Source organism: Macrosteles quadrilineatus, unplaced genomic scaffold (genome assembly GCF_028750875.1).
Source record: "Macrosteles quadrilineatus isolate MER2022 unplaced genomic scaffold, UCM_ALF_1.0 Scaffold_3__2_contigs__length_128488019, whole genome shotgun sequence".
Lineage (NCBI taxonomy): Eukaryota > Metazoa > Arthropoda > Insecta > Hemiptera > Cicadellidae > Macrosteles > Macrosteles quadrilineatus.
The window spans coordinates 71286798-71430976 of NW_026542596.1; the positions used below are offsets into that span (position 1 = coordinate 71286798).

The 144179-nt window shown below is 37.1% G+C and overlaps 1 protein-coding gene across 1 annotated transcript; it reads right to left on the reverse strand.

The window, feature by feature from the left end:
• Positions 1 to 33950: 33950 nt before the first annotated feature.
• On the reverse strand, positions 33951 to 92425 carry LOC128988801 (neuropeptide SIFamide receptor-like). The gene is made up of 3 exons (XM_054410456.1): positions 91826 to 92425; positions 50996 to 51095; positions 33951 to 38995 (listed from the first exon to the last, which is right to left on the reverse strand). Exons 1-3 carry the CDS (start codon positions 92307 to 92309, stop codon positions 38224 to 38226), a joined length of 1356 nt encoding a protein of 451 aa, XP_054266431.1. The 5' UTR covers positions 92310 to 92425; the 3' UTR covers positions 33951 to 38223.
• Between the last annotated feature and the right edge of the window lie 51754 nt (positions 92426 to 144179).

Here is a 144179-nt window from a genome sequence, read left to right on the forward strand (position 1 = left end):
AAGATGTGGTGGGGGCACAGCTGCGCGCACACAAAGCTTAATATAACACACCGATTGCACAACACGTTACACAATTGCAAACATAACCTCAAAACGTCAAACACAAGAGCACACATCCAACACGTTCAATTGCCGAAAGCAAAGTGAAAGAAAATTAGTAATGGAAAGTATAAATAGCAAAAATTGACCAATCACACAACAGATCACCTATTTATGACCAATCAGGTACAAGCTTATTACAACCAATCAGCAACCAGGATACACGCCATTAACATTTCCTTGTTTTGTTACAGAACCGTGATGATGAAGAAGAAGAAGAAGAAGAAAATTTGTAGAAATATAATGTTTGCAAACACTGTTTAGATTAATGTAAATAAAAGATATTAGCAATAGCCATTAAACAACACTTTACAAATGTCCACCATTTCTTCTTAGACATTATTAATTTTTAGATAGAGAAATGTAAATTTAAATCGTAGATATATAGTACTAAACCATAGTATTAAAACCATTATATACTAGGCAATGTGTTTAATTATCTAAAAAAAAAAAACATTCAATTTTTATTTTATTTTATATATATCTACATGCTGTAGTCCATTACAAAAGCAAATCAAATGATAATTCACGTATCCAATGTTAAAAACAGCTGAAAGAACGCTTAAGCGGAACTTTACCGTTGAGAATAAAAAACGGCCTTTGTAAAGGCCACCAAATTTTGAACGTTAAATCAACATTTCATAGACGTTATGTATTTTTTTTTTTTTTTTTTTTTTGTTAGGGAGGTGTAAAATGCATTAGGCACACCCTCAGTCCTTGAGGGTAGTGTGGGACTCACCAGTTCTGGTATACCCACTAAAAGCACCTCCCCCCTCCACTCACTTATGTGGGAGGGCGATCACAGCGAGATGACACGTCTCTGCTGCCGGAATGAATCTTGGAGTATCTGAAACAAGACTTAGCCGTGTTTGTTGAATAACTGACATAGGTCTACTGTATTTCTGACTGACTTGCTGTGCGTGAAATTTCTAACAGGTTTTTAAAAAAAAACTAGCTTGACCTGGTATGCAATGGGCCGGAGCTGGGCTCGACGTACCCGGTGTGTGTCGGGGCGTGGTGACTCTGTTACGGTGGATCATCCAGGACGGCTGCAGGCCGGGGTCTCCAGTCCTCGGCTATGTCATAACGCCTGCAAAGGTCGGAAATGTGGTCGTGTTCCGATTGCGCCGCTTTTTGGAACAAGCGGCTTGCCTTCCGGACCGTGAACTCCTCCAGACTTGGGATTCCTAAAGAGTTTCTGATGGTAGCGTTGCTGACAAACCATGGTTGGCGGGTGATGCGTCTGAGCGCTTTCGATTGGATGACCTCCAGCCGCTTCCTGTGTGTCCTGCTGGCCAGGGCCCACCAAGCTTCTGAGGCGTACATCATGCAGGAGCGGACTATGAGCAGGAACATGCAAATCTTAGTGCTAAGTGGCAGAGGAGTCCTCGGGGCGATCATCGGCCACAGCATCGATGGATGGCAGTTGCCTCGCTGACTTTCTTCCTCACGTGGTCCCCGAATCGTAGCTTAGAGTCTAGTGTAACACCTAAATACTTCACCGTGTTCTGCCAGGGTATTTGCACCCCATCTAGTTCGATTTCTGGTATGGCTGCCCCAGGCATCCTTCTACGTTTCCTGAAACAAATGGCATTGCTTTTGTCGGCATTAACCTTTACCCTCCATTTCTGCAGCCATGGTGATAGGGCGTCCATCTGTCTCTGCATGGTCCTTGCGGCCTGGGTTGGTCGACAGCTCCGACATTGCAAGAGAGCGTCGTCTGCGTAAAGTGACAGGGTCACACGTGGGATTGTCGGCATGTCATTTGTGTAGATTAGGTAAAGGACTGGGCCTAGAACGCTGCCTTGGGGGACTCCGGCCTCGACTGGTCGAACTGTGGACAGCTTACCCTCGACGAACGCTTGGAACGATCTTTCCTGAAGGTAAGATTTAAGCAGGTGAACAGCAGACTCGGGGATGGGTGACTGACTGAGCTTATAGAGGAGACCTTCGTGCCATACTTTGTCGAATGCCTTGCTGACGTCTAGGAGGACTCCGACGGAGCACAAGTTTAGATTATGGTTGTCTACCAGCATGTTGAGGACCCGTATGAGCTGCTGAGTTGTTGAGTGTCCCCGCCGAAACCCAAACTGCTCCGGTCTGATGTAGCCATCGAGGAAGGGAGCTATTCTGGTGAGGAAAAGTCGTTCAAAGATTTTGGAAATGACCGGGAGAAGGGAGATCGGCCTATGGTTTTGGGGAAACAGGTGGTCCTTCCCAGGTTTAGGTATGAGGATGATCTTCGCCGACTTCCAGCAGGCCGGAAAGTGTCGGAACCTAAGAGCGGAATTAAAAAGGAGCTGGAGGTGCATGCAGATGGCTGGGGAGGCCGACTGGATGGCCTTTGTCCCGATTCGGTCTAATCCTGGAGCCTTCCGCGGCCGCAACCGTCCCACTGCTTCCTGGACTTCCTGTAAGGTGAAAGGATCCAACTCATCTCCAGGTTCCTCCTCAAAGAAGTTCTCCATGAAGGACTCCACTCTGACTTCCGTCCTCTCGTCGAATATGTCCGGGTTGGTTTGGAACTGGTCATGCATAGTGTTGGCAAAGGTTTCAGCCTTGTCCTGCGCCTCGTAGACCACACCGTGTTGTCCATGAAGTGGCTGAGATTTAACCTTTATACCTCGAATCTGCTTGGCTGCCCTCCACACGCTACCTCCTTCTGTGGAGAGGGTGCAGAGGAACTGGTCCCATGTTGTAGTCCTGAAATTGTCAATTAGCTCCGATACCACCGTATTTTGTCTGTTGAGCTCCCTCTTTGTCCTCGGGTTCCTGTTGGCCTTCCATCTCCTTCGGAGGGCATTTCTAAAAGTGATCTCTCTACGAACATGCATCGGCAGAGTTTGCCGCACCGGGCCCGAAGTCGCCGAGCGGGAAGCGTCTGAGATTGAAGAGGTGAGGATTTCATGCATAGAACTAACATGCTCATCCAGTTCTTCCCTGGTCGAAGGAGCAGAAGGAGGGCCCATTCTCTCGTTCACTAGCTGCTGGAACAGCACCCAGTCCGTCCTAATCATGCTGGTGGTCATGGGCGATCTCGTGGACGGGGTTGCGTCTATCGAGTAAAGGATGACTGAATGGTCAGATGACAGGGCCTCGATGCAGGATATACCCACCTGAAACGGAAATTCCTTACAGATAGCCAAGTCTAGTACGTCCGGCCTGTGAGCGTGGTTTGAAGGGTGAAATGTTGGCTCGTCTGGAGCAGCGGCGTAGACGTCCCCGTGCCGGTCCAGGAACGTTCTGAGTGATGCGCCTCTAGGGTTCGGGTAGCGGGAATTCCAGGATGCATGCTTTGCGTTTAGGTCACCTGCGATGAAAACTGGTCCAGCTGTTGCCAGCACTGCTGACAAGGTAGGCTCGTCTAAGCGGTGTCGTCCTGGTGGTTGGTATGCAGCAACAAGTAGTACCTCCTGTCCCCCTAACTGTATAGTTATACCTGTCGTCTCCATTGCACCCGTGGCAGTAACTGAGTGGTGGTGAGTTACCCGGCGGTGTACTAGCACAGCAGTTCCCCCTCCGGGGTTTCGGCCGTGTGGTCTCGGTGGTCGGTCGGTTCGGTAGGTGGTGTAGGCTGGAATTCGGAAGTTGGCATCTGGGGTGAGATGGGTCTCGCTCACCAGGACTACGTCTGCGTCAAGCTCTGAAAGAAAATAGTGGAGAGCGTTCCGTTGCCTGGACAGGCCACAGGCGTTCCATGCAATTACACTTAGTCGTCTATCCATCATTGAGAAGTGCTACCAGGCTGGACATGACATCTCCTAGCAACTCCTGGTTGCTCTTATCCTGGGCGGTGAGGAACAGCGGAATCAACTTGGTCATCCACGCTAGAAGTTTCTGTGACGAGATCATCTCAGCGATGCTGCCAGCCTGGTCGATCGGCTGCTGCTGGCCTAACCGCAGCGGCTGGACCGACCTACTAGAATGTCCTGACCGATCTGACTGATATGACTGGGGTAACTGACTAAGCTGGCTACCATGCGCATGCAATGGTGTTTTGACTGGCTCTTCGAGTGGAAGCTTCGCCGGCCCAGTTGGGCGGCGGGGGAGCTGCTGGCGGATCGTGCGGTTCGTGTCTAACTCGGACGACGTCGTCTCAGCCCCACTGATGTCATCATCAGCCTCCGTTCCAGGGGTTTCCGCAGCCGTTGACTTCCTCTCTGGCACCCTCCGTCTGCGCCTGTTCCTGCGGTAGCCGCCTTGGCCCGTGTTGACCTGGGTTACCTTTACCTGGGATTCTTTCGATGCGGAAGAAGCTTTCTGTTGTATCCCTGCCTCAGTAGTAGGGGAACCCCTCGCTACAGTGGCATACGATCCCTTTGCTAGGCCGGGTGGGGGGATTGGCTTGGGGGCTGTTCGCACAGGCGTCCTCCCTCGGCGAGCCTGCCCTCTAGACCCTGAAAATCGTTGGTTACTACCAGGCGCATCGCGCCACTTACGAGACTTCTCTGCCTCTCTGTAGGCTACACATCCCCTGTAGTTGGCTGGGTGGGTGCCACTGCAGTTGCAGCAGGTCGGACCCTCGTCTCCTCCCCTCGTACAGTCTCGTGCCTCGTGGTCACCACTGCACTTGACGCAGCGTGGGCCCAGGTTGCAGTTTACTGAAGAGTGGCCAAATCGTTGACACCTGTAGCACTGGGGGACTCCCGGCCCTGGTTCGAATTGATCTACGGTAACGTTGACTCCCAGGATGTTCTCTACCTTCCAAATCCTCTCATACTCACCCCTCCTCCTAATCTTGATTAGGAAGGAGTTGGTCGGGAGCCTTTCTCCTCTAAATCTCCTGGGAAGTGGGAGAACCAAAGTTGGTTCCATCCCTAGTGCCCTCAGCTCGTTTGAGATTATTGTCGGCTCAGTGGTGTGGTGAAGGCCCCTAACAATTACCTTAACCTCACTGTCCTCCTGAAGAGTGAAGGTGTGAAAGGGAACCTTTTTCCTCTGGAGACACTTCTGCAGCGCCCGGAAGCTCGCTACTGACTTAGCTAAGATATGTAGGCGATCCCCACGAAACTTGGCCTCAAAGTTTGAACATTCGTCACGGATACCCATGAGGAGGACATGCCAGGAACGTCCGTCTGCCAGGGGCGCGATGATGATTGGCGGCACCTTTTCCGGGTTACGTGGCTGCACCTGGGGACCTGGCTGGTGGTTGGACTGGTCACTATGGTTGGACCTAACAGTACCCGTAGAAGAGTCGGATTCGCTACCTGAGTCCTTGCGGACATGCTTGTACAAGGCTGAATTTTCGGAAGACGTGGCGTGGCTTGAGCGCTTACGCTTGGCCACGGTCTGGAACCCAGTCTGGTTCTCGTCCATCTCGTCATCCATGCCGCGTCATGGAAGGAAGCTAAGGCGGGATGTTTTAGAAGGGCACTTATAATAAAGAGCGCTTAAACTATTGTGCTTATAATAAGGAACACTTATAACTATAATGAGCGCTTACTATACTTAAGCTACACCCTACTCTTGGTCTGGTGGTGCTAAACTACCCCCGTCCCTACTTTCAGTCTGGTGGTGCTAAAGATCCTACCACCCTACTGGCGACCTAGATTCAAGCCCGGCGAGGCGTGAAGTTCCCAGAACTCGGGTCTTTGTCCTGACTAACGGGACTCCTGGTGTTGAAGCTTTCTCTTGTTGAAAAACTTACTTACTACAACTATGGATAGTATTTGTTTACGCTACTGTAGTAACAATACAGACAGCCGTATTATTTATATTACTATTTTATGTATTATGTGTGTTCGGTGATGTGCAATTTGTTGTGTCAATTTGAACTGTGAGTTAAGTACGTACTATTATGTTAGTCAGAGCTGAAAACAAGATTAATTAATTAATTAACTAGATATGAAAGACACTGAGAAAAATACAATCTAATATTAGTTACTATGATTAGTTGTGTATTAGTTGTCGAAATCTCACCACAGCCGGAACTATCCCAGCCCGCAGCAGAAAGACGCACTAAACACTGAAGTGTCTCTACCCGGTTTAGTCACTCTAAAAACACTGTAGGCACTAAAATAAAATTAAACGTGTCTCTATGAGAGCAAGTACTCTCAAGGCACTAACGATGGTTTAGTTGTAAAAGCATTCGATCGCCAACCTTCGTAGGAGCAACACCTCGGAGCGCAGCACAGATTGGACATCTCTAACTCGTGATGGAAGAAGAAGACGAAGGCGGAACTCCAGGGACCCCTCCGGTGACGTTTCTCACTGTGAGCTGCGACCTGCCGCAAAACGGCCTTTTACAAGGCCACCCCGATGCGCCCGCTGCCTTGCCTTCTGGCTCTGCAGCCCTGCCTCGCGCGTCGGGTCCGACTACGACCCTGCAATCGCCCACGGACTCGACTTCGGACACGGACCGACCCCCAGCTTCTGTGTGGAGCTTCGATTCACAACCGCCCACGGACCAGAAAAACGGCCTTAGTAAAGGCCACCAGATGTCTCAAGCCCCCGGCGGAGCTCACCCCGGCCTAGCCGCCGCCCGGCCCTCTGACTCTGTCGCCGCCCGGCCCAGCAACTCCACCCCCCTGGGACTTCCCCTCACGGGGACGGAGATCAGTGCCTGGGGGAAGACCGCTGCTGCGGTGACCCGAGCGGGTGTCGACCAACGGTGCGCCACTGCCACTCCTAGCGGAGGCCCGTTCGTCTTCACTGGCGGCGAGGGGAACAGTTGCCAGGCGAACCCCTGCCCGTCGTCTGGAGAAAACGGCGTTTCTCAAGGCCACCAGACCACCAACAAGAGGCGAGCGTCTCCGACTCCTCCTGCCGAGCGGAAGACCCGCAAAACCGGCCGAGACACCTTCCAGACACCCGCTGACTCCGACATGGAGGATGATCCGGCCCCGACGCGGAACGAGCCACGGCCTCCGCCTATCCTCCTGGACATACCGCGAAGCTGGCCTGCCCACGCCGTAGCCATCGGCCAACTGGTTGGTGGCCAATTCGATGCCTCATGCACGGGGAAAAATCTGCGGATCAGGATGGACACTGTGCCCCACTTCCGTGCCGTCCAGCGGTATCTGCAGCAAGAGCGAGTACCGTTCCACACCTTCGCCCTACGCACCGAGCGGCTGCTCAAGGTGGTGGTAAAGGGCCTGCCGCCGACGCTAGCACCAGATGAGATTATGGCGGAATTTCACGACTTCGACATATCCGAAGTGAAAATGATGAAGACTCGCCGGGGAATGCCGACTGGTCTCTGGCTCCTCACGATCCGCAGGACGGAAGGATACTCTCTGCCGTCCACTGTTTATGAAATAAGGCGAGCCTTTTACTGCAAGGTGGAAGTACGGCAGTACAAGCGGCCCAACGGACCCATTCAATGCCACCGTTGCCAGGGCTTCGGCCACGGATCGGGCCAGTGCCACCGCCAGGTCCGCTGTGTCCGCTGCGGTGACACCCATCCAGCGACCGAGTGCCCCAAGGAGCCAGCAGCCCAGGCGAAGTGCTGCAACTGTGGTGAGGCCCACACTGCCAACTACAGGGGCTGCACTTGCTACAAGAATCTGCAACGGGCTTCGTACGCGGCTGCGGCGAAATCGTCCACGGCACCGTCGGGCCGTCAACCGCGCCGGGTCGACCCACCGGCTCCGAGACCTGACCCAGTGGACGAAGAGGCGCCTGGGGCTCCCGAGGTCGATGACGAGGGCTTCCGGACTCAGCGCAGAAGACGTCGTCGAGCTCCTCGGAACCCGGACAACCGCGGCAGAGCTTCCGGCCCGAGACCCCGAACACCCACCCCTCCTGTGGAGCAGTCCGCCGCCCCGGCCGAGACCCCGAACCCTCGAGTGAGGCGAACTCCCCGCCCTCGCCTGGAAGTCCCACCTCGCCAGCCCAGCGGCCCTGCCCGGCAGCCCAGCAGCCCAGCCCCGCAGCCCAGCAGCCCAGCCCCGCAGCCCAGCAGCCCTGCCCCGCAGCCCAGCCGCCCTGCCCAGCCTATCGAGCCAGCCTCAACCCCGGCCCAGTCGTCCAAGAGCCCGTCGCAGCAGTCTGAGCTGGCTCAACTCATCTCCACGCTGAGGAGCATGTTGGTCGTCGTCGAGCGACTTGTTGACCAGTTGACCCAACATCATGCGTAGACTTCGCATCCTCACGTGGAACGCCGACGGGCTTGCTGACAGACGCCATGAGCTGACACAACTCCTCACTGACATGGACGTTGACGTTGCCCTCATCCAGGAGACTCATCTGCGCGGTGGGGACAGGTTCAACGTCCGAAACTACTACACTCACCGGACAGACAGGCCTCTGCAACAACGTGCCAGTGGTGGCTCGGCGATACTGGTTCATCGTCGGGTCACCCACAGACCGATCGTCAGGAACCTCCCGCCTGGCATCGAGGTGACGACCATCGCCCTCCAGCACGACGGTGCAGAGCTGGAAATCTCCTCTGCCTACAACCCCCCAGGGAGACGCCTTGATCCCGGACTCCTGGACTTGCTGCTGCCCCCCGACACCCCGGCGCTTCTGGCAGGCGACCTCAATGCCAAACACCTGGACTGGGGTTGCAGGAGAGGAAACTTCACTGGAGCTGCTCTCAGGCGCTACCTCACCGCCCACCCTCACATCATCGTGGTTGCCCCGGCCGACCCCACACACTACTCCCGTGCTGGACACCCGCCCGACATCCTGGACATCGGACTGGCTGGCTCGTTCGATGGCCCGATTGAAGTCTTCGTCGTCTCCGACCTCTCTTCTGACCACGTCCCGGTGATCTTCGATCTGCCGCAGGGAGGAGTCCCCGACCGCCCTCCGGTCCGCAGGAAGAGGGTGAACTGGGCGAAGTTCGCCAACCTCCTGGCCAACGCCCCTCGACCGCCTCCCCCGCCACCTGAGACGGCAGAGGAGCTCGACCAGCAAGTCCTGGACCTGTCAACGCTGCTGCAGGACACTGTGGTTGCCGCCAGCTCTGACGTTGACCCGAGGGCCCCCCCACCACTTCCCCAGGGGCTGCGGGAGGAGATCACCCTGCGACGTCGCCTGAGGAGGGCGTACCAACAGTCCCGCTGCCCTCGAGCGAAGGCGGACTTCAACCGGCAGGCCAGGAGGTGCTCCCGACTGCTGGCTGAGCATCGGTCCCAGGAGTGGGAGGACTTCGTCGAGGGCCAGGCTGACACCAACGACGGGATCTGGAAGATCGCCAAGGCTCTGCGCGGCACGAAGACCCACAACAGGCCGCTGCATGGGGGACGCGGGCTCGTCTACTCGCCCGAAGACCGTGCAGAGACCTTCGCAGACTCGCTGGAAGACCAGTTTTCCCCACACCCGGACGTCTACGACGAAGACTTCTGCGAGGTTGTGGACGACTTCGTAGAGACCTACGAGCCGGACTCCGACGAAGAGGACATCCCCCACGTGACCGTCAGCGAGGTGAAGGGCCACATCGCTCGACTCCGTCCGAAGAAGGCCCCTGGACCGGACTCCCTCGGGACTCCAGCACTGAAGAACCTGCCGGCTTGGGTGATTGTTGTCATCACCTGCCTCTTCAACTCCTGCGTGAGGCTGGCCCACTTCCCCGACACCTGGAAGCTGGCGAACGTCATACTCATCCCCAAGCCCGGCAAGGACCACATCTTCCCCGAGAACCACAGGCCGATCTCCCTCCTGCCTGTGCTCTCCAAGATGCTGGAGCGGATCATCCTGGCGAGATTCCCCGAGGAGTTCTTCTCTTCGATCAGGACTGAGCAGTACGGCTTCAGGCGGGGCCACTCCGCCACCCTCCAGCTGCGGCGGGTCCTCAACACCATCGCTGGGGCGATGGAACGGAAGCACCACTCGACCTCAGTCCTGATCGACGTGAGCAAAGCCTTCGACCGGGTCTGGCACGAGGGGCTTCTCTACAAGCTGGCGTCCTCCCCTCTACCCGGCTCGATCTACAGGCTCGTCAAGAGCTACCTGACCGCTCGCCGCTTCAGAGTCTCCGTTGGACGGGCGACCTCCACACCACGGCCAGTCTCTTCGGGTGTGCCACAGGGGTCGGTTCTCGGGCCGATACTCTACCTGTGGTACACCAACGACATGCCCCTGGCGCCGAGAGTGCAGCTCTCGCTCTATGCAGATGATGCGCTCTTCACTGCCACCTCCGCCAACCTGAGGATGTCCAGGGTGTATGTCCAGCGACAGCTGGACCTGTTGCTGCCGTGGCTGACGAAGTGGCGAGTCAAAGTCAACGCTGACAAGAGTGAGGCCATCTCCTTCACGAGGTCGAGGAGGCAGGACGATGGTCAACACCTCCACCTAGACGGGGCCGACATCCCATGGAAGCGCCGGGTGAAGTACCTCGGCGTCCTGCTGGATCAGCGACTCACCCTGACTCCCCACGTCGAGAGGGTCTGCGACCTCGCCAGGAAAGGTCTTGGCGCCATCCGCCCGCTGCTCAGGTCACGGAAGTTGTCGACGGCTGCAAGAGTCCGACTCTACACGGCCCTGCTTCGACCTGTCCTCACGTACGCAGCCCCTGCATGGTACCACCTCACCTGCAGAACCGCTAGACGGAGGCTGCTCGTCGTCCAGAGCAAGGCTCTGCGGCAGGCGACAGATTCACCCTGGTACGTGAGGAACTCCGTCATCAGGGACTCCACAGCAGTGACAACTCTCCGAGACTTCGTCGACGGCCTTCGAGCGAGACTTGAAGAGACGGCGGATGACTCTCCGTGGGAACACATCAGGGACCTGGTCGCTGAGGATGTTCCCCAGCTTCGCCCCCGGATCGACGACTAACTCCCAGAACGACGTTGACGTCTACAGGTAGCTGAGCTACCAGGGCTTGGACCCACAGCAGACCGGAAGTATATGCTCCCAGCGAGCAGGCACTTCCCCCAGACGTGGCGCTAGTCGCCACAATCATATGCACTTGGACTTGGACTTGTAAAAGCACTAGGCACTTAACACTCAGAAAAGACCACGTAACAGGCGCTAAAAACTGGCGGCGCACTCGAAACAAGGAAAACACTGAGCGGAGCGGACACGTGTAGCACGGACGGCGCTCGGGCGCAGACCAGACGTTATGTATTGTTAGGAAAGTCCAGGTCCAGGTCCAGGTGTATATGGCTGTGGCGACTAGCGCCACGTCTTGGGAAGCTCCTGCTCGCTAGGAGCATATACTTCTCGTCTGCTGTGGGTCCAAGCCCTGGTAGCTCAGCTACCTGTAGACGTCAACGTCGTTCTGGGAGTTAGTCGTCGATCCGGGGGCGAAGCTGGGGAACATCCTCAGCGACCAGGTCCCTGATGTGTTCCCACGGAGAGTCATCCGCCGTCTCTTCAAGTCTCGCTCGAAGGCCGTCGACGAAGTCTCGGAGAGTTGCCACTGCTGTGGAGTCCCTGATGACGGAGTTCCTCACGTACCAGGGTGAATCTGTCGCCTGCCGAAGAGCCTTGCTCTGGACGACGAGCAGCCTCCGTCTAGCGGTTCTGCAGGTGAGGTGGTACCATGCAGGGGCTGCGTACGTGAGGACAGGCCGAAGCAGGGCCGTGTAGAGTCGGACTCTTGCAGCCGTCGACAACTTCCGTGACTTGAGCAGCGGGCGGATGGCGCCAAGACCTTTCCTGGCGAGGTCGCAGACCCTCTCGACGTGGGGAGTCAGGGTGAGTCGCTGATCCAGCAGGACGCCGAGGTACTTCACCCGGCGCTTCCATGGGATGTCGGCCCCGTCTAGGTGGAGGTGTTGACCATCGTCCTGCCTCCTCGACCTCGTGAAGGAGATGGCCTCACTCTTGTCAGCGTTGACTTTGACTCGCCACTTCGTCAGCCACGGCAGCAACAGGTCCAGCTGTCGCTGGACATACACCCTGGACATCCTCAGGTTGGCGGAGGTGGCGGTGAAGAGCGCATCATCCGCGTAGAGCGAGAGCTGCACTCTCGGCGCCAGGGGTATGTCATTGGTGTACCACAGGTAGAGTATCGGCCCGAGAACCGACCCCTGTGGCACACCCGAAGAGACTGGCCGTGGTGTGGAAGTCGCCCGTCCAACGGAGACCTTGAAGCGGCGAGCGGTCAGGTAGCTCTTGACGAGCCTGTAGATCGAGCCGGGTAGAGGGGAGGACGCCAGCTTGTAGAGAAGCCCCTCGTGCCAGACCCGGTCGAAGGCTTTGCTCACGTCGATCAGGACTGAGGTCGAGTGGTGCTTCCGTTCCATCGCTCCAGCGATGGTGTTGAGGACCCGCCGCAGCTGGAGGGTGGTGGAGTGGCCCCGCCTGAAGCCGTACTGCTCAGTCCTGATCGAAGAGAAGAACTCCTCGGGGAATCTCGCCAGGATGATCCGCTCCAGCATCTTGGAGAGCACAGGCAGGAGGGAGATCGGCCTGTGGTTCTCGGGGAAGATGTGGTCCTTGCCGGGCTTGGGGATGAGGATGACGTTCGCCAACTTCCAGGTGTCAGGGAAGTGGGCCAGCCTCACGCAGGAGTTGAAGAGGCAGGTGATCACGACAATCACCCAAGCCGGCAGGTTCTTCAGTGCTGGAGTCCCGAGGGAGTCCGGTCCAGGGGCCTTCTTCGGACGGAGTCGAGCGATGTGGCCCTTCACCTCGCTGACGGTCACGTGGGGGATGTCTTCTTCGTCGGAGTCCGGCTCGTAGGTCTCTACGAAGTCGTCCACAACCTCGCAGAAGTCCTCGTCGTAGATGTCTGGGTGTGGGGAAAATTGGTCTTCTAGCGAGTCTGCGAAGGTCTCTGCACGGTCTTCGGGCGAGTAGACGAGCCCGCGTCCCCCATGCAGCGGCCTGTTGTGGGTCTTCGTGCCGCGCAGAGCCTTGGCGATCTTCCAGATGCCGTCATTGGTGTCTGCCTGGCCCTCGACGAAGTCCTCCCACTCCTGGGACCGATGCTCAGCCAGCAGTCGGGAGCACCTCCTAGCCTGCCGGTTGAAGTCCGCCTTCGCTCGAGGGCAGCGGGACTGTTGGTACGCCCTCCTCAGGCGACGTCGCAGGGCGATCTCCTCCCGCAGCCCCTGGGGAAGTGGCGGGGGGGCCCTCGGGTCAACGTCAGAGCTGGCGGCAACCACAGTGTCCTGCAGCAGCGTTGTCAGGCCCAGGACTTGCTGGTCGAGCTCCTCCGTGGTCGCAGGTGGCGGGGGAGGCGGCTGAGGGGCGTTGGCCAGGAGGTTGGCGAACTTCGCCCAGTTCACCCTCTTCCTGCGGACCGGAGGGCGGTCGGGGACTCCTCCCTGCGGCAGATCGAAGATCACCGGGACGTGGTCAGAAGAGAGGTCGGAGACGACGAAGACTTCAATCGGGCCATCGAACGAGCCAGCCAGTCCGATGTCCAGGATGTCGGGCGGGTGTCCAGCACGGGAGTAGTGTGTGGGGTCGGCCGGGGCAACCACGTTGATGTGAGGGTGGGCGGTGAGGTAGCGCCTGAGAGCAGCTCCAGTGAAGTTTCCTCTCCTGCAACCCCAGTCCAGGTGTTTGGCATTGAGGTCGCCTGCCAGAAGCGCCGGGGTGTCGGGGGGCAGCAGCAAGTCCAGGAGTCCGGGATCAAGGCGTCTCCCTGGGGGGTTGTAGGCAGAGGAGATTTCCAGCTCTGCACCGTCGTGCTGGAGGGCGATGGTCGTCACCTCGATGCCAGGCGGGAGGTTCCTGACGATCGGTCTGTGGGTGACCCGACGATGAACCAGTATCGCCGAGCCACCACTGGCACGTTGTTGCAGAGGCCTGTCTGTCCGGTGAGTGTAGTAGTTTCGGACGTTGAACCTGTCCCCACCGCGCAGATGCGTCTCCTGGATGAGGGCAACGTCAACGTCCATGTCAGTGAGGAGTTGTGTCAGCTCATGGCGTCTGTCGGCAAGCCCGTCGGCGTTCCACGTGAGGATGCGAAGTCTACGCATGATGTTGGGTCAACTGGTCAACAAGTCGCTCGACGACGACCAACATGCTCCTCAGCGTGGAGATGAGTTGAGCCAGCTCAGACTGCTGCGACGGGCTCTTGGACGACTGGGCCGGGGTTGAGGCCGGCTCGATGGGCTGGGCAGGGCTGCTGGGCTGCGGGGCAGGGCTGCTGGGCTGCGGGGCCGGGCTGCTGGGCTGCGGGGCTGGGCTGCTGGGCTGCCGGGCAGGGCCGCTGGGCTGGCGAGGAGGGACTTCTAGGCGAGCGCGGGGAGTTCGCCTCACTCGAGGGTTTGGGGTCTCAGCCGGGGCGGCGGACTGCTCCACAGGAGGGGTGAGTGTTCGGGGTCTCGGGCCGGTAGCTCCGCCACGGTTGTCCGGGTTTCGAGGAGCCCGACGACGTCTTCTCCGCTGAGTCCGGAAGCCCTCGTCATCGACCTCGGGAGCTCCAGGCGCCTCTTCGTCCACAGGGTCAGGTCTCGGAGCCGGCGGGTCGACCCGGCGCGGTTGACGGCCCGACGGTGCCGTTGACGACTTCGCCGCAGCCGCGTACGTAGCCCGTTGCTGAGTTTTGAAACAGGTGCAGCCCCTGTAGTTGGCGGTATGGGCCTCTCCACAGTTGCAGCACCTCGCCTGGGCTGCTGGCTCCTTGGGACACTCAGTTGCTGGATGGTTGTCCGCGCAGCGGACACAGCGGACTTGGCGGTGACACTGCCCCGACCCGTGTCCGAAGCCCTGGCAACGGTGACATTGGATGGGACCGTTGGGCCGCTTATACTGCCGCACCTCCACCTTGCAGTAAAAGGCACGCCTGATCTCGTAGACGGTGGACGGTTGGGAATAACCTTCGGTCCTGCGGATCGTGAGGAGCCAGAGGCCGGTCGGCATCCCCCGGCGGGTCTTCATGAGCTTCGCCTCGCAAATGTCGAAGTCGTGAAACTCGGCCATGATTTCTTCCGGGGTCAGCGTCGGTGGGAGGCCCTTCACTACCACCTTGAGCAGCCGCTCAGTCCGCAGGGCGAAGGTGTGGAAGGCTATCTTTTCGTTTTGAAGGTAGCGCTGGACGGCGCGGAAGTGTGGTACATTGTCGACTCTGATGCGCAGGGACCTCCCTGTGCAGGCGGCGTCGAACTGGCCGCCGACCAGTTGACCGATGGCGACGGCATGTGCTGGCCAGCTCCGCGGCATGTCCAGGAGGATAGGCGGAGGCCGTGGCTCGTTCCGCGTCGGGGCCGGATCATCCTCCATGTCGGAGTCAGCGGCGGCCTGGAAGGTGTCTTGGCCGGTTTTGCGGGCCTTCCGCTCGGCAGGAGGAGTCGGAGACGCTCGCCTCTTGTTGGTGGTCTGGTGGCCTTGAGAAACGCCGTTTTCTCCAGACGACGGGCAAGGGTTCGCCTGGCAACTGTTCCCCTCGCCGCCAGTGAAGACGAACGGGCCTCCGCCAGGGGTGGCAGTGGCGCACCGTTGGTCGACACCCGCTCGGGTCACCGCAGCAGCGGTCTTCCCCCAGGCACTGATCTCCGTCCCCGTGAGGGGAAGTCCCGGGGGGGTGGAGTTGCTGGGCCGGGCGGCGACAGAGTTTGAGGGCCGGGCGGCGGCTAGGCCGGGGTGGGCTCCGCCGGGGGCTGGAGACATCTGGTGGCCTTGACTAAGGCCGTTTTCCTGGTCCGCGGGCGGTTGTGAAGCGAGGCTCCACACAGAAGCTGGGGGTCGGTCCGTCTCCGAAGTCGAGTCCGTGGGCGATTGCAGGGTCGTAGTCGGGCCCGACGCGCGAGGCAGGGCTGCAGAGCCAGAAGGCAAAGCAGCGGGCGCATCGGGGTGGCCTTGTAAAAGGCCGTTTTGCGGCAGGTCGCAGCTCACGGTGAGAAGCTCCACCGGAGGGGTCCCTGTAGTCCCGCCTTCGTCTTCTTCTTCCATCACGAGTTAGAGATGTCCAAACGACGACGACGAGGTTGTGACTGTGGGAGATTTGTCCCACTTCTAGAGGAGCTTCGACTTCTTGTAAGTCATGGCTTCTGGACGGATAGGGCCTTCTGCCCTGGTAGCTCAGCTACCTGTCAATATCGGTGGTTGTGGTGGTGGCTCAGTCAGCCATCTGGGGACGGAGTCTGGGGACTGGCTGTTGCAGCATGTCCCTGATGTGCTGCCATGGGGTGGACTCTTCGATGTTCTCCATCTTCGCAGTCAGGACATCGACGTACTCCCGGATGGTGGGCGTCCCGGTAGATCTCCGGACGATCTCGCTGCGGACGTACCTAGGTGTGCCGGTGGCTTTTCGGAGGGCTCTGGCTTGCAATGCCAGGAGTTGTCTGCGAGACGACCTGCAGACTAGATGATACCACGCCGGAGCTGCGTAGGTGAGCACCGGACGTAGTAGGGCAGTGTAGAGGTGCAGCTTCATCTTGGTCGGCAGGCGTCTTGCCCTGAACAGAGGGCCGAGGCTACCGATGGCACTGGCAGCGAGTGTCCGGAGTCTGGTGACATTTGGAGTCATGGTCAGGCGCTGGTCGAGGAGTACCCCCAGGTACTTCACCACCTTCTTCCAAGGGACTGGGCGGCGGTCGATGGTGAGTTGGTGTCCGTCTGCCTGCCGTCTGGTTTTGGTGAAGGAGATCGCCTCGCACTTGTCCGCGTTGACTTTGATCCTCCACTTGTTGAGCCAGGGTTGAAGGAGATCCAGCTGCCGCTGGATGTAGATCCTTGACATCCGCAGGTTGGCAGACGTGGCGGTGAACAGGGCATCATCCGCGTAGAGTGACAGCTGGACTCTGGGGGCTAGTGGCATGTCATTCGTGTACCACAGGTACAGGATCGGTCCAAGAACTGATCCCTGTGGCACACCGGACGAGATGGGTCTGGAAGTGGAGGACTTCTGGTCGACTCGGACACGGAAGCTACGGAGGTGGAGGTAGCTTCTTAGCAGTTTCCAGAGGTGGCCTGGTAGTGGTGAAGAGGCGAGTTTGTAGAGGAGACCCTCGTGCCAGACTCGATCGAAGGCCTTGCTGACGTCGATCAGGACGGAAGTGGCGTGGTGCTTATTCTGCAGGGCACTGGCGATGGTGTTGATCACTCGACGGAGTTGGAGGGTCGTCGAGTGTCCTTGCCGGAAGCCGTACTGTTCCGTCCTGATGGAGCAGAAGAACTCTTCTGGGAATCTGGCCAGGATTACCCTCTCGAGCATCTTGGAGAAAACGGGAAGTAGAGATATTGGGCGGTGATTTTCCGGGAAGAGTGGATCTTTCCCCGGCTTGGGGATCAGGATCACCGTAGCCATCTTCCAGGTGGTTGGGAAGTAGGAGAGTCGGAGGCAAGAACTCATGACCGCGGCGATGAAAGTGATCACCCAAGCTGGCAGGTGCTTCATGGCCGGGGTTCCCAGGGAGTCCGGTCCAGGGGCCTTGCGGGGACGTAGCGCCTTGATGAGCCCGGAGATCTCCTGCTCTGTCACCGGTGTCACTTCCTCCTCATCGTCTGGGTCGTATGTCTCCAGGAAGTCTTCCACCACCTCGCAGTGGTCATCATCGTAGACGTCCGCATGGGGCGAGAATTGGTCCTCCATGGTGTCGGCAAAGGCTTCCGCCTTGTCTTCAGGTGAGTAGACTATGCCTCTCTGGCCGTGTAGTGGACGGATGGACTTCTTATCACCCCGGAGAGATCTGGCAACCTGCCAGACACCGTGCGGTTTCTCCGCGCAGGACTCGATGAAGTCTTCCCACGAGGTGGTCCGATGTTCTGCGAGGAGTCGGGAACAGAGTCTGGCTTGGCGTTGGAACTCCGCCTTGGCTCTCGGGCAGCGGGAGCGCTGGTAGTTCCTGCGGAGTCTACGACGATGGTGAATCTCCGCCAGCAGTTCTGGTGGCAGGGGCTTCTGACGACTGGGGACAGTGGAGGAGGCCGATGATGCTGTGATGGCGTCCTGGAGGAGAGTTGTCAAGTCCTGAACTTGACTATCCAGCTGCTCAGTGGTCTCCGCCGGAGGTGGTGGTGGGCGGGGTCGATCTGCCAGGAAGTTGCCGTACCTCTTCCAGTTGACCTTTGTGGAGTTTCTCGGTGGTAGCTGTGGAGCTCCGTCTTCTGGGAGATCGAAGACAACTGGAAGGTGATCCGAGGAGAGATCGGAGATGACAAAGACCTCTGCGGGCAGGTCGAAGCAGCTGGCTAGTCCGATGTCCAGGATGTCAGGGAGGTTGCCTCGTCTCGGGAAGTGTGTAGGCTCTCCTGGGGCCAGGAGCTGGACGTGCTGGTGGGCCTCGAGGTAGGTCTTGAGGCGACGGCCGGGGGTGTTGGACATGCGGCATCCCCAGTCTTGATGCTTGGCGTTCAGGTCACCAATCACCAGGGCAGGCTTGTCTGGGCTCATCAGGGCGTCGAGGTGTACTGGCTGCAGTGTCTTCCCAGGCTGATTGTAGACAGAGGAGATGGAGAGCTCTGCGCCGCCGTACTGTACTGCAACCGTGGTCAGCTCGAGTCCTGGTGGTAGGTTCATCGGGACGTGTCGATGGGCCAGTCTTCGGAATCTGTGCTGCGCTCCGAGGTGTTGCTCCTTCGAAGGTTGGCGATCGAATGGGAAAGTCCAAGTGTATATTGATTGTAATCTGAATAATGTTGATTCCTAGCAGTTGGCTGTGTATGAAGCTGTATATGCGCCAGAGGTTCATGGGTTCGATCCTTACCAATCACAATTACAAATTTGTTGCGTCTTATTTACAAATACCTATAATATACTGCAGTCCATAACAATGACAATACAAATGATAATTCACGTATCCAATGTTAAAAACTACTGAAAGAAGGCTTAAACGGAACTTTACCATTGAGCATAAAAAAAAACGGCCTTTGTAAAGGCCACCAAAATGTTGGATGTTAAATTTACATTTCATAGATGTCATGTTTTATTTTATTTATTTTTTTTTTTTTTGGGTGATGGGTAATCTGAATAATATTTCTTTCTAGTAGCTGACTGTGTATGAGCCAGAGGTTCGCGGGTTCGATCCTTACCAATCACAATTACAATCTTTGCTGAGTCTTATTTACATACACCTATAATATACTGCAGTCCATTACAATGACAAAACAAATGATAATTCACGTATCCAATGTTAAAAACAACTGAAAGAAGGCTTAAACGGAACTTTACCATTGAGCATAAAAAAAAAACGGCCTTTGTAAAGGCCACCAAAATGTTGGATGTTAAATTTACATTTCATAGATGTCATGTTTTAATTTTTTTTAATTTGGGGATGATGGGTAATCTGAATAATGTTTCTTTCTAGTAGCTCCAGGTCCAGGTGTATATGGCTGTGGCGACTAGCGCCACGTCTTGGGAAGCTCCTGCTCGCTAGGAGCATATACTTCTCGTCTGCTGTGGGTCCAAGCCCTGGTAGCTCAGCTACCGGTAGACGTCAACGTCGTTCTGGGAGTTAGTCGTCGATCCGGGGGCGAAGCTGGGGAACATCCTCAGCGACCAGGTCCCTGATGTGTTCCCACGGAGAGTCATCCGCCGTCTCTTCAAGTCTCGCTCGAAGGCCGTCAACGAAGTCTCGGAGAGTTGTCACTGCTGTGGAGTCCCTGATGACGGAGTTCCTCACGTACCAGGGTGAATCTGTCGCCTGCCGAAGAGCCTTGCTCTGGACGACGAGCAGCCTCCGTCTAGCGGTTCTGCAGGTGAGGTGGTACCATGCAGGGGCTGCGTACGTGAGGACAGGTCGAAGCAGGGCCGTGTAGAGTCGGACTCTTGCAGCCGTTGACAACTTCCGTGACTTGAGCAGCGGGCGGATGGCGCCAAGACCTTTCCTGGCGAGGTCGCAGACCCTCTCGACGTGGGGAGTCAGGGTGAGTCGCTGATCCAGCAGGACGCCGAGGTACTTCACCCGGCGCTTCCATGGGATGTCGGCCCCGTCTAGGTGGAGGTGTTGACCATCGTCCTGCCTCCTCGACCTCGTGAAGGAGATGGCCTCACTCTTGTCAGCGTTGACTTTGACTCGCCACTTCGTCAGCCACGGCAGCAACAGGTCCAGCTGCCGCTGGACATACACCCTGGACATCCTCAGGTTGGCGGAGGTGGCAGTGAAGAGCGCATCATCTGCGTAGAGCGATAGCTGCACTCTTGGCGCCAGGGGTATGTCATTGGTGTACCACAGGTAGAGTATCGGCCCGAGAACCGACCCCTGTGGCACACCCGAAGAGACTGGCCGTGGTGTGGAGGTCGCCCGTCCAACGGAGACCCTGAAGCGGCGAGCGGTCAGGTAGCTCTTGATGAGCCTGTAGATCGAGCCGGGTAGAGGGGAGGACGCCAGCTTGTAGAGAAGCCCCTCGTGCCAGACCCGGTCGAAGGCTTTGCTCACGTCGATCAGGACTGAGGTCGAGTGGTGCTTCCGTTCCATCGCTCCAGCGATGGTGTTGAGGACCCGCCGCAGCTGGAGGGTGGTGGAGTGGCCCCGCCTGAAGCCGTACTGCTCAGTCCTGATCGAAGAGAAGAACTCCTCGGGGAATCTCGCCAGGATGATCCGCTCCAGCATCTTGGAGAGCACAGGCAGGAGGGAGATCGGCCTGTGGTTCTCGGGGAAGATGTGGTCCTTGCCGGGCTTGGGGATGAGGATGACGGTCGCCAGCTTCCAGGTGTCAGGGAAGTGGGTCAGCCTCACACAGGAGTTGAAGAGGCAGGTGATCACGACAATCACCCAAGCCGGCAGGTTCTTCAGTGCTGGAGTCCCGAGGGAGTCCGGTCCAGGGGCCTTCTTCGGACGGAGTCGAGCGATGTGGCCCTTCACCTCGCCGACGGACACGTGGGGGATGTCTTCCTCGTCGGAGTCCGGCTCGTAGGTCTCTACGAAGTCGTCAACAACCTCGCAGAAGTCCTCGTCGTAGACGTCTGGGTGTGGGGAAAATTGGTCTTCCAGCGAGTCTGCGAAGGTCTCTGCACGGTCTTCGGGCGAGTAGACGAGCCCGCGTCCCCCATGCAGCGGCCTGTTGTGGGTCTTCGTGCCGCGCAGAGCCTTGGCGATCTTCCAGATGCCGTCATTGGTGTCTGCCTGGCCCTCGACGAAGTCCTCCCACTCCTGGGACCGATGCTCAGCCAGCAGTCGGGAGCACCTCCTAGCCTGCCGGTTGAAGTCCGCCTTCGCTCGAGGGCAGCGGGACTGTTGGTACGCCCTCCTCAGGCGACGTCGCAGGGCGATCTCCTCCCGCAGCCCCTAGGGAAGTGGCGGGGGGGCCCTCGGGTCAACGTCAGAGCTGGCGGCAACCACAGTGTCCTGCAGCAGCGTTGTCAGGCCCAGGACTTGCTGGTCGAGCTCCTCCGTGGTCGCAGGTGGCGGGGGAGGTGGCTGAGGGGCGTTGGCCAGGAGGTTGGCGAACTTCACCCAGTTCACTCTCTTCCTGCGGACTGGAGGGCGGTCGGGGACTCCTCCCTGCGGCAGGTCGAAGATCACCGGGACGTGGTCAGAAGAGAGGTCGGAGACGACGAAGACTTCAATCGGTCCATCGAACGAGCCAGCCAGTCCGATGTCCAGGATGTCGGGCGGGTGTCCAGCACGGGGGTAGTGTGTGGGGTCGGCCGGGGCAACCACGTTGATGTGAGGGTGGGCGGTGAGGTAGCGCCTGAGAGCAGCTCCAGTGAAGTTTCCTCTCCTGCAACCCCAGTCCAGGTGTTTGGCATTGAGGTCGCCTGCCAGAAGCGCCGGGGTGTCGGGGGGCAGCAGTTGGTCCAGGAGTCCGGGATCACTGACTGTGTATGAGCCAGAGGTTCACGGGTTCGATCCTTACCAATCACAATTACAATCTTTGCTGAGTCTTATTTACATACACCTATAATATACTGCAGTCCATTACAATGACAAAACAAATGATAATTCACGTATCTAATGTTAAAAACAAGTGAAAGAATGCTTAAACGGAACTTTACCATTGAGCATAAAAAACGGCCTTTGTAAAGGCCACCAAAATGTTGAATGTTAAATTTACATTTAATAGATGCCATGTATTTTTGGGGTGATGGGTAATCCGAATAATGTTTCTTTCTAGTAGCTGACTGTGTATGAGACTATGTATGAGCCAGAGGTCCACGGGTTCGATCCTTACCAATCACCAAACGTTTTATTTCTGGTCGGGGTGAAATGTTGATTTTTGTTATGGTGATGTATCATAGCGGGAGTAGTGTTAGTCGTTGATCCAAGAGGTTCACAGGTTCAATCCTTACCAATCACATTTACAATATTTGCATTGGGAGATGAGGTTACGTTATTTGGCGGGAAAATAAAAGTTAGGTTAGAACACGTGTGAGGATAGACCACGTGGGACACCAGGGGGCATGGCTTAAGGGAAATACTGCTCTCTGATTGGCTGGGGGAATGCTGATCTCTGATTGGCTAGGGGGCGTGGCCTAGGTGGAATGCTGCTCTCTGATTGGCTAGAGGGCGTGGCCTACGGAGGGGTGGGGATGAAATGCTGCTCTCTGATTGGCGGGCCCAAGCGCTGGGTAGCCTACTGTCGTCAGTTAGAACCTTACAGCCCAAAGATTAACTGTGATACAGAGCGAGAAGATTGCATCACTTAGTTACAACCATAATGCATCAATTAAGAATGTTATTTTGCAGATATATATTCTATTTTTTCTAAAAAAAAAAAAAAAAAAAAAAAAAAAAAAAAAAAAAAAAAAAAAAAAAAAAAAAAAACTGGCCACAGAGGTATAACACTGTGAAAACATATGTAGAAAGTCAGTTGGAACCATATGACACCAAAATCTCATTTTAAAAAAATTTTCAGTTATAGCCCTATTGTTTTGGACCCACGGAGTATTATCACAGACTAAAGACCAATTATTAGTCCGTGGTATTTGCAGTTAAACTAAATAAAGAATAACTAAACTAAATAAGGAACGAAAGAAAAATATAATGTGTTCCTTCAGGGCTTATACTCGAACTATTTGCCACAAATGTAATTTCAAAATTCCCTTTCACGTGCATTGACATATCTTATTTTGTCAATAAAAAAACAACTTTCTGTTGATCTAACTTAAGCTCGACTTTGTATTAAGGTCCGAAAACTCATTAACTCATAAAATTGATATGGGGTATAACATCCGGTCTTCTTAAAGTAAGGAAAAAGTGTTGAAATTTTAAGTCATCCATTGTTTAAGATTTTCTTATGTATTTATTTCCACAAGCCTTTCAGTTTTTAAATAAAATTTGTTATTTATATATTTCGAATTTCCTTAAGAAACTGATTATCTCAGATATAATTTTTAAATATCTCCTTAAGCTTCATAAACACTGTGTTCTATTCATTGTAAAACCAATACAGCTCCGTTCCGATGGATACACCGAATATTTATAGCAAACCATGGTCTTCAGGGGATGATGACGATCAATGATCATAGCGGTTCGGTAAAGGATTAATTTAATATATAGAGTTTATCAATTACCAGTTAACAGCTAATCATACAATGTTCTTATTGAAATCTTCAATTAAAATATTTTCTCGACACAATTGTATTAATTGAGTATAATCAAGTACATTATCTAATCCTCTTTCCAAACATTTTTAACAATTCGAATAGCGTAAGTTATCAATGAATATCTATACAAATGTGCTATGAGATATGAAAAGCTACTCAAAAGTCAACAAATCGGAGAAACTCTGCACTCGTTTGTGGAGGACGAGGAAGAGAATTATCGTAAAAACCCCGTGGAATCTTGTCAGATGGCTCAGCTAAATGACACTAACTGATCCTTCCTATAGGACTTCTATAACACATCAAGCTAAATTTTACACCTCTTTAATCAGTGACATTAATTTATAAATGTGTAGATTTACGATATTTCATATGTAGGTGAGCTATTTGTCGATATATTATCGAATTGCTCCATTATCCTCATAAAAAATATAACCTATTGAACATAGGTTGCTGGATCCATTCATTAAAAATAATTACATTTTAATACACCTTTGACTGGTTTAAAAGGAACATTAACAATCTAAACATAGTCCTATATCTTAAAACAGGGGTTTTACCTAAGCAGCCTGAGCTTTTGCCGGATTTTATGATTCTTTTTTTTAGACGAAAGTAATTTTGAGAGGGAGAGAGTGTCGCCGCCATAATTTGAATTGGTGGTGTCAGTTTCTTAGAAATATAACTTTAACTTCTTTAAGCCTAGCGGCTGACACTGCAATTTGTTTTACAGTAAATTAGTTTTTAATATACCTTTGTTATACAGCTGCAAACATTCAGCATATTTGAGAAAGAGTTACAGTTTTATCAAACGTGTGTTATACAACGTCCAAGTCTATAATGTATTAAACCTAACAATTGCTCACTACTTACCTAAATAAAAATTAAGAGGATTTCATTAAATTATAGAGAAAAGTTTAATTATAATTATAAAATAAAATTTGGATTTTAACATAATACTTTTAAAGTAATTGCTCGTATAGAAGCTCGTATACTACTAGTTATTGGTTGATATCAAAAATTAATTAAGCAAATCTTCACGTATTGAAACAAACACTAATTGACACCAAGTTGTTTTCCTGTTCAGAAACATAAATTTACGTATGGAGAATTCAGTTAAAACGTGCCGGAAGGGCCATGCGAGGTAAGATGGGGCTAAACCACTTAAGTCCCCTCTACTTTGTCCCTCTCGTGCTTAGACCATGCTGAACAAGACCCTCATTTAACACAAACCCACTCAGATTCACTACAGTTAAGTTCCACACAATGACCTTTTACGAGTTTGTCTTCATTTCTCCCTGTTACTTTTTTTATCAGCAAAAAACAACATCTTTGCACGCCATGTTTATCTACTTAGGGGTTGTTGCTTGGTATATGTTTGACTTAGGGGTTGATGATTGGTATATGTTCTACTTAGGGGTTGTTGCTTGGTATATGTTCTACTTAGGGGTTGATGATTGGTATATGTTCTACTTAGGGGTTGATGATTGGTATATGTTCTACTTAGGGGTTGATGATTGGTATATGCTCTACTTAGGGGTTGTTGCTTGTTATATGTTCTACTTAGGGGTAGATGATTGGTATATGGTAGACCCTGGTAGTTATTTTTCATGTGATCAAACGTCTTAAGTTAAATACATTGCTTCTTAGATGCCATCCTGAGTTGTTTTTTGGCATTAATGGAGAAACAAATTGTAAAGTTTAGTAATAAATTTGTCTTGGTTAGTGTTTACTTTTATTTATTTCTGATACGTTTATTCCTTACGGTTTATAAATGCACCTCTTTATAGGCTTAAATGTGAGCAATACCAAATGTAAATAGGTGCAATGTGCACTATTGTGCTACCATTTGAAAACATAAATGGATTCCCTTTTTTTATTTATTCGTAAAATAGCCTTAAAGCTACGTACCTTTTAACTGTTTTCTATACAGGTTGAGCAACCCTGTGCCACTATTGGTATTTCAGAAATATATTGAAAGGAATACTTCCTCTATTTCCTTATGACATTGAAAAATATGGGTCAAAATCGGCTACGTGCCCACAACTCTATTTTTTACAATTACACTTCTATAACTTATTAAAACCTTTTATAGGTAATAAATGATGAAAAATACAATAAGTTATTTAGAAAATGTTTTGATCACACGCTATACATAAATTTGACACTGTTCTAACCCAACCCAACCAAACTTCTCGAACAGCTTAAAATTAGTTTTTTGAGTAAGTTATAGAACCAATGACAATGTCTACCAGACAAATAAGATAAGACCGACTACAGTGCCCTCGTAAATACCTGGAAATGATTCCATTCTACTAAAAAAAGTACTCTGTCATTGAAAAACTACGCTTTGTACACTTTAATATTCATATTAACAAGATTTGGGGTTGTGGGCACGTAACGGATTTTGACAAAAATATGAATCCAACTTTTTGAAAAATGGCGGCTAACTTTGAAATTTCTTTTGATTCACTCTGTATTTTAGGATATTTTTTAATTAGGGTGTATTTTAAAGACTTAGGGATGTATTTTACTCTTAGCATTTCATCTCCAAACTTACGTTTTAGCAGCTACAGAATGAAGAATGTTGAGAATGAAGCCAATTTTCCCAATATGTAACTCCCTATAGATCCTAAAGTTTTAGAGCAAAATATGAAATAATTCACGGTGTTAAATTGCATTTATATTCTAAATCCATCATCATATACTAAGTGTTCTTAAGAAATTTTAAATTACCCACCATATTGGAAAATTGTGGCCATTTTTTGAAGTTGGTCTTAAACATATTTTTCTATTTCATAAGTAAATAGTTTAAGTTCTCAATTATAAGATACTGTATTTTAAAATCACACAGTTCCTCAGATATCAATGATGGCACAGTTAAGCTGTCACCCAACTATGCCCCAATACCTACATCGGCCTACAACTGTACGTCTTTTATGAAGATAATTATGAGTTTTAAAACTTCAGCTAACGTTATATTTCAGACGGATATGTCGACCAATTCAAATGACGAAAAAACACAATTTGATATAATCAATAAAAATATGTATTTTACAAATTAGAATGTAAAATCCTCTAGAACACAGTCCTTTATTTAAAATATATATTTTGAGATGCAAGGCAAAAATTTTTCTTTAAAAGTGTAATTGCTATGGAAGTAATGAATAGCCTGCTGTTGGTTGAAAGATCTGGTTGTAATATATCATTGTAATAAGGTAGGGTATAAGGTCAAGTGGTCCTCAGAGTTGGGGCGCAAAGACTCCCCCTCTCAACCCCCCTGTACCCCTAACTTCTCTCGCATAACATTATCTCTCCCTTTATATTCAATACGTTACACTATATATTTCCATTAGTAGTTAGGGTAGATAAACAAGCCCATAGTCTAAATATTATAATATAATCATTATACTTCTGTTGCTTAAATATTATGTTTGATTTAAATAAATACATTATTTATTTAGGTGAGTCAGTGGCTCAGTTGGTAGCGTCACTGACTTCGGGCCCAAGGCAGCGATGTCGTGGTTTCGGATCCTGGTCACTGACGTAATAGTAGTTTACCCAACGATTTTGAATGATAGTGATAATGACACGAGTAGAACATTTGAAATACCTTGGCGAGTGCCTGAAAAACTTCTACGAGTGTTGCTAACACTATTTACGTGAGTTGTGTACACTACTTTACAGTGTTTTAATTATTAATAATCACTAATCTAGATAATAAGCTTCCACGGTCACTGTAGATTGTCAAATCTTAGTCTTCGGGTGTTGACCGCGTCGTTGAATAAGTTAAAACTAGAGGCCGACGTTTCGGATGCGTAGCAGCTATCCATCTTCGGGGCGAACTACTATTTAACTCACTACTATTCAACTACTGAGTTGAATAGTAGTTCGCCCCGAAGATGGATAGCTGCTACGCATCCGAAACGTCGGCCTCTAGTTTAACTTATTCAACGACGCGGTCAACACCCGAAGACCAAGATTTGACAATTAATAATCACTACTCATTTTCAAAATTCCTCGTTTAAAAAAATACTAGTAAGTTAAACATTTTGATAAATTTTTAATTTTTCGGTCTGGATTTATGTGGACATTGTAGGAATAAAAAAAAAACTAACGTTAATGTTTTAATATAATTTTAGCATATTTTTACCACAGCAGAATCACAAAAAATAACCAACCTTACATTTTGATAGTATAAAATTAGTTTTTAACTTATTAACAGTAAGAACCAACCCTTCAGGTTCAACACAATAAGGAATATTGCTTTGTAAAAAGGCAAGTCTTAGAGTCCAATTAGGGGTATTAATTTTTTATAAATTTCCTTAATAGTTTATAGATTGTCGAGTTATAATAATTGCTTAAGCGTGTTTGTACAGCAAGAGCGAAGGCGGCCCCCGTTAAGCCGCTTCTCATAAAACATTCACACCCTTAGCCGGGGCGGGTTTATGAGTAAAGGGCTTTAGGGCTCAGGTGTTGCTAGCGTGAATGGAAGCAAGTTCTCAACTAGGGAGATTATCACGGGCAAACGCTTCAAAAACAAGGTAAAAAGGTCACATTAGATTTATATACATATAAAATTAAAATTTTACAGGAATATGAACGTATTTCGAATACTTAGATACACCAGCTGCTAGTTTTTAAAAGATTTTTTTTTAGATACACCAGATCGAACTTTTTTAAACGTCATTATAATATAATGTGATATGAATAGGGTTTTGCCTGTAATCACCATCAGTCCCATTGTGGACAGTATGGTTCACATTGATATTTGGAACTTGAATATCACTTCAATCATATAATTTATGATCAGAATCATATTATAGTTTGGCTTATTTTGTTTGAAAAGTCAGCCATAGATATTCAGGCTCAATCCCCAATAAACAAACGTATGTGATATTGCCGTGAACGTTGGTCCAACGCCTTAAGCTGTAAATTCACTTATTTAATTAAAAGCCCCAAAAAAATTGATAGGAATCTGGGGTGAAAAAATACGATGAATATTAGTTTTAAACTTCTGAATGTCATATTTGCTGCTAGGTTACTGAGACAGCCATTCAAGGCATCCAAAGTGCAGATCAGAATATTATTAGAACGCTAATTAATGATAAGATCGTAATAAATCTCCCTTGCACTCAGAACTGTGTGAAAACTAATCTTTATGCTCAACTCAGGTACGAGTTAAGATATAGAGTCGTTTATAATCAATCAGAAAACATAATTTAAAATAAGGCTGGTCTGATAATGGTAAAAAGGTGGTCACGTACAGTAAAGATTATGACGACAAGGTCATACATTTAATTGGGTCTAATAACAAGTAAATTAAAGATCTAACCTCACAGTTACTCAAAGAAATCAATGGCTGCCTGGATAAAACAATGGAAACATTTTAAATAAAAAAAAAAATGTAAACGATAAAACCCTACGTACCCAGCTTATGGAGCCTGCCTAAAGTATACATAGATAATATACATAATACATAGGTACCCATACGACCCAGTTAACTAAATTTCAGCTCCAGTATATAAAACTGCCAAAACCTTGACAAATTTATCAGAAACAACATCAATCTCAATCTCAGCCCTGTAACTTAGCAGCGAATAGGAACGACGAAAGGTGAAAATTAATATTCAATGTCATTTGAAGTTCCAGGAGCAGTAAATGAGCACTCGTTGAGAACAATATTCTCTATACTAAAACTTAGAACTTGAAAAGTTCATACAAAACATATTTTTTCTACATTTATCAAACATTCCGATGTAAAAATGTGGATATGAGAAATGCCCAACTGACATAATTAACCTTTATGTACAGCAGAGAAGTTAAACTTATAGTTTAAAACCTGCAGTTCATTTGAAATTTGTTTTGGGTCCAACCTCGGAATGAATTTATCAATAACTAATCTTGCTTTTAATCTACAATATTCATTTATTAGTATATGTTTTATCAGGTAATAAAGTAATACTAGTATTGCTTCCACATTGTGGAATTATCATACATAATTGTATGTAAATATTTTTATAATGGCCGTTATACCACCGCATAAGTCATATTGGAAACAAATTGAAAACGATTGACTGACGATGCCCCCCTCCCCCCCCCCCCCCTAGGAACGTCAGCTGTGCGGAACCGTTCTGTTGCTTTATTGATCGTGGATAAACGCACTAACTCGCCCCGGCTCTATTCTTGTTTATTTTGATTGGTTTTTAACTTCCCATTCAGACTGGCATGTGAGTCAAGTGTTTAAATAATTGAAAATTATTTATATATTTTTATTTTTAACTGCAAAGGATTATTTTGATAATCACTACAATGTTTGGGGAATATGTAGATCAATATTTAGGGAGAAACGTCACCTCTTATATCTTAAAGCAAATTCAACTTTTTGAGTTTTTATTATTTGATGGAAATGTATAATTTGTATTATTTATGGCGTAGAAGTTTGGAAATCTTATAATTAACGCATATTATTTTTTAATGGTTTCCAAATACGGAAGTATAAAATGCTTCCAAAAATATTACATATGTATACTTTTTAAGATAAATGTTGTATTTTCGTCTAAATTGAAGACGAATCGATAATTAAGTAAGCTGTGATAATGTTTGGGATTCACACCAAGTTTAAATGTTTAATTACCAAATAGTTTTAGAGACAAGTAAGGAACGAGACATTTTATATTATTATTTTCACCTAGTTAGATAATGAAAGCAGTTGAGGTACAAAAGATTTTTCATTAAATATATTATTTACAAAAGTAGGCCTGTTTAAGTAAAAACAGTTTAGATTGTCACCACATATTTAAAAGGAAATATACATGGTGGCTGACAAGTAACTTACACCCCCTCTTAACGTTTTAACTATTTGTGATATTTCAAATCGGTTTGAGGCAACCTTATTAGTTATGAGGGGTGAACTTTGAAATAATGATGGCTAATTTTGAAAATGTTGGGGTAGTGGGTAGCTCAAAATTTTTAAAAGTTAAGTAAAGTCGAGTTTGGTATCATTTTACAGGTCTTGACAAAACTAAACAATTAGAATAAAAAATAGAAATCGGACAACTAATAACAAAATGATAGCTAAAAATTATTAAAACAATGGTTATTAAAAGTAGTTTTTAATTCCAATTTTGTTATAAGTGGTCCGATTTCTATTTTCTTGATGATAATTGTTTAGTTTAGGCAATACCTGTAAAATGATACCAAACTAAACTATACTTGCCGTTTGAAAATTTGGAGCACTGATTTGAAATGTTGCCGATTGATACTGGGTAGTAAGGGTAGGGAGTCGCTCAAAATTAATTTTGCCCTTAAGAGGTCTAAGGGCGAAATTTTCAAAATAAACCATAATTATTTTAGCCTCTCATTTCTGAGACGGTTGCCGCAAACCGATTTCAAATATCTCAAAAGGTTAAAAAGTTGAGGGGAGTGCAAGTTACTTTTCAGCCACCATGTATAATTTAAAATAGTAAGTCTATTTAGACAGATGCATAGATCGACTAAAAAATTATGCCACCTCAAACTTTTATACCTTTATTTTTTAATGTGTATGACCATAATTTTGTTTAAACCCCTATACCGCACTCAATTTATCTCATGTTATCATGTGGAAAGTTTATGATAAATATTCTGATTTATGTGAATACTGCAAATGCAGTATTTATAGTTTTTTTAATAGTCTTTGTTTGATATGCGATTGAATGATGCTCTTTGAAATATTTGAAATTAAAATGACGATAAATGAAACAACTCACTGTTAGGTAAACAAACAATGTATCGAATTAAAAAAAAACTTTTTACAAAAATTAGTAATACACATTAACATGTTTTTAGTTACATACAGTACACAAGGTACTAGAGGGGGAAATTTGTGTACAGACCAAAGGAGAAATTTTAAGAGCATTTAACAGTGTTCTACGTTTGTTGTTTTATTCTTTGATTATCTTAATCGTTTTGTTGCGTACTGATTTATAGAATTTCAAAAATGTGATCTTATGGATATAAGAAAAGGTAAAAAACACATCAAAGTGTTTTCTCGTACATTTACCGCAACACATGGATTTTAGTGTTCGTCAACAATCCTACAAAATAACACTATTGACATAATTGACTTGCACTAATTAATAATCAATTGATTATTTACCTTTAATTTCTGGGTGGTGAAAAAGTTAAAATCCGTTGGATGGATCCAAAGAAAATAGTTTATTATTACTCCTTTTCTACCTGTTAGCAAAGGTTTTTAAGTATCTCATCTACAGTTTTTCTTAAATTGTTGTTCCTTAATAACACAGTACTTTATTGAGTGGGAATAGTTTATAGTATATCAGAGTCTGTGAAAAATCAGTTTACCAGATTCGGGAATAGAGCTTTCAGTATTACGTTGTGTGTTAGTTAGGCCTAATAATAAAATATTGAACAATAGATTATAGCTTCATATTCCTCATTATGGAAATAAAACATTTGAAGATATAGCCTCTGGATCGTTATTGAACATAATTAAATCTAAGGCTTACCTTACGATCCAATTTATATAATTAATATTTATATTACCAAAGGAAAATAAAACAACGCTCTAATATTAATACAACTTTATTGCCCAAAAATTACCATCAGACCAATTTCGAAAGTAACTAAGAGTTTAACAATCCCAAACATTGAGCAGGAAATCCTTCTGGTCGAATCAACACCTCGTGCGCTACTTACAGTCTTGTAGTTAACTTATCATTAATATTAACATTTTTACATTTTACAACAATTAATAGCATCTAATAAACAAGAATGTTGATACAATATAGGCTGCTTTTTTAAAATAGAGCAGTAATATTAGGTTTCGTTTTATTATTTACACGATTATTATTTCACAGAAGTTTTGTTTTACAATAAATACTATAACTATTTTAATGAGTCATTTTCAAGGAATTTAAAAACTGTTGTAAGATTATTTCCTATTTTTCTACTATACTCGACATATTTAGTTTAATTGCATAGTGGGATGTGTTTATACATGTATAAGTGTGAATTTAGTACACTTGAGTTCCTTACCGTAGTGTAATAAACTAATGATGAAGTTTTATAATGTTTATTTATTTTTTAGCTTTCTTTCTATAAAATATTTATATAAATTTTTATTTACATTTATACCTATATAATTTTAAAATCATATCATTAATGCACAGTTTAATTAGTCATATTATTGCGCAAAATTAGAAATGCAATTACAAAATTAGCATCATATTTGATTAAATTATTGTATGTTACTATTTAACAGACAATTATTCATTGTGTTAACAGTTTTTTTTTACTTAAAGTTTTATAAATAAGGTTTTAGTTTCCAAAATAATAATAAGTAGGTATATATTTCTTTGGATAGTAACAAACTGTTGTAGTTTGCTTGTTTATGGGTTTTGTTGTATTATATTTGCAAATTTATTTATTTTATACTGAGCTAATACTGTAATATTTTTAATACAAACATACATTACTACTCTCCCTGTAGCAGAAAACCTAGGATTTTGTTCAACCTAACAGATTTAATTGATAAACCCATCTGGCAAATTAAAATTTGCTTAGTCTGCAGGTTTGCTGGCGTGGGGGCATTTGCCTTTTCAACATTTCTTAACAAGTGCTACAACAAACGTATCGATTCTTAACATGAAACCAGACAAACCAGAACAATATTACAAAAAAACCCAGAACCAGAACAATAGTTTATGTTGTTTATATGATAATGATCATGTAATAGAAAATACTAAGAAATTAAAACAGTAATTATTAGTATCCACCTAATAAAGAGAATACAGAATTTTGTATAACCTAATAAAACTATGTGAAATTACTAAACTGTCATAATACATGAATCCTGGATGTTTTACAAAACACAAAGTTTGAAATATTTTTCCATCATACAAACATTATTTATTAATTTTGTATATAGTACACTAATCTTTAAGCATGCTTTCCATATCACAGTGAAAATTTACATTCTGCAAATGTTATTTAAATTTTTGTTTTCTGCATTCATTATTTAATTTTGCATTAGAATTGAATGAATATTGTTAACATCGAGTGTTTTGGAAAATTTTATGTATTAAAATTTTGAATCATGCACCTAAAGTAATAAAGTAAGATAAATAGTAGTTAGTTGATAGTTGGAATATTAAATTAAATTATACAGCGTGTCAATTAAATAAGATATACCAAGTTTACCAGTTTAATTACATTAAAAATAATGTTCAAAATTTAATAACTCCACCACAAATTTATTCAATCTTTATTAAGTACTCTTGCTTTGTTAATGTTTAAAAAAGATTTTCTGGTACTATGATGATAGGTATGTTTAATACCGGGAATACATCAAAACAACGTATGACACATAAATACCGAAAGAATTTTGCAAGAAAAATTTGACTGTACCAAACGTAGTTCAGGTGTTTAAATATACATATAAGTATATATTATGTAATTCTTACCCTATAATCTTATACGTAATAATTTGAGGTTTACTAAAATTATATACAAATTTTCTAATCAATAACTGATCATTAATAATTTTAGTAGTATCAGTCTATAATAATATACCATTACCTGAAGAGGAAAAGTAAACGTGTTTTACATCAACTTCGAAATATAAGTAACTACTTTATTCCTGGATTGTTATAATAGTTTACTTTTTAATTTTCTTATTGCTTTTATGCTACTAATAATGTAGAACAACTGCTTGGTAACCCACCGCATTGGAATGTTATTTTACCGTTTAATCAGACCAAAAATGTTGCATATTTTATTGGTGTTAGAATTAACGGGAACATCGTTATTCACAAACAAATGGTATTTAAATCATTGTGCGTAAATATCTGTTTTTCTTAGTTTTACTTTACAAACTGGAGCTTCTCTGCTACTTAAACCTCCCTTTTTATAAGAGTATAACAGCTTTCTTTAGAATAAATGGACATTTAGTAAAAATATTTAATCATTAAACTAATTCATCGGAGACATATTTTAACAATGCAGCGTTCCATATTGATTCCTTAGGAGTGCATGCTGAACAGTATTCAACCACTGACTTTATTACTGTAATCCACCATCTCAAAAATCCTGCTTTCCAAAAATCTTGAAACTAAACCAACACCCTTCGCTGTAAATATTTATTCGAAAATTATTGTGTATTACATATAAAACATACCCAACACTTGCCATTGAACGAGTAACAGCATGTATGAGATATTTAATATAGATTTCAATAATCATTAACTTAATACACAGGTTACATTCAGCCTATATTAAAACAATATCATATCACAGTAATGATGATTTTAGCAGATTACGTCATATGACAACAATGTTCTTGCTACTTTGAAATGAATAGTCCATAACTGGGGTTATATACAACGATAACATCCAACAGGTACTAAAACATTTTCCATTCTACAAGAAGCTAGGTTAAGTATTTGGGGACATAAGCAATCATTTCTAAACTGTGGTGTAAACTGCTGCTAATCTGGTTTTACTTGTAGTTCTATGTCATACTACGTTTTTAAGATCTTTATCACTTTTTTGGTCAACTTCAATGTAAAACCTATGATTTTACTTGCTTGATAGTTTTCCATAACGTTTTTATGTGAAAAACTCTCAGACAGTGTCAGTTGGATATGAAAAATTATTTCTTATATAATACAATGTAAAAATATGTTTTTTTCTTACATTTTGAAACTTGTTATTGTAAATTTAATATGTAATATAGCAGATTATCTTGACTCAATAAGTTCATTATATTAAATATGTTATGACGTGCTATTTTGCGTTTCTATTAATCAGTGATAAAGATCTGCGTTAAAATAAGACTCGCATCGTCATGACATCTCATAACAGCGACTTTTCGTTGTTACAGAATCTTGCATAGCTAATCAAGCGCAATATTGTGTAACAATTAATAACTTGTAACGTTACTTTTCTACACACTGGTATTGGAACGGTTATAGAACGAGGAGCCAAGGCGAGGAGGAGACAAAGTAATACCCAGGAAACACAAGAAGATAGGAAGTAGACAGGAAACAGCTGGGATGGAGACGGTAAATGTGGCGAGTTAATATTTCGCTAAGTCTACAAACTACAGGTAATGAAGCTTTCGAATTTGACCTCTAACCACTAAGCTGTGCTCATAATTACACATGACATGTTTACCCTGTGTTCCGTTGGTAGGGCTTACACTAAATGATACATTTAATACATTCATTTTATCTACTATTTACAAATGTACAAAACGTTTGCTACATGAGTTTCATAGAAAAACGTTTCTATTGACATAACTTAACAAGCATCACCTTTATATTTTTTAAATCTTGCCCCAAGCTTTTCTCATAGCTCAACCCACGGGTATTGCCTATATTTATTTGTTTATATATTTCAAATTCAATACTCGTTCAAATTAGTAAAGTGGCTATTTTTGACTGGTACCATAGACTACTCTAATACAAGGCCGCGGCGTTGGTTTGTGGGGACTTCACGTCACCGGCCTATACCATGGTCATAACAGTAATGACAAACATGCAAACGCAAACATTACGCTTATGGCGCTCCATTACAAATTAGTACAACAGCCGGAGCTGCGGTGTTGCCACTTCTGTCTCGCCCCAGCCTCCTCCTTATATTGGTTCAAATATTGAGATAGTTAATGTAAAACGATGTTCAGAACTCGTATTTCCATTTTTTCGCTCCATAGATAAAGACATTCAAACTTACTTCTGACCAACCATTTAAAGGTTAGCACTCGATACAAAATACCTTAGATAATAAAAATCAGGAGAAAGGCTGGTTATGTTACAAAAGTCAACTTTATTACTAATCTGCATCGTTACAACGAATTGGATTCTCAATTTGGTTGGTTGAATTTAATCTAACTTATTGAAATTGGGGGCTAGCCAACTGTTGCGTTCAAAAGGAATAAATTATCTGCCACGAGACGATAGTCGATGGTGGAAAACATTTTAAAAGAATTCAAAATTTATTGATGACATAGTTTGTTGGATTTTGATTGAGTATTTTGGTTAAGATTCAATAGTGTTAGTAAACTGTTTATATTTTTAATCTTCACTCAATAAATTGACTCCTGAGGATAAGGGAGAAGTTATACGAAACTTTAGTTTTAAAACCAAGGTTTAGTTCTAGTTAAAAATCATTAATTCTGCAATATTTTTATTGTAAATTACTTACATTGAGAGTTATCCGATGGATTTGTTGAAATTCATTCGATGAGGTTCATTAACCTTAAATTTGTTAGGTAGTTTTGTCATTGTAAAATATTGTGGGTTACCGTATTTTATTTATGCGTGCTGCGATTTAATTGGTAAAACCCTTATAGTAACCACTTGATTTAATTATATATTTAATTGAACACGTTGTTTTCTATCCCCTGGATAAAATTGGTCAGTTAATTTATTCTCCATATATATGTAATCGGGATCAAATCATCACCAAATGAGAATTTAGTAGTATCGGACTTTTGTATTCACCTAGCCATATAACCCAGCCGTTCTCATTTAAGATTTAGCCACTACCAACGGCTAGAAATGGAAAAATTTAAATTTTAATGACCTTAGGCAAGAAACATTCGTTTAATATATAGTCTAACACTGTACAGGTAATTTACATTATCATTATACCTCTCATGAGAAGCTGTCCTTACAAAAAATATATTCAATCTACAGGCCTCTTCGAGAAATCACATGCCTTTCATTCAGTAGTACAAGTTATGAAGCATTCAAATTCAGGATTCAAGCTATCCTGGGCTGAGCACATATCACGGTACACGGTGTTTACGTCTAAATATTTATTGATTACATTACTAAAACCAAATTTACCAAATACACGTTTATGCACAAGCACGGTAATACAGCGTTTCAACGGTGTGAAGCAAATCAGAGTTTTACACAGGGGTTTACGCTTGGACGTACAAACTCTAAGGGACATGTTCCACATAAACGTATTCTGTAAAAACAATTGCAAAACCTTAAGTGACGATTACAACGGACAGATTCGAAGACATCAAACCGCAACTGATCTGTCACAGCCAAACAACAGCCAAACGTGTCGGGTGAAACTGAACGAGGGCTGAAAACATACTTGCACTTATCTACTAGGTTAAGTTTAGTGTCAATGCGTCTAAAAATGTATCAAAACGTGACAAAAGCCCTGCCTCGTCGTGGACCCGCCACTACTCCGGGCCTCTAACAGTTTAAAGCTGTGTATTACCAAGTCGCAATGTCCACAAAATTTTAAAAAAATAACATTATTTATTTATATATCGTATTAGTGCTGAGTCAGCTTCGGAAGGATCAACCGAAAGATAGAAAAATACGCGATATGAAGGGTATAGTGAAACTATCGAAACCTTACGAAACCTCGCGATGACGCGTATTCGATATATCCCGATGTTCTCCGTAGTGAATATACTAATCATATAAATATATAATCTATGTTTCGTGAGGAGTAAGTGAGGAAATACGGATATCACTTACACATACGTATGTGCGGTAAATACTCGACCGAACATTCAAAACGCACGAAACAATCGGAAATGATAGAAGCCACAGAAACATGGCGACCACAAGTTCAACAGCGAGTACGCCTAACATCAAAATGTAAATAAGGTTTAGTAAAAATATGCTCACTATATTAACAAGTTCTTAACAAGCGTCGTTTCGACATCGGGCTCGACGAACGTGCCGAGGCACGTGTCTAAATGTCGAGCCGTCTACATCTGACTACCTTCCGACCAACCTCCAAGACTCCGGAGACGACTCCGGTGTAGACTGCCTCAGCAGAACTAAGTAAATCCAGCCACGGCGTGGTGTCCCCCGGGGTGTTTAGACGCCCGTGTTGTTGGATATGTAGGACACGTTGCTGTCTTGGTGGACCGGTGGCGCTCGACGAGTCGACGAGTTGTTGTTGGTGACGTAGTAAGAAGACTTCCTCATACTGGCTGAGGACGAGTTGGCCATGGCTACAGCGTCGTAGTAACGCAGTGTGCTGCAGCATCGTCGACTCTTGAGTATCGCTGTGAATCCCCTGCGATACTTGTTGTTGAAGAAGGCGTACAAGATTGGGTTGATGCACGAGTTAGAAGCCCCCAGCCACTGAGCGACGGGGGTGATGACAATCAGCGCGTCCTCCTCCCAGGCGGTGATCTCACCTCCGAGCTTGATCCTTGCGAAGATTACGTACAACGGGAGCCAGGAGAGTACGAACAAGATGACGACTGCGACCAGCATCTTAACCACCTTCACCTTGGACTTCTGCTGCATCCGCTCCATCTGGGCGTCCTTGGTGTCGCTCGGGATGTGCCGCTTGCACACACGCACCCAGATCAAGATGTAACACATGGAGATGAGGATCAGTGGCAGGATGTAGCAGAAGAGTAGATTGCAGACGAGGAAGTACAGAGATCCGTCCAGGTAGTCGGGCCAAACTTCTATACACAGTTGGATGTCGGGGCGATCGCCGAAGATGACGACGAGGTCGAAGAATAATGCCCAAGGAATGGTGGTGGTGACCGCAATCAACCAGATGACGAGGATCATGATTCTGGCACGTCGGGTGGTGATTTGACACTTCATTGGCCACCAGATCGCGAGAAACCTGTAACATCACACAATTAATTAACTCTCAGAAGCATCAATAGTTAATAATGACTCAATTAATTGTTGTAGAGGCTTTAAGTGGACATTGTCACAAAGGCATTCTGGACCTTATGGTAAGAGCCCCGTCAACTCGGTACTTACACTATTTTCAATACCAGACGTTTTGCTCATGCTAAGATGAAGTGGCATGTCTCAGCTTTGAAACTGTCTCATATCTTAGCATTGCCGAAACGTCTGTTATTGAAAATAGTGTAAGGACCAAGTTGACACTATTGTAACTGGAAGACCAGGAATGTAGCAATAACAAAATTATATTTTTGGGCTGAAGCAAATGAGTTGGTTCAATGCCATTAACATAACACAAAATTCAAGGTCTATGCCATTGCGACGTATTCCATTGCACCAATACACAGAATTGAACGACAATAGTCATATTTCAACCGAGGCGTTAACATTGGCAGCCGGGTTAGTTGTCTGCGATCTGGAACTTTTCCAGCTGATGGGACAATGCAGGCTATGAGCATTACAAGGCACATTTCTCAACTTGGTGTTTCCTAAGCGAAAAATTGATTTTACGGTGTTTATTCTGTAAGAACTTATTAAGGGATTACATACTGTGTAAGGCAAATAAATTGATAATAAAAATAACCATTCGGAATCTCTTATAACCGGCCGATCACGCCAAGTAAAAATTTGCGTAAATACCTGCCAATTTGAACCGAAAGTTGGATTTCATTTATAGATGATCAGTGTTTGCCCGATTTTAAATAGCTTAAACTGCAAGGAGTATGTTTTTAAATCTAAGCTTATGGACCTCTGAAATTTAACTCTTCTCGTAAACACAATAAACTATACACATAACTAAAATCTAATTGGATAATGTACGATTTTTGAAACAAAACTATACCACTCATTTGACCTAAAATGCTTGAAAATGCATAATTATGTAAAATTATCACACTATCACAAATTTACCTAACGAAATAACGGTAACTTTAAGTTATGAGTCATCGAAAAATCTAGAACTAACTGAATTAATTAATAAGTATCTATTCTATATATAATTCAGTTTTAATAATCTTTGTACAACTAAATCTAGAGTTCTACTGGACCGATTTTATTAATTAATGGGTCGTAGGAAAGCTTAAGTCGTGTAGATTTGCAAATAATTATGAAAGATTGTTTTTGTTATGATTTATGGTGAAAAATAAAAAAAAAGTGTTTTCTATAAGAAATAAATTGAAAACGGTGTTTTTCACACTTTTTATTTGGGTGCGACTTTTAGCTGCCATTTTTGAATATTTCCAAGAAGTGCATGGTATCAATTTGTAGGAAATCTTATCCTTTTTCAGAATATCACCTTTCACTTTGGTCGATTTCCTCACCATTTAAAAGTTATTTGCAAAAAAGCTAAGCAACCTCCGAATTTATAGTAATGAGAAAATATTGAGCTTGGGATGTTTTTGTTAAACTTTGTACAACTAAATCTAGAATTCTACTGGACCGATTTTGTTAACTAATGGGTTATTAGAAAGCCTAACTCATGTAGATTTGCAAATAATTATAAAATTGTGATTTTATTAAATATTTGTGGGGAAAAAGTAAAAATAACAAAAATACATTTAAAACTGCTTATTTCAAATTTCTGTTTTCAAGATTCTATTTGTAGCCAGCTTTTGGCTGCCTTTATTAAGATAAATATATTATCTTATATAATATATTAAACCTTAAAAATATATTAATTTTTGCATTTCTGATGGATTCAAGGAATGCATAGTAGTTTAAAAGATATTGGCAATAAACTAAGTGATCTCCAAATTTATGGTGGCGAGAAAATACTGAATTAGATATATTTTAGTTAAACTTTGTACAACTAAATCTAGACTTCTACCGGACCGATTTTGTTACTTAATGGGTCGTTGGAAAGCCTAATTTGTGTAGATTTGCAAAAATTATGAAAGTTTGATTTTATTAGATATTCGAGGTGAAAAAAAATAAAAAATAATACATTTAAAACTCCTTTTTTCCAAGTATATATTTCCAATTTTATATTTGTAGCCAACTGTAATATATTTATATAAGTAATATAACAGTTTTTACTATTTAATAATTTACAAGGCTATGTTGGCAATATTTAAATATGTACGTTGAACTGTAACCGTTTGTATTTCCCACTACCAGTTAATAATATTTGAATAAACGAATGCTATTGGACGATCGGGTCACGCCACTTCCCCAACCCATGAGTCCATGTTAACCGACACCTCTACACCTCAGTTATAGCCAGCTTCCATCCTGAGTAACTCCGGCCCGTTCGGTCGTTAGCAGTTTTACAGTGTTAAACCGTAGTGCTTATTAACTTCCCGATTCCCGTAGTGTAAGACGTCAGGGTGACGTAGTGACTTAGTTACAGTGTATAAGGATAGCACCGTGTCAACGAAGGTACGTCAGGGTGACGACACTTCAGTGGCGACGAGGACAATTGGAGCAGTTTTTAACGTTCGGGAGTGAAGCGTCGGTCTACGTCCGGTAATGTACGCGTGGTGTAAATGGCTTGTTTTAGCGCCATAAACAGATTTTCGTTAGTTTGTGTGGGGAAGGAATGAACATAGAGAAGCTATTTAGTGAAGGATTTAAGTTCGGACATAAAATGGCGGGAATTATAGGAAGTGTCGGGGAGTTCGACCAACACGAGGAAACGTGGGACTCGTATATTGAACGTTTCGAACTATTTTTAAGTTGTAATGAGGTCAGTGAAACGAAAAAGGTTAGTACGTTACTCACAGTAGTTGGTGTAAAGACGTTTAAGCTTTTGCGAGATTTGTGTACACCGGACAAACCGTCTACGAAATCGTACGCTGAATTAGTAAAATTAATTAAAGACCATTTGTACCCGACCCCATCTTTCATTGCGGAACGATATAGATTCAGCTTGAGAAATCAGTTAGAAAACGAGAGTGTTTCCCAGTATATCGCGCAATTAAAGCATTTGTCGACACATTGCGAATTTGGCGCGAATTTAAATGACTATCTACGAGATCGCCTGGTTAGCGGCATCAGAAGTGATTCAATGAAGCAGAGACTTTTATCGGAATCAAATTTAACATTCGAGAAGGCAGTGCAGATGACGTCACAGTTTGAGATGGCGGAGAAGAGCGCGGCGTCACTTTCGGCGGGAAGCAGCGATGGTCACGGCGGGAGGATCCAACGCATGGCGGCGGCATCAGCTTCAGCTTCACCACGCCCATCAGGTCAGCAACCCCGCCCACGAGGTTCAGCGCATCACAACACCGGAAGAGGTAGACAACAGCAACAGCCAACATCGTCTGCAGCGGCGTCGGCGTCAACGTCAAATGATAGAGTGCAGTGGCAGTGTTTTTGTTGTGGTGACTTCGGTCACATCGGCAGGAATTGCCGTTTTAAAGGTTCGACATGTCACAAGTGCGGTAAGAAAAATCATTTAGCAAAAGTGTGTCGATCTCAGCAAAACAGTAAGTCACAGTTTCAGTTCCGTAGTAATAAGAGTGATTTTAGATATAATAGAAATAAGCAGCATAACTATGTAGATGAGGTATCTGATGATGTAAGCGTAAATGATGATATTGAGGAGAGTATAGGTAATCTGTTTGAAATTAGTGAAGGGTCCAGTAAAATAACTAAGGTTGATCCTTTCAAAGCAGAGGTTATTCTTGAGAACAAATCAGTAACTTTTGAAGTTGACACGGGTGCTTCGGTAACTGTAGTAAGCGAGGCTTATTACAAAGATAATTTGAGTGCTTTGAAATTGTTTCCTACTGACATAAGGTTAAGCTCCTACACTAATGTGCCAATTTACCCTGTGGGTAAGCTAGAGGTAAATTTTCAGTTCAGAGATAAAAGTAGGACCTTAAACTTGTACGTAATTAAGAACGGAGCTCATCCCCTTATGGGACGAGACTGGATAAGGGAGTTAGGAGTAGAAATTTCTTTCAAAAATGTTGAGGAATTATTTGTTGCTAAAACTGAATCAAAGAGTAAACATGACAGTTTAGTTAAGGAACTAGTAAATGAGTTTCCGGAAGTTTTTTCAGATCGATTGGAACAGTGCAATTGTAAGCCCGTAAGGCTGGTTGTAAAAGAAAATGCCATTCCCAAATATCATCGACCCAGATCACTACCCTACACCCTTAAGGCTAAGGTAGAAAAAGAACTAGAACGTTTGGTGGAGTCCGATATTGTAGTCCCAGTTTGCAGTTCAGAGTATGGATCGCCTATTGTGCCAGTTCCTAAAAAGGATGGTAGCATTAGGATTTGTGGGGATTTTAGGCATGTTAACGCACAATTAGAAATTGATAGGTACCCCATTCCTAGGGTCGAAGATTTGTTTACAGAACTACAAAAAGGGGAATTTTTCAGTAAGATCGATCTAAGTCAAGCCTATATGCAGTTAAGATTAGATGAGTCATCACAAAAGCTGTGTACAATCAGTACACACAAGGGGTTGTTTGCGTACAAAAGATTGCCTTATGGCATAGCATCAGCAGTAGGTATCTTTCAAAGAGTCATCGAACAAGCTTTGCAAGGGTTGCAAGGTGTGAAATGTTTTTTGGACGATATAATTGTATCAGGGCCTAATGACGAAGTACATTTAAATAGACTAAGGGAAGTTTGTTCACGCCTCAAGGCTGTAGATTTCACAGTGAAACAAGATAAGTGTAAATTTTTTGCATCAAAATTGGAGTTTTTGGGGTTTACTATAGACAAACATGGGCTTCACACCTCGCAAGCCAAGATAAAAGCGATTGTCGATGCCCCTGTACCGAGAAATGTGACAGAAGTAAAATCATTTGTGGGTCTAGTCAACTATTACTCTAAGTTTGTCCCTAATATTGCGGGTGTTTTGAGACCTTTGTATGACCTTTTGAAGAAAGATGTAGAATTTGGTTTTGATGACGAGTGTATTAAATCGTTTAAGAAAGTTAAAGAGCTATTGTGTACGGCTCCTGTGCTAGCACACTATGACCCCCAAGCACCAGTAATACTCACAGTAGATGCAAGTAACTATGGTCTAGGTTGTATTCTTAGTATAATAGACAAAGATGGTACTGAAAAACCAGTAAGTTTTGCATCACGTACATTGAACCAAGCAGAGCAAAACTATTCACAAATTGATAAGGAGGCATTAGCTGTAGTTTATGGTGTTAAGAAATTCCACCAGTATTTGTACGGGAAGCATTTTACCCTTAAGAGTGACCACAAACCCCTTATTAGTATTTTTGGACCTAAGAAAGGCTTGCCTGTGTTCGCAGCCAGTAGATTACAGAGATACGCCCTGTTCCTGTCAGGGTATGATTTTGACATAAAATATGTTAGGTCAGACAACAATAGCGCCGATGCGTTGTCTAGGTTACCGCTTAAAGTGTCCCCAGCAGACGAGGAACCCGAATTGTTGTGGTTAGGTACTTATTTACACTTTGTTAAAGAGAGCTCAGTACCAGTGACATGTGATCAAATTAGAGTAGAAACACAAAAAGACCCGTTATTACGGAGAGTGTTAGGCTATGTAATGTTTGGGTGGCCAAATTTTGTCCCTAAAGAGGAATTTGAATTGTTCCCATTTTATCAGAGGAGGGAGGAACTAGCTGTCGAGCAAGGTGTTTTGATGTGGGGGTACAAGGTAATTGTTCCTAGTAGTTTGAGAAGTTATGTTTTGAATGAACTTCATGCGTCTCATCTGGGCATAACTAAAATGAAGTCTGTTGCGCGTTCTTATTTTTGGTATCCAAGTCTAGACAAAGACATAGAGAACCTTGCTAACAGCTGTTCGTCCTGTCTTCTTGAAAGACCAAATCCTAGTAAAGCAGAATTGCATCACTGGCATTACCCGAGTAGACCATGGGCTAGGTTACATGTAGATCACTTAGGCCCATTCAAGGGAAAGTTGTATCTGATAGTAGTTGACGCACATTCAAAGTGGCTGGAAGTTTTCGAAACTAGTTCGACTTCAGCCAATCACACTATAAATCACCTTCGTGATTTGTTTGCACGGTTTGGTTTGCCAGAGTCAATCCATAGTGACAACGGTCCTCCATTTAGTTCAATGGAGTTTGCCTCATTCTTGAAACATAACGGTATCAAGCACACAACATCGGCTCCGTACCATGCTCAAAGTAACGGACAGGCCGAGAACTCGGTTAAGTATGCTAAGTCAAAGTTAAAATGTGCATTTAGGGAAAATGTAAATACTTCTGTAGCCTTAAGTAGAATTCTTTTTTGACTATCGCAATTCTGTGCACATGACCACTAATGAGACACCTGCTATGTTAATGTTTAACAGACCTTTGAGAACCCGATTAGACCTACTCAGACCTAATTTGTCTGAGACTGTAAATAAACAACAACAAGCTCAAAAGATGTATGCTAGGGGTAGTAAGACTCGATATCTGTTTGAAAACCAAAATGTATTGATTAGAGATTATAGATCTAAGGATAAGTGGATTGAAGGATGTGTGGTTAGGCAGATAAGTCCAACTATGTATATAGTTAAGTTAAGTTCGGGTGTTACGTGGAAAAGACACATTGATCAGCTGATAGCTATCGACAGTGGCCCAGTGTTGACATCAGATGCAGACAACAGGCCCACGGCAACTACAGTCATCGCGCGCCCAGCTGTTCAGAGTACACCAGCTGAGCGTGACGTCAGTCCTATGACGCGCGAGCTTCCGGGACATAGTACGCGCTCGTCCCTCTCTCCCACCACTCCGCGGCGCTCTATGGGTCCACAAACAGCTGATCGCAACTCACCACCAGCTGTACACCGGCTTCCGGACTCAGCGGAGAAGACGTCGTCGGGCTCCTCGAAACCCGGACAACCGCGGCAGAGCTTCCGGCCCGAGACCCCGAACACCCATCCCTCCTGTGGAGCGGTCCGCCGCCCCGGCTGAGACCCCGAACCCTCGAGTGAGGCGAACTCCCCGCCCTCGCCTGGAAGTCCCTCCTCGCCAGCCCAGCGGCCCTGCCCGGCAGCCCAGCAGCCCAGCCCCGCAGCCCAGCAGCCCAGCCCCGCAGCCCAGCAGCCCTGCCCCGCAGCCCAGCCGCCCTGCCCAGCCTATCGAGCCGGCCTCAACCCCGGCCCAGTCGTCCAAGAGCCCGTCGCAGCAGTCTGAGCTGGCTCAACTCATCTCCACGCTGAGGAGCATGTTGGTCGTCGTCGAGCGACTTGTTGACCAGTTGACCCAACATCATGCGTAGACTTCGCATCCTCACGTGGAACGCCGACGGGCTTGCCGACAGACGCCATGAGCTGACACAACTCCTCACTGACATGGACGTTGACGTTGCCCTCATCCAGGAGACGCATCTGCGCGGTGGGGACAGGTTCAACGTCCGAAACTACTACACTCACCGGACAGACAGGCCTCTGCAACAACGTGCCAGTGGTGGCTCGGCGATACTGGTTCATCGTCGGGTCACCCACAGACCGATCGTCAGGAACCTCCCGCCTGGCATCGAGGTGACGACCATCGCCCTCCAGCACGACGGTGCAGAGCTGGAAATCTCCTCTGCCTACAACCCCCCAGGGAGACGCCTTGATCCCGGACTCCTGGACTTGCTGCTGCCCCCCGACACCCCGGCGCTTCTGGCAGGCGACCTCAATGCCAAACACCTGGACTGGGGTTGCAGGAGAGGAAACTTCACTGGAGCTGCTCTCAGGCGCTACCTCACCGCCCACCCTCACATCAACGTGGTTGCCCCGGCCGACCCCACACACTACTCCCGTGCTGGACACCCGCCCGACATCCTGGACATCGGACTGGCTGGCTCGTTCGATGGCCCGATTGAAGTCTTCGTCGTCTCCGACCTCTCTTCTGACCACGTCCCGGTGATCTTCGATCTGCCGCAGGGAGGAGTCCCCGACCGCCCTCCGGTCCGCAGGAAGAGGGTGAACTGGGCGAAGTTCGCCAACCTCCTGGCCAACGCCCCTCAGCCGCCTCCCCCGCCACCTGCGACCACGGAGGAGCTCGACCAGCAAGTCCTGGGCCTGACAACGCTGCTGCAGGACACTGTGGTTGCCGCCAGCTCTGACGTTGACCCGAGGGCCCCCCCGCCACTTCCCCAGGGGCTGCGGGAGGAGATCGCCCTGCGACGTCGCCTGAGGAGGGCGTACCAACAGTCCCGCTGCCCTCGAGCGAAGGCGGACTTCAACCGGCAGGCTAGGAGGTGCTCCCGGCTGCTGGCTGAGCATCGGTCCCAGGAGTGGGAGGACTTCGTCGAGGGCCAGGCAGACACCAATGACGGCATCTGGAAGATCGCCAAGGCTCTGCGCGGCACGAAGACCCACAACAGGCCGCTGCATGGGGGACGCGGGCTCGTCTACTCGCCCGAAGACCGTGCAGAGACCTTCGCAGACTCGCTAGAAGACCAATTTTCCCCACACCCAGACATCTACGACGAGGACTTCTGCGAGGTTGTGGACGACTTCGTAGAGACCTACGAGCCGGACTCCGACGACGAGGACATCCCCCACGTGACCGTCAGCGAGGTGAAGGGCCACATCGCTCGACTCCGTCCGAAGAAGGCCCCAGGACCGGACTCCCTCGGGACTCCAGCACTGAAGAACCTGCCGGCTTGGGTGATTGTCGTGATCACCTGCCTCTTCAACTCCTGCGTGAGGCTGGCCCACTTCCCTGACACCTGGAAGTTGGCGAACGTCATCCTCATCCCCAAGCCCGGCAAGGACCACATCTTCCCCGAGAACCACAGGCCGATCTCCCTCCTGCCTGTGCTCTCCAAGATGCTGGAGCGGATCATCCTGGCGAGATTCCCCGAGGAGTTCTTCTCTTCGATCAGGACTGAGCAGTACGGCTTCAGGCGGGGCCACTCCACCACCCTCCAGCTGCGGCGGGTCCTCAACACCATCGCTGGAGCGATGGAACGGAAGCACCACTCGACCTCAGTCCTGATCGACGTGAGCAAAGCCTTCGACCGGGTCTGGCACGAGGGGCTTCTCTACAAGCTGGCGTCCTCCCCTCTACCCGGCTCGATCTACAGGATCATCAAGAGCTACCTGACCGCTCGCCGCTTCAGGGTCTCCGTTGGACGGGCGACCTCCACACCACGGCCGGTCTCTTCGGGTGTGCCACAGGGGTCGGTTCTCGGGCCGATACTCTACCTGTGGTACACCAATGACATACCCCTGGCGCCAAGAGTGCAGCTATCGCTCTACGCAGATGATGCGCTCTTCACTGCCACCTCCGCCAACCTGAGGATGTCCAGGGTGTATGTCCAGCGACAGCTGGACCTGTTGCTGCCGTGGCTGACGAAGTGGCGAGTCAAAGTCAACGCTGACAAGAGTGAGGCCATCTCCTTCACGAGGTCGAGGAGGCAGGACGATGGTCAACACCTCCACCTAGACGGGGCCGACATCCCATGGAAGCGCCGGGTGAAGTACCTCGGCGTCCTGCTGGATCAGCGACTCACCCTGACTCCCCACGTCGAGAGGGTCTGCGACCTCGCCAGGAAAGGTCTTGGCGCCATCCGCCCGCTGCTCAGGTCACGGAAGTTGTCAACGGCTGCAAGAGTCCGACTCTACACGGCCCTGCTTCGGCCTGTCCTCACGTACGCAGCCCCTGCATGGTACCACCTCACCTGCAGAACCGCTAGACGGAGGCTGCTCGTCGTCCAGAGCAAGGCTCTTCGGCAGGCGACAGATTCACCCTGGTACGTGAGGAACTCCGTCATCAGGGACTCCACAGCAGTGACAACTCTCCGAGACTTCGTCGACGGCCTTCGAGCGAGACTTGAAGAGACGGCGGATGACTCTCCGTGGGAACACATCAGGGACCTGGTCGCTGAGGATGTTCCCCAGCTTCGCCCCCGGATCGACGACTAACTCCCAGAACGACGTTGACGTCTACAGGTAGCTGAGCTACCAGGGCTTGGACCCACAGCAGACGAGAAGTATATGCTCCTAGCGAGCAGGAGCTTCCCAAGACGTGGCGCTAGTCGCCACAGCCATATACACCTGGACCTGGAGCTGTACACCGTACACCTGTACAACACCGTACGTCCACTACACCACAGAGACGTTATCCCATGAGAGCTAGGAAACCAGTCGAGAGAATAGATTTATAATTAGTTTGTTTTGTTGTCATATAACGGTTGTTGTGTTTGTGTGTTGATAGATTGTTTTATTTATGTATTTGTTTGTCAGCGTTTATATTCTATCTGTTTACTGATACTGAAATTGAAAAATAATTATTGGTCACATTTTATGGTCAGATTTAAAGGGGAGGAATGTAATATATTTATATAAGTAATATAACAGTTTTTACTATTTAATAATTTACAAGGCTATGTTGGCAATATTTAAATATGTACGTTGAACTGTAACCGTTTGTATTTCCCACTACCAGTTAATAATATTTGAATAAACGAATGCTATTGGACGATCGGGTCACGCCACTTCCCCAACCCATGAGTCCATGTTAACCGACACCTCTACACCTCAGTTATAGCCAGCTTCCATCCTGAGTAACTCCGGCCCGTTCGGTCGTTAGCAGTTTTACAGTGTTAAACCGTAGTGCTTATTAACTTCCCGATTCCCGTAGTGTAAGACGTCAGGGTGACGTAGTGACTTAGTTACAGTGTATAAGGATAGCACCGTGTCAACGAAGGTACGTCAGGGTGACGACACTTCACCAACTTTAGGCTTCTTTTATTGAGTATTTTCAAGAAATACATAAGTAATTTGTAGGAAATTTTATTCTCTTTCAGAATATCACCTTCCACTTTGGTTGATTTCCTCGCCATTTCAAAGTTATTTGCAAAAACGTTAAGCAACCTCCAAATTTATAGTAGTGAGAAAATACTGAATTAAAGATGTTGTTGTTAAACTTTGTACAATTAATCAAATTAAATCTTTGTACAGTTCTACTGAACCGATTTTATTAATATAGGTCATTGGATAGCCTAATTTGTGAAAATTTTCAAATAATTATGAAAGTACTGTTGAGGTTGCAAGCAAGATCGTTTGGCTATAAATCCATGATAAATCACTCCATTTTTTGAACAATTTGTGTTGGTCGTGATTTAGCTGAGTGCTTTAATGAAATGGAAGCTGGTATTTTAATGAAGGTTCTTAAGTCAAAACAATAGAATACCGTAATTAGAATTAAGTAAATATATCTAAAAATAAATTCCATATCCAAGATATAATCAAATTTGTATTTTCTGATTGAGCGATACAGTATCTTGAATTTAACTGATTAAAACTATCAATATCTCAAGTGAAAGCATTTGTAGTATTTTAATACCAAGACATATAAAATAACTTAAATAAAAATAGAGTTACGTATCATTGATTGCAGATAGGTACTAAAACGATTGTTATTATTGTTAATTTGTGATTCAGCAGTGTGCTTTAGGTAGTCCAATCTTTATAATCGATAGCTCAAATGAAAGCTGGTATTTCACTTAAGGTTTTTAGACCAAAATGTATAATGCAATTAGAACTGCTGGAATACATCTTTAATTGAAGTAAAAAAAAAATTCTTTCGTCATTAGATAAATTAATAATGATGCTTGATGACAAATATGTGCTTGCATAGCTTTATTTTAAGACCAAAAATATGAAAATTTGACGGGTAGAAGATCTAGCCCGACTCGGAAAAGAAAAACCAATTATAATTATATATGGCAATAATTGGTTTACCGGTATGCATAATCCAATCATACGAAACATGTGTTAATAATACAACAGCTTATTGTTATATTGTTATCTAATTAATTTTTCTTTGATTAAATATTGTTGTTAACAATCTGCATTTGTGTTTTTAGTGTGTTCCTTATATTAAGTGTGTGATTCTAAAGTTATGTGCTTAAACTGTACAATTAATATTAGTGAGTAAAGTAGTGTATGGATTTCATAACCATTATTTTACTAGAGACCGTTGTATTTAACCACAACGGGCACTGTTGCTAGTACTAGAATAAGTGATAACATGAATAATAATAATACCTGTCAACGGAGACTGCGATGAGACTGTAGACTGAAGCAGCAACTGACACACCCTGTACGTATGGCACTGTCTTGCACATCCACCATCCAAGGACCCAAGCTGAGAACAAAACAAATGCGTTTTAACTTATTTTCGTTAACATTAGCTTTTATGCAGCATTTTCACATCCTAGGACGCTACGCTCTAGCCCAGGGCAGTTTTCATCTTCAGACTAGGTTAAGTGAGTCAAGGTATTAAATAAGAGGTATTAAATATTAACGTAGATACTATCGATTGGTAATTGGCTGGATTTAATCCCAAGACTTCGGGGACCAAAGTGCTACGCTTTATCACTAGAAAACCTCTATCCCCAAACCACAATAAAAACACAATACTTAGCTCAGACATTTCTATCAAGATTTGTTCTAGACTCATGATTTTTAGATTAAGTAATGAAATATTTGGGGCTTTTTAAGAAGGGAACCGCGACTAAAAATTGTTTCCTCGCTAATGAAAATCGTGTAAATAAGGTTAGATTAGACCACCTTATTCATTAATGGTATTATTATTGGTAAGAGTGAATTTTAGTCGCAGCCACGTCCACCACAGCTTATTGAGCATGATTAAATGAAAGGGTCACAGGTTAGGCTCGTCCCCTTACGAAATGTACATGAAGCCTTCCAGTTTTCTATGCGTATACACATTGACTATTTATCATTTAAATTACCTTCATCTTCAAAGGGCAAAGTTGAATTGGGGTGGCCCTCTTCTTGAAAACCCCCGAAAAATATTTCCTGCATGGACTTCATAATTCGTAAAAATGACAGTAAAAATGTCATGCTTGAAAATTTCCAAACCGGAGTTTAGAGTAACTTTTTTAAAAAGTTAAGACTTTTTCTATAAAACCATTACACGTTTTGAAAGCATAAACAAATCTGCGAGCAAAAGAATGTGTGACTTAATTAACAAGGGAACCCTCATTGCTGTTTCTGTTAGAATTATTGTACAAATTTACGAGCCTTTAAACTTTGTCAGGACATGGAAATATTTTGGGAATGAGAAGCCTTCAGGGGCATAGCTGACATGCCGGGTCTGTTGTGAACCACGTGTGCGAGGAATGTAGCTGTTTGCTTCGACAGAGCGTCCTTACATACTTTCCCTGCATTACGTTGAGAAAACTAAAATGTCTAAGAGTTTCAAATATAATTTGCAAGCAGATTTCACAGGACATCAAATCATGCTTACCTGTCACAGTATATGACGTGAATCTGCCGTTTTAATGTTTACAGTATAAAACATTAATGTGTTTTATACAGGGTGGCTGAAAAGTAACTTACCCCCCCCCCCCCACCTTAACGTTTCAACCATTAGAGATATTTGAAATCTTCTTAGCTATGAGAGGCTACAATAATTATGGTCAGTTTTGAAAATTTTGCTCTTAGGGGTGTGGGGGTAGGGGGTAGCTCAAAATTTTCAAATGACAAGTATAGTTGAATTTTACAGGTCTTGACAAAACATAAAAATTGACATAAAGAAACCCAAAATCGGCACTCTAATAACAAACTCCCTAATATAAAGAGTTTTCAAGTCCAAATATCCATGAGGGTGGCTGAAAATTAACTTGCAACCCCTTTAACTTTTTGACTATTTGAGATATTTGAAATTGGTTTGCGGCAACTTGTTTGAATATGAAGGGCTACAATAATTATAGTCAGTTTTGAAAATTTCGCCCTTAGGGTTAGTGGGGGTATTGGATAGCTCAAGATTTTCATATAGCATGTATAGTCGAGTTTGGTATAATTTTACAGGTATTGACGAAACATAACAATTAACATAAAGAAAATAGAAATCAGACCATTAATAACAAAATAGCAGCTAAAAATGATTAAGACAATGGTTATTAAAAGTAATTTTGAACTGTGATTTTACCTATTAAATATCATAGTTAATCTCATCGCTTACCCATAATAAAGGTTATTGACAAGCTAATGGGAGAAAGTATGTGTCAGATTGCTAATACCGTTTATTTATAATAGTAACTTGATGGTAGATAATTCTTTCTTTATGGCATGAACTTAAAAGCAAACAAATATTATTTACCTTTTAACTGTCTCAAACAAACATTATCTTTGAAAAGTTTAAGGATATGCATTATTAATTTTGCCTCGTAAACAAGATTCAAACCTTATTAAAATAAGATATTTGACAACTCATTTTGAAAACAAGATTTTAAATAAATTTGGTTTCAAAACTAAGCTTATCCTACATTAATCTAACATTTATATTTCGACCTCTTCTACGTAATTCTTTTTTCCCAAAAAGATGCTTCTGCAAAGTGACATTTTGGGTTCTAAACATTTTAAAATCAAGGTATTGAAGTATCGGTATCGAGTGACGGCAGAGAAAGGCAGCGCAGAAGTAGATGAAAGTTTGATGAGGTCAGGTCCTGAAGCCGGCCCCGACTCTGAATTATGTAGTCAAGGAAGGTCAGCCCACACCTTGCTTTGTTGAAGGCCTCTTCTCATTAGTTGGGATGAAGTAATTGCATTTGTGGACAGTCCGAGCGCTGATTAAATATTGGTCTTCAAAGTGAGAGGTTGTTGTTTGGACCAGGCTCCCCGCAAGAGAATTACGTTTTGTGTCAAGAGGGTTAAGGTGAAAGGATTGTAAGAGATTCAAGTATTTGAAAAAGGTAGGAGGTATGATTATGTCCTTGATCATAATGTAACGTGAACTTGGGGTAGAGTTTTGAGGTTAGATGGATAAGCTTATTCAAAGAAGATTTTTCGTTGGGTCGGGGAAATCGATCATTACAATAGGTAATATAATTGTTTAATACCCTTTCAAGGATACTACGTAACTGATTTAAATTTGAAACAATCTTTCTTACAGATTGTGGATGCGTAACGAGTTTTTACGAAGTTCATTCAGCGTTTTGACTTTTCGGACTTGAAATTTCGATGTTTTCCTTGGCAAAATATAAAGTGACTTTAATATGAACCATAAAATAAACACTTTGGTCATGCAAAAAAGTTAAAATTTGTGTTAACAGGATCGCAACCCATATTCTTTGTGTTACGTATTTCAATGTCCTGTTCATAATGAAATGAAAACAAACAAAAAACTATAGTGTTTTTTTTTTAATTTTAGTAGTGATTATGAAAAATACAAATTTTAGGGTGTAATAAAGTAGATACTATTTAGTTTTAAAACCACAGTGATTTTAGGTCCATTAGGTGTTTAGTATATTCTCGGTTTCAGGTTTAGTCATGTCACATTGGGATATGGCTTTTAAAGTAGTTTTACCGTAAAGATTAGTGTAAACTAAAAATATAAATATGTGTTTTATTTCCAACGATAATTTTTAGATCAGCCTTTTAACAGGAGGTTTAAAATTAGCTTTAACAAGTTTATCAAAAGGCAATAAATTAATACATACAGTACAATGGAACACCCCAAAACTGTTACAGAGATGTTTACAACCAATTGTTATCACAGTATTTTATTTGATGTTGTTTTGAGAGTTTTATTGAAAAGTTAAGTGTTCAAGTTAGTGCCGTAGGTTTAGAACCATAAAATGTATTTCCAGACTAGGGCATTGACTTAGGGTTTAACGCATTAAACAACATCTTATAAAACAAGTTTAAATAGTAAGTTGCTTAGAAAACATGTACAATCTGTTCGTTTTTGTTAAATTTAATTCTTAGCCTTTGTATCTCATGGTTACATATTTATAATATGCCTTGCTCTATGCCTGTCACTCTTACATAATTTCCGGGGGATTTTGGTCCCTGAGGTTCCGGATTCAAATCCTACCTATCACCAATGGATGTAATGTGATAATGCCGCAACCCCGAGGACTAGCCTCAAGTAACGTGAAAAACAATCCTGGACTAGAGCCTACGATCTATGATACCTATACCTATACCTAGATCTAAAATACACACTATAATGCACTCCAATAATACACATTTTTGAACAAAGGAATAATAATTGCATAATTGCTCCATATTCCTGTAAATAGATTCTCGTGTGTAACATAAATTTAACTCATTGTTATACTTTTCAGCCTGTGATGGTTTAGACTGTTTGGTTTTTTTCCGGTTACAAAACTCCATGGAGATTTTTCCTGGCGATAAAGCAAGGTTAATAAACACGGCCTAAGAAAATAATATTCAGACAGAACAAGGGAGTGGAAACCACTGCTGCATGCCAATGAGGGGGATAAATTCCTCGCAGTTGTATAGTTGAAAACAGTAGGCCTAATATTAGAGATATCATACTGTATAAAAGGTAAATTATTATATATTTTTTGATGTTTTTGAGGTAATGAATTGACTATTTATTAAAATGTATAATGTTTATCGTTATCTAATATTTTTATCAAAATGGTCTATTTACCAGGTTTGCAAAATGTAAGGAAGTACTTTCATTGCCTACACAATAAAAAATAGATTAACGTTTTCAGATAATTGTCCGTGAATAATAATGTTAAACCAATGGTTGGTTTTTTGAAGTGTTGGTTTACCCACTAGCCACTAAACAAGTCACTAGTGTTGTGACTTTTTAGACTTGCTGGTCAGTAGTCCAAATTGACCAACGAAGGTAGTCCAGATCAAAATGAATGTTACTTATGTTTTGCATCTTTTGTTTATCTATTATTTATTTATAACTGTTTGAAGCTAAATAATGTGCACAAAGTACAAGGATAGGAATAAGACGAAAAAGAAAAAAAGATGTAGACAACTAGTTGGGTAAACTTGGATAAAGATTAGAGGATGGAAATTACTAATTTTTCTGAGAACTTTGTTCAAAAAAGCTATTAATCATAGGTTTTATCCCTCATCAAGATCATCTGGTCATCTCAGATCAGATCAAGATCATCTCACAAGTCTAGAACGTCAACTAATCAATTCCCATACTCTTTTATTCAAACTACAAACCGTTTCATACACATTAGTAGCTCTAGTTACTTTCCCCCTAAAATTCTCTTAACCAAATTTAAAAAAAATCCTAAGGTCAACTTACTATTTTAATGTAGGTAATTGATCAAAATTTATAATATGTTCAACTTTTCTTTAAACATTTCCTATTCCACACTAAACTAACATACAGGTATTATTTTCAATTGGGAATTTGGAATGGATGATACAAAAGAGCCAATAAGATTAACCGAAGGCTGGTATTCTGGACCAATAGAGCCTCCGTCAGCTGTGTGGAACCGTTCTGGTGCTTTATTGATCTTAGATAAACGCTACAACTCAACCGAATCAATTGGTGCATAGTTAATACCAATCTTATAGATATATAACTATAATAAAGTATTTTGGCAAGTAGTATTCTAAATGCTTAATAGGTTACATTACATCTTAAGAAATATTTCTTAAGACGTGTGTAGCATAACGAGAAATGTTTTGGAACATTTAAAGTTTTTACTTCGAGGAGTAAGTTTGTTCCAACTTTGTATGATCAATTGTTAAATGATTCCAAACTTTTTAATATATCTGTCAAACATCGTTATAAAATTATAAACATGAAACCCCCTTGTGACTGGCCTTATTAATCAGCTAATTGATGTAGGGTTCCAAAAATATAGTGGAATTTGAAACAGCTGGACCATTTTCCATGTGACCAAAAAATATATACATTTATATTTACTATTAGCCAAAATAGTATTTAAAAATAACAATCAGCCAAGTATCATTCATTTAATTTAATTTCAATACCTCAATAATTATTGTACATTCAAACTACTTTCATAACTACCTTTTATACAATAGAAACAACTACTAAAATAAAGTTAATTGATGAAACACTTCTAAGGAGCAATTTCTATAAGAAACATTTATTTTTTTCTTAAATTTCTGCTTCAATGGGCTTTAATTATTTGGAAAAACGTAAAAACCTTACGTTTTAAGGAACCAGATTTAAATTATCGCATCGTAACGTTTGACAAGAACTCAAATGAGGCTGAATTTTAATTTGTTGTTTTTATATCCGAAAAACCAGAGTAGGTATTCACTTTACTAATTTTCCTTCCCCTCTCCCAAATTCCCTCTTTACAAAATTCCTTTACAATAATCTAATAATACACGAGAGTGTTTCGTAAGCTTTGTCCAGATGGAACAAGAGTGTACATTTTACAGTTTTTCCCTCCAAAAAGAAAGTGTTAGTTTAGGGAGTAAACAGTTCACATAATGAAACAATAATAAAACAAGGATTCGTCTCGTCTCTGAGTTAAACCATCCCTCCCCCTGACACCCCCCCCCCCAATCTCATTATCCTCCCGCCCCCAACCCCAACCGGGAACGGGACGTTTATATTTCCTCTGTATTGTTAGGGCTATTTCGACCTTAACATTGCGGATATATGAATGTAAAACGTGGTAAAAATTTGCATTACTGCTATAATTTTGATAGTCTGTGTCACTGCGGATTTTGGGGAATGAATTTAAGTGGAATGTAAATAATTAGTTTTTTTTTTGTTTTGGTAGTTGTGTTTTTTATTTAAATTTATAGATTATTTTTAGATTATGTATAAATTGTTTGGTTTCGTTTTCCTTTTTCTTGAATAATATTGACTTTCAGTTGAGCTCTAGACAAAAGAAACATTATGGCGTATATTTAACATGCTTTAAAATTATAGTGGTTCTACTGACAATAGCTGAGAGGTGAATTTGCTATTTTTTTTGTAACTGTATTTAATTCGAGTACACTTTCCGATTAGTAATATAATGAAAACCATGATTATATTTCTTTTCGACCTTTCTTTTCTATTAAGGTATTAATAGGATTCACTATTATAATTTGAACTTCATAAAAAAATTTAAATATGTATATTTAGAAAACCTACACAAACCATCAATACTTTAGTGGTCTAAAGATGATTTAAAACTCCTATATAAAAAACTACATATTTAATATGTTTTAAATGCATAGATAATTTTCTATGTTTGTGATATACTTGTACTTTAAAACTGTATTGGACGTTTATGATCAAGGAGTTAACAATTTAACGTAGTTTCGAATTTTTTAACTTTCAATTTTTATTTGAAGTCGTATTTGGTTTTTTTCATGTAAAATTAATCCGTCTGAACAACTTTTAACGAAAGATACTCCATCCTTTGTACTACTTTGACGAAACAATGAAGGCAAAGTAAGTAAATATCATCAAAGTTGTTGATTTAGTGTTACCACATTGAAGTATGTATATTGGGTATGAACTTTATTTTCAAATTACATGTATAAAGCTTAGGTACTGCAGGGAGGAATGTTTACAGTTACAAAGTTTGGTTCTCTACTGCGGGTTTGGGTCTTGGTTTACGATTTCAGGGTAGTTTGATCTTCTTTCCACCTCTGTAAAATTATCTTCAGCATTCGCAACACACTTGTTCATACAGCTTAAAGCTATTGATGGAAACAATTGTCCTTATATTTTTGAAATTCTTTGTCCCGTTTAATAGGTTTAAAGTTTGGAAATTAATTAGATTTTTCAACTATATAACTCATGTGGTAAATATAAATTAATTAACTCTGGAACAATGCATAAACAAACTCATTGGGAAGGGGTACGTGTTTGATCAAAATTCTGTATTATAACTAGACTATAGATGCATTTAAAATATGAGTTCAAGGTCAAGTATATTTACTAATAATTTTACATTGGCTTTGCCTTGCCAAGTTTAGAATAATTGTCGGCAAATTCCAATTATTTCAAAAGTATCGAACAAATTTGACCAGATTTTTCTATTTTTTATTATTATTTTTTATATATAATAATTACTAATTCTAAGGTTTGAGGCCGGCACTTTTTTTTAACAGAGTATTTTTCATGAAGACTTGGATCTAAAAGCATTTAAATAAATTTAATGGAACAGATTTTTTCTATTGCCTTATAACCAATGGCTTTTTTATTTGATTTTCATAATTCTTGGACCATGAGTTTTTGTTGTATAGCAGTGGCAGGTCTACCAACAGTGACAACCCGTTAAAAAAAAGACAGAGTTGTATCTGTTTGTTGGTTGAACACAATATATCTCGAATGCACATCATCGATCTCTATAATAGAGATCGATGATGCACATGCATATTCTGTAATAGTAAGTAACATTCAATTTAAAAATCCCTAAAGAGTGTCAACTAACTTTGCCGTAATATTAAGCTTATTAACAAGAGTGATTTATTGACACGAGAAATAAATGAAATTACAATAAATCTTGCATTTAACGTGTGCAAAATCAATCTAAAGTTAAATGAAGCATTTGATCGTAGTTAAGTGAAAAGTAAATGAAGAGCGTAGTTTGGGGCAGTTAGGGAAGCGGTCATTGACTATTTATAGTATGCGGCCCAAGGGGGGTGCCCAGCATAAAGTAATTCCTTTTAGGGGTACTTTACATGTTTTGTGACAAATAACTTTGTTTCAGCTTTTACCAGGCTGTTTCTCTAGTAAATCTGTGCAAAATATTCACTTGTATGGAGATTATGATACATTATGTAAACAGCCAACTGATATTCATTTAATGTTTCAACGCCATTGGGATTTTAGATTTTTATATGGAGACCGTCCAAACCTAAATCACTACCTACTTTTTTGACACTAGAATTGCATCTTGGTCCAGAAACAAAATTGTTTGGAATCGATTCAGCGACTTTGAGATTTAAAGGACGAGTAATATAACCTCTCGGCTAGTAAAATGTATTGAAATGTTTTAAAAGGTGAATTTTAAAGCTTTATGTAATATAATTTTATTTCAACTGTGTGAATTACAATCATTTAAATATTTCAAAATAATTTCTGTATAAATAATGTTGTGAACTTTATTGAATATGTTTTCACTTCATTGATTTTCCTTTTGATCTGTTATATTTTTTCTAAACTACTGTGTTTTGTTTTATCACATGTTAAATATTTTGTATTGAATTAATTTAATTGTTTAAAAGGTTCAGTTAAGACTTTGGTATAAATAAAGAAGCCTACTAATCTGTTTGTGAAATAATTATTTTATCATTTCTGGTAATTATTTCAAGATTCAAAACATTTTGGCGACCGTGACAGGATATTTTCTTTAATTTAAGACATCTGGGTTATTTAATAGTTAAAATAATATGGAAAGCCTAGAAAATATGAGAAAGAAAAGATCACAGATTAGAAGGCTATTCACCAAGGTTTATAATGAACTGGAAGAAGCATTTAATAATGAAGACCTGTCAATGAATGATAAAGAAACTCAAATAAAAGTAAACTTTTCTCAAATTGAAGACAAAATAACAGCATGGCAATGGATGGAAAAATCTCTGATGAAATGCTGATGAAAGATGCTTCTGATGCTGATCTGGACAATGAACTGGACACACAAGAAGAATACAAGAAGAAATGGTACCTGATGAAGGCTAAGTATGAAATGTTTCTTAAAACACCTACCAACAATGGTGAGTCAAACATTTACAGACCAAACCGTAACTTTCATTTGCCTAAATTGCAATTACCTTCATTTGATGGGGATATTAGGAATTGGATTGGGTTTTGGGGTCAGTACAAAAAGATTCATGAAGATAGTGAAATTAAACCTGAAGACAAATTTCAATATTTAATTCAATCCTTGAAACCTGGTTCATCAGCTAGGGAATTAATAGATTCTTTTCCTCCTTCTGGTGAAAATTACATCAAGGCTATTGAACAATTGAAATCCAGGTTTGCACGTGATGAACTTTTGATTGAAGTTTATGTAAGAGAATTACTAAATTTAGTTTTTAAACAAGCCAACAAACAAAGTATCATGCCACTTTCAACCCTTTCTGATAAACTTGAGACTCAACTGCGTGCCCTAGAAACACTCGGGGTCACATCAGATAAGTATGCTGCCATGTTATACCCACTGGTTGAATCTGCTCTACCAACTGATACTCTCAGAGCATGGGAGCGGTACAGAACAACAAACAAAATAGGCTTAGGTGAATTTAAAGGTAGCGATCAGTCATCTAATTCAAATTATTTACAGCTATTGTTGAATTTTGTACGTTCCGAGGTCGAAAGCGAAGAACGTATAGCTCTTGCTCGGAACAGCTTTGCAGTCGACAGAGACATTACACCAAGTGACCGGCCACAGAAGAGATACCATCACCAACGTCCTGGTATGAAAAGTGAGTTTGAGAAAGGACTACTTTTACCTACAGCATCTACAATAGTTGCTACAGACAGCTCTTCAGTGGTGAGTAAGCCTACATGCTTATTTTGTAATAAAGGAAATCACAACACTCAAGACTGTTCTGGGTTACAAAAGCTTACTTTAAAAGAAAAGAGAGAGTTTGTGACAAAAAAGGGAGCTTGTTTCTCATGTTTAAAGTTAGGTCACAGCAGTAATAAATGTAAAGTTTTTGTATCCTGTGCTATCTGTAAAAGGAAACACTACTGCTTAATGTGTCCTATTTTAGAGAAAATGATGCACAGTAATACTCATGATTATGACAAATCAAATGTCATTGAAAGTGTTCAAATTAATGACAAATCTGAGTCCTTGATTGCTAATCAGAATAAGGAAACCTTATTACAAACTCTTCTAGTAAAAGTAATAGGACCTGACAAGCAATCTTTACTAGTAAGAGCATTGTTGGATTCTGGATCTCAAAGGTCTTATATCTCTAAGGACTGTGTAGAGAAACTTAAATTAATAGAATCTGGTGAGGAATCAATAGTTCATGGTTTGTTTGGAGGTATTAAAACTAAAGAGACTCCGCATAATCTTTACCAAGTAGAGTTACGTGATACAAAGGGTAAATTCGGCATTTCAGTTAATGTGCTTGATCAAGACAAGATTTGCAATTACATACCCAGATTAGATACAAAAAGGTATTTTCCTATTTTAAAGAAGAAGAATATATACCTTTCAGATATTGGACAAGATGCAGCAGAAGAAATAGAGTTACTACTAGGAGCTGATATCTTGGGCCAACTTCTCACAGGTAAAATTGAACAGCTAGATCAAACTCTGGTCGCTGTTCAGACTGTGTTAGGATGGACAGTAATGGGTCAATGTGGAAAAAGTAACCAGTCACTTATTAGCATTAGTTGCTTTGCTAAAATGGACATTTCAGATCTATGGCGTTTAGATGTTTTGGGCATCACTGATCCATCAGGTAGTAAAACAAAGGAGGCGAATGCATCAGATGTCTTGGAGCATTTTAACAAAACTATTGTAGTAAATAGTGAAAATAGGCACGAGGTGACTCTTCCATGGATTGAAGGCCATCCAGAGCTTATGGACAACAAAGTTACAGCCGAGGAGCAACTTATTGGAATGGTAAAGGAAATTTTAAGACGAAACTTGGGAAATTCTTCAGTCACGCAGGAAGAACTCTCAACAATTTTGTGTGATTGTGAAGCAACTGTAAATTCAAGACCTTTGACTTATCTTTCGAATGATGATGTCTGTTTACAACCATTAACTCCAGCCTTATTCTTACAACCAACATCAACAGTTGAATTTCACGATTTGGAGGAAATTGAGTGTCTAAGTTTGAATAAAAGAGTGTGTTATATAAACAAACTAAGAAGATCACTAAGAGACAGGTTTAAGAAAGAATATTTGGCTACACTCGTTCACAATAGAAAAAACAAGAAAAGTAGAGAACCCATTATTGGAGAAGTTGTATTGATAGGAGATGATAACACAAAACGAATAAGATGGCCTTTGGGGTTGGTACAAGATGTATATCCAGGAAGAGATGGATTCTCCAGAGTCGCAAGACTAAAAACTGGAAATGGTATTTTGACAAGACCACTACAAAGACTTTTTCCATTAGAAATCACAGCTTGTGAAAAAGAGTGTATGAAAGAAAATAAACCACTTGAAGAAGAAGAAGTAGTTGAAAACGAAGTCTTTGATTTCGCTAAGAAGAAAACCAGATGTGGAAGAGAAGTAAAAGTGCCCCAGCGATTTTACTGATTTAAAATTGCACATAATTGTTTAGCAATTTTAAATGGGGGGAGGATGTTGTGAACTTTATTGAATATGTTTTCACTTCATTGATTTTCCTTTTGATCTGTTATATTTTTTCTAAACTACTGTGTTTTGTTTTATCACATGTTAAATATTTTGTATTGAATTAATTTAATTGTTTAAAAGGTTCAGTTAAGACTTTGGTATAAATAAAGAAGCCTACTAATCTGTTTGTGAAATAATTATTTTATCATTTCTGGTAATTATTTCAAGATTCAAAACAAATAATTTATTTAAAGTAATATTCACAAAAGAAGGGTTTTTGCTTCAAATAAAAGTTACTACAATATTGCTTTAATGCGTAACTTGGTTTTCATAACGACCAATAGTTCTCGTACCTAGTGACCTCATGTTTCACAGTCATTAAAGGCGAATAACATATTCCAGAAACCAGTATTCAAAATATACAAACCAATTACAAATTTCTATAACACAAACTAAGAGTCCAACACAAATTTGTAACAAAATGACTTAATATCGTTGACTCCTCCTGGAGCATAGGGCCTCGACTGTTCCTCTCCACCGGACCATGTTGGTTGCTTCCCTCTTGATCCCTTCCCAGGTTTTTCCTTTCTCCTTCAACTCCTCAACCAACGTCCTTTTCCAAGTGTTTCTGGGTCTTCCCACTCTCCTGCTTCCAGGGGGGTTCCACTCCAATGCCTCCTTAGCCACGTCTCCATTTACCTTCCGCAAGGTGTGCCCTACCCATCTCCATCTTCTTCTTGTTATCTGTACTTCAATTGGCTTTTGGTTTGAGCGACGCCACAGATCTTCATTAGTTATTGTTTCGGCCCACCTTATTCTAAAAAGTCTTCTCAGGCACTTGTTTACACATGTTTGTAGCTTATCAGTTTTTGCTCTGCTAAGCTTCCAAAGTTTCACAGCACACCTTTGCACACTTGTGCACCACAGCAGCACACTTTTTATATTTGAATTGAAGAATCTTAGTTTGTTTTTAAGTGAAAAACTGCTTGTTCGCCAGACTTTGTTCAGAACACTGAATGCTCCAAATGCTCTATTTATTATTCTTTTTACGTCATTTTATGTTCCTCCAATCTTGTCTCACTACCTAAATACAAAAAGTCTCCTACTTCCTCAACTTTCTCGTTTTCAAGAATAATAGTACCTCAAGCCTCATCATTTACCTTAATATATTTTGTATTTATTTTTTTTTAGTTTAAGTCCCGCTTTTACAATTTAACACTTTAACAATTAAACAATAAACAAATAAGCAATTTGTTCAATTCTGTAGATCTAAAAAATAAGTCAAACACATAGATCTTTTAAACAAGAATAACTGGACCGTACTCCGTTAATAAACCATTCGTAAATTTAACCCTACCACCTTATGCATCTGAAACATACAGTCGACTGTTTATTCGTTAGAGTTGAGCGTGCAACTTCAACCCGCTGAGGAGCTGAAGTGCTAAGTCATGACTGTCAATCACAGAGTCTGTGGGGAAATCTTCGCTTGTCCCAGCTTTGTAACTCTACTAATACTGACTGAGTGAAGCACTCATGTCAATTAAAGTGGTTTTAATAAATGCATCGGTCCCGTATGTGAAAAAAAAACTGCTAAAATATTTTGTCTCACGTACACTTAAAAAAGAGGTTGGTGGTATTTTTACTTTCTCCTCGTATGGTATATGGAGAACGTATTGTTTTCGTCACAATTTTCATGAAATTTGGTATATAGGTACTAATCCATGGTATATCCAGACAATTTTTTTCATTTTTTAGAAATTTTCATTTTTAATGGTGATTTTCCCATAAAAGCCTATAAAATACCGGAAAAATCGGATTTTCAAAAAAATGGCCCGAACGATTTTGATAAAAGTTTAGCATTCTATCGTAAAAATTACGGTTCAAAATTTATCGTAACTTATGTTATTTCCTCATAAAAACACCATAAAAAACGAATAATCGGATTTTGGAAAAATCCGGTTTTGATTAAAAACGTTTATATTATAGGTGCTTCGAATTTCGAAAAAATAAAAAGATCAAAAAAGATCCAATTTCCGTAAAAAAATACGGCTCAAAAGCTAATGTAACTTACGGGCATTTTCCCATTAAAACCCCCATAAAATAGTAAAAATACGGTTTCGATTAAAATTAATGTGTTATGTTCCTTATAGGCATTAATTCTAAACAAAATAATGCAACCCCTATTGCTCTTACAATTACGATTCAAAGGTTATTGCAAAATTTGTGGTTTCCCCTATAGTACAGTGCAATTAGCTTAAAAAAAGAGCAAACCGGGACATCCAAAAAAAAAGTTTCAAACCAGTGCCAAATTGTTGAATACACTTCCCTCAATATGTAAAAAAAAGTTACACTGATTTGAGTGTCGGGTTTGGGGGGGAGGGGGTGAAAATGGGGTGAAAATAGGACTTTTTTTACTTTTTCGCAAATAAATCAAAAACGGTGCGTTTTTCTTAGAATATAATGAGTTACAAAAATAATCTACATTAAATTTCGAACAAAATGATACCATACAATACCTATCTACTATGAACGGTTCAGGTAATATTGAGAGGTAAATGTGATTTTTTTCTTAAAATTCTAAAAAAGTTGTTTTTTAAATGGAGGAAACCCATGGACACCCATAAAAAAAGTTTCTAATGAGTGCCAAATTGTTCAATAAACCTCCCTTAATATGTATAAAAAAGTTACACGGATTTGAGTGTCGGATTTGGGAAGGAGGGTTAAAAGAAAAGGGGGGGGAATGGGACTTTTTTGCTATTTTCCAAATATCTCGAAAACGGTGCGTTTTTCTTAAAATATAACAAATTACAAATATAATCTACATTAAATTTCGAACAAAATGATACCATACAATACCTATCTACTATGAACGGTTCAGGTAATATTGAGAGGTAAATGTGATTTTTTCTTAAAATTCTAAAAAAGTTGTTTTTTAAATGGAGGAAACCCATGGACACCCATAAAAAAAGTTTCTAATGAGTGCCAAATTGTTCAATAAACCTCCCTTAATATGTATAAAAAAGTTACACGGATTTGAGTGTCGGATTTGGGAAGGAGGGTTAAAAGAAAAGGGGGGGGGAATGGGACTTTTTTTGCTATTTTCCAAATATCTCGAAAACGGTGCGTTTTTCTTAAAATATAATGAATTACAAAAATAATCTATATTAAATTTCAAACAAGATGATGCCATACAATACCTATCTACTATGAACGGTTCAGGTAATATTGAGGGGTAAATGTGATTTTTCTTTTTAATTCTAAAAAGTTGTTTTTTTAAATGCAGGAAAACCATGGATACCCATAAAAAAGTTTTTGTTCTTTGCATTTTCTCTATTAACTTACTCGTTTATGAGCTACAGGATGCGGAATGTACACAACAAGCCTTTTTCCATAAGTGTAACATGCTGTAACTCCTAAACGAGTAGCTTTTAAGAGAAAATGTCAAAATTAAAAATGTTTTTAAATTGGATTTATATACTAAAACAATCATAAACTACAGGGTGTCCCATAAGAAATAACAAAGTTGTCGGCCATATTGGAAAATGGCGAACATATTTTTAAAATTGGGAACCATTCCAAATCATCTAAAAAAATAAAGGGGAGTGTACCATAAGAAGTCAACTAACTGTATAACCCATGATAAAAAAGTTAGCTATTGGTTCACTTTAGGTGAAACATCCTGTATACAGGGAGTCCTGTAAGTAAACAGCCAAACCCCAGGAAATGGTTCTATGGGTGAAAATAAAAATAAAATCAAGAGTATTTTTTTCCAAAATCGCTTTGTTAACCAGATATTTGCCATTTTGTTTTTTTCACAAAAACATTATTTCATCTCTGATTTTTTTAACCGATCATTAACAAACTTGGTATGTATGTTGAGGTAAAATAGACCCACGTTAGACAAAAATATCTTAATCCAATAAAAATTTTAAAATGGCGGCCATTTAATTTTTTAAAATTGAAATTGCTAGAAATGGCTAATTTTATGAAAAAATGTCTGTAACACTTTTATTTAGCTTTTAAAATAATAAAAAATAAATAAATATTACGATTTTTATTTGTAAAATGAGGCAACCCTGAATAGCGTAGCCTTAATCATAATAATTTTACAACTAAAAATCGTTGTAACTTCAGTTATTTTTTATTCCATCTTCTTAAGAATTCAAACGGTAGAAAGTTCACCGTGTTCCCGTATCTAGGTAGGTTTGTCTTTTTTAGGTAGGTAAGTCATATTTATTTATATTGTAGTTATATTTGTGATAAAATGGAAAATAAAAAGTGTTACTTAACAAAATTTACAAAATTACTTATGAATAAAATTCCCAACCCCGTTTTCACACCCTCCTACCCAAGACCGGCCAGGGTAACTTTTTTACACATATTAAGGGAGGGTTATTGAACAATTTGGCACTTGTTAGAAACTTTTTTTATGGGTGTCCATGGGTTTCCTCCATTTAAAAAACAACTTTTTTAGAATTTTAAGAAAAAAATCACATTTACCTCTCAATATTACCTGAACCGTTCATAGTAGATAGGTATTGTATGGTATCATTTTGTTCGAAATGTAATGTAGATTATATTTGTAATTTGTTATATATTAAGAAAAACGCACCGTTTTCGAGATATTTGGAAAATAGCAAAAAAGTCCCATTCCCCCCCCCTTTTCTTTTAACGCTCCTTCCCAAATCCGACACTCAAATCCGTGTAACTTTTTTATACATATTAAGGGAGGTTTATTGAAAAATTTGGCACTCATTAGAAACTTTTTTTATGGGTGTCCATGGGTTTCCTCCATTTAAAAAACAACTTTTTTAGAATTTCAAGAAAAAAATCACATTTACCTCTCAATATTACCTGAACCGTTCATAGTAGATAGGTATTGTATGGTATCATTTTGTTCGAAATTTAATGTAGATTATTTTTGTAGTTCATTATATTCTAAGAAAAACGCACCGTTTTTGAGGTATTTGCGAAAAAGTAAAAAAAAGTCCTATTTTCACCCCATTTTCACCCCCTCCCCCCCAAACCCGACACTCAAATCAGTGTAACTTTTTTTTACATATTGAGGGAAGTGTACTCAACAATTTGGCACTGGTTTGAAACTTTTTTTTTGGATGTCCCGGTTTAGGTCTAATTGCACCGTACTACTATAAAATATCCTAGTTACTCCCACCGCCTACTCTTGATGAGGATTTTTGACAAGCTTATGGGAGAAAGTATGTGTCAGATTGCTGATACCGTTTATTTCACCTTGCATTTGACAATAGGCTTTGAGCCTGTGCTTGGAACGTATCCAGCAAAGCATGGGTTGAACATTATGTGCTCGTCGGGTTGAACCGGTACAGTACAAGAGTCAAGTGGTACTGATTATTAAGTAGCCGCAGGTACCAAAGTCTTACCTTAGTCTCAAAGTCAAAGTTTTAGATGTAGCATTTATAGTCAATTGTTGTGGCCATTGTACATGCCTATCAGTTAAGCGTTTAAGTACGCTTATATTCCCTACACGTTAGTATTAATACCCAATAAACGACAAACATGTAGCATGTATTAGTGTAGATGTATATGTTATATTAGTGTAGATATAATAAGTTGATTACCACGTCTTCCTAATCCACAGTATAACTAGGGTTTTTTGGGAATGCACCTTCCGCTATAATACTTTATGATAAGATTAGGTATAATACGTTAATTTAATAGTTGCAACTTCTTATAAATATTGCATTTGCTAACCACATAGACTCAGGTTTTGAACGTACCCAGCAATACAAGGCGCTGGTATAGTAAGTAGTAACGCAAGGCTGAACTTAACTAATACAATTTAGTAACACCGTTACGATTGTGTCCCCGACTCCCCATATTTTTTTTATTTGTCCTATGTCGTTAGGCACGAGCCCGGTATTGTTTTTCACATTACTTCATACTAGACCTAGGGGTTGCGGCAATATCACTTGGATAAAATACATTAGTGATTTGGGAGGATTTGGGCCCGGGACCTTAAGGATTGAAGTCTCGCGCTTTAACCAATAGACCAACTTGCTCCCCATGACTACACAAAAGTACAGCTACACAGTGTTATTTTACAAGTTTAACATGTGCTATCTATCTGTAACAATGAACATAAATAAAACACATACAACTGTATTACCTATAAAATATCAATATTAAAACTATTGCAGTATTAAAACCGTTTTACAAAGTTATCTTGATATTTTTAGCATTCCCTATTTTGTAGATAAATCGACCAACGAAAATGATCGTGAATATTGATCATACACAAATCGTTGTAATATTGCTACGATATTTGAAAATAACACCTGTTAGGATGAGATAAGCTGGTTGTAGCATGTTCAAAGTTTGGAGTTAGGTGTAAAGGAAGGTGTCACGTAAAGGAAACTCGAGACAGTAAGGGCGGACTTCGCGCCTTTCCACAGCTGTACCAGTTCTCTATTGCTCTTACTATGGTAGTCTATACTATACATATGGCATATTACCCTCGCGCGGGTGCTCGGGGAGTTTTCCTCCGCACTTGTAGTTTTTGTTAATATAAATTATGCATAATGGGTGTCGGCAGTCGTGTACGGCTCCATACTTCACGCACCTCATCCCGGGAATGCCCTTAAGCTATTTTTACCCCCAAATTCCTCCTTATTTTGTTGTCAGTTGCAATTCAGTGACGCGGTATCAGTTTGCGGAGGTTTTCTCCGCGTGCACCCTATCGCGTAGCGTAGAGGTTATTTTCTCATGGGTCAAACTGTGTGTATATTTTATACATACGAAAATATAAACATGTTTAAAACGTATGTTTTTTAATGTTGTTTCAATTTATAACTATCATCAAATATATTTTGTTTGCATGTATATGTATAATTGCATTATTCCGGAACAAAACCGCACGCGCCCTCTCTCGTAACACCCACCCACAGTAAAACCTTTATACTAGAAAATTGCTCAATATGTTTATTACCAATATTACTCATATTAAGTTAAAAGAATAATGTTACTAACAAATAAATTAGGTTTCTGAATGGGTTATTCATACAATATTTTGTTATAACAACAAGTAAAATGGGTCAAATTTATGCTATTTAGTGTTGAGGAACAAAACACCGCATGCGCCCGCTCCTGTTTTACTGGTGAAGCGCATCCTCGAGGTTTAAGTGAAAATCGGTCGCCATTCTCCACATGTACAAATGTTGATTTTTATCATGTTGTTACTGGGTGTTAGCACTACACATATGCAAAATCTCCCCATTTAGGGAATTATTTCCAGTTAGAGAGGTATTTGTACCTATATACACTTGGACTAATATACCAACACATCAGTTGTGTGGTTATGGTTGCATGAGTAAATAATGCAAAATAAAACACAGAAGAAACGTTGGTTTTGAACCAACAAGTAATACAACTTTAATCTGGCTTGTTAGCAGACTATACGCGAATGCCAGCAATCACTTGAGCCGTTGCTGACTCGGGCTATTGTTCCAACCCCTTGTACGATATTGGACTTTTCATGAAGAGCTTTTACTTTCACCAAGTGCGCCGAGGCATGCCAGCGATATGGCGAGGCTGATCGAACCTTCCCGAACGTGAAATTTTCTTTCAGCTTCATATTGATATCGTTCAATAGAATATTACTGGAGCGTTGGCAAATATTGCGATAGAATTTGACTGGTCCACAAGTGAGGGTGTGATTTTAAAGGGGTTGCATCAATTTTTTAGTGGTGGTAAATAGTTTTTATTATTTAAAACTACAAAGGAAAGTGTGGTTTTTCAATTATAATTATTAAAAATTCCTGTCAAACTGTTGTTACTGTACTTAAAAAGGAAATCATAGCCAAATTCAATTTTAGAACGAATTACAAAATTATTCTCCGAAATCTTTCTTATCGTGGCTTTTGAATATACATTTAGTTGCTATGAAGTTATGGAAGAGATATTGTTATTACAGTAAGACAAATAAAACCTTTTCATCCATAAAAATTTTACCTGACTTATTTTTATGCACTTTAAAGAATTTTATACAAGCTAACATAAGAAAGTAAGAAATGAACATAAATACAGTAGGCCCTAAATGCTATATTATGATATCAGGATTGGAAGAAAATATGAATAGGCCTACTTAAGTTATATTATAACGTTTGATGCTCAATATATTCTAGCAAAAACATCTGCCTATGAAGTCAGACAGCTTTTAGATATATCTAGAAGTAAAGCATATCTATATTAAACTCTGACCTGCATTTTCAATTCAATCTGTTATTTCCAAAACCAATTTACTACAATTTTAGAAAGCATTACAACAATGAGTAAAACCTACACAAATGATATGGTATGTCAAGGTTAACTATTGCGATTGCATATCGATCGTAAAAGAATGTCTTAAAGGAGAGACAATAGTGGAAAACGAAGAAGAAATACAGTTGGACGTGTTGATGACGCTACAACAATAACGTCAGGACAGATGTCAGCGCCTAGACAACATATCTTCCCCACCACCCTCTATAAACAGAAACACCCCCCACCCCACATTAGCAGTCTGCTCAAACCATAAATGTAACAAATCTACTACAACGTATTACTTTTTGTAATGTTAGAATGTTTGGTTAGTGGACACTTTAGGGGTTTCAACTCTAAAGGATAACTGTTCTAAATTACAAAATGATATTTTTAAAGTTATTTTTTGCAATTGTGTACACTTTTTGTATTTAATTTGTACTTTTGAATAGTTTTGGACCTGTACCAGCACCTGTTGGAATTCCTGAGTAATCAGTGATGGGTTAAATTCCTGGCACATCCACAATTCTTTAGTGTTTTAGACCGCTTTCCCTTAAAAGCGTTTAAACAAACTCTTGAACTTCAATTTAATGCTAATAGCGTAAACGCGAGAAAAAAAAGTACATGTAAAATATAAAAAATCATGAAAGCAATGATATAAATTTACGATAACTTTAACAAATCTACTAACATTAATCCTTATACATTTATTACAGCATAAGTTTTGAATACGTTTAGGCAAATGTGTAAATAACGTTCTTAAAGTACAAATAAATAAGTTTGAATAAGGTTGGATGAAACTCAACAGATTTAAAGCTAAAAAAATTATTATATGGCTAAACCTCTTAAAAATATGCTTGCAAGAAAATAGTTGTTCCTCTGTATATTAATGATTATGTGGGCCTATATGCAATTAATTTAGTTAGTATACCAGATGAACTACTTTAAAAGTATAACCTACACAAATAAAATTCTAATACTTCAATTTAATACCACCTTTAAAAAGAACTGTACTTGTGAAATAACAACAGCACACAATCTTTTCCATTCACAGTTGTACGGTGGGTACAGGTTTACATCGAACAAAGGAGCCGTCTGATAAAATAGAGATTCTGTGCAGATATATTTGGACCCAGACGGCAGTACATAACAGTATATCCAATAGCGATAGCAACATAGCTGTTGCAATGAGCTGGGTTGCCTGGGCGACAGCCGGGCTTGCCACCTGCGCCGCACTTTCCGGCATATACCACTAATCAATCTCAACTTCTGTCTTAAATGATCATCGCTAACCCATGTTATTTACATATTTCAAAGCCATATTCTCAGTTTTTTGTCATGATTTTCATATGTGCTCGTTTCAAAATGCCATACAATTGTAAAATGTGAAATTTATTGAAAAGAAGTGGTGTAGAGTTAACCCATAAGCTACTTAATATGTGTTAGGGGTGATAATCATTGTGTGTGTCCTGACTTTTAGAGACTCGAATGTAACATTTTAATTATTTACCAATTTAGGGGCAAGAACTATCATTGGGAACTGGTATAAGTATTTACGTGTTTTATAGCAATCGTAGCCGTATTCCTAGTTTTGTCCTGATTTTATAAGGGCTCAAATGTGAAATTTTAAATATTCACAAAAAAATATCTTTAAAGAAATGTTCTTTAATTACTAACCGTAATACGTAAGTAGTTTACACAATTTTAACTTCCAATCGTAGTTTCTTTATGGATTTTTTTACGGTCACTATTAAATATATTTTTTTAATTTCTCTAAAAGGCCTCGTGTATCAATTGGAAGAGATAATTATTAGCAGTAACACATAAAAAAATGTAATACTGATGTTTACGATTAGTATTAAATTGGTAATAACTTTTAGAACATAATAATATTAAATTAAATTTTACAATAAATTAAGAAAATGTTTTAAAAATAACCTGATAGTTTAATGTAAACTGAAACTAGTCCGTCCACATCAATCATAAAGAAATTCTAATTTTAAATGCATTAAAACCACATACATAATATTATTCTTATCAACATTTCCTGATCTCTTACAAGACTAAAATAACATACTTAGCTATTACTAAACTACCTTTGCATTCTCTATTGTAGATGGACAATAAACCTACTTGATTTGTTAATAAATTGAATTCACTTTAGGAACGAAAAGCTAATGACTCAGTATTAACCCCAAAAACCCTTTAAAATACCAAGATAACTATTCTTCGTTAATTCAGAAATCCAAGAGCTCAACCTGGTGACGAATCGCCACCCCTTTGGCCGTAAACGAAACACCACAGCCCTAAAGTACATTTACACCAAACCAGCCCTGGACCTGGGTCTGGGTCTGCATATTTTATGAGGTTAGGCGTATAAGGCCCGATCTTAGTTAAAAATACTGGAGGGTATTCTGAAAATTCAATAAGAAAACTGTAAGGATACTCTACATTAGACGGCCTTGATATTGCTGGTGAGGGAATTATACACAGTGACCCACAGAAATACAGTCTGCATTGTTATAAAAAAAAAAATTTATTGAGAAAGGATTATTCAAATAATTAGTGGTTTTATTCTAGCTACTGCATGGTTTTGATTTGTTTAGGCCCTCTATCAAGTATATAAATTTTAAGCAGTGTTTCAGTGCCTAGTTAAACGATTTACCCAATCAAAATTTGCCATGCCTGTCATTTGATTAATTTGTGAGTACTAAATTTCAATACACATATATTGCTATTTAAAACTAAGCTTAAGTACGATTTTGGTATCATCTCTTAAAATAAATTACGGTTTTTAACAAATACGTTTCAATTTGATTGAACCAAAACGTTACACTTTTTTTTTAATGCTAAGCTATAAAAACTCATTTTTCGTACCGTCATTTTAATTTAGCAAACGTTTCATAAACTTATTTTATTACTTGTAGTCTATACAAGTCATTCTCTTATTTAAGCTTGTGTATAATTTATAATGCAAGTTTGGGTGTTTGAAATAAATTAAAAAGACCTGATTCAAAAGCCAACTACAGATTTTACAAACCACAGATCAACTAGAATTTCCATTACACATCTCCATCGAAGTAAGCAATCTGGTTGGATGACAATGGATTGAATTTCCTATTGAGAAGATGATTGTTTTCTTCTTTTCCAAGAAGCCAATTTGGAAGCACCAAAGCAATGGATGGTTCTAATTATTGAGTTTCAAGGAGACTCTTTAGAAACGTAAGGAGGGGAAATGGTTTAGAAAAATGTCTAGTTGTACGTAGATCTTAAATAATTGTTTTTGAGTTTTAGAAATCCCTGGTTATATTTTATGAAGAGGCTTTATTTAATTTTCCGATTACATAAAAGGTAAGGATAAAAATACTTGACTTTTTGCTTGTTTGGTTTAAACTAAGGTAATAGTTATAATCTACTAACATGTGTATCGACGTCTATAAAATATTTGGAAATTGCATGAAGAAAATGTATTTAATCCATAATTGAACACTACTCTCTATACTCTCTCTAAGGCACGTACCTTACACTCTCCATTTAAAGCAAAATATTGAGTAATTTTTATAACACATTGGGTTACTTTTGGTTCGTTTTAGTAGACGCATAACACGATTCGTAATATAAACTATTCTTTTTAAAAGTTCATAATCGCGAAGGATAACTATTTTCATTTTAGTTTATGGAATTTAATATTCTAAGTGATTTGACTACACTACTAAAAACCATTAGATAGGTTAGGTTGGATAGGGTTGTTACGTAAATGTAAATTATTAGTTACTTGAAAACGTGAGGACTTTCGCTACTTCTAAAAACGTAGATTAGTCAAAACACTTAGCGTAGAATAAGTCCATAAACCGAAATTAATAAACCTTTTTACGCAAGGTGTTAAAATTTTTAATAAAACTACTACTGTATATTTTTGAACTTTTCATTCATACGTTGCTGTATTGACTTGTGTATATTGATCTTGGTAATTAAGTAATATGTGATTAATAACAATCTTAAACTCCATAACCACATAAGACTTTTCCAAATAATTTTAATTACATAAATGTCAGTAAAAGTGTGATTATTTAGCAATAGAAGGCTGGTTGTTCCGTTTTCTTTAGACTAAGCTAGGTATATTTTAATTACGATCTCCCCACTGCATTATATACTGTTCCACTACTATTCAGCCACTATTTAAACCAGTATTTTAAAGTAAAAAGTTTTCATTACAAACATTTTTCTTCTAAATCCTAGAGTTGCAGTAATTAAGGCGAAAGAGTAATAAACAAAGAGCCGTTGCTAGCTCGAGTGTTGATGTTAAATGTAAAGCAGCGCACCTGGCGGGTCTTTCTGCAAACATCTGTTTCTACCCGCTACCCTCCAGGTATAGTGGCTTGTGATTTAAAATTTAAATACATTCATATTTGTGTAGTTATTACGCTTTGGCTCATGAAACATTAATTTTTGTTACAATTGGTTGTAGATTGTTCGTAACCTTCCGTATAGGTATTGAATTTGCCTTACTAACAAAGATTCGTTTAAGATTACATATTTTAAAGTGGAGATATAATATTTCATATACATATCAAAATACATTTATTTAAAAGGTTTAAATAAATAAGTACATAAACAGAAATTACTTTGTTTTCGATTTTTTCTCGGTACAAAATCTTAACTCAGGTCAATTTAGACTAACATAAAATGTACAATAATCATGATATAAAAATGCATAAGATAAATTTATACAGTATGTTCCATTACTAGCTTCTACATTTATGCCTTTTGTATTTATTTCATAAGCTGGATTAAAACTTTGTTCTGTCTTTAAATAGTTCTCTATTTACTAATAGTAATGTGTTTATTTGAATGAGTGGAGAGTTAAAGCCATACAACGAATATGAAATGAATAAATCACACCTCGCACCTTTTGTTCGATAGATATTGAATTATATTAAAAAACACATTCTGTAATAGTTAACAATCCTGAACTAGCTACTTAGGTAGGTGCGCAACAACAGAATTCTTGATTAGCTATACGAACAGATATACAAAACACATTTTTTACAAATACCAGCAAGTTGAAACACTTTTTACAACATGTTCGATTTTGTATTTAGCAAAAATCACTCCATTCTAAATAATTGGGTATTTTTTACCAAAGTTAACGCTGAAACTCGTGATCCCCAATTTTGTCAGTGGAAGCAAAATCATAACTTGTACATGAAATGGTTGCGCTCAGACGAGATCAAATTCAGTTGCAATTCAATACAAACAGAATAGTCAACTGAGTTCGGGAATGCAAGTTTCAGAAGTGATTTTCAGCTAACACCAACACCTAGCTAGATCTAACGAGATATTTCGTGATTATATTTTTAAAACTCAATACTTCATGTTTATTTTGTAAATAACAGCAAAAACAATAAGATTTCTAAAACATAGTTAACTTTGTTTAGTTTACCTGCATGATCTTTTTGAACGATTTGTCTCATGGCATTTTATCTTATCAGAGACTATATTTTATTTTCAAATACTATACTATAATCTCTGAAATGCAATTGTATAAATGTTCAAATTAAGTAAATACTAAGATATATATATATATATAGTATAGACGATCAAATTTTGAGCAATTGCATTCAGCACATGTTTAAAAAATACAAAATGAAACACTCGTTTAGTACTAAATAGAGAATCCTTATAGTTTTATAACGTTTAAATCAGTAGGCCTAATGCCGGTAAATTTCATAGACATGTATGTCATTTGCCTATCTTATATTTATGGTCATTAAGGTTTGGCTTTAAATAGTTAAAATATGTAAATACATTTAAATAAATCATTCGGACTTCTTGACTAATTGATATTTACCAAGAGACCACAATTAATAATTCAGTTTATTTGTTATGTGACATCCCCTGTAATATATAAGAATTAATTTCCTAATTTCAGGATGCCTATAGGTGTAGTCATCCAACAATTAGGAAATGAATCAAAACTTTACACAATTTATATATTTTTTACAACAGTTTATGTAAATCTTCATAGTAAATAAAACGAGAGAAAATCCTTTACTAAGTGTATTAATTCAAGGCCGATTAAAACGACGAAGTTAATCCCTCCCAAGAGCAAAATTAATTTGGGATTTGAACTAAGATTATCTCATCAGCTACAAACCAACACTTCCTTCAACCAAAATACATGTATTATTTCATGAGAAGGATCATTGATGTCATGAACGAAATGGTTTTTTATTGTTGTACACATTAAAGTGTTTTTTTTACTCAATATCGATCACTCAATGTTAGTGTTGGATTTCACATTTTAACTAGTTTAAAGGAGCTACTACTTATTAATTACGAACACGATAATGCAACCGAATATGAGGCTTCATTATTTTGTAAGCAGAATAAAATCATTACGTTTAAATCTAAAAGCTGCGATGTTGGGTATCATACTTATTAATTTATGCAAAAACAGATTTATTTATAATGGTATTTTTTTAAAGTGAAATACACTTAGACTTTTATAAAGTGTATTGTTCTTGAAAATTCATAGCAAAATTTAATTTAGTCAAATTAATCCAAAGCAGTGCTAAATTCAAAACGAATGAAAGATCAAAGTCAGCCTGCAGGGTCGTTGTCTTTTGCCCTGGAATGGGAATGTGTTTATCTCATTAATTTGAAATGTGGTTGGTGCCTTTATACGGTCGAGAGCGTCAAAGCTTCTGTTGATGTAAACACTTTATTGTTTGGAAGTTCAATTTCATCTGATGCATCAGTGGTTCGGGCGAAGCTATTTCACAAGAAACGCGTTAGCTAAACTTTACCAGTTCAAGGGTTATACCTATACCAAAAGGGGTTATACCTATACCAAAAGGGGTTATACCTACTTTGTAAACATCGTACTTTCCCTCACTGTAGAATGCATTAATCTGTCTATCAGACTTGAGGACTGTTCTTCTATTCTTTATCTACTCATAGAACCAACTTAAATGCTTTTGTTAATTTTATACTAAACTTAATTATAAATCCGGACTGGACAAAAACACCTCTTCGATAGATAAGAACCTAAGCAATTGTATTAAATCCACCGCATAGGTGGTTCTTGTTTCTTGTGTGTACTGTTACTTAGGTTGTGTGTACTGTTCATAAAAAAAACTATCACTCACTTTATATAAATTTATACATGTGCGTAAGTGTTAACGTTCTAGACTTTTGCCTAACCCTGTATGAACAAATTGATATTGATTAAAATCAGAGAGGTTGTCTAAACAATGTTATTTACCCTTTTCAGCATACAATCATAAGTTTAGGTAAATATAGAATAATATATTTTTTTCTTTCAACTATATGTATTAATCACCAACTTCAATTAACTAACTTACTATCAGTTAGGTTTATACTCAATGCTATCAGGAATACATGGTTCATACAAGAAAATTTTAAAGTCAAAGACATACGATATTTGACCTCCCATTCAGATTTGGCTAATTTTTATCAATATTCTCTTTGTTAGCTAGTGTTGGCAGTGGTCAATACTAGCTCATGTTCTACAAGTTAACTTTTAATGTTGTATTGTTGTATTTTATTTTATTTGCTTATTGTTAAACTTTTAAAGAGATATTACATTACATAAAGTAAAAAAAGTCAGATACATATTTTTGAGTTATTGTTTGCAACTTTTAGAAATGTATTCCAGATCCGGGATTTCATGTCGAGATGAAAGCCAATCGCAACAGAACACCTTGAATTGAGTTTCCGAAGCGGCAAAACTGTAGAGCCACGCAAATCTAATCTCAATCGCAAGGTAAAATGCCGGAGAAATATCTTGAGATACGAACAGCGGAATGTTTGTATTGGGCGGGTTGGGAACAAATATTTTAAAATTAGTTGTATGATAAAGTTGCACTAAAAGTGGGTTGGATTAGAAAAAGTTTTAATTGTAGAGCCTTTAATGTAACACGCAAATTGCGTAGTTCGTAAAGGTATAGAATTATCAGCGGTTGGTTATCAGCTGTTTCTTTATAGTTCATGCCTAAAATAGTTATAAAGCAAGTTGGTTAGCAGCACCGGACCCTTGAAACCACCATCTAGAAATACATAGAAGGCTTGGGGAACTAAACCCTTTAAGAAGTAACCTTTTAATTACAATTTATCTCTCCGCTTGGTAATTATTTTTAAATTTTCACCTCAATCGTAAAAATCGGTTTAGTAGGACAGTTAAAAAAGTAGATTTACAGAGAAACCCCTTTTTGTCTTAAGTATTCATAAGGTTTATTTCGACTACATTAAACGATAGTATCTAGAAGGGGGGTTCCTAGCCACTATTGCAGGCCTTGCTTCAAAGTATCCATTGACTAAGTTTTAACAAACCAGAATTGTTATCAGTTAGTATATGTTAAAGTCGAGTTACTGTACTCTATTACAAATTCCACAAAAAATTCAAATTCATATTTTTCATTTCTTAACCCATGACATTAAACATCAGTACAGTGTTAGGTGTTATGTATTTACCGAACTGGAACTCTATAACTAGTTAGAATCGTACACAAACTTATAAAACTCTTATTATCCAGTAAAGTTTGCTCCAAAAATGCTGCACCTATTTAGATCCAATAAAACAAAAATCAACCAAATTGTTACTACCAGAATAAAATAACGAAAACAAGTCATTTTTGGAAGAAGAAATAGACAAATAAGAGGTTCGCTTGTAAAAGAGTTGGTAAATTAGAGTTTTTATTTTATTTGGAAGTCATCGTTCAGATTCTGTAGGAGTTTCCCATAAAATGACAGCTTTTCTTTCCAAATAAAACTTTATACAACATAAACATGATGTAGGTCAGATCTGAAAAGCGCTGGTAAGGAAAGTGATAAAACAGTTCTTGAATACGTTATAAAACTCTACTTCGCGAATGGTCTAAATCATTTAATACTCATTGTAAGAAATGTTATTTCTTCTTTTTGTGTCTTAGCTGAATAACATTTTGCATCTGCTCATTGCGTGGGTAACTTAATGTTGGCCCACATTATAACTGTTAGTAAACATCTAATACCTGAAAGCTTATACTATTTAAGAAACAAAGAGTTATGACACTCCGAACATAAACATATTTATGTTAATTACACAATTAACGCAGAATGGGTATTAATTAGGGTAAAATATGGCAAAAGGTATGTATTTACAGTTAGACCAAATCAACTGACCATAAGTAACAACTGTTTTCGTGTTTTATTGTTTACAACAAAATTGACGTGTTCTGAATGAACAAAAATTGACAAATTGTAACCTGATTAAGACTCTAATGAGAAGTGAACAACTACAAAAATCACACACAACTACAAACTACAAAAATCACTACGGCAGTAAAATGTTTTTAAACTATTATAGTAACAATAGTGATTTTATTCGCAAACTAAAAGCTGTTGTGTGTGACTACTCACACTAAATTAATTAAGAGTAAAAATAAATGGATGTCGATACGAAATAGATTTAAGTTGTAAATAAACTAGTTAATCCTTCTTAAGAAACAATATCAACTGTTTAAATTTAATATCCTAAGCACAATTGATGAGGGACTTCGTGTTAAGAAATTGCGTTAGAAAAATTGAATGAAACGTTAATATTTAATTTTCTGGTAAGGTCTCTGCTGTTGTCTGTTAGGTGCGAACTGTATTTGAACATTTATACAGATTATTGTTCATCCCATTATAAAAGCTTTAATAAAAAGTATTAACAACTTGTTGCCAATTAATGCACAATAATATGATACATTTGCGTATAGGGTGCATAATTTGGGGTGATATGCTATTGTACTAATGGGCTGTGTTTTACTCCAGGGGTTTCCGGGTTCAAATCCTGCAAATCGCCGACGGTTTTTTTTAAGAGGTTGGCTACTTCTTTTAATCTTGCATTTGCCCGTCCACATAGACTACAGATCTGTGCGTGGAACGTATCCAGCAAAGCAAGGGGTGAGCCGGTACAGTACGAGTCCAAGTCCAAGTGTATATGACTGTGGCGACTAGCGCCACGTCTGGGGAAGTGCCTGCTCGCTGGGAGCATATACTTCCGGTCTGCTGTGGGTCTAAGCCCTGGTAGCTCAGCTACCTGTAGACGTCAACGTCGTTCCTGGGGGTTACTCGTTGATCTAGGTGAACTGTACTGTTAAATTTTAGTGGCAGTGACCAGGATCCGAACCCACGACATCGCTGCCAGGCCCGAAGTCCGCGACGCTACCAACTGAGCCACCGACTCACCAAATGTAATTTTTTAAATTTAATAGTTTCATCATCCTTTATTTCTAGCCTGAAGAAGTTTGCAAAAAAGTTCTGGATCAGAACCTAGCGGCCTGCGACGATGAAGCTTACAAAACCAGGTACATATCGTCACTACACAACCAAAGGATCATTGAAAAAGTAAAAGATATTATGAAACTCTGTAACGAATGTATAATATCGTACAAAACAATATAACGGGAATGGTTAGCATTATTGAAGCTTGGCCGAGCTCCTGAGCTGCTTAAATCTTGCCTCGGCAGCGGCAGCGGACCGAAATAATAAAACTTCCGTACTGCAAGCCGTCTTGGAGGCTTCCGTTATAATTAAACATATCTTTCATTAACTCTTTGTAAGCTTTAAGGAGTTTTATTGCTTGAATTTGCTTGGTTATGAAAACAAGTATTTTCGAAAATATTAAAGTAGAAGCCAGCAAATGTATTTATTGCTAGATATTTAATAATGGAAAGGTTAACCTACACACATAACCTCACTATTTTTTTTTACTTTGAAAAATAAGAAAGTAGTGATAGAAACTGTAAAATAGCTTACAAGTAATATCACCATACTTAAAAATAAATTCAAAGTTTTAAGTGTAAGTATATTTCTGTAAACGTACGAAGTAATCAACAATAATAAACGTCATGGCTCATCTAACTTTATCCAACATAACCTATCCAAGAACACAACGTGGAAATGCTATTGAATATTACCATTAACTATATGGTATATATAGTCAATGATATTACATATTTTTTGCTTTACACTAAAGCGGGAAGACAATGGAGGTTGATACTCGATCTCATTTTTCCAAGTATCAATATTCAATGATCATACAATTTTTACCTTGTTTGCGGTTTTAACTAGCCATATCCGCTGGATAAATCACAAATTGGGTATTTTCATAAAACATTAGTCAAACGAACATATTTATGTGTGTTTTCATAAAAATAAAAACTTGATAACTACTTATCTTTTTAACATCAATAATCGTATTTCCTTTGTAACCAAACTAACTGGCTCAGCGAGAGTGTAAAATCTTTGAGGAAGTAAGGATTGGATGAAAAGTAAAAACAGCCGTAAAACCGGAGATTTCCTAACACATCTGGCCGCGGATTTGTGGAAGGGGGGGTGGTAAAGGGGAGGAGAGTTATGCCGTTATTATTGACACACCCTGTATAAATCACAACCCTCACATTCTTTACACTCTGCGCAACAAATGGGTTGGTAGCATTGGATCGCATAACAGCTGGATTGGCCTTTTTGATCAATGCTTACAATGAATTGTGTTTTTCATTTGTCATGCAGCCCGCATGCCCACTTCAATACCATTTATTGTGTTTTATTTGTGTTAAGAGCACTTTGTTAAAGGAGTTTTTATGGGGAAATTATTTGAATTATGTTTTAGTGTATGGTTTATTTGAAACTAATTATTTAAATGTAATAAAGATAATTAAATGGTGGTAGTTTTCAGTTTGATTTTACTAGATCACACACTATAAAGACATAGTTGTTTAGGGTTAATCACAATTTAAGATTAAGATATTATATTACAACTGTTTATAAGTTACAGTTTTCAAGATAAATAATCAATTATATTGAATTGCAAATTTACGTATTATAAAAAATAAATATATCAACGATAGTTTGTTTAGCATACCTAAGTTCTTTGTTTTAATTCTTGGCAGTCACTTAAAGTTACAAGATGTATATTTTTACTATTTTTATGAGTTTTTATAAGTGCATAACTAAACAGATGTATTTTTTGATTGACTTGGTTTACAGCAATAAGGTCGACAACAGAAAGTTGGTTTTTATGGTTATGTTTTGTCTTGGGTATTTACTTGGGTATTAACCGTGATAGACTTAAATGGATAGTGCAAAGCAGTACAAGTCAAACAAGATTTTAAGTTGGAGTTCGCTTGAACCGAATACATTGAGACTGTTCGACGAACCTTCACCCAATATATCCAGTAAGGACGAGAAGGTTCCTCTATGCGTTGTTTTTTTAAGTTTGGCTGAAAAGCAAGAACGGCACCCAATGGGGTTACTTATTGAACTCCTTTAATCTGTCTGGTAACAGTTCAATAATAAAACCTATCACGGTCAACCAAATAATGAAGACAAAATGTAAACATGTCAAAAAAATTATTTAAATGTTATTTCCATTGTTGGTATAAACAGCTGTTTTTATAAAGTCAATAATATAATACACCCCTTTAGTTCTGCACCATTACTTTTGAAACATTCATTTGAACTTTACAATGTGTCTTGTACTTTACACACTTGAGTAAATACATTTCCATCTCAGTAGACTGGAACCCATATGAGGTGAGGATTCGAAGAATATTACAGATAGTTTCACGTTTCTGCGATTCTTACAGTGAATCTAATCTGTTTGCATTGTGTAATATCGACGAGAAATCCTGCATTTACGCTCTAAACCTAACTACCAGGTTGAACGTAGGATTTTTTCTACGAAATAATTTTGAATAATTTTCTTTTACTGTAAAAACCTTGCTTTTAGAATGCAGGTAATGTAAACAAAACAAAAATTCTAAATTTTCACTCAACCATACAGTAGATGTGGCTTAATAATTAAATGGGCGATACTACAAAATGACAGTACATTATATTTTATACATTTTTGTATTAACATTTTTTCCAAACAATTCAACACAAGTGGTTTAAATGATGCATGTATTCGGAAAACACGAGTGACAGTTGGTTTTCAAATGTTTAAATATAGGCCCTACCTTAAAAATGTTTTTTGACAACGAATCTTATAATTGGTTTCTCAATTCGCTTTACTACTCAATTATGCAAACAAACAAAAACAAGTGTGCATACAATTATCCCTTTTTATGATTTAAATAAAAGTAATTCTTAACCATTTATAAATAACTAAATAATGATGATCCATCATGTAGACGTACTTAATTGCATTACAAATGTTTTCTTGGTATATAGATCATTATATAGGCCTATAAGAAATTATGGGTATACATAAAAAATCACAGGTATACAATAATTATACAAATTATATGTATTGTATGAGCATGTAGACAGTGTGTTACGTTAATATATCCACAATACTTTAGTAATGTTAGCAATATAGTTATTTCAGATTATATTAAGATGGCGAAAGGAAGGTGGAACGGTTAGTTATTCGAAACTCGCATGTGTAAGTTATTGGAGCAATATCAAACTTTGGGGTTACAAGAAAGTGTCATTAATTTGTATAATAGCAGCCAAGACCTTCACCATTTAACCTATCTCGTCGTATAATTGCTAGAGGGAACCGTTTAACCTTAAACTTCTATTGCGTATAATTTAACTTTCAACCGTTCTATAAGATATAAAAGTTCCTAATACTAGCTCTATATCCGGTAGTTTTACCATAGATAAATCATACTCCCTAAGTAGATTTGTCATCCTTATGGAACAGCTGAAGCCAATTTCATTGTTAGTTCTGTACGTCCAACTGTAGAGGTTATGTTTTGTTTACAATTTGTTTCTTGTTATTTCAGTTATTTAAAACCTTATTTAACCAAATAAAACGATTTAATCATAAACAATAACTAGTTTCCTAGTTATATAACCAAATAGTAAAGCACAAATCATGAAAATAACACTTAAATAATAGAAACAAAATTTTGTCTACCCCAGCGATCAGTGTGGACGTACATGAACTAGACACAAAAAACAAGCTTCAAAATTTACAATGGGATGAGAAGTCTACTTGTGTTGCTTAGTCTATGGTTTTACGGTTATCAGTTTGTAAATGTTCTTCGACTATAACTACTTGCCGAAACTGTGGAATTATTATTAGCTTCGAAAATATTGGTTCATCGATGCATGTAGTTATAGTATTGCTGCCAGATCAATCCTGAGAAAAGTCAGTAGCTTTTTGATGGTTCGAAACTGGACCCAGCTGTTTCTGATCATTGGGCTTTAAAAATTATCTTGGCTCATGAAACAACCGATCTTAGTCAGTAAAAAGCTACACAGATCATCTCACTCCTTTCTACACTCATCCTTTACTCATCTTTGGGTTGAAATATGTACCTATGTAGCGTCCCCATCTCAATAAAAAATTGGTAATTTAAATAATGATGGCACTAATAATATCTATAATTATTAACATCAGACCTCAAAATATAGATTCATAATAATTTACATATTATATGCATTATAACAAAGATTGCGATTCAAACCATCAGAGGGTAGCGTGATTTTGGAATAGAATTAAGTCCTTAAGGCTCTTAAGTTCGTAACCTCTGCCAACCATTTCATTGATCTTTGATTTCTCAATCACTAGTTTTCTTGGTTTCAATTCCAAATGAGTTATGCCAAGGTTTAGAAATTAGGGAGCAATAAAGGTGTAGTGGATATCACAGATATAAAAATACCATCGGATCTCGTGGTATGGCATTCAAACAAATAATCTATCTCATAGTAATAGTGTACAATAAAACCAATCGATTGAAGAGGAAACATTTTTATCAAATTTCTCATATAGAGAATAAGCTATTAGCTACCGTAGGTCTTATGGCAAGATCTAGACCCGGGACAGGTTTTCGTGTTGATATCCTCAGAAACCAAAAGCACCGTCAGTTGTATGTATGTACTCGTATGTTTGTCCGTTAGCACGACAACTCGAGTAAAAAGCTGTCTGATTTCGATTAAATTTGGCACAAGCGTGTAATCCGACGTTCGAGTGATTTTGCAAACTAGCATGATTGGACTATGGGAAAAGCGTTTTTTTTAAGGATTTTACTAGGTAAAAAACAGTTTTGTTTTTCGTTTTGCCCTCTGGACATAATATTTTTATTTTCTTTCCTAACTATTTTGTACAGCTAAAAACAATAATTTAACTGTATACGTACATGGTTATGGAGAAAATTCCCCCAAAAAACTGTAAAAATAAAATTTCCATGTTGTTTTTACGGGGAATAATTAAGTCCAGTAAATATGTCAAAAAATAGGGGGTTGCTGTGCAAAAGGTCGGGTGGGTTTGATTTTTGGATATGTTGTTAGTGTTGGGCCCATAACATAAAATCCAAGTTATCCTCCTCGAGGTACCACGGCACGTCACTTGTTAACGAAATAGCAAAAATCTTACCATTCCTGTGGGTTTTCCATCAATCTCGCGAACAGTTGGTTTTACTGATAGTATTACTTTATTAAATTGAAAAGGATAAATTTGTAACAGTTTAAGCCCAAAACCAAGTATGTAGCGTAAATAACGGTCAAAATACAGACCTTAAAAATAAACAAATTTTCCAAATATGTATAAAAATGGTGTTTTTAATATTTCCACAATATAGTTGTTTGAAGCAAACACCGTATGGATTTAGAGAATATGCCAGTTTATTTGCTATCAATACAAATAAATGAAAGTAAGAATACAAATACCCCCGCCGCAGCAAACCTGCAGACTACGCGAATTTCTATTTGCTTGATTTGATTTTCACAAACTTATTCAAATTACATTAGGTTTAACTAGTACCTAGGTTTGCTGCTATAGGGAGGGTAATAAAGTATATTTTTTTATAAAATAATAATAATATGATAAGAAACAAATAAATTTACCCAATTTAAAAAAAAGTGTATCCATAAATTGAGAAACTACAATAGTTTTTGCAGTGGCAGTATTAAATTATGTAATTTACAAAAAACGCATAATATACATTCAAAAAACATTAAAGTCGAAACACTGGATAGTGTAAGCTCAGATTTCCATAAAGACTCGACAAAGTTTTGCCAGGGTAATGTGTGGCCGATCATCCATCTTCACACCATTTCTTCCCGGCATACGCTAACAAAACTTGTTGAAAAATGATGCAGTGACTCCATACAAGTTTGGCTTGTAAGAAATGGGTGTTCGAAAACTATGGAGACCGTAACTGTAAAAAAATGTGCTTTCATAGTGTTGAAGATTTGTAATATAGGCGCATTTCCTATTGTTGTATTCGGTGGATAGGTCAAACAGGACGCTATTGTGTGTGTTAAAGTGTAAATTGTCACATTGCACTAACCACTTATTCAATTTGTGCGAGGATATTGAAATATTGTACCACTTAAGACGTGCATTGTTGTACAATGGACAGGCGTGTATTGCTAGTCACTAAGAATGTGTTTTGTCTAAGGACGCTAGGCACGATCCAGGGATTAGTTTTCACATTGCTTCAGGCTAGACCTAGGGGTTGCGGCATTATCACTTAGATCAAATCCATTGGTGATTTGGCTGGAATTGAGCCCGGGACCTCAGGGACCGAAGTCCCTCGCATTACCACTAGACCAGCTCGCTTCCCTCTAGTCACCAATAACTATACTGTTTTTTCGTGTTGAAATAAGAGATCTAATTTATTAACTATAGGAACAAATTATTACTTTGGGGCATGATTACTATGCCAAAGAGTTATTACCAAAAAGCAATGAAGGCTCTTGCTAACAAATAATTGTAAAGTTATCCAGGAACGAATACACAACATGCAGAAAGTAAAGTATATTAGAAGTTAAAAATTCCCGGAATTTTTCTCTGAAATAGTTTAAATGACTTTTCACCACACTATGATGTTTTTGGCTGTATTACATACGTTAATTGGTGGCTGAAAGTTACGTTTTGCTGGCCATGCCAGCTGTCATCGTAATTTGGGGACCGAGCAGGTTTTTACATCCCGGGGCCGCAAAATCAGCTGTCCGCTTGCATATTAATTACACAAACAGTACCCATAGCATTGAAATAGAATTGTTTTATTTTCACCGTTGCCTAGCAACTGTTTATTATTATTTTAGCTGATTCCTGAAATTACTTCTTTACATAACCTTAAAGTTGCGTTGACTATCAGTTTTCATTATTATTATTGTGAATAGTAGTAGTGTGGTGAAAAATAGTGTTCGTACCACGGACCGAAAATGGTTTTGCAGCTCTCGATCGATTTAAGTTCTCGACTTCGTATCGAACTTAAAAACTATCTCGAGCCGGCAAAACCTCGTTTTCGGCCCTAGGTACGAAATATACTATTACACAAGAGCATGATAAATTACAATCTCCGGTCCTGATTTTTCCTTTCTTTTTTTAAATCGTTTAGTAGGTATGATAAATTTAACTAGGATTTGAGGATACATACAACGCCTACATACCAAGGTAGATACATACAATAAGACGAATGTGATTGAAGGAAGAGTGTAGAGTGAGTAAGATCAGCTGGTTCTTTTACAAAGACCATGAACAGCCCATCGATCAAAGACATCTAGGTCCAGTTTAAGCCATAAAAAAGCGACTTTTGTTAAGGATTGAAGCGGAGACTTTTTGATTACGAGCAGTTTCACTATTCAGCTGTCCAGCTATAGTACGATGGAACTTGCTTAATTACTTTAAAACCTTTAAGAAACTGTACACACAAATGCAAACAAATAAATGTAGCGGATTTTTTGTCACAAAATACGACTCACATATTAAGTCTGATAAAACTGCCAGCTAGGAATTTCATGCTGCAGTTGTGATGGTTTTAATCTTACTAAAGCTTCTTGGAAAATACCAAAAACTTCTTGTGATAGTAATGTACTGTATATTACAAGGAATTGATCGATAATTGATGTTATGAAACCATCTATAAACCTAAGTTGTAACCTGCTAGTTTAGAACAATTACAAATAATGTTTAATTCTCTACGATGGCTAAATGCTTGATAAAACTATTCGCCCTTGTTTGGCAATAAATCCATAATTAGGTATTGAAGGATTGTACTTCGCAATGTAATTATACATCTTTCAATCCAAATTAAAACGTAAAAATGTTTCTTTAATTGCATAAACAAATTAATAAGTTTTTCAATACACTATACAATTGTGTGACTAAAAATCTTAAGACTAACATAATTAATTAAACAATTGAAAGACTATAAACTTTTATCATTCCAAGACATTTTGATTAAAAAGTAAATAAAACAAGATTATGATCAAGTAAAACTAGGTGAATCCTGTCGAAATCGACGATTACTCCTGATGTTTAACTTAAATTCAGCTAACCGCGATGCATAGAGTGAAGTTATTAAGATCTTAGTTAAATGAAGGGAGGATAAACATAATTATGAGTAAAACAATGAATTAGTTAAATTCAATATTTTCTGTCCTTTCATCGGCTTTAGGTTGCCCAAAAGGCTTTTCAGGAATCCTACAACATTGTTTCTTGTTCATGACGTTGTTCATGTTAAAGCCTTTTTCACTAGGGGGGCTACCAGTTGACCGACAAGATACTTGGTCGTTTTGCCACTAGACCGTCTTTTTTTAATTAAATAGATAAATACTGAAAACCAGTACCTGAGACAAGTTAAGGAATTTCGTATAGTTGGTCTGTCATATGACGGAAGGAGTCAATATTACTAAAATAACTGGTTCCATCTGCTTTAGGAAAATCATTCAGGTCGTATTTGGATTGTATAAGAATCACCATCTTTGGTCATAAAAATACAGAATTTTATCAGCGGGAGGCATGTTAAATCTGATTTTTTTTTATTAAAATATCTGATTCTCCAGAAAGCAGTAACATTCTTACTTCGATGGGGATCTCAACAATTTTGATTCCTTCCCTTGCCACATCGACCCGTGTATAAGCGTTCAGAGGTAGATGGTAGAAATCTTCTGTTTTTTTTTTTTTTTACACTCTTTCTTTGAAGAACGACAAAATCCTCCTGAAAGGGACGAAATATCAGTTCGATGTGTAATTTCTATGTGTTCTATTGACTTCCTGGGACTCTTTATTTAGGTGAGTTAGTTGTGTATCCTTCCTTCTCCTCAATGAATAATAATGTAAACATTTCATTTTGACAGATTCAGTAAATGTTCATAACAATTTTAATACTAACAGCTGGTTCATTAAAAGTAGTGTAAAATTACCATATGGTCATAATGTAAACAAATCTGCTGAGGGAACTTTAAAAGCCTCTGAGACAGAGCAAGGAATTTAACTAGTTTCTCTCTTGATGGCTCATCTACAGACCAAGACCTTTTTTAGAGGCCCCTACCAAGTTTCTACGCCCAGCCATTCTCTAAAATTAGCTGTGACAAAAACCAAGTTTTCCTCCATAAGAATAACATGGGATGAGAATTTAAAAGCCACTGGGGCATAGCCCCAAGGGAATTTACCACGTTTCTCTTTTGATGGCTCATATACAGATTTTATAAATCTTTAGACACCTCAAGACCTTTCTTTAGACACCTCTACCGAGTTTCTACGCCCAGTCGTTCTCTCAAATTAGCTATGAAACAGAAAAACTGTTTCAAATTAATATATAGACAACATTTCCATGATTGTGTTTTACGGAGCTGTCATAAAATGGACGCAATATAGATGGAATAATATCCTCAAATTGCATTTTTTTATTAACAAGTAAATATCTATTTTAGTAATAGTCACGAAAATGGGCTCTTACCAATTAAATATTTATGTTCTAAAAACTCTTAAATCGGAGAATATTAAGAAATGAAAATGTTTTACAAATATTGTTTCTAGACTTAGAAATGTTAAATAGTTTAGTATTTCATTCTCATCCGATTATGCTACCTATTACACTTTTAGAGTTATATATTTTTCCAAGTCAATTATGTAAGAAACTTTCTGAACGGATTGAATGTTACATTCATTTTATTTCACAAAAACAGAGAATTAAGTTGGAACTGTGTGAATTTTACTATTTATCCTTCAGAGTGAGCTGATCTAATGCTAAAGCGTGACTTCGGTCCTTAAGGGTTCAAGTCCCGCCAAATCACCAATGGAATGCCTCAATCCATAGTCTTAAGTAATGTGAAAAACGATTCCATCCAATAAAACAATCACTATTTATAATTGGAATGGGGCTGAAAAATGGCAATTAAATGGATCGTTCGGTCACTAACTTTTCAATCTCTCATCGTTACTGTAAGTAAACGTTGGAATAGTACAAACACTGTGTGAAGTGACGACTAATTCAAGGTTATAAATGGCAGGAAGCCAACGTAAGTTAATTAATCATTCAACTTATGCTTCGTAAACGTACACTTTGTGTGAATTTGCGGTGAGCCATCAGGTTTCCTGTGAAAAAAGATTACATTATATTTTCTTAAATGAAGTATTATTTAAAGTTTTATTAATTTATAAAATTAGTTCATTTATTTCTGTACTCAACTTACCGACTTAATTTAACTCCGACTTAATTTAATTCTTATTACAACAGTTTTTTTAATAAACCTTCTATGTTTCTAGTATTGTCGCAATATAAATGATTCCATTTTCTCCTCTTGGTTAAGCAATTACATCGATCTATCTACAATAATTAACATGTTCGGAACTACTTACGGACAAATATGTTGGACATGAGGGTGGCGGGGAGACAGAAGACGATGACGAGGATGTCAGCGACAGCGAGGTTGACGATGAAGAAGTTGGTGACGGTCCTCATGCGAGGGGAGCGGTAGACAACGGCTATCACGAAACAGTTCCCGATCAACCCGACCACGAAAACGATCAGGTAGGCGATGCAATAGATGAGGATAACAGGGGTGGAGTGGCGGTACATCAGGTCAGGCAGGACGATGGCGGTGGCGTTCTGGCTGACGTTGGAGCTGGAGTCCCCGTATCCGTCCGGAGGCCCGGTGTCGTTCTGGGGCACCAGGTCTATCAGGGAGTTCCCCAGCATGTCTATCAACACTTTCCGCGTCGTGTTGGTGGGTCTGGGCTCCGGAGTGACGGGGTCCGCAGCTGTGGGAGGCTGCTCCAGTCGTCTTCTCGTCTCTACGTACTCGTCCGCCTCGGGAAGTCTCAAGGCGGCCATCTCTACCATGGATTCATCGCAAAATCACTGTTTCATACAGCTCAAAGTTTATGCGAATTGTCTCACACCGATATATTTACAGCCTGGATAACACTATGGGAGCACTATGGAGTGTGTCCTGCCAGCAGAAGAGGTGAGCGCGCACTGGCTCGGCCCGGCGCGTGCAGTGGAGACCAGCACGCAGGCGCGAGTAACCTAGACCCGCCTCTACAGGGGACCTCGTACCTGTGGCGTGGCGTGCACAATGATCAATCACTCCTCGCACGGGGTAGGTCAGACACTACGGCTACAAGTCTACCAGACAAGCTCATTTCAGTGAAAATCCACCACAGAAAATGTAATTGTAGTACTGAAAAATGTAACGTTTAACAAAAAATAATGGACATAAAATATTTGTATCCTATTACATTTTAATTCGTACTTACTATTGCACTTACTTATTGCATCAAGCATGTTTCCCACAATCAAGTAACTTGAGCGCTATATGTCAAAAATACACACCAAATAATATTACTCAATAATCTACATATTTCCGACGGTTTAAATATATAGTGTACATTATAGGAGACCATACACCAGAGTTAGATAATAATTACCACACTTATCACACATGGTTTAACAAGAACATTTGATTTCTTTACGGATCTCTTTATGGAAACTAACTGAATTTCCAACACGAAAACTTTTTTGGCTTACTTGAAATAACATTCCAATAGTGAGAATATATCGTGAAACGATGTTTTAAAAATCAAAAAGAAACTTTAGTATGTATACTTTTACTTAAAATAACTATTGTATTCATTACGTACATCCTTCGGATAAAGTTGGTTAACACTTGTCTATTGAGTTCATAAACTCTTTTATGAAATATCAAACTATCTCTTAGATTTGTATATGCTATAAACAAACACATTACAAAATTTACAAAAATTCAAAACATGTCGATAATTAATAGTAGTACAGTATAGTGATTACTGTGTTGTATACAGAGCAATGGTCAGACGGATGACTTGACCTAGACAACTCGCTGTATTCAAGTTGTTATTGAAAGCTAATGCAGGATCAATGTTGTCCTAGAGGGTTGCCACAACAATGTCCACCTCGACACGTCAATGTCACGCCCAAAGAGGAATATTTATTTTGTTTTATTGAATTCTTGCTGTTATTTGTAAGAAGAATATTAGGTTTAAGGAGTAAAAAAGAATATTAGGTATAGCATGTGTGATATGTGGTACGGTGGTTTTCATGTTTCAAAATAACACACAAAGTTTATTAAGGTAAAATGTATTTGAATAAAGGAGGTTTGCGATTAATTCTGTAAACCAATTTGTACTGAGAAGCGCTCGAAAATAGAGTCATTTTGATTGTTTGGTTAGTTGTCTAAAACAACATTGAATGTAATATATCAATACAAATTTGGAAATAAAATATTTTCTCCCCTTACGATGTACGTTCGAGAACGAAGGAATTTTGGTTGATTGTTTGATTTGTTACCTCGAACAAAAATTAATTGAATATTTCGTAAGCAAACTATTTAACATCTGTTTTTTCTGTTCTTATTTGAAGTTACCCATTGCGGACGATTTATAGAACTAAAACTACTGTTTTACGGACAGTATGATGAAAATAGTACATTTGGATTTAATCTACCAAGTAGCTTTTATATGATATATGTTATTATATATTGTACTTTTGAATATTTTATGACTAAGTTACTATCCTTTCGTGTAACCATTCGACCATTTATGGTTGTCAGTCCAAAGAATGGCGTCAATAGTTTTGTATGAGCTTGGAAGAGCTCAGCCACATCTCTAAACGTAATTGTAGTTTAGACCAGTACTAATAGCACACTATTATAATAAGGACAGATAACTTTCTCCACAGATCATAGCGTATACGAGCTTCGTAATCGTAAATAATATTGAAGCCTATGATATTCACCTGTACTACAGCCTCGTATAAACTACGAGCCTATCGAAAATATAAAATACCCCGACGCAGCAAACCTGCAGACTAAGCGAATTTCCATTTGCCTGAATTGATTTTAAATTAAATCTATTTGAATAACATTAGGTTTAACGAGTACCTAGGTTTGCTGCTACAGGGAGGCAATAAAGTGTGTTTTGGTAAAATATTAATGGCTTAGAATAAAATAAATACATTTTCCAAGTTTTATCAAAATATATCCGTAAACAAGCAAACCAAATACTTAACGATTGGATTTCCCTGCTTTCCCACGTAACTCGATTTTCTATTTTCTTTTTTGATTATCTTCGTCAAATGGTATATTTTTTTAGACGTATACAACCTAATGAGCTTGGGGGAAGCAATGTGCTGTCATAATTATCTTAGAGGTCTAAGATACTAGCTTTATCCTCACAATATAATATGGCAATATTATATATCTTACAATTTAATAATAAAAAATTTATTTATTTATTTATAAAATCGATGAAAACATTACTTTCTGGTCTAAATAGAGTACAGAAAGAAGCTATTTACTGTGTAGTGTGGTAAAAATAAAAATTAAATAATATTTAGAAAAGAAATAATAAAAGAACAATTAATTGAGACCGAGAAAAAGTCTTTTTCTAAGTGACTTCTTTCATTAGGAATAGTGATTATTAATATGATTAGTGATTACTAACAATAACAAGCAATTAGTGAAAGAAAAATAGTAGTGAAAAATTGTGGAATAAAGCAAAAAGTAACATATAAAATATAAAATATTGGGCTTAGGCTAGTTATGTTAAAACAAAGTTGTAAGGACATGAATCATTAAAATGCTCCTACATTTGAAAACAAAATGAATGTATGAAAACGGATCAGAAGTACAATCATATTATCATTCCGAATTACTAAAACGATATGACGATATCGGATCAATAGTTTTAAATAGACTTTCCGATATCGTGAGCAAAACAATGTTGCTACAAACGTTATTTGTAAGGCATTTCATAAGTCACGGAAGCTTGCTCATTTGACATGGGATCAGACATCTGTGCTTCCAGTTGCCAAATACACTTTCCCGTAACTATTTCTGAACACCAATACCTTGCTATTTTATTTCCATCGAGGTCAGTTTTACTTCGATAATAATAGTTAATATTAATATTTTCAAATTCCAGTACGATACGCTCTAGCCCGGAACCGTTATCATATTACAGACCTAGAGCTGCATTCTTACTTCGATATTATCGGGATTAGCGGGATTTTAACCCGGGGTCTAAAGCAACACGCTCCACCACTGTCCAGCTCACTACCCAAAAATATTAAAATAAACATCAATAAAAATCAACAATAAAAACTGGGCATTCTTTTGCCTCTAAACTTTATTTAATGAGAAACATAAATACTAGAGTTATAGGCTGATTCAAAATCCTGTAGACTTACTTTCCATTTGCTTAACTTACTTAACCATTTATCTATTTTTTCATGCATTAATTTCCTATTTTTAAACCCAGTATTTTCAAACTCGTGTCCACAATCGTATGACAATATCAAGAATAAAAGCCATATCAATACTCCTTTTTCAAAGACTACAAGAGTTCCTTTTTCAGACACATAATTCTTTCTAACACCACGTCTTTCAACTTCCACGGGGTGATTAAAGTTTAAAGTTGATTTAATTGAACAAATGTAAGAAAATTATTGAAAACTCGTTTTACACTAGTTACGTACTTAATACATCTTATTAGCTTTACGAACAAACTATGTATGTAAATACTATTGACATTTTGACGCAAGCCTGTTTTGCACATGCATGTATTTTTTTATCCATGTCATTTTACTAACGATTCTTTTTAGGGAACAGTCCAGACCCTGGTCTAACTATCTAAAGTCGACATGTTAGAAAGCATAATTGATTGTTGGTAGTCTATTGATAAATAGCATCCGAGTTTGCCAACGTTATCGTTTGGGATTGAACCAACGAGCTTCAGGTATAAAGGCGAGCAATAAATCCTCGGCTACTCAGACAATTTAGTGTTTATGGCGATCAAGAAGTTTTGATTTGACAAGTCTTCGTCAATTTTTAAGGCTATGCGTCATGCGTTGCCCGTTATCCAAGGTTTATCAACAAGTGGACCATATTGATCATTACCACTACACTAATGAGATGCGACTTCATGGGTGGTTGGGCTTTCGATGAATCGCCGCACAAATCGATATCATTATCGTAAATTTGGTTTCAATCAGTAGAATGTCACTTGCTTCTGCTATGTTAATGGGAAACCCGAATCAGTTTCCATTTGTTTTAATGGACACTTTAAAATACCCCCACCGCAGCAAACCTGCAGACTAAGCGAACTTTCATTCACCGGACTGGATTTCTACTTAAGTATCCCCTTATAATTATCAGATTCATTTCCTATTTAATTAACCTTAATTTTAATGAGCACCTAGATTTGCTACTAAAGGTGAGGTATTGAGGCGTTTTTTTTTTATTGAAATATTGATAGCTTAAAAAAATTAACATATATCCATAAAAATTCAAACTACAACAGTTTATTTTATTCTCCATAAGAATAACATGGGAATTTTTGATTTAACATTTTGTTTAAACTATCTCCGTATCCGTTAGACATACAACATTGCTTCAATGTAAAACATTATTTATTTTTTAAGCTCTACACAATTATTTGAGAAGAAGTTGTGAAATTTTGCATTTTTAGTGTCAAAAATGGGAAAAACCAATTTTTACCCCATAAAACTCCCCCATTCTATTAACCCCCTTTCCCATAGTCCGATCATGCTGGTTCGCGAACTCGTTTGTACGAAATTTCGTCAAAATCGAATCATTTTTAATCTTCACCATTTTGTCCTAAGCCAACCAATTAATTGTAAATTCCGTGCATTGTTTATAATTATGGATTGGTCCTCAAAATAGTTACTGTTGCAGTATGTAATTCTCCACCAATACAATACAATACTCAAATTAAAAAAAAAATTCTTTTTTATTTAAATTTGTCGTTGACGAGAGGGGTTTGTTTTGTGAAATTTATGATTTAACATGTTTATAAACACAAGCAAATTGTTATAAATATACGATGATTTATTTGTAAATTGGGACTATTTTTACGGTCAAACCAGTGGATGAGTTTTAAAGCTATAAACATATACAGCTGATGGCTGATGTTCACAATTCCAGCTTATTCATTTTCACCTTTGGGAAAAAACTAATTTATCTCCGCAACGTATGTAGTGCAAAAACGCAGAATGTACTGAACAAGAGTTGTTGCTGTAGTAAGATGAGGTTCTGAGGTGACTCTTTTCAACGCGATGCGAAGCCGAGGCATTCCAGATGAACATTATTCCTCATTATACTGCAACATTATTTATCACAAAACTATAATTTCTTACATAAATTACCATACGTAAGCATCCCAAAAAATCAAGTCCTCTTGACGAATAACGGCGAACAACTTTTCAACAAAACGACGTAAAAATACGTCATTTGGAAGGAACACTATTACTCCACCAAAACATTATTATTCAAATCCACCAGACTGGACAGAATATCATACTGTAAATTTATTCTAGGATAAAGTGGATGGTATTGTAGTGGAACACACTACAGTATGTGCAAACGGTGTATCGCTATGTTTATCAATTGAACCTTTTTCATTCCGCATAATCAACGGACAATTTTAAGGTAGACAGTTATTATTGACTCCAGCATACTGTTTTTTTTTCATTGAGTGTAAAAAAACTTGTTTAGCCCCTCAAAACATGTAAACAAAACAATATATTCGTTGCAATAAAGCGAACAAATATTTCATACTTGACTATGTATGCCCAAGACGATGCGTATGAGAATCTATAATATTAAAACGAAACGGTGTTTTTTTATTTCACGATTCTGAATCAACCCCTCGACGGATTTTCATGATTTTTGTGTTGAATGAAAGATAATTTTGAGAACTAGAGAATGTGGAAGTCATAATTTTAGTTTAGGGTTTTAGTTTTTTAGAAATTAAGTTTTAATTTTTAAAAAGTCTAGCAGCCGACGCTAAGATTCTAAACTAGCTTTTCGCATAAAATAATTTGCTTAACATAACAGCTGTAAACATTCAGCTTTTGTGTCAGAAATTCAGCATTTGGATAAAAATGTAAAGACATACTTAGAGTTGACTTATTTATACTATGTGTAATGCTAATCATTGATACGTTCAATTCTTCTGTAAGAGGATGACAGATTAATTAAATATACATAGTAAAATACTAGGATGTTCAAATTATTTTTAAAGCAATCTTTGTAATCTTTGATTCGTTTAAGAGCAATATAATTTGTTTTAACTAGCAGCTGGTTAAATAAAAACTATGGAACTATGAGGTTATTTTATTTACTCTTATTTTGTTATTGATTATAGGAAATAAGTAAGATTAGTAGAGATAATTAGACCACAGTTTAAACCACCGTTTTAACCAAAATTAATTAAACCGCAGTACAAATTGAGGCTCTGTACACGAGTCTTAATAAAAAAGGATAAATGCAAATTATTTTACTGCTCCACTTTTCAAGGAAAGATTAGAAAAATAACAATGTTTACATGTTTTAATTCTTAATGGTAGCTTTTTGTTTACAATTAACGTTTGTCTGCTTTAACTTTGTTTGGATTAGGCCCGGAAATATTGATATCATAAAAAGAAGATCAAGAATAGTCAGGAATCACGATATTAAATTACCACCACAACCTCAGCCGGGTTTTATACAAAGGTAAACAGATGGATTACATAGACTGAACACAACTTAAACATTGACCTAGGATACTGCAATTAGACAAACCATCATTTTATTAAATCGTGTTCAGTTGTGGTTACGTTTATTTCAACTATGAATATATTGTAGTTTAAATTAACTAATATGGGAGATGTACGATGTATTTATTCAATGAGGCGAGGGTGAGTAATTATCAAGGATAGAACTGATAACGGTATGGATAATAAACATTGACAATTACGTCATTAGCTTTACTAGCGTGTTTACTTTTTATATTCCTGCTACATGTGACCAGTTCTTTTTTCAAATGAATGTTATTTGAACCAAAAAGCTGTTTCAAAACAAATTGTTATTGTTTTTACTTTTCTTTGTTTACATTTATTTATTAAGCAATTAATGCAATGAAATTGATAGTGTCGATTAGTTTTGATGTTAGGACACCAAAGTTAAATTATGTGTACTGTGAATTTTATTGGATACTGTCGTTTTATTTAAGGTCTTTTCTATTCAGACCTACTGGAAATTGTGTATAGTAGTTGTATTTTGGTGATAATAATTATGGAAGAGGCAGGTATGCTAAGGTGGCACGACCGTAGGCTACTTATAATCAATGTGCGTCTGTGCGAATCGGCTGCAAATCTCACTTCAACACTTTTCACGTCGTAAAAATTGCAGAATTGCTGTTTTATTGTAAAATTATCGGATTTAAAATGCATATCGTATAGGCCTATCATGATGGAATAAAAACAGATTTGGTCACACAACATTTGTTTACAAGATGATTTTTCACATTAAAACTGCAAGAAACTTTGTCTTTATATGCGTAAACTAGCCGATCTGAATTGTACACGGTTTTAACTGACTTCTGAATTCCCGTACGTAGGACGGGCTAACACCTCGTTTAAAATAAATCGCAAACAAAAATGTTATAATTTACTTTAATGAAAACGAAATACTTTACCACTTTAGTTAAGACAGTGTAGTAACACTGTATAGTTGTTGCAAACAAAAACTTTGTGTAAAACTATCACGAAAATAAATCATAGACTCATTTAAATCATAGTTTTCTGGAATTACAAAACTATTTGTAAAACCTCATCTGTACGAAGGCGAGATCCCGACAGAAACTTAGTGTTCAGCTTCAGCTGTGACCAACACTTGAGATAAGTTTCATTTAACTCGGAATACTCTAGAGCTAAATTGCGAGTTTAGTGCTTACATGAAATAATATACTTTCCTCATTCCCATAAGAGTGACTTCTTCGTATTTTCTTCCCCTCTGCTCTTAGTATAGTAAATAGAATTGTGTGGATAATTCTTCGACAACTCTTAAACAAATTTACAGTAGATGTATATACTCCTACCATACATGGATACAGTATTTGGTAACGTTTTATAGTATTAGTTAAGCTAATACTCATCTAAATGAAAACCAATCATATTCGTATCACTTCAAAACAGTAAAGTAACAGTTGTTATATAGGAGTGTTGTCGGGTGTTTTTGGTAATATGTGGGTAGGCTGGAAGTGTAAAAAAACAATAAATTGTCCAGTTAACAGAGGCCCTGGCTTTATGTAGGTCAAAGTAGATGAGTTAGTGAGGATGTTTTGATACAAATCTCCATTGTGGTATCTAAAATGTGGAGATAGCTTTGAGCTGTAACTAGTATAAAGTGTCAGTTCTTCTAATCTTGGTGTTGAAAAACTAATTATGTAGATTAGCCCTTGTGCTCTATGCTACACCTCTAATTATGTAGATACATAGATACGGGAACAATAATTTGTATTTTCCAAACAAACGATGTACTTGGATTTGTTATGTTCTTTCTTGTTAAGTATCATAATTTGTCGTGGGTTTGATTTGCTACGTCTACAATGTTACGTCGAATGAACCTTTATGGTATGTTCAATTATGTCGACACAATTATGTCAATTATGTGGATTACATAGTTATATAATTTTTACGTAATAAAGGTCGGTTATGCATGAAGAGCCGCTTATGAATTCAGTTCATATTTATTTGGATCAACTATTTTTTTATGGTTACAGCTTCCGAAATGATATAATAGCTTTCTATTTCGAAATAAATGGCCCAAAACCAGACCCTGATAATCAACCGGCGTTAATACAAATTCAGATTTAAACCCGTTACAATGAAATATAGTCAGCATCACTAGACCTTTGAATGTGAACTTTAAAATCAAACAAAGGGGCGAAGCCCTGTATAACTTTACTGTTTAGTCACCATCCATCCCTCCACTAGACTTTTACCTTTAAAATGACACCTGAATTGTGTAAAAGTAGGATAAGTAGGTAGGAGGGAAAGTATATATTACAAAGAACCCCCTTTTTGTATAGAGATTGATGGTACTCGTTAATGAAAGAGAACTTAAAATAAAAAATTAAGTCATCTTAGTTCATTTTACACTATCTTTCATTCACATTCGGGTTAAATTACACAGCTAGGCGGGTAAAATACACTCCATCACAATTGGTTATAATATAGTAAATTAATATTAAATATGCAGATGCAGATCCATGGGTGTATGTGATGTATTTTTGTCCAGTTCAAGTAAAATACAAACGACCCGTATAAGAACACATATGGTCGATTGGAATAGTTATGCGAGTGTAGGAGCGTGTTCCAATCAAGGAATACTTGACCTAGTGACTCTGTTTGAGACCTCTCACGACTGTGCTAGGATTACTGGTCCGAATACCAAACATAACGACCAAATACTGTGTGGGTAAATAAAGTTGTCAGTTCGTAATATAACTCCTTAGATTTATTAAGTCCGCACTGCTGTTTTAGAGTGTAAGGCAGGGAAATGAAAACATTTTGGGAAATCTCGATGAAAACATGTTCCAATAAAAGTTATGTTTGAATTGAATTATACCTTGAGTTGAGTAGAAAATGTATAAGAAAAAAAATTTTAACAATAATTTGGGGATGGTTATCAAAAAGTGGTGTTTTTCGTGCTAAGACTAATCTTATAATTTCTTAATCTATATACCGGAAACCAATAGAGATTACAGTCATAAAGCTGAAAAAAATTTTTTTTAGAGAAAATTCATCCTTTTTCAAAGTTTGTCAAAAACATTTAATTTTTTAACTCCAGCTTTTCTAATACGATTAAACACGATTGACAAAAATAATTACTAGAGAATTAATAAAAAAGATATTTGCAGATAAATGTTATGCAAATGAGAACATAAAACTGTTATACAGTACTTAAGTAGTATCAAAATTGGTCGATTGGTTGTTATTTTGATCTGGTGAATATAAAAAAGTGAAATTACAATTGCTAACTTTATACTGTCAATTGCTGATCCTATCTATTATTAGATTTGGTTGTAATAATTTTTTATCACAAGCTACTATGTATATTTAAAAATACCGTGATATAAACATTTTACTAAATTGTGTGAAAGTTGTGACTCTTTTTACCTCTTAAGTCTTTTTTTTATTCAACACTTATATTTTTCCCTAAAAGGTATTTGTGTCTTTTTTATATTATTTTAATATTGTGTAAAATGCAGGGAGAAAAATTTTCTCTTCTTATTATATTATAATTATATTATAATTAGAAACTTCAATATTTGGTATCTAGTTCTACAAAACAAAATTGATATTCCGTAAAGACGTTGTATAATAATATCAGGAAATAAGTTCCAACTTTTTTTACGAAAATTATTCATTAATTTAAAGTCATTAAATAAACTAAAATATGCAGATATTGATAGTTTTTGAGAGGTAACTTTTTTTAAGTACCACAGTGTAATAGAGGTTCTATAATACAATTTAACAAATACAAAGTACCCTGCAAACTATGAAAATTACTTAAATTACATTGGAGTTTTCTTCCAAAAGTCATTGTAGAGGTTAAATTGAATAATGTTTTCAATGTAAATAGCTAAGCAAACTCCAACAAATCGATGGTTATATGCACAAACATTATATGTCCAATTTGTTTCACTTTTGACATTTTTATATATTTGGAAAGCTGTAGTCTTCATCTTTCAGATCACACATATTGTATGTCCATATTACAATAGGAAAAATTAATATAAATTCTCAAAATAAAAGTGTTCACTTTGATATGATGTAATTTTATCCTGCACACTTGTAGCATGTCCAATGATTGCAGTACCAGCTGAACAGAGAAAAACTCCTTTAGAGCACAGATATAGTATCTTTGGACTTGCAATGATTGTGCATGAAAATACAAGGCCTACTATCTCTGGTATTTGTTTTTCATTTTGTAGTATGTCCAAAAATCTGATGATCTCAAGTGCACTCTTATAGTATGTCCACATTTTATTTTACAATTAGGTTAGGTTTAGGAGATACAGCATCTGTGCACAACAGAACATAACACCAAACAAGAATCCGTGAATTGGCTAAAGGTAAAGTGGTTTGGGTTTTAAAAAGCAAACCCCTTTGAAATTCTATACGAACAAGGAAATAGAGTTTTTGACTCTTGATGTACGAATGGATCCCGAGACGCCATTTGTCTGGGAACAACAACTTCTCAGTCCAAAGTACACCGAGCCTATTCCGGTTTCCAGCGCCAAGATTTGATGTACCTACTTAAAGCGGGTGTAATCCCAGAAGCATTCACGCATTTTGTCACTGAAATCCCTAGTTCCACATCGGCAAGAGATATTGTACTTTACGTCATAGAGGAAGAAGAAGGAAACAAGTCTCTCACTGAAGTTACCAAAAAGAAAGAAGGAAGACGCAGTAGAAGAGATGTTATAGGGCAAGAAACCAGAAAAAGAAGTAATGTAAAGAGAGTTTAAGAAAACCAAGGAGGCTAAAAAAACCAGAGAAAATAAAAGAAATTAAAACTTTATAAGAAAATAAAGTAATGTGTCTAAAGGACAACACTGTTGAATAAACCCCATAAAGACTGACTCAACAAAATACAGTTTGTACTGTATAGGTACCATTTTACAAAAGGCACTACCTGATTTATTTCGTGCTTTGTTTAATGTTTCGTTCAGGCCTATTTGTGTTTAAGTTTGTAATAGCTGGTAGGCCAAGTAATTTTTATTTTTTAAATGTTAAAAATAAAAGTAGTCTACAATGTAAGACAATAACAGTCATGGGCGTCCGCAGAATTTGGAACAGGGGGTGCAATATATAGGTCTAACGAACCTCCAGGGGTTCGGGGCCTTCCCCGGGAGAAAACCTGAAAATATAGTGTTTTAAAACATATTTTTACGCTATTTTGTAATATATAAAACCAACCAAAACAAAATAGTACATTGTGCATCAAGGACGGCCACCTGAGGGAGTCATCGTTTTTTATGCCAACATTAACAATTAAACAATTATAAAGAAAAAAAATTATAGTTGAATAAAGCCTAGATAACAGCCAAGAAAGTTTATGTTTTGTTTTCTGAATAGTTTTGTTAAAGTATGAAAGTATACAAAGTATAAAAGATTTTTACATCTGTGAGTCAACTACTTATTTGATTTAAACATCAATTTAAAACATTTTTTAGACATGACCATTTTGAACATACTTTTATAAATTCCTTAAAACCCAAGTGATCACAGAACATTATGTATATTACATTTATTTCTATTTTTTTTAGCCAGGGGGCGCCCATGATAACAGTTGTTTAAATTTTTCTTTCCTTACTAAAACCATCTAGGTGCAGTTTTTGTATTGCACACTCGTAGCATGTCCATAAATCTGCGCGTTCAGAAGTGCACACATATAGTATGTCCAACATGGTTTGATTTACAAATTATTTGTAAAAATGTGGCTTGAATAAAGATAAAACTATTTATGTAGATGCATTTTTAATAAATGGGGCCAATAAAATTTATTTATTTCAAACATTTAACAGTTTTAGTTGAAGTTTTCCCCATAATACAAACTTTGTTTTTGCGGTTTCCGAAAGTTTACCAAAATGGACATACAACTATTGTGCTTATAACCATCGAAATGGCCTGATACTGGTAGTTGGGTTTTCCAATACTGTACGGAAGCGTTGCCAAATACTATTCTGACATCCCGCTCGGGTGTGTGGACATGGAAATTCAATTCAGACAGATAACAAATATATCGCTGTACCAAACATTGCCCCTATAATCGGTTTGATCGTCGATACAAATATTTGAAGAGTTTGTTGTAAGTTTGCTTTGCAATTAACAGTTTCCTCCTTGTTAGGGACAGGATTTTGATTTATTATTGAGTTGGAACGGTTTAAAAACTGTTTGTCATTTACAATTTTGATTTTATAATTAAATTGTAAATAATGTTAAATATATTGAAACCCCCTTAAATGTGAACTGAGAGTGATAAGTAATATTACATACTAATGTGTATGTCTCCGCTGGAATTAATTTGAGCTGTGCTTACATAACTTACTATATAGGTGATTTTATTGATAATTATCAAGCATGCCTGTGGAAACTCGTCCAAGTCCCAACATAAATTGTATAGTCAATAATTGGAACAATCCTTGCAATTTGTAAAAAATACTATCTAAAAATATCAAAATTTATATTTGAATACTTAGATTTTGTTGTAAGATAATCAATATCAGCACTAAATACTTAACTCTACAATTCTTGTCAGTTAAAATATATAATAATTTTATACACAGTTATAATTATTAGTTATAATTATAAACAAATTATTATAAATAAATAAATTTATTTATAATAAAAAAAATAAATAAACTATGATTATAAATTATAGTTATAAATAGATTAGTCGTAATTTTAACACACGAAATAACGTTTTTCCACTGCGATTTTTAAACGGTTGTAAAATGTTTGTTTTAAAAGGACCTATTACATAATATGAAATTTGTTATAGCCTACCTTGCTTTTTAAGAATTTTTGATTCTTCAGCTTTTTACTCTTTCAGTTTGAGAATTTTTTAAATTGGAAAATAACACGAAAAATTCCCCTACTACAGGTTTTTTGAAAGAGTAGCTCAACAATAATTAAGCTTCGAAAGAATTTGGTGCTGTTCCGTTCAGTGGTTAGGGTAATACGGTACTCATTTCCGGCTAAAGATAATTAATATCTTTTGCACCAAAATGATCGGGATGATTAGACCTTTAAATTGATGTATCACACAACACATGTTTACATTTTAAAATGTCTCAAAAAGCATCACTACACAATACAATTGGATCCTTTTGGGCTAAATTTTTCAAAATCAAAATAACTTTATTGGATTTGGCAAAGTCAAATTAGAGGAAAATGAGAACAAACAAGTGTTAAAAGCCTTTACTTGGTACACAACAGATATGGAGAGTTTTCAAATGAACACCCTGTATAAGAAAATCAATTATTTAAGCTTAACAACTAAACATGTTTGCTATTAAATCTACAAAACAATACCCGCCATTTCTATGAAGTAATGGAGTCCATTATAATCGCCGGAACGACTGCGGGAAGGGAGCCACAATTTCACGGTGTGATCTAATCCTTAATACACGCCATGCAACATTTCCTCCGAGCGCATTTCCCTCCAATTGTTCCTCTATTTCCCTCCAATTGTTCCTCTCCACCGATTCCGAACTTATGCTTCATGATGCTTTTTTCATCCGATATCAATGAACATTTGTGACATTGACATAGGTAAAAAATATATAAAATATGATTGTAGTTTTAGTAAGCTTTTTTAGCGAGAAAAAAATATTATTGAATAAGTTGAATTTACATTATTAGTAATTAAATAGTAATTTTCTGGTGCTTTTTGAACTAAATCAAATGTTGAATCTTTTAGATGTATGATTGTTGGTAAACTTAAAGGGGATGAGAAATACAAAAAAGTAACTAAAAATCTGATTTAAAGACCGCAAAATACTTCTTAGAATACATCTAAAACTCAAAATACATTTTCTGATGCTATTAATTAGTGCGTAAACTTTGTAGACATGCTTTGATTGACCATAAAGAGTGTCAATAATTTGATTAACTAAAATAAATAGCTGCAAAAGCGAGTAAAGATAGCTTAATTTAATCATTTGTATCATAATAATGTTCTGCTTAACAATATATTATTACAAAGGTATGAGATTTGAACTTAATTTATAATTATTTAATACCTACAGTTTATTAGTTAAGCAAATTAAACAATAATTTATAAAGCTGCATCCATTAGCTATATTTATAATAAATAAACTAATGTTATGATAAAAGATAGCAAGCCTGCATTTAATCAACTATTATTATTGCTGTTAAGTAAGCTTTCTTATTGCAACAGTATCAATTTAAACAATTTTCCTTTTGTTACATATTTTCTGCCAAAATTAAAGGTTCTTTTTGTATTAGAAACTAATTGTGTACCCGTTATACGTACTGGTTAAATACATTAGTAATTTATATTACAACACCAACCAAATGTTTCACCTTTATCTTTAAAAAGTTAATAAGGCCTCTTCTTATGTTTTGTTATAATGCACATTCAATAGTAAGAAAAATAAATAAAAAAATATTACTAATTATAACTAGTTTAACATGTCCCGAACTTCAGTTACAACAGTAGTTTCATCAATGTTTATATATAAAATCACAAACAGCCGAAACTCTTATTTCATAATATTACGTTACACGTCACCCATTCTATAGTCAATGGCATCAGGATCTGTTTTGTAGTTTTTCAGGAGAAGGTCGCGTAAAATGCCTTCCGGGCCGTGACAGACAGACAAACAGATAGATAGACGGACAGAAATTTAAATAAGACTTGTTTCGTCTTCCTTAATGTATAAAACGTAAAAAAATTACCAAAAATGTATAATTCTTCACAATGTAAAGACAAAACCATAATTTTATTTATACAGATAGATGTCACCTAGTTTCAACGCTCGCATTTCATAACGTAAAATAATAGCACTCAAGTCTTTGCACAATGTTGACTGTTTAAAACTTTAAATATCATAAACTAAGCCATCTAAAAAGAAACAGTTTATCCAGATTCAAATACTGTATTTACCGAGAGATGGCTCATACAGTATGTATGAGATGACATGCCTCACAACATTACACGGTTTAATGTGAACACTCAATCTTACTATCCTCGCACACCTGATCAGCTGATAGCTTGCATGCAAAACCATATGTAGTGGAATAACGTTTACAAGTCTGAACAGGTCCGTTTAAATCAACGCATATTCCAAGGCACTGCAAAAGGAAACATGAATGATGTGGTGGATCCCGTCACGTTTAAATTGATATAACGTCAACGCAGGTTTGACGGATGGTTTCTGGATATTCCAAACCATGAATCGATTGTAATGAAGAATGAATGTTGGATGAAAACAATTAAAAAATTAAAATCCTATTTTCAATAGACATTATTAACTCTTTAGTGTAATGCGCTATTTTACACAAATTACATATTATGAGTTTTTACAATTTTAAATTCTACAAATGATGCTTTAGGCAAAAACAGTCTATCATCTACGTCTGAAACAAGTTTTTCAGATCTAACAATAACAGAAATATTTACAATTCAGTTATCAAATTCAGCAGAACCTTGATATCGAGGTTTGTAATAACAAGGCTCAAATAAATTTTAGGGGATTTGAAGATAAAAAGGGTGACTTCTTATCATGGTTCCACTGTATTGAAAATGCAGCAAAACAGATTAATTAAGTGTGGTTTAGTTAATTCAGATCATGGAGCAGAATGTTTACAGCTTGTTCCCACTTATAAAGTACTATCAGTCAATGGTATTATTTTATTAACAGTGGCAAAATGTAGGGTACAACACTTTAAAAAATATACAAAATGCACAACGTAATTAGGGTAAATAATGTCTTTAAACCACTGTCTCGCCCAGTATTTCGTATACACGTTAAACCATTTAAAAGATGATAAGTTAACCAACAAATTTTACCTCATACATTTGGGGCGCAACGTAAACATTTACAAAATCTCGGAGGTATTTAGTCGCAGTAAATGTAAGGGGGGTTGTTTGAGGTTGTCAGGGGAGGGGGGGGGGGTGATAACTTTTCACAGAAGCGACAATGGGGCTCGTCCAGTTAGACAGGACTCGTGAACACTGGAAGCAAAATTAAACTCGTAACTTCAAGTGACCTCTTTATAACTCCATTATTTAAACTGCTTCCAATGAACTTCCTAATTCCCAATTTGATTGCAATCAACGTAAATAAGTAAGAGATAAATTTTAACAAATTGTATACTTGTCAATACAAGCCTATGACTTGAGAGATCGCACATAGGTATTATAAATGTTTTTCTCCTTTTGAATTGAAATTTTGATACAAAATGGCTTTCAAATCAAACTTTAAATTTTATGAAATGAATCTTACTATTTTTGTATTTATCTATATACTTAATACAATAAGGGGTTCCCTTTCACACCGCTTTTTCAGCCGTCCTACTCAACAGATTTTTACAATTAATTTAGGACTGAGGTATCATTTTAAAGCTTATGATTCAGCGCACCTGTGAATCGTAACTATAAAGGATCATTTAGGGCTTTGCCTTCCCTAGCGTTTAATTTTTGAAAAGTTTGCTCTCAAAGATTCAGTGATGCTTTTCAAATGCCTCTATAACCTTTCTAATTTGAATGTGAACTGGATCTACAAGTTTAATGTTGAACAATCAGATTGTATTCGTGTAAAAAATTAGTTTATGAAAATGGATTTTAAATATGCTGCCTTTTCATAACTGTTGTAGATCCGAGAGGAAAAAAAACTAAACCTTTTGTAAATTAGTAGTTATATTTACCTAATGACTTCAACAAATATAATATTTCAAAATGAAAAGGGTATTGCAAAATTGGTATCGCCTCGGAATCGAACCCTATAAAAAATGACAAATTTTGCACGGGTCCCCTCGCTTACTTTAATCTAGTATGAGTCAAGTACATCAATAACTTAAACCCTTAAAATTTAAAATTATGTTCATAACACCATTTTTATTAAATCTTAAGCTCTCCAATGATTCTTTGTTCATACAATATATGCACTACAATAAACAAACAAAAACTACTTATGAATATAGCTCTTTTGTGAATAAATTTGACTACTGTTCATTAAAGAATAAATCTATAAAATATTACATTATAATAATTATACGTTATATACCAGATCGAAAACCGAAGTATATTACGATAACTAGAGGTCACCCAGTGGTCGACAACTTGCCAAAAAACATGTAATGTGTACAGACTTCTCTACTTTCACCCACGATGTAAATAAAACACGTGATTGGAATTCCTTCCATTGGTTTTGATTCTCTGTTTATATTTCGTCACCAGCATGGGAACCCGTAAGGTCCATGTAATGTTTTTAAATTTTAAATTATTTTTTTTGTTAGGATCCTACACATCTACAGGAAAATATCTTTCTAACAGAATGCGTGGATTGTCCCTGCGATGCACACGAGCTGAGAAAAAAGGTTTTTAGAAAACTGCTTGCCTACTAATATATACGATCTAATAGGTAAAAATTAAATGACTTAAATAGATGTTGATGAAATATGTTTTACAACAGACGGATATACCATGAGTAGAACAGAAATAAATTATGTACTAAAGCCATTGGCAAAGCTTATAACGATGGTACATTTGCTATTAGATAGAAGTATTTTCATACTACATTGCTAAGTCTAGTTGTATTTTCAAATTATATTAAAGCTAAAATACAAATAAAATCCATCAGTTCTTCTCCAATTAAACTTTAAAATACTCAAACGTAAATTTTGATAATTTCTTTTATACATAACATAAAATTGTATTATCATTTAAACGTTATTAAAATGCAGTAGGTTTCCAATATTTTATAGAACACCAATACAGTTTACGTTTATTTATAATAAAAACTAACTCATAAAGAGAATTGAACACTTTATTGCCCCACAATAAATGTGCGCGTGCAACGTTGCAGGCTGGAGGGACAGACTACGACTGAGGGGTAAAATCAATGACGTCAGAAGAGGCTATTGCGGGGGGTGTGCAGCTCGTTATCTGCCTGTTATCTATAATACCTCATTACCGGAAATACCTATTGACTGGGAATAATCATTATTCAATACCCTTTTTTTGGAAATAAATGTTTTCAATAATACATCGTTGACAGAATTAAATGTTATTAGTATGTCTTAACCGGAAGTAATCATTACAATTAGTACCTCTTCACTGTAAGAAATATTGGCATCAAAGATATCTCATTATCGAAAGTAATAATTTTAATAAATAATAATTGTCCGGAAATAATAATTATATTAACCTCTTTACCTGAGATATTTAGTGGTTTTATTATATATCTCTTTACCGGAAATAAACGTCATCAATAATAGATTATTGTAGAAATAATTTGTATAAAAACTTCATTACAGGAAATAATCGTTATTAATAATAACGAAAATAAACAAGATATTCAAAACCTCATTAATTTTAATGATCGTTAAAATTAATCCCCATTTTAAAATTCCTAATTATTGTATAAAACATCCTTTTGTCATAATAATCAATATCAAATAACTATTTTATTTAATATATCCTTCAAAAATATAATAGTCGTCAAAATCAATTTATTTATAATTCGTCCCTATTACTTAGTCTGTATAAAAAAAAGGAAATTACGTATTCAAAAACATCTTACTGTCAATTATTAAATCGAATACGTCCTTTAACACGAATTATTTTGATTTATTATATAAATAAAAGGTTTACATTATTGCTGGAAATTAATATTATGTTACAACACTATATTGATTAACTTGTCTGTTATACATAACGAATTTACGTAAAGTCACATGAGCAATTTTTAGTTACTTTTAAAACAATACACCGTTAGGTGCAAGGGGTTTCCTACAGTATTTTCCGTACGTTTAGATTTCTTTAGCTTGTTTCTAACATTATTACGCCATTTTATATATTATTTTATTAATAAATTTACTATATGACGTTGGGTGTCTATATCTGGCATGTAAACTAAACAAGCTAAAGCAATGGACCAGCATTGTTCTCGTATAAGATATGTATACAGAATCTATTAAAACATAATCTACATAACATAAACAATGTTAATCCAAAACTAAATTTTACGGGTTCAAATCTCTGTACCTTTAATTTGAATACTAATAATATAAACGATTCTAAACATGACATTTAAATTTATCACTCAAAAGATGAATTCATATTTAACAAAATAGTGTGAATAATAATGGAATATCCAAAATACAGTGTAAATAATGCTATAGATTCTCTGTGGATGTGATGCTCCCTGGTGTGGATTAACGTCCGCACTAGTGAGTACTACGACTATCCGCAGTACTATCCTGATAATTAGACCAATTCGTAAATTAATTACAAGGAAAAAATGTGGTTCGGATTCCACTATAAACTGTAGGTCCCTTAGTTGCCATTAGCTGTATGGGCTATTAATTAACAGCTGTGTCTAAGGAACATGTCGGCCTTAGTCACTAACAAGACTACAAGATCGCGCCACTCATTCTACACTCATCCTTCACTCATATTTGGGTTAAAATACGCACATAGTGGCGTCCCCATCTTAAATAATTGATAATTGATAATTGATAATTGAAATAATTGATAATTGTAGGTAGTCATACTAAGATGTTTTCTTGCTCAACACTACAATGACGACCACAGTATTTAACATAAGCATCATCTCACTAACTTATACATTCATTATTTAGATTGTTACATTGCAATGTTACACATACAATGTACTACGACGAAAATATACGAACCAATAATTAACACCAAGCTTTGATCTAATATGTAAAGTTAAACCTAAAAACAACTACAAAAGGCTGCTAGGTTATTGCATATAATTTTGAGGAGAGTATAGTAATATGCAACATGAAGAGAATTTCTACTGAGATAAATAATGTGATATTTTCCCATGTTGATACATTTCTAAGCTTACTCACTATAGGAAATAATGAAATAAACATAAAATTTATCTCATTAACCATCCGAACTTGCAGATAACATTGGTAAGATATACTGAAAACACTAATCAGCTGATGTCACCACAAGTAATATTTCTTTAGAATGTTGGCAGCGCTGGAAGAATTAATCAGGTGTTTGCAATATTGGCAATAGCAGCTGCTTGTAGGAAATTGCTTGGCTGGAATAGTGATTGATAGTGAAGAAACTGTTTGAAATATTAAGATTAAACAAATATCTTGCAGATTGACGCAAAGTTAATAATTTTAGCTGAGTTTAGCATACATTCATATTTCAAAACTAAAATACTTTGTCAATCTATTTCTTCTAAATAGATGCTTGCATATGCGAATGGTGTTAGAATGTCAACGAACTAGCTTATGAACATAAAGTAAAATATGCATTTGATTTGTGAGTGTTGATATGTCATAGTGTTCACATAGTAATCAAAAGGTCGCCGGTTCGATCCTAAGAAGTGAGTTCAAAACTGGGTATGGCTGTACTTGATCGTTGGAATTGTAAAATTTGTCATGGCTAAAACAGCTGATCTTAGTCAGTAACAAAGCTACAGGATCATCACACTTCATTACCCACCTTCATTAATATCTGGGTAAAATACACACCCAGGTGGCATCCCCAATCTCAATTGGTATTGGTAATGATAGTAGAGTACTAGCTGCTAGCTTTAGTTAAGCATCCATAAATAATGATATAGCATATTTTTTCACGATCTATTCATTAAAAAAGGGTAACAAATCGATAGTTCAATGTTTAACTCCAAAAGCCCAATCCAACCATTAAAACTATTCATTTACCGCAATGCTACATTAACAGACTATTCAACCATTACTAATGTAATTATCTATCTATCTTGTCATGTAATAAACTCTTTACCATCATATTAGTCATTGTAGAGTACATACGAAGTTTACAGAGCATATTGATTCACTGATGTTTACAATATAAGAAATGTCAGTTGAATCGAGAAATTTTCAAGCATGCAGGGGCCTCTGATATGGAATTTAATAAACATTTTAAGTCTATGATTTTAAATATTTCTATGTTTTTTGTGGCATTTCCAAACTACGTAATTAAATTCATAGATTTAAACAACTAAAGATCAATGTGTTGACAAATATTTAATTGATCAAGTAAAATATTGTATTCATTTCTTCCTCTGCAGTTAAAAAGAAGAATGGTTTGAATTTTAACAAAATAACTATGCAGAAGAAACGCTTTTTCGTCGCCGATTTGATAGTGAGTTGAGAGTACATACACATGCAATGAATATAAGATGCAATTCTATATTACAACGTTCGTCGGTTCCATGTTAGAATCAGTTGGTGTTGGTATTACAGTCACGTCTGTAGAACATCAGTTGTGTTATCTTCATGTACAGCTACGTGAGACGGAGAACACCTAAAGTACTCGTAGATCTCTACCGTAAAAAAATAATTTAATTTCTAATATCCGGTAAATCATGAATGTACAAAATTTATTAAACTATAAGAACCTGTTTTAGTTTATATCATAAAATATTTGGGCTGTACCCAAGATATCTTATTTTGGTACTGGGAAAATCTTGGCACACAAAAAAAGAGTAATTTTATGCAATTTTAAATCTTTCCCTTCAAAAGTTAAAAGGAGATATCCAGACTTTTGTGAAACCATTACAATATCTTTGGTTTTCAACACGTTGGAATTCCATTTAATTGGCGTGGGATTACACATTTTAAAAGTATAAGACTACAAATATAAGTCGTTACCTATATGAAATCTTTAACATGTAAACAACTAACCGAGAACTTGTGGAACCCCAAGGTACAATGTTTAAAGAGGTCAAAGTTATGAGTTTAATTTCTTCCCACGTCGCCGCAACTTGCGAAGTGCTTGACTCCGTCGCTCGGGTCTTAATTTTGTTAACAAAACCTTCAAAGAGTTAGACAACAATTTAAATAAGTCCTAAGAGCATACTAACTTTTTATTCTTGTATTTAAAAATGGGTTTACAGCTAAGTGGTTCTGTGTTTTTGGTATTTTTGTAATATTGTTTTATTAAGAATAAAGAAAATGTAATATTTAAAATGAGTGTTTTTGTATATATCACAATAAAGTGACGAAACTAGATAATATGTTATGATCATTTTATTTGAACACTTAAAACGTTTAGTTTCTATTGTTTAAATATCTGAAATCTCTTATGGGGAATGTTTGGCCTTTAGCATATTAAAAACAAAAGTAGTATTTTTGCAAGAATTTATATTTTCTATTAAAGGCTGTACATGATTGCTTCTAGGTAATCTTCCCTCTACTGTAGTATTTTAGTACCTAACACTGTACAGTTGTATACATATTCTTTGTAAAAAACCGCCATTTTGACAGTCTTGTCTATCAAAATAATTAAGGTATACCACGAACTTAATAACAATACTTCGAAAATAGCTTAGAGAATGGCTTATGCATTATTTTGTTTTTAAAGACTATTTTCCCTTTCTTTGTGTCCATGCGTTTGATGGTGTGTGATTATTCTTAGTTGCTATATATGTATTTGTTTAGGTATTATTTGTTTAAACTAAAACAAACTGAACCACACTAAAAGTATGCCACAAGACACCACAAGACAGAGTAGACCACCCTTTTGTTGATGTATTTGCCTTCAGGCGATTCTAAAACACCTTTGTATCTCAGTATTATGGTTAAATATTACGACAGTTACTGCAATGAACCGGTCATTTTAGATATTTGTTAGGTGATTTAATTTGCAATTTATAAAAACAAATTGAAATATTTTTAAAATTCAGTTAATTAACTAGATTATGATGGTGATAATTAACTAGATGTGATGTTGTGCTTCATTTATTATACTCGTAAATAAAGTTTGCACTTTTTTAAATATTTTAATAACTAGGCGAATTCAAATTTATGAAAACATATACATTCTTACTATAATAAGACTTTACTAATGTACTTTAAGGCAAACCGCATGCAAGTTCTACTTATATAATACTTCTCCATGCACGTGCAACGTATACATTATTTATAGTACTATATTCAACTTGCTAACTATTATAGACAGTAAGTCAGCCAAGTTGGTTCAGCAATAATTAAGTTATTGCGGTGTTGCTAACCCAAAATCAACCGTTTAGGTCTTCCACCTCTCTTACTGCATGTTCAGGAAAATTGTTATACATATTACTGTAATAAATAAATGTAATATAACAAATACCATATATGTGTGTATATAAGTTTCTTGTAAATTGGTATTTTTTTATAGTGTTTTTAATTTGTGTTAATTCACGTAATCGGTTTGTTTTTTGTATGGGAACGGTACAAACCTTAGTCTTGTTACTATTGATCTTCTGTTAGATAGCATCAGTAGTTTATAGCCAAATGACAAATTACATATGAATCCAGAATCGATCTCAAACGAGCGTTGCCGGAATTCAACCCCGGGGAATGTGCCCCCATGAAAAAAACACCTACGTTATTTTTACTGACAGGTAAATTTACGTTACTTATCACGTTATTTACGTTATTTATCAGGGTAGATTTCCGGCCGCGAACATTTAGGACGGATAAATTCAATCAACTCCCATTGAGGTTCAGTTGTAATTAATCAAAATCCCAATAAACCTGACACCGGAATTCTACCCCTGGAAATCTACCCTTGTGGTCGGCTACGCTACATTTCGGCCAGGATTCATTGTTATAGTTGATTTTATTAATTGGTAACCTAACCTTATTTACTATTGGATACTAGAAGGTAATGATTGACCAAAGAGCCGTTGATTTACATATACCAATTAATAAAATCATATAAAACAATGAATCTTGGGGGGGGGGTTGATTTCCGGGGTTAGAATTCGGAGGTCGGACATTTCTGATTTTACCACTGAGGGTAGAATTCCGGGGTCGGACATTTCTGATTTTACCACTGAGGGTAGATTTCCAGGGGTAGAATTCCGGGGTCGGATATTTCTGATTTTACCACTGAGGGTAGATTTCCAGGGGTAGAATTCCGGGGTCGGACATTTCTGATATTACCACTGGGGGTTGATTTCCGGGGGTGAAATTCCGTTTTATGGCAAATCACTTTCTAAGCAATCGATTACATTTTGATTATATAAAAATATATTAGGGGTACATTTCCGGTCGCGGGCTGCTTCTCGACCACATATAGGCCCTCCCCTCGTGACGTCAAACTGACGTAGGCATTTTTTTTTCCATGTGGGTAAATTTCCGAGGGTAGTATTTCGCTACCCCTGGAAACTAATCTGTGATCTGCAGACATGAAGGCGACCACTATAACCCCTCGGCTACCTAGACAATTAATTTTATTACTCTTTCTTAATATTGGTCTTAAAAGGTATGCCTAATTTATTTACCTTTGTATGGGTTGCTGTTTGGACTTGTAGTTTTGTTTGGTTTGTTTCCTTTTTATATTTAGTTTTATTGCATTTTTATTGTACTGTGACGGAGCCTGTTGTACAAACTTAATGGCCTAATAAAATCTTTTAATCTTTCTTAAACGGAAACCTATTTTATTCAATAACAATAAATAATTATTTAGGGTCATAAGATGGGCTCTATTGTCACGATTATGTTAAATTAAATTGGCACAATTAAGGAGAAGATTTTATTGTAAACTTATATTACAATGCTTTAATTGAAAGGACTATTTTTAAACAAAGGAGAAAAAGTAGGTAAAAAAGAGTAGAATCAACCTTTTTTATGTCATAAAGTCAACCAACTGGAGGATCTGCTGTAAAATTTAGTCCATATTCAAACCTTTATACAAAAAGTAAGTAAACACCATTTGGATCTTTGAATTACTCTACTAAATAATTCGTTTAAAAATGACACATGAATTGTAAAAATTGGTTTGGTTAGACGGCTAGAAAAGAAATGTCACAGCGTTCCACGGTATTAAGTCTAAAATATATTATCAGCCGTGTAATAATATTTGTGATAGTGTCAGAAACTGGTGACAATTATTCGTCAGCAATAGTACTCTTGGGGTTATTTTAATACTGTAGAAACTAGAAACCAATATCAAAACCAAGCAGTTGTGAACAGTGGACAGCAAAGTTGTAATAACCGAATCAGCAATAATAGAGTTTCTCTAACGTATCTCTACAGAGCAGCCGGTCAACTCACTAACTCTACCGAACAATTTATTGAAAACCTTTGTGAAAATAAGTTTGTGATGCGTTGGCTATCTATGTTGGTTAGACTTACCATATGATGGTTTTCTGAAGGATTCATGTTTTTTTTTTATTTATTAGAATAGCGTCCATATTTGTTTATGTATTTACGCAAATGTTAAAGCGTGTTTTACTCTTCATAATAACGTTATGTTTTCCTCCAAATTTCTATCGATATGATTAAGCAATGGATTGATTGTCATTCTCTTTTGTTCTAAGAAAAGTTTATCTGTCATCTTAACACTATTAACTAATTGTTGTACTTTTTGATTACATCTTAAAATGGGACCAAAGCAGTAGATTGTTTTAACTTCATTAAACGATCTATTTTAATATTAAATGTGTAGAATTAATTTCACACTGGAACCTTATTATATGCTATCTGGTAAATCTTAAAATGTTATCATAAAAATTACGTTTTATTTTTATTTATGTATTTTATATGTATTATTATGTATTTTAATGTATTATGTTTTCAATTAGAAAGTTAGCATTCAATGATTCACAGGGGCCTGTTATTTGTGGCTCAAATAGTGTCAAGCTTAAGAATGACAGTAATGTTTAAATTAATTAGCTAAGTAAAAATACAAAATCAGATAAAAAAGAATGAATGAATGATTATGTTTGAAGAGTGAATTAATGCTACACACATATTTATGACAGTATATAATCACGAAGTTAAGAAAATATTGCCATAAAAAATTGGCAGTTTCAATAAGATACAGTCATAATTTGAAACCGAGGTTTTCATCAGTGGTTTGTGCATTTGGAAGCTTGCAGGAAAACTCATTTTTAATTTGGGTCATGTACAAATAGTACATTAGGGCAGGATTCTCGTTTTCATTTCGTTTTCAACCACGCCTAAAGGTTGGGAGGAGATACGCTGATTACACGCCGAACCTCCCTTACATTTTAATTACACGTATTTCATGTATTTCAACATGTCAGAATATAAATTAGTTGTTTAGTAGTGAAGTCCTGGCAGTGGTCACTTTCGGTATAAACTATTTATTGTAGTTTATTGTAAATACAATCGTTCTAAAAATAATTACCCTCATTAAAAAAAGCTACTGTACAGGATGTGACAAAATTGGTGCCGAATTGGCAAACTTACCAAATGAGAATGCGTAAAAAAATCTGAAATATGTTAAATTGGTAAAAGTTAAATTAAAATTAAGTACAACATAAAAAAACGTCTCGATACTTAAAAACTACTTGTTATTGGCCTATATTTATTAAACTCTATATACAATTTTAAAAAGTCATAGGCTGTTTGCATACAAAATAATCTTTAAAATATGTTTTAGTTAAAAATGTTCTGCTTGACTTTTGTTTTTTTTTTACCCATTGTGCATTCCCAAGTTTAACTTTCTTTCAGGACACCCTATGTAGTTGTGTTGTTGTTTGATTGCATTATCTTAACTACTAGAATTATATGGGTGGTTGTAGTACTCACCTAGTTATTCAAAGATTTTCGGTTCAATCCTAATAAAAGTGAGTAGCTTTTTGAAGGTTCGAAAAAGGGCACAGCCCTCCTTCACCATTGGGCCTTTAACTTTATCAGATGAATGTTATTTTTATTGTAATAGTTGTATATTATGTTAAGTTAATATACCTGAGTTACTAGGGATAAAAGCTATTTTGTACTGAGGCTATAAGGACGCTCGGATATAAAGGAATTTTTATTTATTTATGAAATACATTATACTGGCCAAAGCACCTGCTTATCTTAGACAACAAAGCTACACAGCTTATCTCGTTCCATTCTACACTTAGGGAACTTTATTCAGCTTGAAATACAGAATTAGGTGTGCGTTGTTGTCTCAAAGAATTAATTGATCATCTTGCTGACGAGTTTCTATTACGGATCCTGTCTCTGTTAATGTTAAATGCCTCAAAATTTGTTTCTAGTATGGTAATAATTTATTCCGTTACACTTTCAAAATTAAAAAAGTACATGAACCAGAAATACTTATAAATTACTATGCATATCTGTTTTTTTTATTTTTTATTATTATTAAAGAGTCAGTACTAAGGCAAATAATTAGAACTATGCATTTTTTCTTTTATTTCTGTAATATATAGTATATTCGTTAGTGTTTATATTTGTTGTTTTGGCAGGATACACAAAGGAATGGGAGTGGGCCAAGTAATATATTATCACAGTGAAGCCACCACGTGGCGGGTCAAAGTACTATTATGGCTACCAAAATAAGATATGAAAATTATTTCCAAAACAAAAATATCCAATTTGAAAACAGTAATTAAAAGTATCCCAAGTATAGAAGTGATAATTTCCAAAACCCTCATTAAACCCACACAGAGATTAAATCTTTACAAGACAAGATTTTGTTTGTATTGAAAGTTTTCTTAAAAATAATATTTCTATTGAATTATTCTCCGTAATTGATAAAATTCGGTAGAACATAAATGAAATAATAAACTTGTCGATATAACGGTTGAATTGTAAGTCTACATTTCCATTTTTAGTGGTTTTGGAAAAGAGTTTCAGCGATGTCTCGGGATTTTGTCTTGAAATGTTGGATTTGAAGAGAAGAAAAGTTAAATTATGACTAATATTTTAGTTTAGTTGTATAGCTTTTGACTGTTTCTACGCCAAATATGTTTAAAAATGGAGAAACAGTGTATTGGAAAAACATCAAAGGCCACATTTTCCAAGAACTGACAGGGATTATGGTAAGTCCTATGCCTAAATGTAAACCAATATCCTAAATGTCATCAAGCATCCTCTCCTTACCCTTCTACATTTATGATAACAGCGTTGTATTTTAGTTTTTTGACCAGATTTATATGACAAATTGTATTTTATACCATCACACCATTATTTTTAAAGTCTCTGATTCTCCTGAGATTTTAAATTTGTTTTTCCATAATTACGAATCTTTGTAAAATAGAGTTTCCTTAAACTTGCTATATTTTTACTGCATAACAAAATGCATAATGAACAATAAATAGACAGACTTTCTACTGTGCCTTAAAATATGTCAATGAGGTATTGTTTTCGCCTAACACATGGTCTTATTGACACCGCAACACTCTTACGAAATAAAGTGTTGGCATTATCTTTTAATTCCATTGTTCTTAAACTGTTCTTCAAGGCTACATTAAATAACTTCTTGATCAGTATTGTACGTGGTATTACCATATTTTTGTATACTTACCGTCTTGTGAGTAACAGTATAAGCGTAAATATATGTTTTAAGTGTTATAAGACGTTTCTTTTATTTACTTTCCGTAAGGCTACATTATTAACTAATTTTTCAGCAAAAACTGTAAGGACATCCTTACGAGAATTGCGCTTTGCAGAATGTTACCGTGTTAGAGTTATTAAATAGTATATTTCATAACAAGAGTAGAAAGTGAGAAATTACATGTGGACAGACCCATTTTCACTCGTGTTTTGAACGTTACTTTTCGCTACACTACAAAGACTAATATTTTCTTGGACATTACAAAACTCAATATTTTTCAGGTCATAACATCAATATCAAGCAAACAGTTAATATATACTTTGGTTGTACAGTTTTGGTTGATGAAAATAGAAAACCGTTGACAAACCAATAACAAATCTTTGTTTGTTTACGTCGGCAAAATCCAAAAAATATAGAAAACATTACTTTCGCATAGTAAACATTCTTTTGCCGTAGTAAACAATGTAATGATGAATTTTCGCAGGTGATAAACATGTAACGAAAACGGGTGATTTCACAGTAGTCTAGCAAAAACATGTTTTACATATTGTATACTAAATGTTCAATATTTGTAGTTAAACGTTTTCCTGAAAAGTGTCTGTAGTGGTTAGTTGGTTTACTTTCCTAGTATTGTTTAAAAAAAAGCGTCTATTATATAATGTAGTTTTACCATCCCGGAATCCCACACTTCATCTGTTTCTTGCAACAGAGATATTCCTCTTGTTGCTTCAAAAGCCAAAATATTAAAGCCAGCCAATCCTCTTAGCTGGGATAAAGCGCTGATCTCTGATAAACTCCTGGCAAATTCTGCTCTATCTTTTGAAGTCTTCAAGCAATTTCCTTTCCATATGCATGGTATGAATTGTTGCAATTGGAGCCAAATAAATTACAAATTGAACTTTGAATAAGTAGCTTTGTAGCCACACAGTTGAAATTCAGGAGGGAAATATTTTAATATAAGGGGAAAGCAGTAATTATAAGGTGTTTTTTATTGCGATTTATTCTATGTAAAGCTTCTTACTGTATTATGATTTAGAAAGTCTCTTAATGTCATTAGAGAGTTAGGGTATTTTCCTGAAGGAAAGAAGCGTTTGCACCATTTTGCATGGCAATTCCTAGGTCCGGGACTACTGTAATTTCGTTACGGCCCTTTTGAAAACTATAAAAATCATAAAAAAATTGTAATACAACTCCAGAGGACAAGATAACATTTCTGACCCTGAAATAGAAATTGTTCACTATATGTGGAAGATACCCTGGTAATGCCTCAAAATGAGCAAAAATCAAAGACCATTCTATATTTTGCTGTTTACGAGTGTATTACTAATAAAAACTACCTATAAAAATATGGCGTAAGCTAGCGATGAGTATTTAAATTAAAACTATTTAAAACTATGTTAGTATACTAACAAGGTGTTGTTATCTATCAAACAACAGACCAAATAAACTTGAATTAAATATATAATATATATATAATATATAAATATATAAATTGACTAAGGTCAAAAAGACCTTTTTGACAGGAACCAATAAATGAATGAGCTATTTAAATGCCAGCATTAATCACAAAAACTTATAAAACTTATATAAAAAATTATATATCTAAAATTTATAGCAGCATAAATTAAACCTTAAAAATAACTTCTTCATTTTGGACGGTAAAGAAAGGATAAAAATATTCAAACTATAACACATACAATTCATGAATGTTATTTCAACCCTCCATGTGGGCCCAGCGTTGGCCAATCGCACCCAGTCACATTGCTATGTAGGACGAGGATAGGCACGGAGCACGACGTGCTAACCACCTCAGAGTCTCTGGGGTATGTTTCTTTACCCTGTCACAAGCGTACACACGGGTGACAACACACTTAACTTGTAAAATATCTAATCTTTGTTAGACACAGTACTGGTGAAGAATTATAAACGGAATATATATTTTTATTTACGAACGGTGAGTTAATACAGTAATGTGTTGTGTGGGTTTTAATCAACACAATGTTTATTTACTCTTCCTACACGTTTTCGGAGTATGGTATTGTTTTCGCAAAAATGTTGGGTTGGATTTTTGGGTGGATTTATTCGTTTCGGGTCCCTTTAAATCCCAAAAAGTGGTAAAAAATGACACAATGCCTAAATACTGTAAAAATTATAATTTAAAAGTTATTGATTCAAATTTTGTGATTGTCATAACATATCATAGTTACTCCACCACTTACCCACAATAAGGGTTGTTGATAAGCTAATGGGATACAGTACGTGTCAAATTGCTGGTAAAATTTAATTTAAACCGTCATCATTCATTGTCATTCTTTATTGATTTTTCCTCAAAGTTTATTTCGATTTTACGACACAACGTACGGTTTTACCCGTACTTGCCAAAATTATACTACTAAACAAAGTGCTAACCAATCGAAGTTGAGCTTCATTCATACTTTAAAGACGGACAACTCACAGGAAGAGTCATCAAAAGGTGTCCAAAAACTACTGTTCCTAGATGGTCAATGTAACAAGGTTATGTTTGATTGAGCTATATTCATATTCTTCATAGATATTATGAACAAATTAGTGGTCAAAAACATTGAATGCTAATTTATCTTTTAGTAGAATATTCATTGAGTGTGTGTTATTATATATATAATACTCATCCTACACTCATCTCCATTCATACTTGGCTTAAAATACCTACTTTGTATGGTCAAAATTTAAATGAAAAGTAAGTTTTTTTTATTCCCGCAATATTTAGAATACGTGTGTCCTTATGAACCAGCCACTGGGGCAAATAATCCCTTTTCAATTATATCATTCGGAAGTCCTAAAAAGCTAAAAACTACAACCAATAAAATAAAAAACGTTTTATTAAATACGATTGTTAAACATTTGCAGCCTAATATTGCAGAACAAAGCCTTTGAGGATCACATATGATGTTTGCACATCTAACTACACCTGGGGCATAAAAGCAAGACGCGTCAAGCTCTTCAAAAATAATGAAGTTGCTACTTTGTCTGAGAGTATTGCACTCCACCAAAACTTGAAAGCGGGCTTAGAACGATATTGCTGCATTTGCGAAACTCAACTAGAATAACCTGTTTTCAAAAGTATATTTGGTCGTAAAGTAAAATAGAAGTTTAATTTAGAATTACTCTTTATTCTAATAATTACTCTTTTATTATTGAGATTGGGTTAACATATAATATTGTACTATTCAGCTATTTAAGTTTCCCTTTCTGTTTTCCAACAAAATAATTGGATAAAATGCTAGTATACAAAATTGAAGTCCTTAAAATGAGTGTCTAGGAAATTCTGTCGTATCGACTAAATACTTCCATAAGTGAATAATACAAGCTAATGGTCAAAACTTGAGCTATACACTAATATACAATTTATTTAAAGCTATGTTTGCAATACATTTGTCCATATAATTCAGCTATTATTAGCTATATGATACTGAAAATCTATTAAAAATCAAATATTAAATTGTATGCATCAATCATAAAGAAATTTTGAATAATATAAAGCGATGAAAACCGAGTCACTTAACCAAACAATGGAAAATTAGCAGAGCATCTGATAACGGTGTTCATTTAGAAAAATGCCGCTCCCTCCTCACTTCCTTTGCTGTGAATTATTTGTCATTTAGAAGTTATTATTTTTCTGGTTTTGATTTCGTATAGTGTATATTTCCTAATTAATTTGAGTAGTTTCATACTAATTAAGTGTCGTGCGGCTTTTGTTGGGATGAGTTCGTGGATAGAGAAAGAATTGCTGATTAAAGACGTTTTCTTAGATAGGTGAACATCCAGGTAGGATATAGTCGTTCGGTCCAACCAAGGCAACAACACATAATTGAATAAATAATTAAAAAGCTTCGGTGATTTGTGGGATATGAACTTGTTCATCCTGAATCGAATTTCTCGATTTTTTATTCTAAATTTTAATTTTAAATTCATTGTTGTGCTTAATTTTGAGCATTTTAATTTATAAAGAGATTCTGCACATGTACAGGGAAATACCTTTCTAACAGTATGCGTAGATTTACCCTGCGATGCACACGAGCTGAGAGAAAAGGTTTTCAATTAACACGCCTGTCTATTAATAAGATTACATTAATCTAAAAGGTGTATTTACACTAGACTTATAGATAGGCATATGTCTTATTTAACAATAATTCCATATGTTATACAATTATTTAAAAAAATTATGTAACAAAAAATAATTTAATTTACATTAAATCTTTGACAGGTACATTTTAAATAACATTAATACCATACAACAAAATTCTTTTTATGGTTATAAAATATCAAAATCAATGAAAATAAAATTTTTAATGGCACATTATTTAGGGCTTATTAAGAGAATATCCCCTTTTTAGTTAGTGACTCAAGCAATTATTTCTTAATAGTTCAAGGGCACAAAACAATTTGCGCTTTAATGCAGTGGTAATTATATCGGGATTAAAGCTGCTGGCAGTTGGCATGAGGTTAGCCTGGGTTGGAGAGTTTAAACTTATAATCGGATTAACATATGGCAGTGGCAATTTGCGAATCGGTCTCTGGAATAGTTTCTGTCTTCAGCTATTTTGAAATAAACATTTTATAAGTCTTGTTTGTGATAAAGTTTTCAACTGATTAATTCAGAATTATTTGTGAGCGAGTATGGCATATGATATTAAAATAGGTATCGTTGTAGGACTTACACCACACCCGGGACCGATTTACTTTTTCGTTCGTGTCTCCTGAGGCCAAAACACTATCCTTTAAAATCCAAGTTAAGTTTGGTACAGACTTGTAAACTTACTTTTTTGCAAACCACCATGATCGGATTATGGGGTTTTATGGGGTGAAATAGGGTTTTCCAAATGTTCATGCTCAAAACATAGCATTTCGCGATTTCTTTCCATACTATTTTATATAGCTTAAAAAAAATTTTGTATTTTGAAGCTTTGGTCTACAGTTAAAACCCTCGTAGAAAAATATTTATATAATTTCTTATGGAAATTAAGTAAACTATTTTAGTTGTGCTTTTCGTTATTTATGGATATGGGTTGGTAAAATTTGACAAATATATTAATTTCAACCTAAGCCTTAACATTTAAATAAAAACACACTGTATTAACTCCCTGTAGCAACAAACTTATGGTTTTACCTAAGTGAAAGTACTATTATTTCGCTTTGAATACATCAGCAAAAGAATACCGCGGTATAAAAAAAGTCAATGTATAAAAATGCACCTATGGTGAGATGAAAACAAAGAAGGTAAATCACATTTCGAATATGATATTTAGAAAATTTTGCAAATATAATTATTTCAATTTATTCGACCCAAACACAAGAATCTTTAGGTAAATATCCAAAACCTTTATCTCGCGGAATCTTGAAATTTAGAGACTGTAAGAGAAAATGTACATTTTAATTTAGAGAGAATGTAAGACTGCTGAGGAACATTGTACGTTTTATGCGATGTAGACTAACCGTTGCTTATTTTTATCTAACAACACGATACTGGGGTTGTACCAGTCGAGTCAGATGGTTTATGATGTAGTTAAACTGGTTAGGTTGCTATTAAGGCAATTCCCAGAAAATGATGACAGCCCCACTGACATTATGTTGTACTTCCGAAGCATTATTTTTGTGTGGTTCTTCACCGGTTGTTACTAAAGAAAGAGGATTGTTCATTTCTTCAAAAAGGCATACATAAACATGATTGAAAAACAAGAAACCAAGTACAAGAGTTTTTTAAACTTGTTTAAAGTCAATTTTAACTAGAAAATAGATTACAAAAAGATTAAAATCCTCTTATTATGTCAACATCTTTTAATTACCAAACTCCTAAAATAAAAATTGTCGATATTTGTTGCCATAATATCTTTGAAGAAAGCTTTGGGGGCAAATAAAATTAATTAATGATCTCTATTAGTAGAACCATATATTTAAGGAATCAATAGCAGCTTTGCTTTGTTCGTCAAGTTTAATTTCTTCGTTTTAAACCGTTTCTGTTTTGGCAAGGATGATTTTTTAGTTCTGGTTTGCAGTACCGTGTTCCCTTGAATGTACTAGACCTTTGCTCTCATTTACGATTTGCATGTAACTCCTTGTAGACAGTCTCCATTAGGATGTTAAAAATAATTTGCTTGAAAAAGGTAGATTTTAAGTATAGTTATTTTCAAAAAACGTTGTTGAATGGTCCGGAATGGAAAAAAATAAAATGTCATTTCTGGACCCTTTTAGAACTATCTACAAATCACATAATAATTTTAAAAGGTCCATCACTTTAAAAGGTAATATAAAAATCATTTGGGAGGCATTAGCTAATTATGGCTCGACCTCAGTATGACCCCAAGGTCAGCTTTGGTTAGTAGTGGTGTGGACGTTTTAGCTGTATTTGACCTCTAACCTTAGCATGTGTGGTCATAATGTGAATAAATATAGTGTGGCTAACTTATTTTGTAAAACCTACTTGATATTTTAAAATATATTTTATAACACTTCGAAACTTGTTGTAGATATGAGAATATAAGATTGTGTGATGTCTAGCGCTAGTTTGTACGAATATCAGCTTAATGTAATTAGTACACCAGTTTACAAAAACTGGCACAGCAAGCGAGTTATTCCTACCTGCTCAAAATTGTCTAATTTATTCATAAACAGTCACAAATCGAATCTGCATCGTACTGTTGAATTTTTGAAATTTGGTGACATTCTTATTAACTATATTGGAAAATGCGGCTGAATAAAAAAAAAACTAAATTCATATATTTAATTGCCATAAAAAATAAAGGAATGTCCCCATTTAAAGTATTCTCTAATTCGTACCGTTTCCGATAACCCAATGGTGGCCTCCTTGAGTTGATCACCCTGTATACTTTTAAACGAGATTTTAATTCATCCTAGAGTAATAAAAAAATATTTAAAGGTTAAGCACAATTATGATTTATTTTGCAATGTAATAACATTTTAATGCATACATTTCACAACAAGCTGCCTCGTATATTCAAGTACTTAGGCTTGGTGACAAATTAATGCGGAAATGTGTCTTGAGTTGGCAGCAATGGCGTAGTTCACAGTGTTTCCAAATTGACGAATAACGTCCACAACGAGATGTAGTTTACTACAACTAATTGTTTCTAACACTTTATACAAATTCATTTGTATTTTTACGTTTATTACTTGATATTCTCTTCACTTATGCTGGCGCCAATCTGCAATAAACGACAATAAGAGTGCGTTTGTCACAAACAGTAATATACATACGTACAACACAAGAAATATAAATAATTTGCACATGAAAAGATCTACTTTAATCTTGTTTTTAATTGTTACCCTTTTTCAGGAATGAGGGATTTCAGCCACCTCATAACATTTGTAACAACTTGTGTAGACTAAGATACGTGATTTGATTACTCGATGCTTGTCTAAATAAAGAAATGTAAGTAAATCTGGTTCACTTCTCACGTTTAGTATCAATTTGTAAATAAGTTTGTTCTATTGTCAGTTATCAGTTTGAACTATTGCCAATCTTTGTTAGCCTTACGTGTCTCCAAATTCGGAAAATTATATTTATTTATCCAATCAACTGCTAACACCAACCATGTGATTTAATGATTTCACAATATTTTATAACGTTGTGGAGTTTAATGGCTATGATTTATTCATATGGATGACACATTGCATAAAAAATAAAGCAGCACAGAAAATAATTGCGGACTGTGATAAAGTTTTCTTATGAACGAATTACAGAAACGCCAAATTTTTACATTCGAAACACAACTCTTGTATACTAGTGTGACAAAAGATACTTTCTAAACACGCATATACAAAAAATATACACGTACCATACACATACAATTTTCAAAGCTTTTACTAAGTTTTTCACATGGTTTTAACATCGGTGGGAAAAGTTTTGAACCACATCTCATTTGATGGCTATGTTTGACTCTATCATGTTAAATACTGACTTTCATTTAAATAATTTAACTATCATGCAATTAAAAAAAAAATCTTATAGGTGTATGTATTATAATTATGTTTCTTTCACAATAAGTAGCACAAGTAACTATTCATTTTGCTTGACTACTCCTGATAACCCACTATTTCAGGTCGAGGATACCAAGCTCACTTTATGGGGCTCTTACAGTCTGTATTATAGCAATTTCCAGAAAATTATTGGAACCACCCCAGCATACTTCATGTTGGATGTCTTCAAACTCTATCCTTCCATAACCATCTTGTATGATTCAGAATACATTTTGATATGTATATACTTTTATTACTCTAGGAAATTATATTTCTATTGTTTCACTTATCAGTTGATCTCAATTTTTATGCTTAATATTGGAGGATTTAGAAAGTGTTACTTTGTTAGCAGTGGCATTGTTATCTTTCTGCTTTACTCTAGGACACGAAGATAATACCTAAGCTTTAGCTAGTAAGGTAAAAATATGATATTAGTGATGGAGGCTAGTTTTATGACTCCAAATCACTGTTAAGGTTAATTTTCAGAACGAAGGGATGGAGTTTCAAGTATTTCCTGCACTCTTGTTTAAATCGTTCTTATTCACATTGGTTTAATGCATGATTTTTATTTTAAGGATTCATAGCAGTTAATATCTTTTACCTACGACCGTTTTTTAAAGTAGCCATTTCAGTCCAGTTCTTGGAATTGAAAAGTTTCACTTTACATCTGTTTACTTTCATATCAGCATAGTTTAATTTCATACCATCATAGTTTTTCTCATATCCGCACAGGTAACGGACCAATGAGGTTCAAGTATTGAGAGAAAAGAATTAAAATTGTAATGCTTCGAACGTCAACTAATCAGCTGATCAGCTGATCAGTTGACCAATTTAATTGTTGATCCGACTTGTTCTAGTTGATACTCGCGTATTCTTAATTAAGTTGGTAGAAGTCCAAAAATAAATGAAATATTTGCCGAATCGTACCTGATACAATATTATTTATGGTAAGAATGCTGCTAGCAATGTAATATTTAACGAAGTTTAACAAACACGTAATTACAGGAAATCAGCTGATTATACAACAAGTCGTTGCATCACTTTCAGTGGCAATGACAATACACGAAAACATAACCTCTCTAAAAAGTTATCAGTAGTGATTGTTAGTAATTAAATCCAGATTGATAGTAATTAAAAAACGGTCGTAGGTAAAGTAGTGTACGCAACTCGCGTTAATAGTCTTTACGACACTCGTAGAAGTTTTTAAGGCACTCGCCAAGGCTCGTGCCTTAAATTTTCTACTCTTGTCGTAAAGACTCACTTAACGCAATCGTTGCGTAAACTACTATTGAGTATCTTGTGTATACTAATTGAAAGTAATGATCTATAAGACTTAAACATATAATAATAGTAAATGCGAAAATGGATTTCACCCTTTCTGTGAACATGCTGTAATTTTGCTACACTTTTCAACTTGTTATTTTAAAAGAATTCTAGAGAGGAAAATTATAATACTCTGCATATATTTAAAACTATGTATATTAAAAACACACGTAAACTATGTTTTACTTCTATTAAACAGTTATTAGGTGTTTAAAAGCTGACACTGACAAGAGAGTACAAGCAAGAACGTGTGTTCCCTGACAGATGTTAACTGCTGTATAAACTGACTTGGGCTCGTCTGTTTCCATGCAAATGTATCCCAAATGAGGATTACATACAGTGAGGAACACAAACATTGGGACACATTGGATACCGCCTTAGAATGTTTTGCTTTGTTACTTCTCGTCTTTGTATAGTAAGCGGATAGTTTCTTGACAGAAGTCATAAATTTCAACCAATCAAAAATGTGTATATCTGTGCAAGTTTGTAATTATACATATACCTAATAGACCCGTTTCACTTACAGCTTCGCCCCAAGCATTTAATATATAGAGATTCCCATTAAAGATCCAGTGCTGCTGATCTCAATTTTTGTTAAACTCGTTTTTATTGTGATATGTAAGTTGGTTTTAAAACTTTAGTTGAATGTTTAACCACACAGATTGAGAACAAGATATGAAACTGTTTCTTTGAAAGACAAAAGAGTATCACAATTTGTTGCACGGGTCCCCTCGTCCATATATATTAAAGTGTGTATTTAACAAAATAATACGATTCGTAAATATGTTATAGCCCCTTTGATAGAAATATGTTCTAATTCACCGAATCCGTTCCGCTAAATAATACGTTTCATAGCGAAGACGCATTGAAGCTATTTTTAGTTATCACTTTGGCTTACAAACTGGAAATGATAATTGTATAAAGACTATTATTTTTTCAAAATGTTGTTAATTAGGTAATTTGAACATGTACAAATTCAGCGGTTCCTGAATCAATTTCAATTATTAAAAATTTAGTTGCAGCAGTTATTATTATAATTATTAAAACAAAGCATATCTACAGTAAGCACCGGATAAAATCATATTTTATAAACCAAAGTCCATGGCAGGTGCCTTGGAGTGAATTGCATTTACGATTGCGACGCTAGGCATCAAGACCGGAAGTGGCAATAAAACGCCTCCACTCCTTCCGATTCGAAACCAAACCAATTTGCTATAAAAGTTTACTATCATTAGCCATTAATGGGATATATCGATTGTGTACGTCACGATGAGGAATGATTACTTTTCCATCCACTATAGCAAAGACTTGCACATAATAGGCCAAATATAAAAATACCCCAGTCACAATATAACTAAAAATAAATTATTTTTGTCTAAAATATCTCCTTAAACCTGTCCATAAATCACTAGATTTAACGGGTACTTTTTTCTGCTACAGGGAAGAAATATGTGTTTTGTAAAAAATATGCTATATAATAAATAAACGAATCACCCAATTTCGATCACATAGATACAACAATCTTATCAATAGTGTTTTGCCTCTGGAGACCTTAAATTATAAAATTAAATCAGCCCCGGGTAACCCCATATAGATATATTAGCTAAATGTGTTGAAATTATATAGGTAATGTACACTATATTATCGTAAGAGTTCATTAAACGTAGAAATTTCTTTTTTGCTTGAGATATAATTTGTTTACTAGACAATCTGACTATTTGTGTACTAACAGTTGATGGTGGGCTTCGTGCCATTGGGTATTTACCATTTTCACCCAAGCCTATAGAATTTTAACTAACGAAATCACCACTTACGATAATTCTTACTGTTTGTCAGTTCTCATACAATATTATTGTAACAGTTTTGCACAAACTGTTGACAAAGACTTGCACATACAAATATTATAAATGAGTATAATGAGAGGTGGTTTTAATATACTACAAAAACTGAAACATGCAGAGAGACTACATTATGCAGGGCCTGAACACAACGAGCTTTTACATTACTGCAGATATTGAGTGCCTTTTGTTTTGCTATAACGTACTATAAGTTAAAATCAATGGTGGCGCCTTGTGTCATTTGGGAAACCATATATGTTTAAGCATAGACTAAAGAAGATACATGTTAATCTTTTGTTTGTTATAAAATTAATCCCTTAATTTAAAACATTCCCCCTAAATAACTCCCTTAATATGCATGTTTTAATATTACACTCATTGTGAAAATAACTGATGAAGTTTCTCATATTTGACTGGACTTATGTTTAATATTTTTTTAAATTTGAAAATCAGCTGTATTTTAATTGTATCGTTTTGATAGTTGATTTATGTTTACTTTTTGTAAGTTTTCTAGAATAAAAAATATTGATGAAATTGCTATATTTAAAAAAGAATTGATTTTTTATGTGATTTAGTTCGAACGGTCTAATTTCCATAAAAGTTGAACCGTACTTCTAAGTTTGATTTGTTTCAGTAATTAATCTCTTTACAGGAATTGAGAACAATTCTAATTTTATTATAACCAGAAGAATGGTAAAACTCATTTACACTGGCATTTTGTGTAGTTTCTGTGATCAGAATAAAACTACTTATGATTTTAAACAGAGACATAAAAATATTAATTTTTTTTTTACTAAAATACAACTAGACATTAATCAAAAATAGCAATAATGTTTTACCCTAAAAGAGAGTTTTCCTCAAACATATGTTTAGCTAAATATTACAGTTTTTCATAAGTTTAGAATGTGCTTACTTTAAAGTCGTTTTAATATTTTTTTAAACATCCAAATTTGATTTTGTTAGTTGCCCATGATTTTAAATTAAATACAAAATAGGATTAGGTCAATTTCATTGTTTAAACTGTTTGAAATCCAAATGTTTTTCAAAGTACTGCAATGTAGAAGTTGAATGGAAATATAAATACGATTTGAGGTGTTATCTATATTTCAATTCTAAATCTTTATTCTAAAAGGAAAAGTAAAAATTAAATCCAACATTATACTAAATTTAGTCATACTATTATTTTATGTAACAAATTTGAAGCCATGCGAAAGATAATCTTAAACCTAGCCTTCTTTTTAGATTAATTAAAAAAAAATCTAGCTTAACATAGTATTTAAAGCAGAATGTTAAACAATTGACTGTAAAAAAGCTTTAAAAAATATAACGAAAATTGACTTAAAAATGTGTTTGCAATTTCAATTAATCTTTCTAGGATAGTTTAATTCTAGGAAACTAGTTTTGCTATCTTGGATGAAAGAGTTTGTATTACTTTCAAAGTCGTGGGAGGATATGTAAGTTACGGTCTTGTTTACTGCACATGGGAGAGATGTGCAACGGAATCGGTCACTGAAATGCAATTGGATGCCTCTAGAAATGCCGTTCTTTGATTTGTTGCAAGCCTCTTCCAACAAGTTTAAAGTTTTAATACTTGGATTTGATTCCATGGATTAACTTGTATCACTCATTGATACTTTGAACCTACAAATCACCAATGCATGATGGGAATTGAACAATAAGAAATAGTTTTAAGTCTGGTCTAACAAGGGTTTACAGGTATTTGTAACTGACTCGGGAAATGAGTGTCAAAAGATTTTAACTTGTGTATCTTATATTAATTCACTATCAAAATATTGAAAAAGATTTTTCATTATTTTACACAAGACATGATATAATAAAAAAAAAAAAACAGTTGGTAAGATATACCGTAACTTAGATGATCGTTTTTTCAATAAACAATTGTTATTATTATACTTCTCTTTGCAGATGGTGGACGGATTTTTAATAGTATTGATTTGTTTTGACATAATTGTTTTGAATTGTTTTCAAACTGAATGGGGTTTAATATATTAGGTATTTTTTTGAAAATATATACGGGGTGAAAATACGTTAGTGTTAAAAATGTGTATGTGTTAAACTACTAAGTATTGGGGAGCGAGGTGGTCTAGAGGTTAGAGTGCGGGACTTCGGTTCCAGAGGTTCCGGGTTTAAATCCCGCCGAATCACCAATGGATGTTATCCATGTGATAATGCCGCAACCCCTAGGTCTAGCCCGAAGTAATGTGAAAAACAATTCGGGGTTTGGGGCTCGGCCCTAGCGTCCTAGGACAAAAAACTACTATAAGTATCAGTGACAAAATGGCACCAATAGGGGTTTCCAACATAACAGACATAATAAGATGTTTTCAGAATAATTTGTATTAACTTAGATAAAATGACCTTATGCATGTTCGTGATATTTGCACAACATTTTGTGGATGTTTGAACGAACGTTTGGATTTGTATTTTTTTTTATTCAATAACTTTAGCGTAAGTTTTTTTTATTTTTTACACTGGACTCTATTGAGTGTTAACTATTTATTATTTCAGACGACTTCTCCAATTGATAACCTTTTGAATTATGTATACAACCCTACTTTTTCTCTGATTTTTATTATGGTAATTTTATCTAAGGAAAAAATGTTAATGTATTCTTTGTATACTCATGCAAAAAGATTCAAACACATTCAAATCGTTTATAAGCAGAAAATCTTAAATATTAAGATTTACCTTAACTTACCATGATTTGCCTTAATTTGTGAACTTATTGAATAATATGAACTAAGTTATCAATTGGTTAAGTTTTTTAAAGCTTATACCTACTGAAATTGGCACAATACAGGTTTCTAAAAAAACCGCTTAATCAAAGCAGCTTACGGCCGAAATAACAGAGATGTTATGATAAGGATGAAAGTTTGACGAAGTTCTGAGGAAAAACACACCTACGCTCCCTGGATAAGGTTGTTATGTTACTTAAAATGTGGTAAACACAATCTATCATCACGGCAGCATGATCTAGTTATTTTTTTAATTTATTTTGTGCATATTTCTGTACTTGAACATTGATATATGTGATAAAATAATAGAGATATTTATGTTTTAAGCTTTCAGGTAAACATGTTTATAAATTATTGATGTGATTTTCTGTTTTCAATAAGTTTGAAAATACAGTATTGTCATCCTTTTTTACCGTTCATTATTCCCTATTTAAATAACATTAGGTTTAATAAGCACTTAGATTTGTTACTACAGGAAAGTTAAAACGTGTTTTTTTTTTTATGATAATAGTATAGTATGAAGTAAATAAAATTGTCAAGGTAAAAAAAAATAACCAAACAAACAAGTACCTTACAACAGTTTACTTTTTCTTACTTATTAGGGATGTTATAGTTATTAGATGAGTAAAACTACCTATTTGCAATATTTAAAGTACAGTATGTCAATTATAGATCCTCACCAGAAAGAGTGACTTAGGTACCTTATTTAGGTAACAATTGTCAATAAACAAAATCATTATATTTTACATCGATAAAAAAATTTCTCTTCTTTACAACCCCGACTGTGATTGAAAAAATCATCTGAAGGTTAATCAGCTAGAAGATAAATATTCACATTCAAAAATATATAAATAAAGACGGTCAGCAGCAACGGACTGTTAAAGCGATCTCTCGAAAAAAATCAAATAATTGGAAGGTGAGTCCTCACAAATTGGTCAAGTAGTACAAGTGAAAAAGGGATGTTCTGGAGAAAACCCTTGTTGTATCAAGTACTAGTATGTACACAAGAACACAAGTCATGCTAGAATGTATACACGTTCAAAAGATATAATATAATAGATAAAAGGACAAGCCTTTTATCTATGATAATATGTATATAAATAAAACCCCGAATCACACAGTATCATATGTTTATTTATTATATAAAATTATAATTTCTTCGATAATAATTTAACATACATCACTTACAATTCCCGTAAACCCTGTAAAACGATTTCAACGAAACGTTATGCATTTTTGTAATTCCTGGAGAGGAGTTCTGAATTTCCTAAGCAGACTAAACATTTGCATTTATAACATTCCTTCTTGTTCTTATTACTCTAACCTACTTAACGGCAGTACAATCCAAATGTGTATCGTTGACAAAATTGCTTACTCATACTTTGTATTACATTTGTAGTTTGAACGAAATTAATATCATATAGGTAATAAGGCAGTTTTATTGGACGAGTGCAATTTGGAAAAGTTTAATAATTGTCTATGTTGATTATATTTTCGAATTGTCTTGTGCTCAGGCAGTTTCAACTGCTTTTCTGTGACTATTGCACTATTTTATAGTTTAAAAGTACTATAATTTAAAATTCTCATGTGTGAATAAGAGATTTCTATTTAATTACACAGATTAAATTCACGTAGAGCATAGAGTTTCCAAACTACTGATAATTCTCTTACTCAGTCGATACTACAGTAATTGTATCAGTATTATGGCTTTTACTTAGATAATGCTACTTTCAAATGCTTTGATAATTTGGTGTTTGTAAAAATCAATATAGGTAGGCTACAATGTTATTCGCTTATAATACCCAAGATTATAAAAATAACCAATGTTTGTTCTCAACCATAATTCTTTAAAGTTGTTAATTAAGTTATATGACCATTAATTTAGTCGTGTGAAGTTGTCCGTCATACATAAACACTAAAAAAACGCATACATTAGTTTTACAGTATACCGTTGTATGAGAGAGTATTTGCGTTTTATGCTTTATGCGTTTTATGTTTTTTTGCGTTGGGCCACAAACATAATACTTTATAATTCTAAAGCATAAAAAATTTATAAAAATAAACATTTTAAGCATTCATCACTTAGGCTACTCTTTAATTCGTCCATGAAAGTTGGATTCAGTTTAACAATCAGCAATAAATGTCGACACTTATGAATTTAAATTCATAGAATCGTTAACAATTTTAAATGATAAAAATATAAAAATTCCCGACACATTGTGAAATAAAGAATTTGTAAAACGACGGTTCAAAGACGAGGGATCACAAATTCGGTAGATTAGTTAAACGACGACGCCGCACGAGTTAGATGCGGTGAAACCAAGTTATTGCTGAATTGGTCAAACAACTCTGTCTCCCCTCAAATGTCGGTCTTACTCACAATCCAACTCAAAATATTATACGTAGGGGGCAATTCAGATTATAGATTTTTTTATGTTTGAAACATGTAATCCATTTTGTATTGAGTATACGATTTTTTTACGTTTGCGGTTTTTAGCCTTAAACTTTTTCTATTCACAAATGTCTAGAGCCTTTATTTGGAACGTATCGAGGTAAGCAAGGGATGATCCGGTACATTCTAAGAGTGAATCGTAATGGTAAAATTTAGTGGCGGGCCCAGGACGTGAACCCCCGACATCACTGTCCAAAAATTATCTTGGATTGGATTATAAATGGATGGATTGGTCCATCCAATTTTGGATGGATCCAATGGACGGATTGGAAATTATGTTGGAAGTGGATTCATAGTTCGTCGCGTTACCTAAGTCACTAATTCACATTAACATACATTTCTTGGTTTGTTTGACATACGTCTTAAATGTTTGTTAAAACATTTGGATCAAGTATTTCCAATTTGGTACTTTTGTTACAAGGCCATAGCAAGGTTGCAGTTTTTCTTCTTCGTTGTTTTATGACATTATATAAAAACTCTTTCAAACAAATTGATGTTTATAGAATCTAATATGGCCATTGTGATTGTGATAGGGTTACCTAAATAATAAATTGCTCTTTTTGCAACGCAACACTAATATTTATTTTCTCCATAAAAAAATATAAAACTTACAAATAATTATAGACATACATGAAATACAGGATTATAATTGTACAGGAATTAACATTTTTTACATGCATATTGTATTAAAATAATATTTTACGGTATAACGTGACTGTAATAGGATCTCTATAATACATTGTTTTTTGTAATTGAAACATTTAGGCTAAAATATAAATTCGGATGTATTTTTACAGCATTTCTCAATAGTTACTGTAATGTTTTCACAACGATTAATGTCAGTCAAGCAAACGTAATACAACACGGATTAACGGTCATATCAATAAAACAACGATGATTTTAAAATGTTTTAATCCCCCCTTTTCATAGTATATATAAACAAAGTATATTGCTGTCGTTAACATTTTCGAGTTTGAATTTCAGCAAATATTTTGCGAATTTTAATTTGTTAATAGGGTTTATCTCATAAAAACCACAAAACAGCAGATAAATCCATTATTTTCACAAACACCCCTCTAATGATTGTTATTTCATTTTAGTATGTCATAGTCTTTTTAACTCTAAACAATATTAGACATGCCTTGACACTGTGCAATTTATGGTTCAAAGGCTATTGACATTTTTATGATTTTCCCCATAAACGCTTATAAAAGTAGCAATTTAATTTTCAAGCTAATGGGGATAAAGTATTGTCGGCTGATACCCTTTCATTTAATTCATTACTCGTAACCGTATTAAGCGAATGACTCGAACCTAAAAAAAATAAACTATAAGCCTACTAAAATGATCTCCGCAAGTAAAGGTTAAAATATAATCCACCTTGTATGTGACAAAAGCACAAGAGAGATGGACATTACAAAATTGTTTTCGAAATACCAAAAGAGCAGTCGGCCAGCGGGGAAAGTTTTAACAGAAGCACGTAATACAAGAGGCGTTTAGTGTTTCCCAATAACTGAACAGCGCCAAATATTCACATTGTTATGTTAACCATCATTGTCGTTGACCCGGAGCGTGTAAAACTGTATTGCACGGTACAATTATATTGGTTGAATGTTAACGCTGTTGACAATCGTGAATCCCTGTATATATGGTGAGTAAGTAAAAGTAAAAGTTTTATTGACAACTCGCAAGAGTATTGACGTAAATATATGTTTTACGGACAACTCGTAAGTGTTGACGTAAATATATGTTTCATTGACAATTCGTAAGAGTATTGACGCAAATGTATGTTTTATGAACAACTCGTAAGTGTTGATGTAAATATATGTTTTACGGACAACTCGTAAGTGTTGACGTAAATATATGTTTCATTGACAATTCGTAAGAGTATTGACGCAAATGTATGTTTTATGAACAACTCATAAGTGTTGACGTAAATATATGTTTTACGGACAACTCGTAAGTGTTGACGTAAATATATGTTTCATTGACAATTCGTAAGAGTATTGACGCAAATGTATGTTTTATGAACAACTCGTAGGTGTTGATGTAAATATATGTTTTATGAACAACTCATAAGTGTTGACGTAAATATATGTTTTATTGACAACTCGTAAGTGTTGACGTAAATATATTTTATTTACAGCTTTTAAAAGGATTGACGTAATTAAATGCTTTATTGACAACTCCTAGGAGTATTGACGCAATCTATCCGACAGTGTCGGTCAAGGATGAAGACTTCAAATATTACAACTAGGTTTAGTAAGTATACAAAATTACTAAATATATTTTGCCAATTTTATTTTTGGTTTTTATCAATGCAAGTTGCAATTACAATTTTTCTTAAATAGAACGGTTCAAGCCCTGTTAATATGTAATGTTGACATTCTGTTAGATATCGTCATTAATCGCTGGTAAAATAAAAATGGCATCTGGGTTTGGAAACGATCTTGCTTGGAACAAAACCAACGACCTTCAAAAGGCGAGCACTAGAGTCTGTATGAAGGGACCACTCTTCTAGTATCTTCTTCTTGTCTAGTGAAAAAGTTTTAAGGCTGAAAGAAATTAACAAAATGAAACTATGCACAAGCTGGAAAACCTTGAAGAGGTAGCAGATCTTAATTATTGCTTGATCACCAATCAAGCAAGTTATGGCTTATAACGACCCACTTCGAGAGTTTGCAAGCTAATAACCGAGCGAACCAACAAGGCTGAACAAACAGTTAATATCGGAGTGAAATGAGTGATTAGCTAGTTTTATGCTACAAGTGATACAACTTGAAGCAAACGGTTGGTTTTAAAACATTATAAGTAAACAGGTGTAGGTATTTCTCATTGTGATTTTACACATCTAGATTGTTAATATGATTGTTATTGAGTCATATGAGTAACACAAGGCAAACGTAATAATAAGGATGAAGTAAATAGATGTTATCATCACTCTGTATTCGAGAATAGCCCATTTCCACACAGCCGAGATCTTCGGAAATCGTAAATTTCCATACACTAAAAACAAATAGTGATCAGCTGACTTTTCCAGAAATAAATATTACCTTCGCTACACAAACAATACTTTGCCTTACATCAAAAAAGCTACAACGAAATATCAGATATTTTTTAAGTTTGATGAAGTAGTTTTTTCATTGTGATGTTTTTTTTCGATACACCACTGTGAAATTACCTTTTCTCGTTTCATATCTATCACCTGCGATAATGCATCATTACATTGTTTACTACACAAAAAATTTCCACTATGCGAAAGTAATGTTTACTATACAGGGTGAATTTTAAATGAGTTCCCCCCCTACTTTTTTCTACATTTCTTAAGATATCAACTTCGGACCACGTCAGATCATTGTAGTGTAGTAAGTACTTCGTTTTGACTGGGTATACATTTTTGGCCGCCATCTTGGATCCGCCATATTGGATACAAAGTTTTTTTTTCAAATGTAAAGGTAGGGTTGTGACCCATTGTTTTCTAACTAGAATTTTCCGCTGATTACAATGCCGCAATTAGTTTTTAAAAATCTTGATCCGTTCTAAAGTTATGAGGACTTTTTATAACTTTATTTTTAGCCCATTTTAACATTGTGCATTTACAAACTAAGACCATAATCCCAAAATAGTGCTAGATAAAGATAAGTATACACCACCATTCATTGTCGACCCATTATCACTTGGTTATGACGGATTTATTTTTTTCGGCCGCCATCTTGGATCTGCCATTTTGAAATGTGATAAATTAATTTAAATATGAAGGTGGTGTTATGACCCATCATTTTAGACTACTTTTTTTATGCTGAATTCAATGCCGCAATCCGTTTTGCATTTTCATATTTGTTTTTTGAAATATTGTAAATTCAAGTAAGATAATTTTAATATCTCTGAAAAGTAATTTTAATGACCTGAAAAGTTCTATGAGTTTCGTAATGCTCCTCACTATCATAAAGACATATTCAATGTTTTTTTTTTTTTTTTTTTTAGTTAAGACAATAAATAGTTTTTCTAGTGTAGCAAAAGTAACGTTCAAAGCACGAGTGAAAGCGAGAATACATATTCTCGACCATGTAAAGAGTTTTCAAATACGTAATGACTCGCTAAGCCTTTTTTCGTGATTAAATCCCACTATTTAAATAAATACATATTAAATTTGTATTTGGTCATTGATTAGAATGCATCTAAATATAACTTTGTAATTATGTTAGATTTATACTGTAAACATTGCAGAACCAAGTAATTCTCTAGTTCACAGTGGAGGTTCTACTATTAAAGTTAGCGAAGTCGTGGCCACTAAGGGTGAAATTAAAGTCGTAACTTGAACCCTCTTTGTATTTATACTCACACCATATCTCCGAATAGCGGAGAGACTTGGCCCATGTAAGGGGATTTTCCAATCCCAGTAAATGGACAACCATTATCGTACTTTTTGTGGATAGCAAACTTTGATAATAGTAATATTTTTTTTTCATTATTAGTTAATTTTACAAATCATACTATTTGGCTCATACAACTCCATGTATTTTGTATGAGACTAGGATAAAAATATCATTTTGTGTAGTCTCGAGTCACTTGACAATATAAATAATAGGTTAATTTACCTTAATCGCTTCTTGTGGCTCATTTACTCTACGGTGGATTAATATTGTCAATGCGATTGTCAAAAATGTTTTATTGACAACTCGTAGGAGTTTTGACGTAAATATAAATTTATTGACAACTTTTAAGATTGTTGACGTAATTATATGTTTTATTTTACTGACAAATCGTAATTGTATTGACGTAAATATATGTTTTATTGACAACTCTTAAGATTGTTGACGCAATCCATCCAAAAGTGTCTGTCAAGGATGAAGACTTCAAATATTTTATTATATTATGTAAAAACCATAATATTATGACAATATAGGATGATGTTATTAGCAGAGTTCGTTCATTTTGATACTTTTAGCATATTGCATCCATTATATTATCTACCCTTTATTCGTATATAAAGGGTTTTTTAGTGGTGTACAGTAGGTAAAGAAAAAAAAGAGTCACAAGACGCAGTTAAGGTAAATTAACCTATTATTTATACTAAGACGTGATAAAATATTTGTAAATTAATTTTACTGCCAATAGTGTTTCCAAAATTGGGTTTTATTAAAGGATAATTTTACTTTTTTATTTAATTTTTGTTTGATGAATTTTTCTTCTTAAATAGTAATCATTACTTGTTAACTAAAATCTATCATTTACTGTATTTTTGGATTAATTGAAATTTTAAGTAAATTTCCACAGGACGAATGTGCAAGTATTAATACTACGCATATTTACTCGAATAGATGCTAAGGTTATAGTATTGTAGTCTTTTTTAGTATTTTCCCCCGTATTCTTTTTTTGGTAGCGAGCTGGTCTAATAGTATAGCACTGAACTTCGGCTCCCGAGGTTCGGGGTTCAAAACCTGTTGATCACCAAAAGGTGTTCTGAATTTTAAATAATAATACCGCAACCTCTAGGCCTACCCTGAAGCAATTTGAAAAGCAATCCAGAAACTAGAGTCTAGTTTAAAACCCGTGATTTTAAATAAAAATATTGTAATGCAATCTCACTGATCGGATGGTATTTGGTAAAGAAATTCCCAATAAAAAAGTGGTTCTCATCTTTGCTTGAAACAATTAATTAATTATTTTAGATTGACGACAGACAATATAAATACGGGGTATTCTAAAGACATTGATAATAATTTACAAATACTTTAATAGTGGTGTTGTGTATAGTAAAAACTTCTTTGTAATTTTAAAGAGAATTATATTTTTGAAAATTAACTTCCACTACTAAGTCTACTTGCAATTTTGTTTGGACTGTATTATTAAATTCTTTTAATAGGCTATTCAGCTTTTTTCATTATTTCATAATTTGTTGGATAATGATTAGGTCACCAGAGAATTATGCAATGAGGTATTTTTTTTAATCGTCATATTGACAAGTCGTTATACTGTTATATATTATGTAAGATGAATGGATTTACAGGTCGATGGATTGATAAATTGATTGATTATTGGAGTCTATATTTGCAAAACTATCAAATTGTTAGATTATTAGACTTTGAAATTTTTGGGAATTTTAAGTGATTGAATGTTTAGATTTTTATAAAAATTTTATATTACAGAAATTAGGATTTGTTTATTTGTGTGCCATGGGATTTTCAGTTCATCGAATTTTTTATTTGAACTTTAATGAGAATCGAAAATGGAATTTCTCGTGTATATTAATCTTAGTTTTAAAATAAAACCTTTCCTCGTCATTAGTTGAATGAGTTTAGGAACAAAAACGCCTTCAACAGTGAGAATAATACCGAGGGAAGAATGGCAGATTCTTGGAAACATTTGCAAAACCGTAATGGGGTAAGTCAACTCTGATGACCCAAAATACAAAACAACGCCACGTGGATATCGTAT

What these genes read in the sequence shown, in the direction of transcription:
- LOC128988801 (XM_054410456.1), bottom strand. Translation starts at nt 92,309, where the DNA reads ATGGTAGAGATGGCCGCCTTGAGACTTCCCGAGGCGGACGAGTACGTA. An exon ending in CATGTCCAACATATTTGTCC is followed by an intron (nt 51,096 to 91,825) that starts GTAAGTAGTTCC and finishes TTTTGTTCTCAG; the next exon opens with CTTGGGTCCTTGGATGGTGG. An exon ending in ATCGCAGTCTCCGTTGACAG is followed by an intron (nt 38,996 to 50,995) that starts GTATTATTATTA and finishes GTGATGTTACAG; the next exon opens with GTTTCTCGCGATCTGGTGGC.